The 144179-nt window shown below is 39.8% G+C and overlaps 2 protein-coding genes across 6 annotated transcripts; one reads left to right on the top strand and one right to left on the bottom strand.

Annotated features, from left to right (window-relative positions):
• Positions 1-60527: 60527 nt before the first annotated feature.
• CCDC39 (coiled-coil domain containing 39) lies at positions 60528-105335 on the top strand. 3 transcript variants are annotated; one of them, XM_043991888.1, is made up of 20 exons: positions 60528-60740; positions 62511-62630; positions 64342-64488; positions 67364-67522; positions 70419-70511; positions 70962-71090; positions 77024-77215; positions 78725-78828; positions 79160-79292; positions 81333-81527; positions 83352-83516; positions 87624-87761; positions 88154-88362; positions 94054-94177; positions 95896-96055; positions 97716-97822; positions 101132-101272; positions 101445-101624; positions 101984-102066; positions 105061-105335. In XM_043991888.1, exons 1-20 carry the CDS (start codon positions 60651-60653, stop codon positions 105182-105184), a joined length of 2793 nt encoding a protein of 930 aa, XP_043847823.1. In that variant the 5' UTR covers positions 60528-60650; the 3' UTR covers positions 105185-105335. The 3 variants fall into 3 exon arrangements, with proteins under 3 accessions (XP_043847823.1, XP_043847824.1, XP_043847825.1); XM_043991889.1 differs by having other exon boundaries at positions 60529-60740; positions 64353-64488; XM_043991890.1 differs by lacking the exons at positions 60528-60740; positions 62511-62630; positions 64342-64488 and adding exons at positions 68499-68536; positions 69443-69486 and having other exon boundaries at positions 67476-67522.
• A 1496-nt stretch (positions 105336-106831) lies between these two features.
• Positions 106832-130085, bottom strand: TTC14 (tetratricopeptide repeat domain 14). Of its 3 annotated transcripts, XM_043991891.1 has the most exons (12): positions 129827-130082; positions 126532-126656; positions 126171-126370; positions 122309-122393; positions 122050-122179; positions 121300-121455; positions 120060-120131; positions 114831-114950; positions 114606-114728; positions 110092-110209; positions 108975-109084; positions 106832-108286 (listed from the first exon to the last, which is right to left on the bottom strand). In XM_043991891.1, the coding sequence occupies exons 1-12, from the start codon at positions 129976-129978 to the stop codon at positions 107380-107382; spliced, it is 2298 nt and encodes a 765-aa protein (XP_043847826.1). In that variant the 5' UTR covers positions 129979-130082; the 3' UTR covers positions 106832-107379. The 3 variants fall into 3 exon arrangements, 1 of the variants encoding a protein (XP_043847826.1); XR_006355535.1 differs by lacking the exon at positions 106832-108286 and having other exon boundaries at positions 108970-109084; positions 109536-110209; positions 129827-130085; XR_006355536.1 differs by lacking the exon at positions 106832-108286 and having other exon boundaries at positions 108970-109067; positions 109536-110209; positions 129827-130085.
• Positions 130086-144179: the final 14094 nt, after the last annotated feature.

The raw sequence follows: 144179 nt of genomic DNA, 5'->3' as shown, positions 1-144179 counted from the left end.
AACAAACCCCCTAAAAAGGGAAAAAGAGAAAGGGAGGAAGAAAGGCTTCTAATCAGAGGAGAAATTCAAAAGCGCGTGTCATAAATGAAAACAATTTGCTCTAGCTGGTCCCTGCTGTAATAAGTGTCCCAACTCTTCCAGAGCTGCTCCGGTCTCTAATGACATTACCGTATGGGGCCCATCTCATCTAATCTGTTAGTAAAATCCTAAAGTCACTTATGTCAGTCTCTAATGCAAGCCAAATGAGTCTTCCCAGTAATAAGAAGCTTCGCAGAATTAGTTTTCGTTCTGCAGAAAATTGCCGTTGGGGCTGGCACTTTTATCTAAAAATTTCACTCGTGCATAAGCAAAAAACTCATATATTATTTGGTTACATTCCATCAGTATGAGAAATAACATTGTGAGAATTCTATGCATGCTAATGATATATAGAAATCCACCTGCTTTCAGATAAAATGAGTTTAATTTTCTGTTGCCCACTGCCTGGTTGGCCTTTCATAAATTACTTATGCACAGCTATTATTAAAATAGAGGGAAAGCAAATTAGAAAGTCCTCCTATCTCTCCACTGGATTTAGCCAAGGCAGGGCTGTGACAGCTAGAGTCAGCGTTTTTGAAAAATTTCTGCTCTCTTGAAAAATTTTGCATCTCTATACAATTCTATACCGCTGTTGTAAACGTTCTGACCTGCCTTCTCACCAAATTAACCTAAATCCTTTCTATTTTTCAACATTAATGGAATCCTCTAGAGTCCTGCTGATATATATTAAAATATATTTATTGGTTAATTTGGATTCCAGCATTTTGTACCTCATTTCCAGCCCTTCTGTTATATCTGAACAGCTGGGAGTTGGAGCATTAAAAACTTACAAATTAAGATACATACTGTACATCTTACAATGATCAGATCCAAACAACTTAACTTTTGTTGAGATACCTGCCTAGCAAATTTAACTTTCTGATGAAATGGAAAATGGGGGCTGTCCTCATGAAAGAGTTAATTGGATTTAAAATGGTGTTTGCTGGCGATTTGTGGGGATCTTTATTGGTCAATGGATACTTGACCTCCTGGTTGCATAACAGATGAAAGGGGGTGCGTTTGTGAAGTCCATGGTTCATGGAGACTTAAGATTCATTTCTGTTAATTATCTTCCTTTGGTCACTTGGGATGAGGGTTTCTCAAGGCAGGTCAAGTAAGACATTTTTTGCCTGCCTGTGAAGAGATAAGTGTTTATGATGCCCTTCCCGTAGCAAACACCAATAACACCAACAATGCATTATTTAAAAAGCAATTTTAACCATGGTTTTTAGATTGCGGGGGGGGGGGCGGGGAAGCCCTGCAATAAGGCAAAGAGCAATTCCTCCCACAAAGCATTTGGTTGAAATTTCAGGCACAAATAAGATAGTATGTTAAAAGTTGTTAAAAGTAAGGCATGTTGGGTGGAAAGCTTTTAATTTTATTGTGTCCAGGATTTTGTATCTTCAATATAACACTTTAACCTAATTCAGAAAAAATAGAAAAGAAAAATTTTATTAATTATTATCCTTAATCCAGTTGTTACTTACCTTTTGATTTAGAGTTTTAAATGACTGGAATGAGACAAGCTTAAAGACAAGAGTCTGAAAAGAATAATACACCCTCCCCACTCAGTAGGTCCCATCTTCAAATCATTCCTTTTTCTTTCTTGCTGGGAGAAATATTAAACAAAATCTTCATTAATGCTTTAAAAGTTATCATTCTCATTTCCAAATTACCATCCTCCAGACCCTTCCTGGTAACCAAGTAGTTAAGCAAAAAACCTGGCAAATTGAACACACTTAAGAGTGTATACCTTGGGGGCAGCTAGGTGGCACAGTGGACAAAGCACCAGCCCTCGATTCAGGAGGACCTGAGTTCAAATTTGGCCTCAGACACTTGATACTTACTAGTTGTGTGATGCTGGGCAAGTCACTTAACCCTCATTGCCCCACAAAAATTAAAAAAAAAAGAAAGTGTGTTCCTCATTCTGTACCTGGAGTCCTCCACTTTCCACTGACTAAGCATATTGATTATGAGGATTTTCTTCTTTTTAATGGGGAGAAAGGAATATTAATTTAAAACAAACAATAAAATGCAATTTACTATTTTTTGGGGGGGGCAGGGCAATGAGGATTAAGTGACTTGCCCAAGGTCACACAGCTAGCAAGTGTCAAGTGTCTGAGGCCAAATTTGAACTCAGGTCCTCCTGAATCCAGGGCTGGTGCTTTATCCACTGAGCCACCTAGCTGCCTCAATAAAATGCAATTTTAAAAAAGATTGGCTTGTTGTATATTTCCTCTTACTTTTCATCCTGCTCTGCATTAGTCTGGAAAAGTCTCCCAGAGTTTCTTGATATCCATAGTTCAAACAAAGGCCACAGGGAGATTTTGGTAAATTTTTTAAAAATGGTAATGGTTAGGGACATGTGATTTCATCAGTGCAGGAAACTGCCAGTGTGGATATCTCCTTCACCAATGAAGGCAATTTGTTTTCAACTTATAGCCTTCGAGAACTGCCTGCAGTCCTGAAGATTAAATATGTGAGCTATGGTGTCAGAGGCCAGATTTGAATTCATGTCTTTCGGAGTCCAAGACAGCATTTATCCATGGGAGTATACTACCTCACAACTTAAGAATAGTAGTCATTCAATAAGTATTGAACAAGGAATAATGGCAACCCATTGCTTCTTAATGTAAAAAAATTGTGGCGCAACTATCTGTGCTGACTTTTTGACATAGGTTGTACCAGTATTATTATTTCCATTTTACAGATGAAACTGAAGCCTTTAGAGGTCCAGTGACTTGTTCAATGAGGCCACACAGCTAAAAGGAAGTCGAATTGGTCTGATGACTAAGAACTTTTACTAAATTTTAAAAATGTTATGCAAAGAACCATTAGCCATTAAGTGGGAAATGAACCTTCAGGAATAGAAAACAAATATAGGATTTGCTGTTAGGAGATACCAAGGTCAGAGCAGTGGTGAATCTTTACTGCAACATCTGTTCAGTTCTAAACATGGAAATAGAGTCACCACACCTCCATCTTATGAAATTTAAAGAGATGTTCTTTGTTCATTGAGAGGATTGATAGAGGGACCTTCTTCTATAGAGTTCTCTCTGCCCAGGAAATCACAGGTCTAGTAAGAAATATATATATATATATATATATATATATATATATATATATATATATATATATTTTAGGCAATGGGGGTTAAGTGACTTGCCCAGGGTCACACAGCTAGTAAGTGTCAAGTGTCTGAGGCAGGATTTGAACTCAGGTCCTCCTGAATCCAGGGCCGGTGCTCTAACCACTGTGCCACCTAGCTGTCCCCTCTAGTAAGAAATATTAAAGATGATGGTGGTGGTAGTGATGGCTGTTGTGATAATGATGATGGTGGTGATGACTTAAATATAATGATTTAAATGATAAAAGAAAGTATTTCTATGTATAACATTATTTAGTTCTAAGAACCAGGATAGAGATGCCTTTAGAAACCAATTCCCCCCTCAAAAAAGGTATTGAAAAATCACCCCCCCAAAAAAAATGTATTGAGAAACCAATTCTTTCCCGAAATTGGCAAGGTGAGAGATTCAGAAAAGATGCTTGTTGTCTGGGCAGGGTTTAAAATTTGAGATCAACCGGCTATGTGGCTGATTCTTAGACTCACTACTGGCAAACTAAAGCTTCTCCCTTGGCTTATTCAGACTTTGGTAATGCCGATCAGAGTCCCAAAGTCCCACTGAAGACGACAGGTGTGCCAGTCAGTCCCAGGATGGATGCAAAGTGAAAAAGGCAGGCAGGCAGCCAGATTTTTCAAAACATCTGGATGCTTGGCATCCTGAAGACAGCCTCTCACCAATCCAGAGGGATGTGTGGAAGTAATTATGATGGCAGCTCACATTTCTGTAGTCCTTAATTGTTTAAAGAGGCTTTCCTTTCAGGAACCTTTTGAGGTTCATAAGTATGGGCTTTGAGATCCCCAGTGTCAACAAACATCTTAACCAGATGGTTTGACTTGGTAGATAAGTCCTAAGGGTGTGTGTGTGTGTGTGTGTGTGTGTGTGTGTGTTTGTGTGTTGGGGATGGGGGCCATTCAGAGAGGGCCACACAGATAAAAAGTGTTTGAATTAGCCCCTAAGGTTCTCAGATTTATGGTTTTGGCTTAGAAGGAATACTCTATAAAACTATAGTAGTACTAATTATACTTTTACTGAGAATCATCAAAGGATACAGGAATCAGGGATACTGATAAAAAAATCAGTCCCAAGAATATCCAAATACCTCTCTTCTGAATCTCCCAGAGGCTGAATCTAGGTCTCATAATACCAACCAGCTCAAAGGAGGGGAGGGTCATAACATGGCAGAAGAACAAAAAAAAAACTTCTCTGTGTAACTTTTTTATTTGTAAAGGCTGGATATTACACCAGCACCTGTAAAAATATGATTTATATCATTGGTGTTAAACTCAAATAGAAAGGAATGCATATTGACTTAGAAAACCACAAATTAACATTATCTAGGTTGCTTTGTATATCCATTTATTTATTTTAAACCATTTCCCAATTACATTTTAATTAAGTTCCAGCATTTGGGAGTTTTACTTACAGCAGTTTTGAGGCACAGACACCTCTGATTTAAATGACTTGGGGCTGCAAGTTCCTAGACTCTCTTCTTTATTTTATGATCTTATTATTTTAGACTTTCTCTCTTTTTTTATTCCCCACTCCCACGTCTCACCCTCCAGCTTTTCTTTCTTTCATTCATAATTTTTACTATGCCTTCTGATTTTTTAATACTTCTTTATTCTGGATAATTGATTCTTAAAGTGGGGTCTAGGGACTCCTGAATCCCTTTCAGGGGGTCCTTTGGGTCAAAACTATATTTATAACAAAACTAAGATGTTTTAATTTCTAACATGGTAAATATTAGTAGATATAGCCAGTATAAACAAATGTTCTTTGGGGTCCTCAAGAATCTTCAAGTGTGTAAAGGAATCTTGAGGCCAGAAAGTTTGAAAACTACTGTTCAAGATGATAGCATCATAGATATAGAGTTGGAAAAGATCTTATATGTCATCTAGTCCAATGACCTCATTTTAGAGACAAGGAAACTGAGTCACAGAGAGATTAAGTGACTTGCCCTAAAGTCACTCAAGTATTAAATAGCAGATATGCAATTTGTGATTAGTACATGCTTAAGGAATTATTGATTGTAGCCATATGTGTAGACTTCTGGGAAATGAAAACCAGAGAATTTCTGTTTCAGCCCCAATTATTGAAAGAAATGAACTTTTTTTCCGGGGCAATGAGGGTTAAGTGACTTGCCCAGGGTCACAGTTAGTAAGTGTCAAGTGTCTGAGGTCTGATTTGAACTCAGATTCTCCTGAGTCCAGGGCCGGTGCTTTATCCACTGCACCACCTAGCTGCCTGTAGATATTCAATTTGAACCAAAGTCAACTGACTTCAAATTCATCACTCTTTCCATTCCTCTACATTGCTTCTTTGTCTATGAATAGCAATCATGTGTTGGGAGGGGTTGCAGTAGGGCTTGGATAAAGCCCACTACAGTGTCTAAGGTGGGATTTGAACACAAGTCTTCTTGACTCTAAGCCCAATACTCTATACATGTCTTTTTTGAGGTTGGTGGAGTCCATTTTTCAGATAAGGAAATTGAGTCTCAGAAAGGTTAAGGGACTTGCTCAAGATCACATAGGCAGTGACAGAGCTGAGATTTAAACCCAAGAAGGGAATTAAAAACTGAGTATATGTCTCTACAACCAAAGTGAAATAAAATGCTCAACCAATCATTTCTCCTCCCTTTTTTTCAACCAGTTATCCAGGAAATTTATCCCCTTTCTATCAAGATCTTATTGACTAAAGACACTTGCTTTGGCTTGAATCATTTGGATTGATGGTGTGCACTGAATTCACTAATTACTAATTATAAATTAATCACATTCCTTCGGGAATTGCCCCTCCCCCTTTCCTTGGTCTATAGAAATATAGCCTTTGACACATATGGGTATTGCTTCTATGCTTCAGATTTAGAATTGGGAGGGACCTTGGGGGTCATCTCTTCTAACCCCTTCATTTCACAAATGAAGGAATCGAAGTCAAGAGGTGAAATAACTTGGCCAAGGTCACACTGGTAAGAAGAGAAAGAACTGAGATATGAACCCAAGCCTCTCAACTCCAAATCCAACTGTTTTTCCACACACCATGGTAAACACCCCTCCCTTCCTATTCTTAATAGGTTCTCATACCTTTTGTTTGAGTTTATGACTTTTCTGCAAAATTCCCTCTCTGAGCAAAAGTAGGAAGATATTGAAGAAACAAATTATGTTTGGAATCAGATCTATGTATGTCACATGTATGTATGTATGTATGTATGTATGTATATACTTACAAGGAGTCTACAGGGAGTTTCTCAGGGAATGGGAGACTGAAGAACACTGAAACACAGACAAGATCAAATAGCTTACATACAAGAAGGAAATTATTCCAGGTTGTTTTTCAGTTAAACATGAGTGTAGGAATGTTACAGAACAGAATAAAAGCAAATTGTCTCAAGGACCCTCTGAATATTTATAGCACAAGATATAACACATTATCTCAAGATCCTTCAGCTATTCAGTTTTAATTGTTTCAACTCCTAGAACAAGTATCTTATGGTTCTTGGATTAGTGAACAGTTCCACGCCCTCCCCACCATCTCCACTCCCAATCCCTGCTACATAGACACACTTTAGTTCAGTAAAGTCTGAAGCTTGCTCAATAGACTTCCATAGGTGTAAGCAGGGAACATGTCTCATGGGGAGAGGAAGAGAGAATGACAGATATGCTCTAAGAATAATATGAAATTGTGGGTAGAAAGTTCTTTGATGATCTAAGGTGATTCATATGTGTTTGACCTCCTCTTCTGTCAGTGGAACCATCTTCACCCAATGACAAATGTCTGAAATTTTGGTTTTATCTTTGGCTCTTCTCTTTCTCGCTTCTCATAGCCAATGAGAAGCATTAGTATTTCTTGTTGATCTTACTTCTTCAATATCTTTACTCTCTCACCCCAGCAAAGATCATACATCACAACTCTGACATTGTATAAGGACTTGACCACAGTCCACACCATTGCTATTACCCAGAAGATAGATGATCCTTCAAAACTGCCCAAAACATCATCCCTGATGTTACTGAGGTTCCTGAAGCTATGGTCAAGGTCTCCCCAGAGCTAAATAAGAAACTCACTGGCATGACCTTCTGTCCTTTACTCCAGACATCACTTAACTTCTGAGGAACACGGGCAACTCTGGAAGACCAAAAGTCACAAAACAGCAGCCAATCTGCATTAGTAGAGAGAATTTCCCCTCTAGAGTTCCCTGTGACCATAAAATCACAGGTCCAGTAATAAATGTTGATGATGGTGGTGGTGGTGGTGGTGGTAGTGATATAATAACTTACATTTTAATCAATCAATAAGTCAACAAGCATTTATTGTCTATCATGTGGCAGGCACTGGAGATACAAATATGAAAGTGATGCATCCCTTGTTCATAAGAAGCTTATATTCTAGTAGAAAGTAGAGACTATGTCCATAATTCACATGGGTCCTGGGTGAGGGAAGAAGGAAGACATGAGCTGGTAGAAGCATTACCAACAATCCTAAGAAAACCACCATATTTTTCATGGAGCAGAGATGACACAGTTAGCTCTACCCTTCAGCTTTTTCCAGGGTGGTAAAGACACCAGTGGTCTCTACTCCATGCTCATCTTCCCATTTAACAGTGATGAGATCATATCCCAGAAGATATTTATGGCTTTCCCATTGATTGCTGGCTTTCCATTCTCAGGTTTGGCAATGCCATTTAACTTGCTGTAGGGGGTGGCGGAGGAATCATATTGGAACATGTAAACTCCAAATCTTGGTTTGGGGCATTTTCTTTGGCTATATTCCATGTATGGAATGTTCTTCCTTCTCATCTCTGCCCCCTCACTTCCTTTAAATTCTACCTTCTACATGAAGCCTTTCCAAATCCCTCTTAATTCTAGTACCTTCCGTCTTTTAATTATTTCCTATTCATATTGTATATGGCTTTATTTTATCTGGTTGTTTGCTTGACTCCTCCATTAGATCATGAGCTCCTTGAGGGCAGGGATTGTCTTTTGCCTTTCTTTGTATCCTCAGTTCTTAGTATACTACCTGGAACATAGTAGGCACTTAATAGTTATTAACTGATGGTTGGGGTCAATAGAGGGGTCACTGATGACACAGTGTCCACTCTGCCTGAAGTGAATACAACCCCATTCACCCAGCACTCAGTATGGCCAAATCCATTCACTCCATGCAACTTTTGCCCTCTTATTTCAGGCGGGGATGTGGTTGATACTGGCCACTGATACTAGTAGCAGACATTGACACCAGCCTTAGGGGAAGAGCTGAGAGCACTTCAGTGAATTTGCGATCCATTGATGGGCATTTCTTCTAAATGAGGCAGTTCACAGCTCATCCATATATGCCCATCCTATGCTACTCTTGGCCATATCTTGTTGAAAATCCAACCTAAACTATAACTCCACCCCACCCCAACTTAATGTATTCAGAATCTCTCTTATTCTCATGATATTATGAGGATTATTAATGGGGCATGTAGGCAGTCTATAAAAGCAAATAATATGATATCTGTAAGGCACCTTGCAAATAGTGCTATATAATTGTTAGCAATTAAATTATCACTATCCATAAGTTATCCTTTGCTCTTATGCTGTCTTACAATTACTTCTGGATTATGTTGACAGGCTGAAATGATGCATGTTGCAATGCTGGAGGTGGGATGATAAAACAATTGACCAAAATTCAATCCAAACTTGAGATCTTTGTGAAATTAATCATTGCAAGAGGTTCTAGATATAGTTATAACAAGAGAATATTGGCTAAAACACAATTTCGTGATTTGAGACAAGTCTTCTTGCATTGGAAGTTATAGTGTATAGAGGCCATCCCACTTATTGGAGACATGACAAAATTTGAACACATACATACATACATACGTACAGGCAGGTTTGCAGGTCTGGCAGAGAAGCTAAATCTTATATTGAAATGTAGGTTCATAGAATTTCTGAGTGGAAATGGACCTTAGAGGACATCTGCTTCCAATCTATATCTGAATAAGAATATCCCCTTTATGAATGAATGATTAATCATTTGTTAAGCACTTACTATGTGCCAAACATTGCACTAAATGCTGGGAATATAAATAGATAAGACAGTCCCTGCTCTAAGGGGGCTCACATTCTATTAGGGAAATAGCAGCACATATGAGATATCAGTTGCAGGGCAGATGGCAAGGCTCAGGGCTCCTTAGAGTACACCAGTGCATCAGATGTGGCACCCAGGGATCTGAAGGTCATACAGGCAGGGGAGATGGTAAAGGCTGGTGGTACTCCACTCAAGTGATATGAACAACTATTGTCATCTTCTTACACAACCATCTCATAGGGTCTGAGAAGCCACAAAGGGAAGTCAAAGGAGAAAGATACCCAGTGATTCTTCCCTTCCAGCAATCCTATGGGGGCTGGATAGTAAAGATACCCAACATTTCTGACAATTGGTTATCCAATTTTTGCTTAAAGGCCCCAAGTAAGTCCCCACCTATCTCCTCTGGAGGCAAGTTGTTTCCCTTTTGAACAGCTCTTACTTTTAGTATGTTTTTCATCCTGTTGACTCGTATTGAGCTTGCAACACATTGAAGTGAAGAAGGCAAGGAAGTATATAATACATTTTAAGAAGATTTCTGTCCAAATTGGTTACATTTAAAAAAAAAGTTTTGGTACTTAAAAGAATGTACTAGGCAGCTGTGTAGCACAGTGGATGGAGCACCAGACTGAGTCAGGAGGACCCGAGTTCAAATCTAGCCTCAGACACTAGCAAGTCACTTAACCCTGTCTCAAATCACACACACACACATACATAAACACACGCCCCTTATAGATCATCTTGTACATTTCAATGTACTCCAATTCACCAAGCATTTATTAAGTACCTACTATGTGTTAAGCACTGTTAGGTGCTGAGGATACAAAGAAAAAAATGGAACAATCTTTGCCCTTCTTCTACTGGGGGGACATAATATGTATACAGATGAGAATGCAATCTCCCCATTTTACATATGTGGAGGCTAAAACCCAAAGAAATCAAATGATTTGTTCAGTAACTAGCAGAACTGTAGGAGCCAATGAGAGAGGAAGAACTTATGGATGGATATGGAAAGATAGTCATCTGAAGACAGTGAAGGCTTCATGGAAGAAGACCCCTTATGTTATAGAAATGGCCTGGTTGTGGACTCAACATAGGCACTGACCCTCAGTGTCCAGCTCCCTACCTATCAGGGGGCTGCACTTCCTGAGGTCTCTACAAAGGGAGAAAATAACTTCCAGTGCTAGGAGTTTGGAGATTCCCCTGTATCACATGTAACATGCCTCATTACCTTTTTATTTTAAGTTTGAACCTATAGGTATAGGTACATTGAGTTAGAGGCGGAGAAAGGTATTTTGTTCCAACTGTTCTTGATACAACTTCTCAATAAATCCTTTTTCTAAAAGCTAATTAAGGCAACTGGCTTTTTGTTTGTAGGAATTACACTGATGGAGGCTCATTAGTGACAGTACTGGAAAACCCTATCTGTTCAGGGTTACTCCCTAGGAACCTGAGGAGTGTCCTAGCCAGTTGTACCTTCTGGGAAACCCAAACTACAAGTTCAAGCGCCAATTGGGGAAGTGACCTAGAGAGGATGCTGTAGTATAAATTGTTTTTCTGATGTTTTGCACAATTTCACACGTATAATTGACATAATTTTGCCTGGAGGCAAGTTGTTTCCCTTTTAGACAGCCCTTATTTTTAGTATGCCTTCTCAGTGGGTTGGGGGAGGGACTAAGGAGAAAGAATTTGGAACTCAAAATTTAAAAAATGAATGTTAAAAATAAAGAAATAATAATTTTTTTCTTCTGGTTCTATTCATTTCACCATGCATCAGTTCATAAGTCCTGCCAAGGTTTTTTTTTTTCTGAATTTATCCCTTTTCTAATCTCTTATAGCCAGATAACACTCTATTAAATTCACAAGTCATAGTTTGTTCAGTTATTCTCAAATTGGGACCCATTTTGTTTTGTTCTTATTACTACAAAAAGGTGCTACTGTAAATATTTTTGTATATATGCATCCTTCCCTTCTTTCTTTGATCTCTCTGGGGTGATATTATGGTATCCCTGGATCAAAGGGATCATATTTACTTCCAAATCTCTCTCTCCTCTCTTTCTTCCTCCCTCCCTCCTTCCCTCTTCCTGACTGGAGAGCCATGCCTTGTAACAAAGAATAAAAAATAAAGAAAACATGTGTTTCAGTAAAGTCAACCAACACCCCCCAAGCCTATCAGTATATGCAGTGTTCCATAGCCATAGTCACCCACCTCTAGAAAGTTGTTGGGTTTTGGTTTGTGTTTTCTTTAGCACTATGGTTAATATGGAAATGTTTTGCATGACTGTACATTGTATAATCACTATCAAATTGCTTGCCTTCTCAAAGAGTAGGGAGGGAGAAAATTTGGAACTCAAAACTTTTAAAAAACAAATGCTAAAATTTTACATATAATTGGAAAAATATTTTAAAAATTTAATTTAATTAATTAATATAATTTAAAAATTATAATCAGGGTGTTCTGTGATCTCACTGGAATGGGCATTTAATAAATATTTATTGATTATTTCTTTTTTTGTTGTTGTTCTTTTCATTTGTTTTTTTTGTAGGGCATTAAGGGTTAAGTGACTTGCCTAGGGTCACACAGCTAATAAGTCTCAAGTGTCTGGTGCCAGATTTGAACTCAGGTCCTCCTGAATCCAGGGTCAGTGCTTTATCCACTATGCTATCTATCTGCCTCCTTATTGATTATTTCTTTTCAAAGATTCTTTCCAGTTCATCAGCTCAGGCAGGGCTCAGGTTTGGAGGGATCTCAGAAGTAATAGTTTGTGTCTGGAAGACTGAAAAGAAGCTAGTAAACTTTCATCTGTCTTCATTTATGCTTAGTCTCCTTCTTATCAAGGTTGGTTCCTACCTTCGTTGAAATGAGTTCACGAATCCTGCTTTGATGTCCCTTGCCTAGACTACAGATAATAATAGGTACATTTTCTATTTCAGTTAGGTTTATGTGTAGTATATTGGGTTTTGGGGTGAGCACTCCATCCCCTGTACTAGAGGTGTCAAACATGCAGCCCAGCTGTGACACTCCCTGTATGCTAAAACCAGATTAAAATATAATTGGGAAATATTTTAAAAATAAATACAAATACAATAGAATGTAGACAAGATTAATAGATGGCCTGCAAGGATTCTTATGTATTTTAGTGGCCCCCATTTCTATTTGAGTTAGACACCACTTTCCCACCCCAGGTTGCCTCTCCCATAAATATAACATAGGGTTTGTGTTTTGTTCTAGAACTGTGATTTCATTCATGTGGGGAGCTCCCAGTAGAGAAATCCACTTGATCAATGCAGATCAGCAATTGTATTACAACCAGAAGTTTTAGAATTAGTGGCTTGTGGGACTGAATTAAGAGACTAGATGAAGGTTACACACCTTTTCACAGTGACTGAGACTGGCAATCTATTTGCTCTCCAACTTTCCCTTTCTGTATGCCACATTATACTAACCACTCTGTTTCCATCCCCAAAGCATATTTCTGCTGGCTCTTGTATACATCCTATGAACTTAGTAAAGGACATCTTGTAATATTAAGTGGCGGATTGCTTTAATTAAAAGTCAACCAGGATTTGCATTAAATCCTTGACTTTTCAGGGTCTAATTAAGAATAGTGAAAATTAATGTGAGCAGAAAGAGTCATTCTCCTCACCGGCTGAGTATTAATGGTTTATGGCAGTACATTCATTGCATGTTTAAAATGATTTAAAAATATATTTGGAGAAATGTTTTTTCCTTTGAGATCAGGGCAAAAACAAAACGTGATGTTGATACTTTTGTAACAGATTTGAGGGAGATGTTTAGGTCCATTCTGTTAATTTAATATAAATGATCTGCTTTTAGGTGAGACTTATTTTTATTTGCTGTTTTTCAGCAGATATCAAATCAAGTATAAAAATGGTAAATGGCGACTTGAATGAGACATGAAGGCACTAGGCAGATTTTACTGATGTTTGCTTCTAAATCATGAAGTACAAGTCAGACCAAATTTTAGTTGGCTTCAACCTTTGCCTCTGAGAGAAAATGTTGAAAATACTTCAAAGTAGCTGAACTTTAAAACTATTCAAACAACTACTTGGATTTTCAAGTGCTTTCTTTCAGGTAGCACATATGCTAAAGAGGTAGCCTTGACAGAATATTCATTTTCTAGTGTTTCTGAGGAACCCTAGAAACAAGTGCCTGGCATTTCCCATCCATTGCAATTGTTTTTCTGAATGATAATGTGCAAGGACTAATAATGATATTAATACAGGCAATGTCTATCATGCCTTTATTCCCAACAACTCAAAGGTCTAGGGTATAAACCATCTTATTTCAACCTCTCATTACTGTGAAGGATAGATGGTACACTTCAAACATTAGAATGAATAAGAATTAGAAACAGGTGCTATAAAAGTACCTCCCCCACCCCACCCCCAGACACATAAAACTAACTAGCTTCCTTGGCAGAGGTCTGAGAAACACAATACATAAAACCAACAGAGAGAGACAGACAGAGAGACAGAGATAGGCAGAGACAGAGACAGAAACAGAGACAGATTAAAGAGAGAAACGGAGAAAGACAGAAAGGAGAGGAGATAAAACAGAAAAAATAGAGAAATGAGAGGAGAGAGATAAAGAGATAAAGAGAAAGAGGGAAGGAAAGATACATAGAGGAGAGAGGGAAAGATAAGAGAAGGCAGAGAAAAAGAAGAGAGAGAAGAGAGGAGAGAGACAGAAACACTGAGACAAGAGGGACAGAAACAGGAAGAAGAAATGCAGAAAGAATGAAAGAAAGACAGAACAAAGAAGAGAAGGAAAAAGGAGAAAAAAGACAAGAGGAGTGGAGGGAGATGGAAAGAGAGACAGAGGCAAAGAAAGATACAGAAAGAAGAGATACAGAGGGAGAAAAACAGAGAAAGAAGAAAGGAACAAGTCAGAGGAGAGACGACTAGAGAAGGAATGAGAGAGGAGAGAGAGAAGGGAGAAGAGGGAGAATGCAGAAAAGGGAGAAAAGAAGAAAAGGACAGATATACAGAGACAGAGACAGAGAGAGAAAGGAAGAGAGAATTCTTTCAAAGAAATATTCTTCAAATTCCCCAATGAAGAAAATCTTACTTAGAGCTTTAAAAAGGTTGCAAATCAGAAAGGAAAGGAGCCTTTGATAACGCTGTTAGAAATGCTATCAAATGAGACTTGAAATTCCAGCAAAACAAAAGTGTGTTTTCATGCTGATACCAGCGCCTAAGCTCCTTCTGCTCTACTTCTTCTGAGCTCTGAGGCAAGAAGGATCAAGTTCTTGTTCCTTCTGCCTGGTTGTGTCACAAATTTGAAGTCAAGTCTCAGCAGAAGAAAAAGCAAACTAAAGTACAAGCAGGAGGCCAAGGGGAGCCCAAAAGGATGGGGGTATTGTTCCCCCACAAGGAAGGGTGAGCACGATTAAGGCTGTGAATGACTGCAGCCCTTATCAATGATACCCCCATTTCTGACTTTTCCCGGTTCTGTGGGAAGACTGTAGTTATTTCAGGAGGAGTTGAAATGTTCCAGCTATGGGGACTTGAATACAGAAACAGATGTTTCTGGTCCAAAGCCCAGAAACAGATGTTGCTTTCCCCCACAGCAGAGTTAGCATGGCCACCCTGAAATTGGCAGTTTCAGGCCAAGCTTTGTCAGTTTCAGGCTGGCCCTTGTCCATTTTGCTTTTCCCCTTGGCTCTTTGAGTTGGCTGAATATACACTGACTTGGGGCTGACTCAGGAGCTGAAGTTTTTCCAACTTGTTTTGGGCCCTGCTTCAGGAGCTTAGGGATACTTTGCGTGAATTCCCAAGGCAGTCTATCATGACTACCCCTGGCTGAGCTGATTCCTCTGGTAACCGTTTAGCACTTCTCAAATCACAGGGGAAGGCTAAAGATGATTGCAATAGGATCCAAAGGAGAGTATAAATGGAAAATTTACAAATCAAACTCATATGGCCAGAACACAGTAAAAAAAAAAAACAACAGCCACCAAAACCCCCCCTGCCACCACTTTGCCCTATTTGCATGAGTGTAAATCACTTGCAGTTTCATGCGGGAGAAAAAGGGAGCATCCCCTATGATGACTCTGAAGAGCCTGCTGCTGTATTTGTTTGATAATGGATTTTAGTTCATTGTCAAATACTCCCCTCTTGATCAGCAGGAGCATTTTAGTACAGAGAAATAGGCTTTTACCAGAAATGGAACAAAACCCAGAAATTCGGGGGGGGGGCGGAATCCTAGCACATAGAATGATCTTTGCATGTCTGCAATATTGTTTTTTAACCCAATTCATGTGAGTTTTCCTGAGTTAAAATCAAGCAGATGTGTTTGCAGCATTTGCAGATGTGAGGTTCCCCTCTCCCCCTTTTTCAGTTTAACTTCAGAGGTCCTAATTTTATGGAATTTTTATACATGGGGACCCATTAGTTTTATTTTAGTTCCTTTTCAGGAGAAAAAGCAATCATGATGGTAGGCATTTCTGGGGACCTTTGTCCTGAGGATCAGATTCATGTGTTTGTTTTTTTTAATTTTCGGATCAGATAGCTTGAAGGCATCTAAATGGTCACCTAGAGATGTGGAGGGTAGTGTGAAAGAAGAAGGTTGTGTGAAATAATTGTAAGAAAATCCCTCCCGTGTGAATGACAATCACTTATTCATGAATCCTAAATTTTACATTAGAGTTCAACTAATAGCCCTCTCTAAAATGGCTCTTCTGCCAAGTACTCCATCAAGCAAGTGGGCATTAGTATCACTGAATCAGAGAACATTAGAACGAGAAGGGACTTTAAGAGCTTTGAGTACAACTCCTGAATTTTGTAGGTTATACATCATAGATGTAGAGCAGATTGGGACCTCAGAGGTCATTGAGTTCAACCCCTTCATTTCTAGAAAAGGGAACAAAGCCTCAGAGAGATTAAATGACTTGACTGAGGTCACAGAGATGGCACGAGATAGAGTGAGGATTCAAATCCAGATCCTTTGGTTCCATATCCAGTATTCTTTGTAACAGTGAGGAAGTTGAAAATCAGATATGTAGAGTCCAGACCTCCTTATTCTTAACCCAGTGTTTTTTCTTTTTGAACAATATCGATATATTTTTTAAAATTAAATTTTATTTTTTTCCATCAGCAAAAATCTGCCTTCTCTTCTTCTTTTTGCCCCCAATTGAAAGAAAGAAAAACAAAACCCCTGTTATAAACATTTATAGTCAAACAAAACAAATTTCCACATTGGTTATATCCAACAAAACCTGAGTCTCATTCTGCACACTACCTCTCTATCAGGAAGTGGGTAGCATCTTTTTTCATCCTTCGTCCTCTAGAATTCTGATCATAATTTCTCGATCTTTCAAAGTTTACAATGTTATGATAACAATTATTCTCCTGGTTCTGCTTACTTCATTTTGAATCAATTGGTGCAAGCCTTTCTAGGTTTCTCTGAAACCATCCCTTCTATCATTTCCTAGAGAAGAATAATATTTCGTCACTTTTATATACCATAACTTGATCAGCCACTTCCACAGTTGTTAGCATCTTCTTAATTTCCAGTTCTCAGACACCACAAAAAGAAGCTGCTATAATTTTTTTTAAACATCTTCAGAGTTTCTTTTGCTTAGGAATAATCTCTTCTTTAATCTACTTTCCCTCATTCCCCCACTTCTTCCCATTTCCTTCTTGTTTCCCTGTTGCGTAAAATGTATTTCTGTACCAAACTCGTGTGTGTTTCTTTGGATAGATGAGAGTGAGGTCCAAGTATCAGCTGCTTCCTCCACCCTTTGCTCTTTGTTTATATAGACTCCTACTTGTGCACCCTGTTTATGACTTAATTTTCTCTATACTTGCTCTCTTTCCTCTTTTACTATATTTCTTTCCTTTCCCTTCTCATTCTTCTTTTAAGACCATCAAGACATAACAGAACCACTTGTAGGTCTTCTGTCTGATTAGATTGTTTTTATGGTCCCTGATGATGATAGGATTCAGAGGGGGATATAGGTATCAGTTAGTTACCCATGTTAGAATGCAAGCAGTTTGTCATAATTTATTCCCTTAATGTTTCTATGCAGCTCTGGTGTTTTTTTTTTTTATCAGGAACATTCCAAAGTCTTCACTTTTATTAAAGGTCTATTTTTTTATCCCATAGGATAATACTCGGTTTTGTTGGGTAAATTATTCTTGTTTGCAAGTCTATATCCTTTGCCTTTTGGAATATCACATTCAGAGCTCTCTGTTCCTTTATTGTGGTGGCTGCTAAAATATGTGTGATTCTGACTGTTCCTCAGTACTTGAATTCTTTCTGACTGCTTGCTACCATTTTTAATTTGATCTGGAAATTCTAGATTGGGGGATGATGCTCCTGGGAGTTTTCGTTTTGGGGTTTCAGAAGTTGCTCAGGAGGTGGTTGGTGGGTTCTTTCTATCTGTATTTTACTTTCTCATGGTAAGAACTCCAGGTCATTTTCTTTTATGGTTTCTTGAACTATGATACTTGAAATGTAATATCTAGACTATTTTTTTTGGTCATGACTTTCAGGTAGCCCAATGATTCCTAGATTTTATCTTCTCCATCTTTTTCCAGATGCGTTACCTTTGCTATGAGATTCCTTATATTTTCTTTTATTTTCAGTCCTTTGTGCTTTTTTATCATAAAAGTATTTTATTTTCCAGTTACATATAAAGATAGTGTTAAGGGCTAAAATTCTAGCTAGTCTGTCTAAAATATCTAATGAGTGGTCGCCAATAAATTATAAGCTTTAGCAAGAGTTAGGCTTTTAAGCATTTATTAAGGAAAACAAGAATTTGGTAAAGAGAGAGAGAAAGGCCTAGATTTCTATCTATTAAAGGGAGAGCACATTTCTAGCTCCCTTCTCCACCAGAGTCCAGAGGAAAAGAGAGTGAGACCGAGCGCCAGTCTCTTCCTTCCTCCTCCCACTAGTCCGCGTCACTTCCTGAAGCCTGGTCTTGCCCTCAAAGACCTTTGCTTCATGGGCAGAACTCTTCTACAGTAAGTATCCAGCAGGTGGCGTCATTCCAATCGTTACAGTCCCCCCTGTTGTTCCTCAAGAAACAAAATGTTTCCTTGATGGAACAGTAAAAACAATATAATAACTATTGCTAACTAATAATATGTGAACAACAATATAGAAAAGGAAGAGAGGAAAGTTTTGTCCAGAGGGGCGATTTTTTTTTTTTTGTCCTCATGAACCGACGCTTTGACATTGGTCTTGCAAAGGGAGGGCCTCTGCAGAGAATACATGTTACAGATGGTGTATATTATAACAGAAAGAGAAAAAAAAACAACAAAAACAAATCAAAACTGTTCATTTAAAGTCTCTGAAAGTCTTTTCTCAGATGTCCTCTAGGTGTAGTCGTGGAATGGAAGTCTTTTCAGGGGTTGAGGTATGGATGCTGGTAATCAGCCAGGAAATTTCCTACAAAATTGAGCTTAACACAACTTTAAAATAGCTTTGTCAATAATCAAATCAAACAATGAAAGTTCTCAAAAACATGTCTAAGGGAATTCAGAATCTTAGTTGTTACACATGAAACATATAATAAAACAAAAATTGAAACATTCTTTAAAATTATAATATTACTATAGTCCCCCTTTATGGAGAGTAATTGAGAAGACAATTGCTGCGATATTAATTTTTAAAAATAATTTTTATCTTTGTTTCATCACTTTTTGCATCATCTGCCTAATTATCCTCATGCCATTATGAGAAATTAGAAAATCTAATATAATTGGTAACAAGGTGTCAAGGCCAAATTCAACACTGTATTTATCATGACACCTGAGATAATTATGGGGGTTACCATAAAAGAACAGAGAAATGATGGGATATGAGCATTCCCACACTTAAGCAATATATACTGCCCATGCAGTATGCCAGGTTTAAAATAGGTGGATGGAATATATGTCCATGCCACCGAACATATTGGAGGAAACTGAGTCAGACTTAATCAGATGCATGGGATTGAGATGGTCCATGGCATCAGGCATATAGGAGGGAGCATAGAAGCCAGGTGTAGAAGTGAGATGGGTGGGATCAATACTTCCAGCCATCTGTACAATATTGTGGGGAAAAATAAAATAAAATATTAAACCAAGAGAATCCAACCTCAACATTTGTCAAAAGCCGTTCTCTCGGCCATACCTTGACTTCATGCATGTCTCCCCTCATGTGACAGTTCAGTGTCTGCTCTTGTATGTATTCCTCTTGTGATTGGATGGCATCTTGGCCAACTGGCATCTGATAACTCAGAATAAAGGCAATTAATGTCTTAAATGATAAGTTCCTATAATCCAAGTCTCATATGGATTTAAAAATTGAGGATAATAAATGATTGCAAAAAATGTGAATACATCTTGACTCAGAACACAATATATAATTATGCAACAATTTCAAATAATACCCCTTTTTTGCACTTAGTATACAATTACTTTTGTGAAAAATCAGAACATATTTAAATACAAGTTAAAGCACAACAGAATATCAAAGAAAACTTTTTTCTGAAAAAAGAAAACTTTTACAAATGTTCCCCTCTTTTTTTTTTTGAATATGCTTATCAAAAATAATACTTCTAGAATCAATTTACACTTGCCAGGGAAATGCTTTAAAGAGTTTGATCAAATAATCAGTTGAGAGAAAAAAAAATAGCAAAAACAAACAACTCAGAATATGGGAGCACAATACTCCTAGAATTAACATTGTATTATGAAATCAAAACCATCTTGCAATGTTTCAAAATTAGAGATGAATAAATAGAAAAAAATACACATGGAACAATAAAAGACAATGAAATTCAAACTAAGGAAATCTAAATGAGCATGAACTTAATATTAATAAGAGTATTATAAAATATAAACTTGATCATATGACTATAAAAAGCTTTACAAATATTCTCCTTGTTTTAGAAACTAAGTATAAGTCACAATCTCAAAAGCATGAAAATCTCTATGAAAATAAACCCATACCATTAATTTCAAAATGTATATATAATAGCATAGAAATCCTATGTAACCTCTGAACTGATACTATTACTCTGAGTGAATTCAGAACACTTTTGATTCTGATATCTAAAATCCCCAACACTCATATCAATACCTTGCCCCTTACTTTTACATTTCTGTACAATATATACCCTTCCATGGCAAAAGAAGCAGAGTCTTGAACTATGTTGATGATTGTCATTCTTATACAGCTTAAATTTTTCTTCTTTAACCCCTCTATATTGTCTGTCAGTCTTTTCACCATACAAATGCTTTATAAGATTACTAATGAAAGACAAAAGCAGGTTAGCAAAATTATCAACAAAACGAGCATATCTGGAATTTAAAGTGTTTTCTAAGGTTGTCTCAGAAGCACAGCCAGGCTGGGGAAGGGCTGAGCCTGAATCTGCAAATGTAGTTAGAGAAAGTTGAGCATGCGCATCAGATCTCTGGACTTCCCAGGCAGGGGAAGCAATGGGCTTGGCCATGGGAGGAGTAGAGGGTGGGGTCTGTAGAGGAGGGGAGGGACCAGCACAATTTGAATCAGACTTGATTTTGAACTCAGGCCTGGATTCCTCTTCCCCCACTTTGCCTCCAGGTGCTAGGGGATTAAAAGCTTCTAGAGGGTGGGTCATTGCCTCCAAGCATGCAAAATTAAAGCAACAATTAGTGTTAGAACTGGGAAAAGCTGCGGGAATGTCTTCAGGTTTCTCTGAAAAAGCATGGTTGGGAGAGGGAGAGATATTTCCTTGTGTGAGTAAGTTGCTGGCTCTTTTAACAAAAATAAAAAGAAAAATAGAAAATCCACAAAAACAAAGCATTAACATGATCTTATCTCCCATTTGTCTGGTTAAACAGACTAAAATCAAAAATAGGATAATTAGGGAGTTTAAAAGGTCCATTTGAAAAAATTTAAAGGTAAAACACAGCCAGTACGCCAGTACTTAGCAGTTAAAGGGAGAGGGAGGGGAAATTTCTTACCCAACCAGAAGATCAGAAGACTGAGGGTTAGCTTTCCTCTTCGTGGTCAGCCATCTGTTAAGGGCTAAAATTCTAGCTAGTCTGTCTAAAATATCTAATGAGTGGTCGCCAATAAATTATAAGCTTTAGCAAGAGTTAGGCTTTTAAGCATTTATTAAGGAAAACAAGAATTTGGTAAAGAGAGAGAGAAAGGCCTAGATTTCTATCTATTAAAGGGAGAGCACATTTCTAGCTCCCTTCTCCACCAGAGTCCAGAGGAAAAGAGAGTGAGACCGAGCGCCAGTCTCTTCCTTCCTCCTCCCACTAGTCCGCGTCACTTCCTGAAGCCTGGTCTTGCCCTCAAAGACCTTTGCTTCATGGGCAGAACTCTTCTACAGTAAGTATCCAGCAGGTGGCGTCATTCCAATCGTTACAATAGTTTTCAACATTTGTTTTCATAAGATTTTTAGTTCCAAATTTTTCTCCCTTCCCCCATCCCCAAGACAGAAAGCAATCTGATATAGGTTGTATATGTACAATCACATTAAACAAACATATTTCTGCATTAGTTATGTTGTGAAAGAAGAATCAAAACATAAGGGGAAAACCTCAAAAAAGAAACAAAAACCAACAACAAAAAGTAGAAACAGTACGGTTCAATCTGTATTCAGAACCCATAGTTCTTTTTTTCTGGATGTGGAGAACATTTTCCATCATGAGTTCTTTGGAATGTCTTAAATAATTTCACTGCTGAAAAGAGCCAAGTGTATCATAGTTGATCATCACACAATGTTGCTGTTACCGTGTAAAATGTTTTCCTGGTCGTGCTCACTTCACTCAGCATCAGTCCACTTAAGTCTCTACAGGTTTTTCTGAAATCTGCCTGCTCATCATTTCTTACAGCACAACAGTATTCTATTACATTCATATACCACAACTTGTTCAGGCATTCCTCAATTGATGGGCAGTCTTTTAATTTCCAATTCTTTGCCACCACAAAGAAAGCTGCTATAAATATTTTTGTACATGTGGGTCCTTTTCCCTTTTCTACGATCTCCTTGGGAAACAGACCCCTTTGACTTTGTTTTAAAATTTCTTGTTGCCTCAAAGAATCATTGGCTTATTTTCCATCCATTTTATTTTCAGGGAGTTTGTTGCTTGGCTTAGGTTTTGTATTTCTTATGCCAAGCTGTTAATTCTCTTTCAAATTATTTCTTTCCAAACTCCCATTTCTGTTCCATTTTTTCTTCTAGCATACCAATTTATAAAAACATTAACTTTTAAAAAAATCTTTATTTCCCCTAGGAATTCTAGGAAATTTGTGCCTGTGCTGGATTTTTCTGTGGTTTGGATTGTTTGGAGTCATTATTTGGAAGATAATGGTTTGGGTCTTGAGCACTCCTGCCACCATAATAGCTTTTTTTTTTTTTTTTTTTTTTTTGTGAGGCAGTTGGGGTTAAGTGACTTGCCCAGGGTTACATAGCTAGTAAGTGTTAAGTGTCTGAGGCCGGCTTTGAACTCAGGCCACCTAGATGCCCTCATAATAGTTTTTTTATGTCAGAATTATTTTTATTTTGTTTGCTCATTCCTCCAGCTTACCTTCTAACTTCAAACTTTATATTAGGACTAGGTTCTGTACCCTTCTTCAGTGCCTGGGCTGGTCTTGCTGCTACTTTCTTGTAATGTTAGGGTTATGTTAGATCAGGGGTGTCAAATTTAAATTGAAACTGGGGCTGCTTAATAGTTTATAAGAATCACTGCCCCTGCATATTAACTTAGAAAACTATAGGGTGGGCCAAAAGTCATGAAGGGGTTCCAATATTTTATAACTCCTTATTTTTGTTTTTAACTTAAAATAGCATCATATAGAGTATATATAGAAAATGAATTTACATTACCTGTGAAAAACCAAATCTCATAAATGGTGAAAAATAAATAAAAATTAATTTTCAAAAAGTTATTAAAACATTGTGACTTTTGACCCACTGTGTATTTATTTCTTTTCTTTTCTTTTTTCTTTTTTTGCCCACCCTGTATTTATTAACAATATTTACATTCTATTCTATTTTTACTTATTTTGTTAAATATTTGCCCCTTACTTTTTTTTTTTTGGTGAGGCAATTGGGGTTAAGTGACTTACCCAGGGTCACACGGCTAGTAAGTGTCAAGTGTCTGAGGCTGGATTTGAACTCACATCCTCCTGAATCCAGGGCTGGTGCTCTATCTACTGCGCCACCTAACTGCCCTGCCCCTTACATTTTAATCTGGTTTGCATTGCACCCAAGAGAGTTGCTGGTGTGTTTGACAGCTCTGTGTTAGATAATGCCCTGATCTATAACTACATCTCAGGATCTACTCTGAGTTCCCATCCTGTGTTTCCAACTGCATCTTAGATGGTTCCACTTGTGGGTCCTGCCCATCCCTTAAATGAAACATGTCCAAAACTACACTTATTGCCTGTTCTGAATCTTCCTCTCCTCCTGGTTTGCTTCTCTGTTTGTGACACATCAGCCTCCCCATTGTTCCGTCAGTTCAGTTGTGTCCAACTCTTGGTGACCCCATTTGGGGTTTTCCTGGAGTGGTTTGTCATTTCCTTATCCCGCTCATTTGACAAACAGGGCTAAATGACTTTCCTTGGGTAACACAGCTAATAAGTGTCTGAGGCCGGATTTGAACTCATGATGATGTGTCTTTCTGACTCCAGGCCTAGCCCTCCATCTACTATGCCACCAAGCTGCCCTTAGCCTCCCCAGCATATAGGTTTAAACTTTGGAATAATGTTTGAGTCTTCTCTTTTCCTCATTGCTCCAACCATCTACATTCAATCAGTTGCTAAGTCTAGTTGATTCTATCACCCTAATAGTTCTCATATCTGTTCCCTACCTTTTACTCACATTCTAACCTTAATTCAGTTACTTTATTATGTCTTCTCAGGGAATGAAAAACATTATTCCTATCTTTTGTTTTTACAACACCTTCATTTCAAAATATATCCCTTGAACCCCTACTTAGAGAAATAAACCCTGTATTAAAGAATAAAAGAAAAGCATCTGAGCAAAATTAACCAACACATCAATCAAATTTGACAGTACATGTAATGTTCCACATCCTTTGTACCCTACCTCTTCAATGAAGGGATGGAAGTGAATGATCTCAACTCTTCTAACAGCCAAGCTTGTCCATTATAATTATATAACATGAGGAGTTTTTTGGTTTCCTTTTCTTTCCATTGATATTGTTGGCATAACTGTGTATATTGTTTTCCTAGTTCTTATTACTTCACTTTGTATCAGTTCATATGACTTCCCAGGATTTTCTGTATTCATTATTTCTTCCCATATTGTAATATTCCATTACATTTATGTACCAAAATTTGTTTAGCCATTTTCTCATTCAGTTGGCATCTCCTTTGATTCTAGTTCTTTGCTACCACAAAAAGTGCTTCTAAAAGAGCTTCAAAATTAGATGAAGAACCATCTCAAAGTGGAGGGAGCTGCTTTGGGAGGTTATAGGTTTCCTCTTCTTGGAAATCTTTAAGAGAAATGGGACACCCACTTATCCAGTATGTAATTTTGGCCTATTATTTGGACATGTAATGATTGGAATGATGCCACCTACTGGAGACTTACTATAGGAAAGCTCCACCATGAGGAGAATGCCTCAGAGGGCAAGGCCATGTGGCTTTTCCTTGGCGTCAGGAAATGATGTTTACTCATGGGTGCTGTCTATCAAGGCTACCAGCCAATCAACTTGAGGAGCCTCCTATTTTCTGGGAGGAGACAGGAAGGAGGAAAGAGGGCCTGTGCGGAGAGCTCTGTCTCTTTTTGGGTTCCTGACTTGATGGTGGTGGTGGCAGCAGAGGACTTCACAGGAAATTTGAAGAAAGATAGGAATGCCAGGCTGTTGGAATTCTGTTCTCAATCTTTCTCTTTCTATCTTTCAATAAACCCTTAAAAACCTAAACTCGTTTTATCAGTGATTTTAGTCAGTTTCCCCCAAAACTGGGGGAACCGATTAGAACCCACATTTAGAATCTTAAATTACACAGACAAGATAGCTGCAGAAGTCTCTGCTAGCTCTAGAATTCTGTCACTCTTAAAAATTATGCATAGATTGTACAGTATTACAGAGATATACACTGAAAACTGCTTGGATGCTCAGACCCATAGTCATTTGGTGCCTTGATGTCTACTAGCAAGGAAGACTAGGAGTTAGTGCTAGTCCTGTGCTATTTATTTCTTCTTCATCATCATCAATGACTTGGATAAAGACATAGCTGGCACACTGGGGAAATTGGCAGATGATCCAGAACTATGAGAAATAGTTAATTCTTTGAACCATAGTGTCAGGATGCCAAAAGATATCAATCTGGCAGAACTCGGCAGCAAAACTAGAGTCATTGCCTTGAACAGCTTCATTGTCTTTTCCAGTCCCTATGTCACCCCCACTGCCCCATTCTCTTTCCTTTGAGATTATCTTTCATTTAAACTATATATATCTCATATCTACCTAGTTGCTTCCATGTTGTATTTCCCATTAGAATGTACTTTCCTTCGGGGCAAAGACTGTTTCTTTGCCTTTCTTGGTGTACTGCCTGGCACACAATAGGTGCTTAATAAATGCTTATTGACTGGACCTCAGTTTCCTCATTTGGAAACGAATTTAATAGTTTCATATCAATTCACAATCCACTGCCTTAATCACTTATAAAGAGGAGGATGGACCTTAGTTTATACTTATCAGCTTGGTCCCTTCCCACCAAGTGCTTGTTACAAAACATTACAAAATCCATTACAAATATAAAAAAGCGAGTAAATTAATTTTTCCAGGCAAAACAGTAAACAGAAACACGAGAAGTTCTGTTAATTAGAATGTGCTTGCTACAATACTAGAGAAAATGAGTTCTTCACCTGGGGGTGAGATAAAATCTCAGATCAGACAATGCAAGAGCCAGTAATTCCACCTATGGAAGTCCATTCAGCCATCTTTAGAATTGTAAGTCTCTGAGGTCAAGGGACATGGCTTCCCAACCATGTCCACTGCTCCAAGGGCCCCAGGTCACCATTCAAAAATTTATACTTCATCTCTTCCTCTCTCAATCTCCTCCCCCACGATCCTCTCTCAAAGCGTCTCTACAACCAACTGAAGTAAGTCCCTTACATAGGTACCAAGAATCACGTCCAACATTCTCTCAGCCAATCGGGAGTTACGTTTTTATTTACTACACAGCACACAGCTCAGGGGTATCTTCCAGGCTATCACCCAAGGAGACTTGTTACACAACTCTCGCTCTCTTCACTACACACCGTTGTCTCTTAAGAAAAGAACAGCATCCAGAACAATGAAAATGATGTTTCCTCTGTACTCATCCCTGATTAGCCCATATCCGGAATGATGTGTCCAGTAGTGGGTGCCGCATTTCAATGATAAGCTGGAGAGTGTCCAGAGGACATTCCAGAGTTCACTCTTCCGAGGAGAGCAACCAGAATTATGAAGGTCCACAACCATCCCCTTCCCTATACTCACATGGATTTATCACCTTCCATGGACTATTGTAAGAACCCCCCAACTGATCTCCCTACTACCAGTCTCTCCTTCTCTCTCCTCCATCCTCCACATAGATGCCAAAATAATCTTTCTAAATCAATGGTTTGATCATGTTTTTCCCTTGAGAGAACCTTAATGGGTCACTACCAGGTATTTTAGAAAAAAAGTACATAGTTTTCACCTTGGCATCTCAGTCTATTTACCTTTACAATCTTGATTTTCTATTCTTCTCCTTGTTCCAGCCCAAAGGGCCTCTTGAATCCAGCTTTCCCTTTCCTACCTCCATGTACTCTCATAAGTTCCAACCCCTACATGGAATGCCCTTCTTCCACCTCTCAGAATACTTTTGTTTTCTTTCAAGGACTGTTCAGGTGCCATTTTCTTCAGGAAGCCTTCTCTTGTCTCCTCAGTTGCAAAAACTTTTCTTGTTTGAATTACTTTTTTTTAGTTGGTGTAGATGTTATACTTCTCCCCTCAGTAGAATATAATTTTCTAGGCAGGGAATTTCGTTTTTGTGTTTGTGTCCTCAGTGCTTAGCCCAATGCCAGCACAGAAGAAATACTTAATAAATGTTTCTTGAATTAAATTGAACTGAATGGAGGACATGCTACATAAGGACTGGTTAAAGAAAATGGAGATGTTAACTCTGGAGACAAGAAGAGTCACAGAATCTCAGAGTCAAAGGGCCCACCGAGACCATGTAGCCCCTTGATACAAGAATAAGAATCCTCTGAACCCACATACCTGGAATAAGGTCATTCACCCTTTGTTCAAAGCCTTCTAGGGAGGGGGAATCTACTGCTCCCTTAGGCCACCTATTCCACTTTTGGACAGCTATAAATAATAGAAAGTTTTTTTTTCTTCATGCTTATTTTTTTCAATATATGTATATTCACTTTTTTATTTTAAAAATTTAATATATTTTATTTTTCCCCAATTACATGTTAAAACAATTTTTTGAAAAAAAAGTTTTGAGTACCAATTTCTTCCCTCTCTCTTCCCTGAGACAGTAAGCAATCAAATAGTTATACATATGCAATCATTCTAATTGGATTTTATGTGAGAGGGCATAATTTGTTTTTGGGGAGGGACAGGGCAATAAGGGTTAAGTGACTTGCCCAGGGTCACACAGCTATAAGTTTCAAGTGTCTAAGGCTGGATTTGAACTCAGGTCCTCCTGATTCCAGGGCTGGTGCTTTATCCACTGTGCCACTTAGCTTCCCCCATACATATGCAATCATGTAAAACATATTTTTCTTTACACTTATCCAAAATCTGCCTCTGTGCAACTTAGCTCCCTTGATCCTAGTTCTGTTCCCTGGGGCTAAGCAGAGCCAATACAATACCTTTATATAGAGAGAATCCTTCATATACTTGAAAATATATATCTTTTTCCAAAGTAAGTCTTCTCTAGGCCGAACATACCCAGCTCCTTCTATTCATTCTCATATTGCACGATCTCGAGGCCTTTCTTCATCTCATCACTGGCTTCCCTATCATTTCTTTTTTTTTTTTAGTGAGGCAATTGGGGTTAAGTGACTTGCCCAGGGTCACACAGCTAGTAAGTGTTAAGTGTCTGAGGCCGCATTTGAACTCAGGTACTCCTGACTCCAGGGCTGGTGCTTTATCCACTGTACCACCTAGCTGCCCCTTTGCTATCATTTCTTCATTCCCTTGCTCCAGAGCCCCAAGGTTTCTTATCTTGCAAGGAAGGAGAGAGGAGAGTTGAGCCATCCATACTTATTTCTCCATGTTTATGGTATTGTGACTGGGACATGATGGAGAAGATGAGAGAATGCCTTTGATGCGGGCTTATTACTCTCAGAAAGTAGTCCTGTCCCTTATCGGACATGGCCCCGGGGGGACACACCAGGAATGAACAAGGCCTATTCATTTCTCCTCATTTATTCCTCTGAATCCAAAAAGGTGGTGCCTTTGATGGTTTATGGGAAGGTCAGGGCCTTGCCATTGACTTTTGGACTTCCCAGCAACTAGTTCTTGATTGGCCTGAGAATTAAAATCTCCTGATCAGCCTGTTCTCTGCTCTTTACCAGTCTATGGGTAGAAAGCATTTCCAGTACTAGGGCTTAGAGTAGCCCAGGGCTTCTTAAACTTTTTTTTCCATTCATGACCCCTTTTTGCCTGAGACATTTAAAAAAATAAAAAAAAAATTTTTGTGGAGCAATGAGGGTTAAGTGACTTGTCCAAGGTCACACAGCTAGTGTCAAGTGTCTGAGGCCAGATTTGAACCCAGGTCCTCCTGAATCCAGGGCCAGTGCTTTATCCACTGTGCCACCTAACTGCCCCCTTGCCTGAGACATTTTTATGGGAACCCAAGTATATAAGTATATAAAACAGGTATACATGACCTTTTACTGTTGCCAAATTTTTTGTGACCTCCCCACATTTAATTATATGATCCCATATGGGGTTGTCACCCACAATTTAAGACACTTTAGACTAGAGAGAGAATTGCCCCTTTCTGGTGGCATGGTGGAAGGAGTGACGTGTTTAAATCAGAGGGCCTAGGTTTTGATCCTGGTGCTGCCACTTCTTACTACCTTTGTGACCTGTGTCACTTGGCCTTTCTGACACTCAGTTTCCTCACATAGAAAATGAGGGTGTTGGACTTGCTAGTCTCTGAGGTTCATTCTGGTTATGATCCTAATTATCCCCTATGGGCCGGTGAGATTAGCCCTTCATGGATTTGGGTGAGTATTAGCGGGACAAGATTTCTAGTAAGTGAACTCTGATGTGACTTGAGCCCTTGCCTCAGCATGGACTTGGCACCTCTTAAATCAACTCGCATCTTGACACTCAAGGATTATAGAAACCTCAGCATATAATGATATAGAACTAGCAAACACATTTAATGAGAACAGAAAAGTACATTGAAAAAACAAAACATCTGACATATTCTCAGTAACCATCCCCTTAAATGGAAGTCTTTCCCAGGACGATTCCAAGAGAAAGATCTCTGTCATCCAGGTTCTCACCCTCAACCTACAAATTGTAGAAAACAGAGTTACGTCCTTTAAGCTCCTCATTTCTCCAGTGGCAGAAGACACCAATAAAAGACTGGTGCCATCTTGGCAGCTCACTTGTCTTATGTCTCCTAAGTCAGAAACTTGTCCAGAAATCAATTCCTGTTCCCATTCCAATTTGGCTCTTTGCTCCTGGCAGTTTAGGTCCCTCCAGACACTGTGTCAAGTCCCCTTTTCCATGTGAACTCCTGTGGGTCCTCTCCTTTTCCTTTGTCTCCCACAGTGTGAGTGTCTGAGGAAGATGATATTGGAGATGTGAGATGGGACCAGATCATGAAAGCCCTTAAATGCTAGCCTAAAGAATATGAATTTTACTCAGGGGGTGGGGAAATAGTTTGCAGCTGAAAATCCTTCAGGAAGATGGCGGAAACGATTCGAAGAAAAGATTGAATGGGAAGAGATGAGAGGTAGAAACACCAGTTGGGAGGTTATGGAAATAATGCAAGAAATTGGCAATGGGGTTCTGCACTAAGGTGGAGACAGAAGCAAAGGAGAGGGGATGGATCCCAGAAAAATCAAGCAGATTCTCCTATGGGAAACTTTTATTCAATTATAAAATTAGGTCACAAAGATAGCAAATGACAAATCCAGGAATCAAATACAGATGTCCAAGCTGGTGGGTTTTCCATTACATCTTTTCGAGTTTACACCACGTTGTTGGACCAAATAATCCCTGAAGACCTCTCCAGCTCTCAATCTATGATACTATTAATAGCTGTATTTTGGGGGTGAGGAAAGGAGAAGAAGGGGAGCAGATTCTCTTCCAGTGATAAATAGGAAGGGGAAGGGTGCTTAATCTTCAGGATATTTATTTGTTCAATTCAACAAGTATTCATTTACTGGTCAGTCAGCAAGCATTTATTAAGCACTTACTATGAGCTAGGCTAAGTGCTAGTGAGGCAAAGACAAAATAATCTTTGCAATATATAAATCACTCAGCACATCCGAGGCATAGACGGAAGGCAATATGGGAGAGGAAGGCATTAGCAGCCGGGGAGCCTGGGGCACTGGCTCCAATGTACCAGAAACTATAGGAGACACCGGGGATATGAAGACAAAAAATGAAAGTCCCTGCCCTCAAGGAGCTTACGTTTTCAAGGTTGAGAGTCCTGGGTCAAGTCACTGTCCTTACCCCCAGGTATTTGTCTCACCAAACAAAGCTTGGTCCAGGTAATGACACAGGCTTTACAGGGCTAGTTGGCGGAGCTTCTTGTCAGTAGCAAGGCCACTGGTCAGTAGTATCTAAGAACTTCTGCAGAAAAAGGCTGCTTCAGTCCAAGGCTGGCCTCCTCAAGGTGGTATCAGTTTATCCCAGAGATTGGGATCCATTTTAGGATGGATGCCGGTGGCTCTTCAGTGCCCAATCAGCCTCAGATTTGGCATGGTTTTCCTGGGGGTCTTTGGCTCAGGGATCACTTGGGGATTTGCCTTTCTCACTGAGGTGGCTTGAGACTCATCATAGAACCAAGCTAGCTTCTGGAGAAGGTGGGAGGCAGACTTGGGCTGAATGTAGGATATTGCAAAAGTGTGAGTCCCCTGGAAATGAGCCAAGAGCCTTCCCATGACAGAGGCTATGCCCCATTCAGTCCCTAGATAAGAAGGAATAATGACCTATACTTTTCACTTGGCCAGTTCATAATGTGCCACTCAAAAAGAAGCAAATCTGTCAAGTTAGTGTCAGCTTTATCTGATGCTCATCCTGCCTGCCCCTGCCGTCCCCTCATTGTGTCGGGAGTGCATTAGTTGTGGAAGCAGTGAGGCTGGACCAGTGCTGGAGGAGTTTAGGAAGGGTTACAGGGAGGATCACTGAGGCTCAACTAATGTGGGCAGAGGGAAGTGGGGGTAAGGAGGCCAACAACAGACCCCCTCTCTTCTCCCATCCCCAACTCCATCTGGTTAAAGTAAGAGAACTTTATTGGATCAGGACAGCAAGAGGGTTTAGGAAGCTCATTCTAAGGTGCCCAGTGGAAGATGTTCTTATGTGCAAACATTTCTGGCCAGGGATTTAAACAATCTTTATTTCTTGCCATTTATTTAAAGTTCTGTTGATGCTTTTTGTTTTTAAACCAGTCATATCCCAATATATCCACTCTCTACTCAAGCGTCCCTCTTAAAAAAGAAATAGAACTAAATGAAAATAATTGACAAAATGACAATGTATGCATGTTTCTGCTCCCATAGTTTCCCACTTCTCTACAAAGATGATAGGATCATAGTCTTAGAGCTGACGGAGTCCTTAAAAGCCAACACCTTCATTTTATAGATGAAGAAACTGAAGCTCAGAGTGGTTTCAGTGACTTGTCCAAAGTCACGCATATAATAAATGGCAGAACTAAAATCTGAAATCATGTCCTTTGACTACAAATCAAGCCTTTCCCCCCAACCATATATCTTTCTTTTTCTATTTCAACAAGCATTTATTAACTGCCTGGAAGGACCCTTATTAACCATTTAGTCCAGCTTTCTTATTTATCAGATGAGGAAACAGGCTCAAAGAGCTTGAGTGAGAGTTTGCTTCTTTATTTGTTCTTTAGGACCAAGATTGGATATTGAAGTTAATTTGGGTTCATCTGTCTTTCAGCATCGTTTCTGTTTACATTGTCGTGACCATTGTGTATCTTTTTCTCTCTGCTCTGCTTAATTCACTCTGCATCAGTTCATACAAATCTCATGTTTTTCTGAATTCCTGATATTAGTTGTTATTTGTACTACAATAATATTATATTATATTCAGTCATTCCCAAAGTGATGGGCACCCATTTTGTTTCTAATTCTTTGCTACCCAAACCAGTGCTATTCCAGGTATTTTGGCAATATATACTTGTCTTTTATTTTTAAAATTGAATGTTATTATCTCTCAATTGGCAAAATCTACTTTTTTTCTTGCCCCCCCTTTGAGAAAGAAGGAAAAACAAAACCCCTATTACAAACATGTATAGGCAAACAAAACAAATTTCTGCATTGGCTATGTCCAAAAGAAAAGTCTCACTTTGTACTCAGAGTGCAGAAGGTACCCTCTTTTTAGGAGGTGGGTATCGTGTTTCATCAAGAGCCTTTTGGAATGGTAATTCATCATTATGCTGATCAGAGTTCTTAAGTGTTTCAAAGTCTTTATAGTATTGTTGTCAATTTTATACATTGTTTCTGTGGTTCTGTTCAGTTCACACTGCATCACTTCATGCAAGTCTTCCTAGTTTCTTCTGAAACCATTTCCTTCATCATTACTTATAACACAAAAGTATTCTGTCATATTTACATACTATAATTTATTTAGCTATTCCTCAATGGATGGATGAGTGTCAGTTTCAAATTATTTGACACTAAAAATAGGCTGGTTTGTACGTGTGTGTGTGTGTGCATGCATACATGTGTGTGTTTCTCTTGACTGATGTGTTTGCACTTCAAAGTTTCTATGTAGCTCTTGTCTTTTCATCAGGAATGCTTGAAAGTTTACTATTTCATTAAAGATCCATTTTTTCCTTTGTAGAATTATACTGTTTTGTTAGGTAAGTTATTCTTGGTTATAAGCCTCTATCTTTTAATTTCTGGAATGTCATATTCTAAGCTCCCTGCTCCTTTATATTGGTGGCTGATAAATTATATGTGATGCTTACTGTGGTTCATCAGAACTTGAATTTTTTTTCTTTCTAGATTCTTTTTTTTTTTGCAGGGCAATGGGGGGTAAGTGACTTGCCCAGGGTCACACAGCTAGTAAGTGTTAAGTGTTTGAGGCTGGATTTGAACTCAGGTCCTCCTGAATCCAGGGCCGGTGTTCTATCCACTGCGCCACCTAGCTGCCCCTCTAGATTATTTTAGTATTTTTTTCTTTGACTTGCAAGCTTTGGATTTTGGCTATAATGTTTCTGGGAGTTCTCATTTTGAGGTTTCTTTTGTTTTTTATTTCTATTTCTGCTTTGTCCTCTGGTTCTAAGAGATCTAGGATATTTTCTTTTATGATTTTCTTGAAACAGAATGTCTAGCCTTTTGTTATTGTTATTATGGATTTCATGTAATCCAATGATTCTTAAATTCTTTCATCTCGATCTGGTATTCAAGCCAGTTGGTTTAGCTGTGAGATGTCTTTTATTTTCTTCTGTTTTTAATATCTTGACTTTATTTTAAATATTTCTTATTGCCTTATTGAGTCATTGTGTTCTATTTGGCCCATTTTAATTTTCAGGGAGCATGTTGCTTGGGCAAAGTTTTTTACCTCTTGTGCAAAGATGTTAATTCTCTTTCCAATTCCTTCTTCCAAAATTACCATTTTCTGTTCCATTTATTTTTCTTCTAACCCTTTTTATTTCATTTGTAAAAACATCTTTTTTTTCTTAAAAAATCTTTTTTCATTTCTTCCAGGGCTTCAAGTTAATTTGGGCTCCTGATATATTTTTATTTGAGGCTCTATTTACATATGTTTTGGAATCATTCTCTTCTTCTCAGTTTATATTTTGAGTGTCCTTGTTGGCATAATAGTTTTTATGGTGTATTCTTTTTTGGTTGCTCATTATTATTATTATTTTTTTTTGCGGGGCAATGGGGGTTAAGGGACTTGTCCAGGGTCACACAGCTAGTAAGTGTCAAGTGTCTGAGGCAGGATTTGAACTCAGGTACTCCTGAATCCAGGGATGGTGCTTTATCCACTGCACCACCTAGCTGCCCCCTGTTTGCTAATTATTTCAGCTTATTCCTAACTTTGTACTTGATGTTAGGGCTAGGGTCCACATACTTCTAAAGGGAATGTCTGGGTTGGTCCTGCTGTTGCTTTCTTTGGAGTATTTAGTGCCATGTTATTCCACTTGCAAGCTTTCAGTGCTCCCAAAGTGGTCTAACCCAGGGGGAAATCTTATCACTAGCCCCACCCCCTCTTTTGAGTTCTGCAAGTCCCTAACTTGAGTTTGGGTCTGAGTGACCGGCCTATAGGCTTGTTCTATTTGATGTTTCAGTAAATGGATATTGGAGTCAACCTTTCTCAGCCAATTGAAATGCTCTGCTGGTTTAGAGTGAATTGTAGATCATAGACTCCCTTTGGTCTGGGATTCCTGTCCCAGTTATTCCTCTATAGACTTCAGATTGGGCTGGAAGCTGGAGCTAAGACCCAGCTCTGTTCCTGGGGTCAGAGCCCACAGTTGCTGCTTGCTTCTGAACTGGTTCCTTTCTTGGTCCACAGTCAAGGACCCATGACTGTGTGTTACCCTGGAATGCCAACCTTAGAAACTGGTAACCTCCTTAATCTCCCTTGCATCTGTGACCTGAACTATGTACTGAGCACCGGTTAGCATCCATTCCTAAAGGACATATTAAGTTTGGGCCCCCTTTTTTTTTTGCTGGATCCAGGATTTCTGCTTGCCCTGATGCACAGCCTATACTTGCACTGGGAATACTATCTACCATGGGGTCCTGGCCAGACCTCTTTCCCAATGTCTGCAGCCCTCTCTGTCTATCTCTCTCTAATCACCTAGGCTAGAGGAATAATTCACTGTAATGTTTTCTTGGCTTTTCCAATCAGGGTTTGGTCTGGTACATTTTCTCAATCTTTTTTTGGAGGAGTTGTGTGTGTAGACAGGATAGGGGTAGGAGATTGTTAGGGGGAAGCTCCCTATACCTCTCTTCCTGCTATACCTTGTCCTTTATTTCAAGGAAAGGTTACATTTGGGTTGAGGACCTACACCTGCATGGAAATTGCCTTTGGGGGTTTTCTTGGTCCTAACTCGGAAATTTTTATATTTCATGTGTATTACAATTTTTTCATTTATACTGAAGACAATCCGGTAGTTAGTAGAAAGAGTGATGGCCTGGAAGCTAAGGTAATATTGCCACTGAATTCCATTATCCTACATTTCATTCTGGACAGAATCCAAGGAACAAACATTTGTTAGAGACTGTATATCTAGCAATGTGCTAGGTGCTAGGGAAGACGCAACGTTTCAATGAAAAATTAAAGCACATTCACTGCCTTCAGGGAGCTTACTGTCTAAGAAGGAGATAAATGACCCCTATAAAGAGTGATCCTATTTAAAGAAAAAAGACAGTAAATACTATCTCTAAATGTCATATAGTCTCAGATGCCTCAGTGTCCTCTCGGGGTTTGGTGTTCAGAGAGATGTGTATCTTGGATCCAGAATATGTCTCTCTGCAAAAGAAATCTGGTGAGTGGGCAGAATAATCTGCAGGCTTTATATCTGTGGCTCCAAACAATCAGCCTAAGTCATATCAGCCCCCATAAACCTTAGAGGCTGTTCCCACATTTCTTTCTTTCTTTCTTTTTTTTTTTTAGTGAGGCAATTGGGGTTAAGTGACTTGCCCAGGGTCACACAGCTAGTAAGTGTTAAGTGTCTGAGGCCAGATTTGAACTCAGGTACTCCTGACTCCAGGGCCAGTGCTCTATCCACTGCGCCACCTAGCTGCCCCCACATTTATTTCTTGGATAAGCAGGTCTAGACTCTTAGAGTACCAGACTTGGACAGAGAGATTTGTGTTCAAATGGTATTTCTGAAACTTTCTAGCTCTGTGATCATGGATAAATCACTAATGTCCTTGAGCCTCAGCTTTCTCATCTCTAAGATGTGGGCAATAATATGTGTAATTTCTACCTTGGAGGTTTGTCACAATGCTCAAGTGAGATAATATAAATGAAATGCTTTTCAAACCTTAACATGCTGTAGCAATGCCTATAGGAATACCATTATTCTTTTATTCAATTATGGTCATAGACAAACAAAATATGACCTTAATTCTGATAATTTTGCTTTGGATTCATATATTAGCTTTCAGCAAAGACTCTCTCTCTCTCTTTAATAATAAACACTTTTATTTATAGTTTTGAGTTCCAAATTGTAATCCCTCCTTCCCTCCCTCCCTTCCTTTCTCCCTGAGTCAGTAAGAAATCAGGGGGCAGCTAGGTGGCGCAGTGGATAGAGCACTGGCCCTGGATTCAGGAGTACCTGAGTTCAAATCTGGCCTTAGACACTTGACACTTACTAGCTGTGTGACCCTGGGCAAGTCACTTACCCCCCATTGCCCTGCAAAAAAAAATCAGATATAGGTTATACATGTGCAGTTATGGAAAACATTGCCATATTCATCATTTTGTATAAGAAAACTTGAATAAAAGAAAAATGCAAGTGAAAAATACCATGCTTCAGTCTGTGTTCAATCAATATCAGTTCTTTCTTTAGAAGTGGATAGTATACTTTATCATTAGTCCTTTGGAATTGTCTTGGATCATTATATTGTTGAGAATAGTTGTCATTTACAGTTCTTCATCAAACAATATTGCTGTCTCTGTGCACAATGTTCTCCTGGTTCTACTCACTTTACTATAAATCAGTTCTTACATGTCTTTTCATGTCTTTCTTAAATCATTCTGCTCATCATTTCTTAAAGCACATTAATATTCCATCACCATCATGTACTACAGCTTGTTTAGCCATTCCCCAGTTGATGAGCATTCCTTTGGTTTCCAATTCTTAGCCACCACAAAAAGAGCTGCTATAAATATTTTTGTACAAATGGGTTTTTTTCTGCTTTTGGAGGATGTCTTTGGAATATAACCTAGCAGTGGTATCAGCAAAAACTCTCACAGGCTTTTTCTCATTAACAAGAAATGGTAGGGGCATCTAGATGGCACAGTGGATAGAGCACTTGCCCTGGATTCAGGAGTACCTGAGTTCAAATCTGGCCTCAGACACTTAACACTTACTAGCTGTGTGACCCTGGGAAAGTCACTTAACCCCAATTGCCTCACTAAAAACAAACAAACAAAAAAACCAAGAAATGTTAACAAATAACTTTATACACACTTTTTCCAGGGGAGCTTGGGGGTACAGAATGATAATTCCTTACTCTTCCTGGCCAAGGTGCCAGCACTTACCAAATCATACCATTTCTATGTGTGAGAAAATAATGGGATTTGGCAGATACTCAAAGGCCCCACCTGGAGATTAATCTAAACTGATTGAATTAAGTGAGAGTGGTTGACTTGGCTGATTAGCCTACTTAAAGTTAATTAGATTATAACCACATCTGGCTGGCTTTGAAATCAACAGTAGACCACCTTCAAGTCCAGTGAATCAATGGGTTTGGATGACGCTAACCAATCAGCTTGAAGCAGTGTGTAAGGACTGCCTTTGCTCCGGACCTATAAAAAGCTTCCAGGCAGCTAGGTGGCACTGTGGCTAGAGCACTGGCCCTGGAGTCAGGAGGACCTGAGTTCAAATCCTGCCTCAGGCACTTGGCCCTTACTAGCTGTGTGACCCTGGGCAAGTCACTTAACCCTCATTGCCCTGAAAAAAAAAAAAGCTTCCATATTCAGTTTGCTGGGCAGTTTGTGGTTGAAGCAGGCTCGTGGTAGAGGACTTGAGGAAGAAACAGACCAGGTTGAAACTCTAGGCTAGATTGGCCTTTTCTTTTTTTTTTTTTTTTAACTTATTTTATTTTATTTATTTATTTTTTTAGTGAGGCAATTGGGGTTAAGTGACTTGCCCAGGGTCACATAGCTAGTAAGTGTTAAGTGTCTGAGGCCGGATTTGAACTCAGGTACTCCTGACTCCAGGGCTGGTGCTCTATCCACTGCGCCACCTAGCTGCCCCTAGATTGGCCTTTTCTTAACTTTTTGAACACCGCGTGTTCTTTTTTTTTCTAATACCTAGTATACTTTAATAAATGCTTAATGCCCAAAGACTGGTGCTAAAGCTTCTAATTTAAGGTGACCACACATTTAGATTTTAAACATCACATACATCTACACCATTTCTCTCATTCATCCCTTTCTCTTTTCATGCACCCACCACCCGACTTCAGTTCCTCATTTCCTTTTATCTAAACTATTCAAATAGCCTTCAAGTGGGTCTCTCTGCCTCTATCCTCTGCCCTACTTCAAGCCACCCACCATTTAGCTACCAAGGTGATTTTCCCAAATCTGATTCTGCCACTCCCTTACTCAATAGCCTTTAGCAGATCGCTATTGCCTGTAGAATCAAAGATAGTTTCTTCTGTTTGGCATGAAAGCAGTTCGTACCAGCGATATTGTCCTCCTTGCTCCTCTGCACAAGTTTTCCCATCTCCTCTGCCCATGTCTTTTCATTAGCTGTACCTGATGCCCAGAACGTTATCCTTCCTTACTTCCACTTCTTAGAATTCCTAATATTCTGCAAGATTCAGCAAAAGTTGTGGTTATTGTTGTTTAGTCATTCAGTCAGGTCACACTCTTCACGACCCTGTATGAGGTTTTCTTGGCAAAGATACTGGAGCAGTTTGCCATTTCCTTCTCCAGTGGATTAGGCACATGGAGGTTAAGTGACTTGCCCAGGGTCACACAGCTAGAGAGCATCTGAGGCTGGATTTGAACTCAGATCTTCCTGATTTTAGGCCTAAAATTCTATCCACTAAGCCACTTAACTGCCCTCAAGTACTATCTTCTAAATGGAGCCTTTGCTGACTACCTCCTTCCCAATTGCTAGTGTCTTCCCCTTCAAAATTACCTTATTTTTAAAATAAATATTTTATAAGTAAATCTTAATCTGTGTATGTATCATTTTTCCCCCACAGGAGAATTAAAGCCTTTTGTGAGCAGGTACCTTACAATTTTTGTCTTTGTATCATTAGCACCTGGCACATAGTAGGTACTTAATACATGCCCTTTGATCAGTAATTTGTCCCATTTCTAGTGGCACAGGTCTGCTCACTCCTCCACAAGGAACTCTTTCCTTGGACCACACAGGCCTACTCAAGGTCAGAGAGAATTAAGATGTATAATCTCTCCATTATTTAGTTCCAAATAGAGAGTTGATAGCTCAGAGGACATATTTTTTTTTCTGCTGAAGTTTCTATTCTGTCCAAACAAGTCTAATAAGCATTGAAAGGATCTTTGTTGAACAATCTACATAGAGAAATATTCAGTTCCAAAAGAATAATAGCCAACCTTTATATAGTGCTTTAGGTTTTGCAAAGTACTTTATATATTGTCTCTTTTGAAAATTAAAACAACCCCATAAAATAACCATGGTAGCTATTAGCATTCCCATTTAAAGGTTAGCAAATAATTTCACCAAGTTAAGTGACTTCCCCAGGCTCATACAGCTATTGTATGGACCAGAGACAGAATTCAAAACCAGCTTTTGCTGATTCCAAGTCCAATACTATTTTCATAATAAGAATAAGATGTTTTAATTTCCAATATTGTAAATATAAATAGATATTACCCACAAAATAAAAGTTCTCAGGGGTATTCAATAATTTTTAAAAGAGTAAAGGGGTCCTGAGACCAAAAAATTTGTGAAACTATGGTATAACTTATAGAAAGAATTTCCAGGGGCAATCCAATGCTTAGTGTATTTATCAGTGACTGGGGAGATGAAATAGCGGCAATGATTAACCTTGTAGTCTGGGGTAGGAGAGCAGATAGCATCTTGGAGGGCTGAATAGTGAGAGTGAAGTTTTCTCAAAATAAAGGCTAAGGGTATAGCAGTGGAGGGAGAGAGAGACAGAGAGACAGAGACACACAGAGAGAGACAGAGAGACAGAGGGAGAGACAGAGCGACAAAGACAGACAGACAGAGAGACAAAGAGAGACAAAGGGAGATAGAGACCGAGACATAGAGAGACAGAGACAGAGACAGACAGAGACAGACAGACAGAGGAGACACAGAGAGATACAGAGAGAAACAGAGACAGAGAGACAGAGGGAAATGGAGAGACAGACATAGATACACAGTGACATAGAGACACAGAGACACACAGAGAGAGACAGAGACAGAGATCCAAAAACCTCAGGAAGAGGAATGAGTGATAACATGTTTCAATAGCGCAGAGACATATGTGGGGTCATACCAAACAATAAATTGATCCTGAATCAGCAGTCATAGTACTGTAGCTAGTGAGGAAAAGGAAACTTGGTATGTGAATTAAAAAAGGTGATAGTAGGAGAAGCAATTCTTTTCTTGTGGGCAGACTCTTATTGTTTAAATTAGTTAAAATTCAATTCAATAAGCATTTATGAAATAATATCTGGCACATAGTAGGTGCTAAATAAATCCTAGCTATTATTATTGTTGTTATTAATAATAAACATCTACTAGATGTAAGGCACTAGGCACTGAGGATGCATAGACAAAACTGAACCATCTCTGCCTAGTCTTGTTCTATTCTGAATTCTATAATTATGAAAGACGTGGAGGGTTTGGAGAGTATTCAGAAGAAAACTACGAAGGCAATGAAAAGCTGGATTCAGATTCTTAACTCCAAGGAAGTGAAGAGGACAAGATAATTTTTGAATGCTCCGTTAAGTCCACAAAAGACTCTTAACAGAGCATTTGATTGTTCATCGACTAGACCGAGGTCACAGATGCAGTGAATTACTTTGATGCTGCTACAGGATAGGAGATTTATGTCATCTGTGAGAAAGACCCCATTGACAAAGAGAATTGTAAAACGGTCAATGGATTATGTCCCTTGAAATTTTTGAAGACAGGAGAAACTTTCACAGAATCATAGATGGTAAAGAGCTTAAAAAACTCCCAAACCTTAAAGGCCATCAAGTCAAACTTGTCCCACCTCATTTTACAGATAAGAAAACTGAGGCTTAGAGAGGTTAAGGAACTTCCCAAGAATCACGTACTGAGGGAGTATCTAGAGTGGGATTAAAACCCAGGACTTCCTGATGCCAAGTCCCTCATTCCATCTGTTACAACATATCTTCTCTTTTTTGGGGGGAGGGGGGACTGAAGTTGTTAAAGCATGTTCTTGATAGAGGATGAAAAGGAGGAGAAGGAAGATAAAGGGATAAAGCACCAGCCTAGGATTCAGGAGGCCCTAAGTTCAAATTTGGCCTCAGACACTTGACAATTACTAGCTGTGTGACCTTGGGCAAGTCACTTAACCCTTGTTGCCCTGCAAAAAAAATTTTTTTAAAAAGAGGAGGAGGAGAAGGAAGATAAAGAGGAAGACAGAAAGGAAAGAAAAGATGAAGGGAGAGGATGAAGAGGCACAGGAAGAGGAGGAGGAAAAGGAAAATGAAGGGGAGAAGGAGAAGGGGAAGAGAAAGAAGAGGAGGGGAAGGAGGAGGGAAGGAAGAGGAAGGGAAAGAAGGGAGGAAGGAGGAAGAGGGGGAAAAGGAGGAGAGAGGAAAGAGGAGAGGATGGGGAGGAAGAGGAAGAGAAAGGGACAGAAGAGGATGAGGGGACTCCTTCCAAGAGGAGGACAATGAAAGAGATGGACTCTCTAGGCCCCTTTCTGTAATTCTATGATTTTATAGTAAAAGACTTGCTCTTATGGAGAGGGCTCGTACTATGCAAGGAGAAGTTGTTGCCTTGACAACAAGGGATGGAGGTTTTTAGGTTTCTCATATGCTGGAAAGAAGAAGGCCAATTTCCTTTTTTATCAAGGAAAGCTACTGGGGTGTGTGTGTGTGTGTGTGTGTGTGTATGTGTGTGTGTATATGTGTGTGTGTGTGTGTAAATTCACAACTGTGTTTGTGTTTCTTTCTCTCTCAATGATCAGGATCAGCAAATCATCAAGGAGGCCGAGTGAGAGGTAGAGATCAAACGAAACGAGGGAAAAGAGAATCAGACATTTTGTTCAAGTCTTCAGAAGCCACAACTGAGACTTAGGCAACTCAAATAACAAAAAAAAAAAAAAAAAAAAAAAGGAATACCAGAGAAGGCAACAATGGGGGAGTAACAAGAGATGAGCACGACACTGGCAGGGAAGAGAAGTAACGAAAAGCATGTGCTTCTCTTAGCCCAGGATAAAAGGGTAGAGGACACTCTGGGCAGACTTGAAGGGGAACCAATAAATCACTCAATCAACAAGCATTTATTGAACACCTACAGTGTACCAGCTCTAGGAATACAAAGACAAGAGTATTCTTCTGTAGGTTACATTCTATGAGTGAATATCATACGCATCTACATTAATTTATACATAATATAAGGGTAGCTTGTCATAGGGGATAGAGTCCCAAACTTGGGATGTTAGGAAAACCTGAGTTCAAATTCTACTTCAGACACTTACTTATCAGTTGTGTGATGCTGGGGCCGGGTGTTTAATCTCTCAGTTTCCTTATCTGGATAAATTTAGGATAATAGTAGCACAGACTTTACCAGATTTTTTTGAAGATTGAATGGTACACTTTTAAATGTAAAGCATTTTCATAAACCTTTAATCTCTATTTAAATGTGAGCTAGTATTAATTCAAAGTAATTGGGGAAGCACTGGAGAAAGGGTATTAATATAATAATAATAATGGCTGACATTTACAAAGTGACCAATACTTTCTTTTCTTTTCTTTTTTCTTTTTTGGTGAGGCAATTGGGGTTAAGTGACTTGCCCAGGATCACACAGCTAGTATGTGTCAAGTGTCTGAGGTCGGATTTGAGCTCAGGTCTTCCTTACTCCAGGGCTGGTGCTCTATCCACTGTGCCACCTAGCTGCCCTGATTGATACTTTTAAAAGCATTTTATCTTGATGAGTGAGATGAGCAGAACCAGAAGAACATTATACACAGTATCATCAGCATTATGTGTTTATCAACTGTGATGGACTAGATTCATCTCACCAATACAATGGTACAAGAAAGTTCCAAAGGACTCATGATGGAAAAGGCTCTCCAAATCCAGGGAAAAAAAAGGAACTGTGGAATATGGATGCTGATTGGACCATACTATTTCTTTTGTTTTTGGTGCTGTTGGTTTTCTTTTTTGAGGCTTTTCCTTTTTGCTCTGATTCTTCTCTTATAACATGACTAACGCAGAAATATGTTTAATCTTATTTATATATATATATATATACATACATATATATATATATATACACATACACACACACACACACACACACACACACACACACACACACACACACACACACATATATATATATATCAGATTGCCTGCTGTCATGGGGAGGGAGGGGAGGAAGGGAGAAAAATTTGAAATTGGAAATCTTATATAAACAAATGTTGAAAACTATCTCTACATGTAACTGGAAAATAATAAAATACTTTTATTTTTTTAAAAAAAGCACTTTATCTTATTTCATCTTCCTGACTCTTTGCTTTCCTTAGGAACTGTAGAAATGCTAGCCAGCCAAGAAGTCCAATACACCCAGCAGTGTATATCAGAGGTGAGCCTTGAGCACAGGTTTTCTTGATTCTAAAGGTAGTACTGTTAAAGCTTTGGAAACACCAACCTTCAACCACCCAAATATGCCAATATCATCATCAGGCCTGTCCAATGAGGCCAACACTTTGAATCTGCATTGACCCGCTTTGCATTTGGCTTTGGCAGCTGAATGGAATAACTCTGCCGAACAAATCCAAAGCAGCAATTACTTCCCTGCACAGTTCACTAAAGGAATAGGTAACAATTAGTTTCCCCAGGGCTGAAGCTGGGGGTGGGGGGGAGTAATCCAGGGCCTCCTGCTCTGCCACCTGAAATGCAGCCAAATGCAAACTGGGAAACAAATCGACAGATGTTAAAGAGGGCTTTGAGTAAACTTATCCATATATTACTTACAGAGATGCAGCTCCTCAGTGGCTCCTCAAATTTCTAGAGTGCTAACTGGAAGAGGGGTTGAGCTTCTCAGAGAAGAGGAAAGATTCTTGTCTTATCTAAGTTTTCTATAGCCTCCAATTTGGCTCTCCTCTGTGCACTGACAAAGTGTATATCACATTATGACCAGGTCCACATTTCTGGTTCTTTCCCAATTTTTTTCTTCTTTGTTGAAACTATTATATGAATGAATGAATGAACAGTCATTAAATGCCTACTGTACTGGGTACTGTTCTAGAAGCTGGGGATATAAAGACAAAAGGGAAACAGTTCCTGCCTCAAGGAGCTTATATTCTAATGGGAGATACAGTCAGTAAACATTTATTAAGTGCCTACTATGTGTCAAGTCCTTTCTTAAGCACCGGACAGTGAATAAAGGACAGTATTTGTAAGAATAATCCTTGGTACCCGGCACATAATAGGAACCAAATAAATTGGCTAAATGTGACACATTTTCAAAATCACAGGATAAAGACAAATGGAGAGGAGAGGGAAGATGAGGAGGAGGGGAAGAGGAAGGATTAAAGAATCATAGAATTTGAGAGTTGGAAGGTATTTTGATGGCTCTCCAGTTCAACTGCTACCTGAAGAAGTATCCCCTCTATTACCCATCTGACAAATTGTTACTCATTCACTTTAACTCTTTGCTTCAAGACCTCCAGTGAGGGGCAACCCACTACCTCTCAAGGCAACCCATTCCATTTTAAATGAGGCTGTTTGTTAAGGAGTTCTGCCTGACCTCAAGCCTAAATCTGTCTCTTTGTAACTTCCAAAAGCTGCTCCTGTTTCATCCTCCTGGGGACTAAATCTAATCCTTCTTCCTTTTAACAATCTTTCAAATACTTGAAGATAGCTTCTGTGTTTCCTCCTGAATCTTCTTCAGAGTAAACGTACCCACTTCTCACATGGCATAATCTCAAGGCCCTCTCCCATCCTAGTTGACTTGTTCTGGACACTCAGTGGATTAGCTTGTTTTATAAAACCAAGGGGGAACATTTCTGTGCAGTAGACTAGGTTATTTCATTGACAGATTAAAAATTTTTTTTTTTTAGTGAGGCAATTGGGGTTAAATGACTTGCCCAGGGTCACATAGCTATCAAGTGTCTGAGGTCAGATTTGAACTCAGGTACTCCTGACTCCAGGGCCGGTGCTCTATCCACTGCTTCACCTAGCCGCCCATCATTGACAGATTTGAAAGAAAAAGTCCATGAGTATTAATGGGCTTCATTTTTGTAGACAAGCCAATGAGAATGTGGAGAACTTAAACTACCTAATAAGTCATTAACAGATGTCAGAATCTTCCCACCACTGTTTTTTTTTTAATTTAAATTTTCCATTTTGTAGCATGAAATTGGCAAAAGAGCTTGTTCACCTCCTAATTTCCACCTCCAAACCAAATAAATCTTCAGGTTGTTCCCATGGTTGACTTTAGAGTTTGCATGGACCAGGGCTAAGGGTAGGATTGGAAGCTTGGATCATGAAAACAAGAAAGCAGGGAATATGTCCTGTGCTCCCTCCCCTTCCCTCCCCTCCCCTCCCCTCCCTTCCCCTTCCCTTCCCCTTCCCTTCCCTTCTATCCAAGGATATGTCCTGTAGGCATCTCAAACTCAACAGATGCCAAACTGAGCTCATTAATCTACCCTCCTCTTCCCAACTCACTGTTTCTTCAGAGAGCACCAGCATCCTTCTAGTCACCAGATTCACAACTTCAGGTTCATCCCAAACGCTTACTTTTTCTTCTTGTCTCATAGCTAATCAGCTGCCAAGTGCTGTTGATTCTACCTCCATAATATAGCTCACACATATTATACATATGTATATATTCAAATGTTATGTTATATACACATATAATATATGTAACATTTATATTTTTTTCAAGTATGGTCACTAATGCTCTTGATGTTCCTCTTACATGGTCTGTAATAGATTTGTTTTCTGCTGGCTTAAAATACAAGTTATTGCAATTGTCATAAAAATATTAACTTCAAATGTGTCTTGTAGGGCCTGTGGCTTAAACCCAAATCACCCCTCTGCTACCTTTATGTTAAGTGACTTTGCCACAATAATTTTTTTTTGGTTTGTTTTTTTTGTTTTTTTTGCAGGGCAATGAGGGTTAAGTGACTTGCCCAGGGTCACACAGCTGTCAAGTGTCAAGTGTCTGAGGCTGGATTTGAACTCAGGTCCTCCTGAATCCAGGGCTGGTGCTTTATCCACTGTGCCACCTAGCTGCCCCACAATCATTTTTTAAATGATTAGAATAATTTCCCCCTATCGCTTGCTCCAGATTATTATGGAATCACAAAACTGTTGTTGCTCAGTTATGCCTGACTCTTTGCAACCCCATTTTGGGTTTTCTTGGCAAAGATACCATAGTGTTTACCATTTCCTTCTGCAGTTCATTTTACCGATGAAGAAACTGAGGCAATAAGGCTAAAGTGACTTGCCTCAAGGTCATATAACTAATAAGTGTCTGAGGCTAGATGTGAACTCAGGTCTTCCTGATGTCAGACCTGGTACTCTACCCACTGCAACACTTAGCTATCCCTATTACAAAATCACAGGCTTTCAAATATGATTGAATTTATAGTGAAAGGTTTGGATTCTAATTATGCCTCTGCTCTTATCCTAAACAAGTCCCTTATCTGCTCTAAGCCTCAGTTTCTTCATCTGTAAAATTAAGGGTTTGGACCAGATCACTTGGTAATTTTTTTTCTTTTTCTTTGCAAGGCAGTTTGGGCTAAGTGACTTGCCCAGGGTCACACAGCTAGTAAGTGTCAAATGTCTGAGGCCGGATTTGAACTCAGTTCCTCCTGACTCCAGGTCCAGTGCTTTATCCACTGCACTACCTAACTGCCTCAATCACTTGGTAATTTGAAAGATGAATTAATTTTAACTTTTTTGTGGGAGGTACATGGTACACTGACTTTGATGCTGAATGTTGGACAAAGGGCCATCCTCCTCCCCTCTGACCGACGGAACAACCTGCCTTTCCTTAACTTTTCAGGGTCCAGCCGAGGTGCCACCTCCTCCATGAAGCCTTCCTGGTGGGTGTTGGTGCTCGCTCGTTCTCTCTCTCTCTCTCTCTCTCTCTCTCTCTCTCTCTCTCTCTCTCTCTCTCTCTCTCTCTCCTCAAATTATATTGTATTTGCTTACCTTTTCAAATGTCTCCTCCAAAAGAATGGAATCTCTTTGAGAGTAGGGATTGTTCTTGAACCCAAATGCCTGTGCCTTCCTTCCCAATCTACATTTTATTTAACTATGTTGTATGTGCATTTGTTCACACATCAATGCCATCTGTATATTTATATGCACTTCTTGTTTCCCCCATTAGAATGTTAACTCCTTATGAGCAGGGATTGTTTCATTCTTGTTCTTGAATTCCCTAGTGCCTAGCACAGATATTGACATGTATACAGTAGGTGATTAATAAATGCTTGTTGGTTGATTTGTCTCTGTATTCTCACAGCCTGACTCTGCTTCTGGCATGTAGGTACTTAATAAGGGCTTCTTGGATTAGATTGGGTTATAGAACCAGAACTGGCTTGGGGGGTGGGTGCTGGGGCGGTACCCAAGGTGTCCATATAGTGAGATGCTTTCCTTTTCTCTCCTCATTTACTGTGTGCCCCTTCCTCCCAATGACCACCTCACTCCTTTTCTTGGCTTCTAGTCTGCCATTCCTGCCCTCCACTCCAGTCTCTACCTCCCATAAGGTCCTATAATCATCATATCCATGCCGGGGCATGGCTAGGGCTAATTTCAATGGTCTGGGGAATGCTGATTGTTAAATTATTAGTTTGAGCGTTGTGACCTTGGAAATCAATAAACTATAAATCAGGCCTTCATTTGTTCTTTTGTTTATTGTATTTTTGTTGTTTCTCAGTCAGTTCAGCTTTATGACTTCATTTGGGTTTTGTTTTGTTGTGTTTTTTTTGGCAAAGATACTGGAGTGGTTTGCCATATAATTCTCCAACTCATTTTACAGATGAGAAAACTGAGGCAAACAGGTACAGTAAGACTTTCCCAGGGTCACACAGCTAATAAGTATCTGAGGCCAGATTTGAACTCAGGAAGAGGAGTCTTCCTGACTTTGGGTTCAATTTTTTTCATCTGTAATTTGAAAAACTTGGACTAGATGATTTCCAAGATCTCGCTGAGCTCTGAAGTTATGGTCATCTATCTCTTCATCTCATAGTCCTTTTTCTTTTTCATTGATAGATTTTCTTTTGTCGGGCAATGGGGGTTAAGTGACTTGCCTAGGATCACATAGCTAGTAAGTTTCAAGTGTATGAGGCTGGATTTGAACTCAGATCCTCCCGAATCCAGGGCTGGTGCTTTATCTACTGTAGCACCACCTAGCTGCCCAGTCCTTTTTCTGGCACTGGATAATATTTCTGTATAAGGCATGACAACCTCAAAGTGGTCACAGAGTCAGAAATGAATCAACAACAACAATTCATTTTACAAATAAGGGGACCCTGATTTACCCAGCATCATACAGATAGTGAATAAAATAGCTGAGATATGAACCCACTGTTTTTGGGCCCAGAGTCAGTGCTTTTTCTATAGTATGATATAAGCAGAAAGCCCTTTAAAACATTAACAAATGCACTTTTAATAAAAATTTTAGGCCAGTCAGGTGGAGATGTGCTTGGCAAATCAGGACGAGAAACTGGTTCTAAAAAGCGGTGCCAATCACCAATCAATCAATTCATTAACTCAACAAGTATTTATTGACGAGTGCCTGTGATGTACACAACATTATGGTAGGATTATTAGAGCAGCTTCCTTTGAGAGAACGAAACAGCAGGAGAATTTTCAAAGACCATGAAAAGGCATTAAAGAGATTGCCGTATCCCATTTAACTCAATCCAGATTTCATATAGTAAATGAATACTGTAAATAACATGCCCCGATTTGTAGGTTACCGTTTGAAGTCAATAGCAATCCCAATTAGCGGCACTCTTCCATTTTCCAAGGGCTTTGTGCCGGCAACTAACAGAACGCTTTCCCATTTTGCCAAGTCTAGAGAAGGCAAGAGTGATTATTTCAGTTCAATGTTATGGACTTTTCTAGATAGCATCCCAGTTTTAATCATTATGACTATACAAGGATTATCATCCCTCTCTCTCCCCTTCCCCCTACTTCTAGTTTGGTTCTTTGTAAGCAGTAGTCGTTAATAGATGGTTGTTGACTGAGTAAATGAACTACTTGGATCACTAAGTCCTTGAAGATTGCTAAGAATGTATTGGCAGAGATGGACAAAAATTGCATAGAAATGATTTGGTGCCCCTAGAATCAGATATAAAATCTTCTGTTTAGTTTTTAAAACCTTATACAACATGGCCCCAACGTGTTTCTGCAGCCTCATTGGGCATTATTTTCCCTCCTGTACTGTGGGGAGCCAGAAAAACTGACAGCATTCTATTTCCTGCCCCTTAGCCTTTGCATTGGCTATGCCTCTGCCTAGAAGCCATTTGCACCTCACCTCTGACTCACAGAGTCTCTCTTCCCTTTAAGAAACAGATCGGCTCCACTATCTTCTACAGAAATTCTTTCCTGATGCCCTCAAAGGCAATGTCCTCTCATCCAAATTCCCTTGTATTTAACTTCTACACAAACACAAACATATTTATTAACTTTATATTTATGCTCTCTTTTTATATGTATATCTCCCCTATTAGAATGGAAGCGCTGCAGTGGATAAAGCACTGGCCTTGGATTCAGGAGGACCTGAGTTCAAATCTGGCCTCAGACACTTGACACTGACTAGCTGTGTGACCCTGGACAAGTCACTTAACCCTCATTGCCCTGAAAAAATAAAGAAATAATAATAATAATAAAAATGAAGGGGCTGGACTAGGTGACCTCTAAATCCCTAATCTTCTAGCTTCTAGTTCCTATTAAGTATCTTCTGCTTAAGGCTTGTGCCAGAGTTTGGGAATTCAAAGACAAAACCAAAACAGACAGAGCTGGAAGTGTCCAAGATGTTAAAGTTGGAAGAGACCTCAGAGGCCAGTTAATCCAAGCCCCTCATTCTATAGACCAGGAGCTTGAGGTCCAGAGAACTGAAAATAAGCTGGTGGTACAGTAGTTAGAGCACTGGACCTGGAGTCAGGAAGACCTGTGTTCAAATCCTACCTTGAAAGCCTACTAGCTTGTATGACATGGGAAATTCCTTTTAACTCCAGTCTGCCTCAATTTCCTTATCTGTAAAATGGAGATAATTATGGTACCTATCTCCCAGGGTTGTTGTGAGAATAAAGGAGAGAATATTTGTAAACGTGCTTTGCAAACCTTACGATGCTATATAAATGCTACTTATTATTATTCATTATTGCCCAAATATCGCCTATCTTCCAGGGCCATCCTGAGAATTAAATGAAATAATATTTGTAAAAGCACAATGCTAATTTGTCATTGTACAAAGTCACACAAATAATAAGTGGCAGAACAGTAATTAAAACCAGAACTCTCTATCTTTCTACTTCTTGGTTGTGGTCTTTGCCCTTACATTCTGGGACGACCTATCACAATCACAAATAAGAAAATACACATAAACAAAAAAACCTCTGTCCCAAATCACTTTCTTCTTCTTTTTTTAAACTTTATGTTCACAAATTTATATTCACCCAAGTGTTTTCATTTTTTAAAAAATGCATCCAGGGATTCTCAAGTGCATGAATCACTTAAATGTTGATCAAACTCAGGAGAATTCTACATTCACGCTCTCATTGTTAATTATTATCATTATTCCTCCGCTCCACAACAATAGCAACTAACAGGCTTTAGAAAAACAAACGCAACTGTAATTTCGCATCTGTGAATTGGTAATAGATCTAACTCAGAGGTCTGTGCAGCCCGGAGACTCAGTCGCTGGAGAGCCAGAATGAGCCGAGGAACATTACCGTCAATAGGTTGTTATGCTCTTATTTACTCCACAATTATTTCTGGGTGTTTTCTCCTCAAGTACGTCTCTAATGCCTCATCCTGAGATTTGGCTTGGAAGATGGGAATAATGATCTTCATTATAATAGGAGACCTTGATGAGGGCGCTGGTGGAAAGATTCGCATTTCGGGGGCTCGATCTAGGTAGACACACAGCGCCATCTGCTGGACTATCGTGCACGGAGTTCGGCAGCGAGAGAAAGTATCCATCTTCACCGGCGAGAGCCGGGAGCCTAGGGAACATGTTTTTTCTAAGTGGACCACTTCATTCTTTAGGATTGGAAGGATATGTGGCAGCCGGGCAATCAAGCTCCATGGCTCATGTGCACAGAGGGCTAGGGTTTTCTCCCAGAGGATTCTCAGCTCCCCTTTAAACCTCCTTATCTCCAAAGCTGAGCATTCTTTTTAAAAATTAGAGTTTATTCATCCACCGGCTTTTCCCATTAGTTCTCATGGGCATCAATCTAATGGATTATTTTTGTGTTGGGGGAAGGGGTTATCAGGGTATCATGTTTTAGACAGGAAGTTAAGTGATTTGCCCAGTTTTACATAGCCAAGAGGTGTAAGAGGACTTGAACTCGGCTCTTCCTGACTTGAGGGCAGCTTCCTGACATACTTATTGCCTTGTGAATTTTTGGCGTTGCTCCCATAGAAGAATATCTTTTCAGGGCTGTCGGTGTGACCCATTATCCATATTCCCTCCCTCCTATTTGGTCTCAAAGGTAAGACATTCTTTGTAAAAGAACCAATGTTACTGAAACAGGGGATGGGCTTTGAGCCCAGACCTGCTGACTCTGAATCCGTGTTTTCTCCACTATGCTGTAGTTTCATCACCTGGGGAAGGCAAGTTCAGAGAGAATGTATGATTGTCACATGTTTCCTTGTTTCACTACCATGTATGCCATGTTAGTTAGGGGTGTGAAGGAATTTGAACCCGGATCTATAAGCTGTGTAGAGCTTGGAAGTGTCAGAAGGCTAGGGACTCATGGAAAGAGAAAGAAGTCTGTGTCCAAAAGCTTTTGTAAGTCCATCTGAGAACAAATTATCCACAGATCCTGGCTCCAATCGCCAGAGCCTCAGCCTTCTAACCAACATGACTGGTGGTGTTGATGAAACATGGAATCGTTTGATAATTGGATAGATGAATCATCTTCCCCAAATGACAGCCATTCCATTGGTAGGGTAAAGATACCATTATATATGGGGAAAACATTAGACTTGGAGTCATTAGATCTGGGCTTGGAGTTTTCTTTGACTTTTTTTTAAAGACTCAATAGAATTCCCACTCATCAACCTGACTTCCATCCATGAGTTAGAGCTCTGCCCTCTGAAGTGATGCTGATGCTGCAGATGAACACGGCTGTCATGGCTCTCTTCCCCTCCTACTCTTCCTATCTCCACACCTCTGCTCTCCTCTTCTCCATGCCAAATATCCCAGTTCTTTTTCACATTCCTCTTAACAAGCTCTTTGAAGCTCTTACCATAGTTTCTCTCCTGGATGTGTTCCCATTTGTTCCCTTGGAGGTGTGATACTCCAAACCAAACACAGTCCTCCAGACTCAGGATGAACTGAGATGAATATACAGTGGGAAGGGACCATATTTCTGGATACTCACTTCTCTTCTTGTCGTTTGCCCTTCATTCTTTTTTTTGTTTTTGTTTTTGTTTTCAGGGCAATGGGGGTTAAGTGACTTGCCCAGGGTCACACACCTAGTAAGTGGCTGAGGTGAGATTTGAACTTTGGTCCTCCCAACTTCAGGGCCAGTGCTCTATCCACTGCACCACCTAGCTGCTCCACTTCTCTTAATGCAGCCCAAGATGATCTTTGGGGTTGTTTTTTTTTTTTTGGCAATTGTATCACTCTGTTAGTTCATTGAGCCTGCACTCATCTAACACTTCTGAGTGTTCAGGTAAACAGTGGAAGAGCTACAAACTTTCCTGTCCTAAATTTGTGAGTTGTTTTTTTGATCAATTGTTGTATTGGTTTTTTTTAAGTGAGGCAATTTGGGTTAAGTGACTTGCCCAGGGTCACACAGCTAGTAAGTAGTAAGTGTTAAGTGTCTGAGGCCAGTGCTCTATCCATTTTGCCACCTAGCTGACCCTATTGTTGTATTGTTGATTCTGCCTCCAAACCATTGTTTATATCGGCCTCCTTTTTGCCACTCATACAGTATCTACCCTAGTTGAGGCCCTTATCACCATTCACCTACACTATTACAATAGCCTCCCAGTAAAACGGGAAATCTTTAAGGATAGAGATTGTCTTGGTTTTGCCTATATCCTGTATAGTGCCTGCAGCACAGGTACTTAGAAATACTTGTTGGATTGAATGCAACTGAGTTGACTCAGGCCATTAAAAGCACTTCAGTCTTTCCCCAAAACAATCTACTCCAAACTCCTTCTCATTGTCCATTTGCAGGGTCTGTCCAACCTGTATGTCCTCAAAAGAGGACAAAGACTCAGAGAGAAATGGGTTTCCCCCAGTGGAGGCATGAAGCCATCAGCATCTGTGCTTATTATAGCTCCCTTCCAGGCCTAATGATCAACGACTCGATGACTCTAATCATGCATTGCTTTATTTAGAGTTCAGCGAGTAATTTCTGTGACACTTTTCCTCGCCTCATTTTCAGCCTCAGTGACAGCTGGGCCGGCTAAAGTTAAGTCTATTTCCTAACAGTCCATTGGCTTGGGAGGAAGAGAGTGAACAGGTCACGTCTGCCATAGCTATTTGTGCTTTGGTGCCTAAGAATCTCATGATCACAGGGAAAGTTTGGACACTATTTCTAGAAATTAGACCTGAAGGAGTCCAGCTGCATCTGAGATCACACAGCTGGGGCACGATTCTAATAAACCTTGCATAGGGACGAAGGTTTTTGTTTCCTCTTTAAGCCCCCATACACGACATCCCATCTCCTGCTTCTATATCATTGCAAGCTGGTTCTTCATGTCTGAAGTGCCCCCTTCCTCAAATTCCCAACTTCTTTCTTGTCTTCTTCCTCCTCCTGTACTGGCAGCAGTGTCATTAATTAATTTAAAAATTTTTATGTTATTTTTTCATTCTGAACTTAAACATAAAAAGAACATTTCTTTAGACACAGCAGAACACAAAGGACTATATAGTATATACAAGTAAATTTCCATCTCCTGCCACTTTCATAAAAAGTATTTAATAATCCCATGTTGCTTTCAAAACTATCCCGCTTGTCTGTGCTTCCTTCTGAAATTCTTTCTGTTCCCTTCTGTGTATTTTTTAAAAGTTTCGACAGCCTTCTTTTCTTCTTGCATGAAAAAATCCTCCAACCCCTTTCCCAATTAACTTGAGAAATGAAAAAAAAATACCCAACAACTTTGTAATAAATATAGTTAAACAAATTTAATTTACACGGTGCCTTTCTCCACATTGAATCCTTCACTTCTTTATCAGGAGGTAGGTAATGTGTCTTATCCTAGGACCTCCAGAGATGAGATTGGCCATTTCACTGATCAGAATTCTTGAATATTTCTTTTCTTTCTTTCTTTCTTCCTTCCTTCCTTTCTTCCTTCCTTTCTTTCTTTCTTTCTTCCTTCCTTCCTTCCTTCCTTCCTTCCTTTCTTTCTTTCTTTCTTTCTTTCTTTCTTTCTTTCTTTCTTTCTTTCTTTCTTTCTTTCTTTCTTTCTTTCTTTCTTTCTTTCTTTCTTTCTTTCTTTCTTTCTTTCTTCCTTCCTTCCTTTCCTTCTTTCTTCCTTCCTTCGTTCCTTTCTTTGTTTCTTTCTTTTTTTTTTTGGTGAGGCAATTGGGGTTAAGTGAGTTGCCCAGGGTCACACAGCTAGTAAGTGTCAAGTGTCTGAGGCCAGATTTGAACTCAGGTCCTCCTGAATCCAGGGCTGGTTCTTTATCCACTGAGCCACCTAGCTGCTCCTTTAAACCTTTCAACGTTGTTTTTCATCCTTGTTTTAATTCTCTATTTTAATTTCTTACAGCATAATAATATTCCATTACATTCCTGTACTACACTGTGATCAGTCATTCTCCAAATGTCTAAGAGGCAATATACAGCACTTCCTTTAATTCTTGTTCTTCCCTTCTCTTTCTCATAACAATCCTTCCCCTTTCCAAAACAAAGGATGTTTGTTTTGTTGTATCGTTCCCTCTCCTGTACAGTCTTGCCTCTTAACCTCAATCCTGCCTACCACCTGTCAGTTTCCTTGCTGAGTTTGATGCGTTCCTGCACCAAACTCGTGTATATGTATATGTGTGTGTGTCTGTGTATGTGATTAACCATCCCCTTTGCTCCTTTCAGAGTGAGGTTCCTCTGATACCCGTTCCACTCATTTCTTCCTCCATTTTATATATTCTTCTCCCCATTGTACCTAATTATGAGAAATAGCAAGCTCTACCCCCTTCTTCCTCCTTTCAACACCAGTGTATTACTTTTATCTTCCCTTCTCTTCAACCCTCTTCAAACCCCAGGAAAAGAAGAACCAATCTGCCCCTAGAACCTCTATTTTTCTTCTTTTACTCCCTCAATTTCTTTTGAAGAGGATAGGGTTCTGAAGGGACACTGGTTTCTTTCCCCTCTGTTCGAATGTTAGAATTATATCATCATAAGCCCCTTCCAGTTTTCTCAAATAAATTTGCTTTTTTGGGTTTCTCTCGATTATTGTGTTTTCATTTCAAAGTGGCTTTTCAGCTCTGGTCTTTTCATCAGAAATAGTTGAAAGTGTTCTGTTCCATTAAGGGCCCATTATTTCCCCTTATGTACTCAGCTTTGCAAGGTAAGTTATTCTAGGTTGTAAGCCTATCTCTTTTGCCTTTTGGAATATTGTATCTGTACCTTCCTTTCTCTCTATCATCATCCTAAAACAGGTGCTCATTACCAGTCTCCCAGATTATTATAATACTTTCTCCATAGGCCTCGCTTTTCTCTCTTCCTTCCAACCTGCTCTTATGCATAAATTTGGGCTCATCAGTACTCTGCTCAAAACTCTTTTTACAATTCAATAAACATTTATTAACCACCTATTAGATACCAGGTACTCTGTTTGTGGCTAGGGATACAAACACAGCAATGAAACAGATTCAGCCCTCAAGGTGGTCCCTTGATCTCAGACACTTATTAGCCTTGGACAGGTCACTTAAATGTTTCTGGGTTTCAGTTTAGTTATCTGTGAAATGTGGGGGTTTGATTCTATGATCTCTATTATCCATTTTCACTCCAAGTCTGTAATCCTATGAGATTACAAGGTGGAGTGGGGAGAGCAGAACTCTGATGTCTCCTGACTAAATTTTTTTTTTTGCTGGGGCAATGAGGGTTAAGTGACTTGCCCAGGGTCACACAGCTAGTATGTATAAAGTGGTTGAGGTCAGATTTGAACTCAGGTCCTCCTGATTCCAGGGCCGGTGCTCTATCCATTGCGCCAACTAGCTGACTCCTCCTGACTAAATTTTAAACTTTATTTTGGTATTTGTTCTCTACACAATCTGAAGCCACTTCATTTTTCCATCTTTATCTCATCATGATCTTCATCTCAGGAACTACAATCATCAGAGACCACTCATGGAATTATAGATTTAGAGTTGAAAGAATTCTTAGAAGCCATGGAGTCCAACCCTCTCATTTTACAGATGAGGAAACTGAGGTTGAGAGAGGTTGACTTGCCTGAAAGTCACAAGATTATACTTCTCTGAGGCCAGATGTTAACTCCGGTCTTCCTGTTTCCAAACCTGGCATTCTATCCATTGTGTCACCTAGATGTTCCCCATATCCCAGTCACATTTTCCACTTTGCCTCCTCTATACCTTATGTTCATGTAGTTTTCTGTTCCCGCAATATTCTTTTCTCTCATTTATAATCTTATTTTTACTGATACATTTTGTTTTTTAAGCTCACGTTCATTTCCAAATCTGTCCCTTCTCCCTCCTCTACACTTAGAGCCATCCCTTGTAACAAAGACTTAAAGAAGAAAAAATATAGCTCAGCAAAATTAGCCAGTGCATGAACTCCATGTCTGGCAGCATATGTAATATTCAACACCCATAGTCCCCCACTTTTTCAAAGAAGGGAAGGCCGTACATTTTCTAAGTTTTCCTACAGGACCAAGCTTAGTCATTATAATTACATAGCATTCAAGATTTTGTTTTTGTTGTTCTTTTTATTTATGTTTTTGTAGTCAATCTGGTAATTAGTTTTCCTGCTTCTTCTCACTTCACTTGGCATTGGTTCAGTTCTTCCCACACTGAATTCTTCAGATTTATGATTTCTTCTTGTGTTATAACACTCTGTAAGTCATGTACCATAATTTGTTGAACTCTTCCCCAATTGGTGAGCATCTACTTTTTTCTAGTTCTTTATTACCACAAAAAAATGCTGCCCTCAATATTTTGGTGGATATTTTTCTGTCTTTGACTTCCTTATAGTAATTGCCTACCAGTGAGATCTTTGCTATGTCTGAGTGTGTGGTCATTTTAGTTAAAAAAAAAATCCAAATTACATAATTGTTAGATAAATCACAGCTGCATCAACATTGTATTAGTGTGCTCAGGTTTTGGTATTCCCTCCAGTATTTACTATTTTCATCCTTTTTCATCATTGCTGATTTTCTCCAACTGAGTCAAAACCTCAGGTGTTTTGACTTCCATTTCGTTCGTTCCTTCCTTCCTTCGTTCCTTCCTCCCTTCTTTCTCTCTCTCTCTCTCTCTCTTTCTTTCTTTCTTTCTTTCTTTCTTTCTTTCTTTCTTTCTTTCTTTCTTTCTTCCTTCCTTCCTTTCCTTCTTCCTTCCTTCCTTCGTTCCTTTCTTTGTTTCTTTGTTTCTTTCTTTTTTTCTTTCTCTCTCTCTCTCTCTTTCTTTCTTCCTTTCTTTCTTTCTCTCTCTTTGGATAATTGTTAGTTCATATATGGGACAGCTAGATACTGGGCCTAAAGTCAGGAAGACTCATCTTCCTGAGATCGAATCCAGCCACAGACACTCACTACCTGTGTGGCCCTAGGCAAGCCACTTCACCCCCTTTGCCTCAGTTTCCTCATCTGTAAACCGACCTGGAGAAAAAAAATGGCAAACCACTCCAATATCTCTGCCAAGAAAAACCCAAATGGACTTGACTGAAAAAGGAGAGAAAGTTCATATGCACTAACTTGGTCTTATGTTTTTGTGTTAATTATATATCCTAATAGGACCTTTATCTTTTTTTTTCACTTAATAGTATTATTTCCCAATACATGTAAAGATAGATTTCAACATTCATTTTTGTAAGATTATGAGTTCCAAATTGTTCTCCCTTCCTCCCTTCTCTCCCCCCTCTGCCAGACAGCAAGCAATCTGATATAGGTTATACAGTAAAATCATGTTAAACATATTTCCACATGTTATCTTGCAAAAGAAGAATCAGAACAAAAGGGAACAACCACGAGATAAAGAAAAAACAAAAACAAAGTGAAATTAGTATGCTTCCATCTGCATTCAGACTCCATAGTTCTTTCTCTGGATGTGAAGAGCATTTTCCATCATGAGTCTTTTGGAATTGTCTTGGATTATTGCATTACTGAGAAGAACTAAGTTTATCTTTATTATTTTATTTGATTTACTTCTATCTATCTATCTATCTATCTATCTATCTATCTATCTATCTATCTATCTATCTATCTATCTATCTATCTATCTATCTATCTATCTATCTATCTATCTATCTATCTATCTATCTATCTATCTATCTATCTATCTGCAAATGAGAGTTAAGTGACTTGCCCAGGGTCACATAGCTACTGTCAAGTGTCTGAAGTCGGATTTGAACTCAGGTCCTCCTGAATCCAGGGTCGGTGCTTTATCCACTGCTCCATCTAACTGCTCAAGATAAGGCTGTCATAGTCAATCATTGCACAGTATTGCTGTTACCGTGTATGATGTTCTCCTAGTTCTGCTCATATAAGACCTTTATCTGATATAATATTTGATGAAAAAAAATATATATATAAATATATATTTTCCCCAAAACATCACTTTCTCTTGCTAATGCAAAAGCTTTCAGTTTAATTTTATAAAAATGATCTATTTTATCTTTGATGAATGCCTTTACCTCTGGTTTGGTTTTATACGCTGTTATAAATGTACAAAACACAGGAATGCATACAAATGTAAGAGCAGGAAACCCGTATCTCTACATGTATACAAAATATACAAGTTAAACACAAAACACACACTCACGCACAAACCTACACAGCAATTGCTTACAATATATACGCTGGTTATGCATACCAATCATACACAGAAGGTAGGTACTTAATACTCATTGGCTGCTACAACCTGTACATACACAGGTGCACGTGTATACCTATGCATGTGTATTCACGCAGCATACAAATTAATAATAATTTAATAAATACTCGCTGTGTGTTAAGCAGTAGAGGTCCAAAGACGGAGACCAAAGTCCCTGCCCTCAAGGAACTTCCACTTTAATGGGGGGGCGGGGGAGGGCGTAAACGTGTAAACATAAAGGTATAGATAGCAAACATAAAGCCGCCACCAAGTAACTTTGGAGGGGGAGTGGTGGGGCAAGCAAAGAGCTCCTGCAGATTGTGGAGCTGGGTCTGAATCTTGAAAGGAACCAGGGCGTAGAAACAGCATCTGAGGCACGGGGGGACGGCCCGGGCTGAGGTGCGGGGATGGAGTTTCACGTACGAGCGCTAAATAGCCCGCTGGCCAGTGTGGCGGGATCCTGGAGCCAGAAAGATGGGAAGGGGCTGGATGGTGAAGAGCTGATCTGCCCCACACGGACGTGTGGCCAGATCAAGGAGGAGGGGGGGCTGAGGTTGGCGACCAGGAGATCGCCAGTAATTTCGGAGAGGGAAGTCGGACAGTCGCCAGTGCCGAGGATTGGAAAGGGGTGAAAAGACCGCGGCAAATGGACACCTGCCGCCCACAAGCTTCAGGGCTCCCAAGGCAGACGCCCCAAGGCTCCTACAGCACACAGGAAGTTATACACAGTTTCTAAAAATAAGCTCAGGCCGCTTAATAAAGCCAGCTATTGGTGAACCACGCAGCACGTGCTTCCCAGATGGACCAATCAGCGTGCCCGTATCCGCCCTTCCTTTCCCCGCCCTTCAGTGTTTTGGTTCCTTGGGGACTTAAATAGGCAGGACGCGCCTGCGTCGGGAGGCAGAGCCAGAAAGAGGATGGGCCAATCAGGCTCGAGGCTCCCAGTCCTCTGGCCTGAGGTCCTGACCCCATCGTGCGGAAGTCCCTCCTCCCTCCCGAGGCGCTTCCTGTTTGGTAACCAAGCGCGCTAAGAGGTTGCTAGGGCTGCTGGGCCGCCTTCGAGGAACAGGGCTCAGACTTTGAGGAGTTGAATCCGCTGGTTCGGGGTCCCAACGCCGCCGCCGCCAGCATGAGCAGCGACTTTCTGGCCGACCTGCACTGGGAGGATGGCTTCGCCATCCCCGTGGCTAATGAGCGCAACAAGGAGTTGGAGTCAACGGTGAGCGGGATCTGGGACTGGGGGCAGAGGTAGAGGCGGGGCAGACTGAAGCCGGCCCAGCTCAAGGTGTCGGGGTCAAGGGTCCGGCGTCAAAGTCTTGAGATTTGATGTCGGGGGTCTGGGGATTGAGGGTGGATCTGGGGGATGGGGGACGGGGTCCTGGGACCTAGGGTCAGAGGGTAGAGGTCGGTCCAAGTCAAGGGGCCGGGTGGAAGGTCAGAGAGCCGAGGTTGGGGATCCAGCGACTGAGGTTAGGAGTCAGAGGATACAAGGAGTCATAGGGCGGTAGTCAGAGGTCTTGGGATCAGGGGTCAAGGGGCTGGGGTCTTGGGTTGGGAGAATCAAGGTGCTGAGGTTGGGGGTATAGGGGTTCTGCGTCTAAGGTCTGATATCTGGGACCCTGGGGGTCAGGGGTCATGAGGTTGGTGGTTCTGGGGTCAAGGTCTGAGATCAGGGATGGGGGTCAGAGGGCCAGAGTCAGGGTTAGAGGTTCTGGGGCCAGGGTCAGGGGCCCAGGGGGTCTAGGTTGGAGGGGGGTTCTGGGGCCTGGGTTTTGGGATAGAGGGTCAAGGTTGGGGATCCTGGGGCAAGGGATCAGGTTCTTGGGTCAGGGGTCCCAAAGTAAGAGCCAGAGAAGGGGGCAGTGGAGGGTCAGGATGGCCCTGGGGTCATCAGTGAAGGAGCCAGGATTGAGGGACGGCAGATGTGCCCAGAAATTCCTGCCCTGCTGTCCTGTGCCTGGACTTTCTCTCACTCCAAGTCTTCCCTCCCCTGCCTGCATTATTATAGCATTTAAAATATTAAACCAATCAACCAACTCATAGGAATGAATCAGTTCGGCATAGCAGATAGTGGTGATGTACTAGGGTTTAGGAAGCCTTAGGTTCAAATCCTGCCCAAGACATTCCTGGCTGTGTGACCCTGGACAAGTCACTTCTCTTTGACTCAGTTTCCTCATCTGTAAAGTAGGGATAATGATAACACCTCTGTAATAGAGTTATAGAAATATGAGCAATTTGTATTGTTTATTTAGTGCCTGCTATGTATTAAACACTGGGGACAGATAAAAACGAAGCAGTATCTGCTCCAGAAGGGTTTCCATTCTCCCTGGTGACAGCAGGTGTGTGCTGGCGCGTGTGCGGTTGGGATGTGGACTGAACCTGAGTCTTTATTGATAGAGAAATTCCCTTTACTAGGGCAGGGTGGAATCCCTGGGGCATTGAGGGATGAAGTAGCTTTTCTGGGATCCTGAATCACAGGCGGTTGAACTTGAATCTACTACATCTCAGGCTGTCTCTGTACTTCACTGGGGTCCAACTCAACAACAGCTGCAACACTCCCAAGCTGGCACTGAACCAGATTAAAATGTAATTGGAAACTGTTGAAGAAAATAAATAAAAATAATTAAATATTAAAATGATTAAATACTAACAGATAACGTTATTTGTGGGTTTCCTCTTGAGGATGCAGGGTTTTTTGTTTTTTCCGGTTTTTTAATTTTGTTTGTTTTTGAGGATGCAGTTTTTCAATGAGAAAAATGCATTTGAGCAAAGGACGCTGTGATTCCAACATATATGTAACCGATTTTCATCCTACTTTCTTTTTTGTTGATATCCCCTTGTTGTCACAAAATCAACTTTCTAATTAAAAAAAAAAAGAATGGGTTTTAGAAGTCCACATGTAGCAAAGGACTGTTGGGTCCTCCTCGGGTTTTCCTTGTCCTGATAGGAAGTGAGAAGGATTCCTGCTAATTGAGGCTTCTGTTTATAGCTGCTGAAAATGCAGAACGAGAGGGCAGCCCTGCGGGATCAGCTCTGTGACTATGAGGAGAGAATTAATGCCATGAAGTGTCATTTAAAAAATGTCAATCAGGAGTTCTCGTTCACCCAGGTAAGACCAGGGGGTTGTTGGAGCAGTGGCTCCCACTGCAGAGCCCCTCCTGCTGTCCATCCACCCACGGGATGGCCTTGATGGCCAGATGAGATTTTGTGAGTTCAGTGTGGCCCCTTTGCCTTATTTTTTACAAAATCTTACTGGGTCATTCCCATGATCCTTTTCTTCTCTGGCAGACCAACTGCCTCCTTTGATAGACCCTAGGATCACTGGCGTGGAGCTGGAAGGTTGTCTGGTCCAGACTTCTCATTTCATAGATTAGGAATTGAAGTCCAGATTGGGTCAGTGATTTGCCCAGGGTTCTTTCTGCAGGTAGTAAGTAGCAGAGGTGAGATTTGAACCCGGGCCTTTGAGCTCCAAGTCAAGGGTGCTTTCCATTGCTCCATGCTACCAAAGAAGAGGTAGTGAGTGTGCTCTGGTATCTCCAGTTCTTCTCCTTCCCAAGTATGCCCTTTTTCCTTCTGCTTGTTGTTTCAACATTCTCAATATTAGATAAACCAACTGAGAGGGAAGGAAGCCGTGTTACATAAAGTAAATAGCAGTGATAGGTTTGGCTTTAGAATGTCCTGGGTTCAAAATCTGTCTCAGACACTTCTTGGCTCTGGTGACTTTGGGCAAGTCCTTTAACCTCTTTATTGTTTGTTTTTACATGGCCTTCATTTCCAAATATAGGATGTCCTTTCCCCTTCTGGTAGAAGCAGAACCCAGGTCTTCTGAATCAGTCCAGGGTTTGTGAGGTAGGCATGGTAGTGGTGAGAGATGGCTCTAGGAAAGAATGTTCCCAGATGCAACAGGGTAATGACAAAAGGTAAGAACACAGGGATTTGTTATTTGTTATAGTGTCAGGTTTTAGGCAAGAATTGCTAAGAAACCTGGGAGCCTTTACCAAACCAGTGTCATGAAAACTGGGTTTAATGTCCGAGGCCCTTGGGGACTGCTCTGACTGCCCAGAGAGGTCAGCTCTTGCTGCAGACTGACTGGCATTTAAAGGGGTAGGCTTGGAGAGAGTGTGACTGACCAGCTGTTAGCCAGGTCATTGGTGATGAGCCTGGGAGTTGTTGACCCAGAATTCAAGAAGATGCTGTCCTTGACCTTGTTTTCTTTCTCCAGGTGATTGGATGTAGTCAGAACCCTTTTTCATTTGATTTTGTGGAAGAATCTTCCAGTATTGAGTTGGGGAAGTACTCAGAGGGGAAATTTTATTTTAAATATGCTAAGACTTGTGCATTTCAAAGTCTGATTTTTAAGGTTCATTTTTTTTTTTTTTTGGTTTATCTTGACCAGTGTTTTTGGTCTACATCTCATCTTCCTTAGGATAATGATAACACACCTCTTAGGATGAGGAACCTCCCTAGTCCAGTGGTGATTGTCACCTGGTCTGCAGCTTAGAGGCTTAGGAAGTTACACGGGACTCTGAGAAGGTGATTGACTTTTGAACCCAGCTCTCCCCTAGGACTTGCTGCTTCTTGACCAACATAATAGCAGGAAATTGTTGCCATTAATGTTTTCTCTTGGTTTTTTTTTCAGAGGTAAAACATTCTATGACCATGGTGGGGCGCAGACTTGAGAGGGGTGAGAAGTTGGTCAGAAATACTTAGGCATTTTGTTTGAGGTCTATCAGTTATCTCTGTGGGAGAGTGTATCACAGATAATTTTATTCAGCATTAAAATGGAATGTTTTCTCTATCCTGTAAATATTATTCCACAGTCTCTTTACAGAGCCAGAAAGAATGAGATTGACACCGAAAAACACTTAAAGGCCATTGCTTTGAGAGAAATGGGACGAGTGACTGACGAGATTCACCGAATAGAAAAAGAAATGTCTACAGTCAGAGAAAGGAAAACTGAAAGGGAAGTATGTGGTCTAATCCCATTTAACAGTTTATGCTGTTGATAATTTTCTATTAAGATCTTTTCCCCAATCTTTGCAAACAAAATGAACCATACTAATTTTCCCAGTGGAAGGGGAATAGTTTTTAGGTTTTTTATGTATTTGTGAAGGTTTTTTTGTGGGCATCTAAAACATGATAAAACTGTCCCTGTAAACTTACACAAATAAATATATGTAGATTATACACTTCAGGGAAGCAGGAACCTTGCCTTCTCTCTATCTTTGTCTCTTTGTCTCTCTTTCTTCTTTCTCTCTTTCTCCCTCTCTCTGTCTTTATCTTTTCTCTCTTGTTCCCTTCCTCCTTCTACTTCCCTTTTCCCCCCTTCATTCTTTCTATTGAACTTTTAAAAAATCTTTTTAAAAAATAAGTTTTTATTGATGTTTTCAATTTCTTCCTCTCCTCAGAAAGCCATCCCATATAACAAATAGTATCTTTAGAGAAGAAAAAAAGTCAGCATATTTGATGAGTACCTTGAAAAATTCCTAAAATATATGCAATGTTGGAACATGTGGGAACTTCCCACCTTTACAAAGGGGTGGGGTTGGGGGTATTTTCTCATAGCTTTTCATTCAGATCTGACTTAATCTTGATAAGTTTGTCACATTTGCTTTTGATCTGTTGGTGTGTGTTTCTTTCCATTTATGTTGTTGCAGTCATTGGATATATTGTTTTCTTGGTTTTGCTTACTTCACTCTGTATCAGTTCATATAGATTTTTCCAGGCTTCTCTATATCCATCACACACATCAGTTCTTATAGAATGGAAGTATTCCATTACATCCAGGAACTGCAGTTTGTTGAACTGTTCCACAATTGATAGGCATCTACTTTATTTCCAATTCTTAGCTATCACAAAAGAGTGATGCTATAAAAATTTTAGAGTATTTGGGGATTTTTTTCTTATCGGTGGCTTTCTTGGGGTATAATCCTTGTGGTGATGGAGTCTTTTGTTCAAAGGGTATAACATTTTAGTCACTTTATTTGCATAATTTCAAATTGCTTTTCAAAATGGTTGTACCATTTCACAGTTCCACCAACAATGTATTAGTGTCCCCACCCTCCAGATTTGAATGTTGCCATTTTTGCCCACTGACAGGGAGTGAAGTTAAACCTCAGGGTTGCTCTGATGTGCTGTTGTTCTGACTTGCATTTCTCTTATTATTAGTGATCTGGACCTTTTTTCATGTAGGGTGTGAATTCTTTGCAGTTTTTTTGAGAACTATTTGTTCATATCCTTTAACCATTTGGAATGATTATTAGTCTTATACATATTTACTAACTATATATCTTGGATACTAAATCTTTGTCAGAGAAATTTGATAGAAAAATGTTTTTCTAGTCTCCCATTTCCCTTCCTTATCCTAGGTATATTGATTTTTGTTTGTATACAAGCTTTTCAGTCTCTTGTAATCCAAATTATCCTTTATTTTTTGTAATTGCTTCTATGTCTTGTTTGATTAAGGATGCATCTCCCACAATTAGCTGTGAGAGGTATATGATCTATCCTTATTTTTTCATGGTATCATTTTCAACATCCACTTAGATAAGACAGCTCTGTGGTGCAGTAGATAGAGTGCAAGGCCTGGAGTCAGGAAGACTCATCTTTCTGAGTTCAAATCCAGCCTCAGACACTTACTAGCTGCAGGACCCTGGGCAAGTCACTTTGCCCTATTTGCCTCAGTTTCTTCATTTCTAAAATGAGCTGGAAAAGGAAATGGAAAACCACTCCATTATCTCTGCCAAGAAAACCCTAAATGGGGTTGTGAAGAATTGGACTAGGCTGAAATGACTGAACAACAACAACAAACAACATCTGTTTGGAATATATTGTGAAATGTGGTATAAGGTGTTGTTCTGAGCCTGATTTCCACCGGACTGCTTTCTGGTTTCCTCAGAAGTTTCTATCAGAGAAAGAGTTTTTCTTCCGGTTATTTGTGTTTTCTACTTTATCAAACACTGGAATTTTGAGTTCCAGTGCTTCTGATGCTTACTAGTTTAGTCTGTTACACTCATCTAGCACTCTATTTATTTTTTAACGAGTACCAGATGGGGTTGATGACTGCTGCTTTGTAATGGAATTTGAGGTCTGGGTCTTCGCTATAGCATTATTTTCCCATCATGGAGCCTGGTGCTCTGCACGTGGACACTCAGTTCCTTACATTACACTGTATCTGACGCAGGTTTGCAGCTGATTTATGCTCTACCTGTCTGGGGACCACCAACAGCTTCATTCTGCTCAGGTTGTTGTCCTATGCCAGTGACCCGTTGTGGCTTGGGAATGATGCTGGGCTGTGCCAGCAAATGGACAAGGCCTGATGGAACCTCTATAGCAGCAGCGCCTAAGGATGGGGTTCTAGGGACAGACTACAGGTCTGAGCAGCAGCCTTGAGTGGTCTAGAGGAACTTAGCCAGTAGCTGGCCACAAGGCAGAGTTCACCAAGGCCATCTTCTGTAGCCTGGAAGGCTGATGATTTCTGCCAGGGGAGGGAGCATGTAGTAGCAGGGGAGTAGCAAAGTAGTAAGCGCCATCTGTAGGTTTTGTATACACACACGTATGCATGTGGTCTATATGCAATATATGTGTGTCTATAAGTCATAAATTATATAGATACATAATAAAATATATAAATTATATGGATATCTATGTAAATATTTAATAATAGAGATATCCAATAAATATCTGATAACGGAGATGAGATTCATAGTAGAGATATAGAGATACAATAGAGATATACATGCATATATACACATTTATACAGCTAAATATAGAGATATTTTGAGAGCTGCTTCATTCAGTTTCTGTGTATAACACATTTCATTTTTCTTTTTTTAAAATTAGAATATCATATTCAAAACGTCTCAAAAACTGGAATGTCTGAGGTGTCAGATGAATTGGGACCAGCAAGCTCTGGAGGCTTGGCTAGAAGAATCAGCTCATAAAGACAGCGATGCATTCGCCCTCCAGAAGTACACGCAACAAGACGACAGCAAAATCAGGGTAATTATAAAAAGTCATTGTTGAGCTTTTTATACCATCTGAATGTTTTCTTTCTAGTAGTAGTTCAAAAATGAGAATCTATTTAATCAGTGTTTAGATAAAGCCAATAAGAAATATCCAGGAAAACTGGCAGTTTTGTATTTGGGACATTTACCGTTGTCACAGTGTTTGTTTATAATTTGTTTAAATGTAACAGTGCTGTTTTGAAATTGTAACTGCCACCAGTTTTTCAGATAGTACCAATTTTGCTGTTTTAAAATTTTAAGTGGAATAGTACTGTCCTACTTAGCCTAATTGTATAGTTGGGCTAATTGAAAATATAAGAAGCTGCTATGATAATAGGTGTTTTTAAAAAATCTCCAAAATTGAAGTTACTGTTACTGGAAATCAAAGGCACAATAGTGGAACCAACCAAAAAAACCCAACAACAATAACAAAAACCAAAAGCATAATTCCCTTTATTTAACAATCACAACTAGGCTTGTTTTCTAAGGCCCAGCCTACATGCCTTAATACAGAGTGACTCATTTCCAGGAGGTTGGCTGTTTGGGGCTGAATTCTTTGGCCATAACAACTCATGAAATAAAGAAGAATCCAAAATGGCTTCAGTCCTGTGACTCCGGCCACTCCCTCTGGGCATGATGGAGGTGAGGAAAGGGGGCCGAGAGCAGTAAGAGTGCATAGCATGGTTTTTAGCTTGTCCCTGAGCATTAATTTAGGTGCTGACCTTCTACATGTGAGATTCTCATCCCGTGGTTGAGTGGATGTACTCCTGGAAGAACTGAGTGATATTGGTCTTGAAGGTCTTGCTAGCAAGGGAGACAGACGACCAAAGGAAGCTGCAGATGAGGGCCAGGAAAGACTGAAACTTGTCCTCGGGAAGCAAATGAAGAAGTCAGTAGCGTTGGTTCTATTATGTGCAGAAAGGCAATGAGAAACATAATTTTGTGAAATAATTGGTTGTCTTGTATTGCAGCGATGATGGGAAATAATTACAGCGTGACTGGCATGAAAGTGAGTGTAGCTTCTGTGTCAACAGAAGCCCCTGGGCTATTTAGCACTTGGATCAATGACTTGGACAAAGGCATCGGTGGCATCCTTTACCAAATTTGCAGGTGCTGTAGCACAAGCAAGGGTGGCTTACACACTGAGGGACAGAGATTCCAAAAATATCTGAAAAGTTAAAGTTTGGGGTCAAATATAATAAGATGAACGAAATGTTCTATGCTTGGGTTTTAGATATTGGCTTCACAAGTACGAGATGGGGAGGTATGGTTAGACGGTAGTTTGTCTGAAGTAGATGGGGATTTTAGTGGATTTCAGGTTTGGTATGAGTCTTTAGGGTGGTAGTGCAGCCCCAAAAGCTAATGTAATCTTGGGCTGCATCAAAAGATGAGAGTCCTCACTGCTAAGATTAAAAAGGTGATAGATCTGCTGTTACATGCCATGGTCACACAAGTATCGTGTTCATCATTTGGCTCCACATTGTGGAATGGATGCTGATAAAGCAGGAAATGGCTAAGGAGGTAACGGTGATGGTGAAGGGCCTTGAATTCATGATTCATAAGTTGAAGAAACAGGGGTTGTTTAGCCTGGAGAAGATAAGACTTTTGGGGTGGAGCATGATAGCTGTCTTCAGATGCTTGAAACTCTGCCTTTTAGAAGAGGGACTAGACTTTTCTGCTTGGCACCAGAAGGGAGAGCTATAAGAAATGTTGAGGAATTGCAAAGAGACCATTTTAGTCTTAATGTCTAGAAAAGCTTCCTGAGAATGGAATGGACTGCCTTGAAAGATCATTGATTCCCCTCCTTTGGAGGGCTTGGAGCAAAGGCTAAATAACCATTTCTTGGGTATCTCAGAATTTGTTGTTTGTTGTTCAGTCCTTTCAATCGTGTCTGACTCTTCTTTTTTTTTTTTAGTGAGGCAATTGGGGTTAAGTGACTTGCCCAGGGTCACACAGCTAGTAAGTGTTAAGTGTCTGAGGCCAGATTTGAACCCAGGTACTCCTGACTCCAGGGCCAGTGCTCTATCCACTGCGCCACCTAGCTGCCCCCGTGTCTGACTCTTCTTGATCCCCATTTGGAGTTTTCTTGGCAGAGATACTGGGGTGGTTTGCCATTTTCTTCTCCAGCTCATTTTACAGATGAGGAAACAGAGGCAAACAAGTTTAAGTGACTTGCCCAGGATCACACAGCATGTAAGTGCCTGAGGCCAGATTTGAACTCAGGAAGATAAGTTTTCCTGACTCCAGGCCCAGCACTGTGGGCACTATGGTGCCACCAAGCTGCTCTTAAAATGGGGTTTCATTTTTTTTTAGTATAGATTGGACTAGATGGTTGCTGGGGGTCCTTTCCACCCAGAAATTCTGTGATTTTCGGAATGACCATTGCAGAATATGAGGAGGTAGAAAACTTCTATGATGAATTTGAGAAGACGATCCAAATTAAGAGAGTATACACTCTGATGCTTGGGGACTTCAGTGCAAAGGGACACAGGGGAAGATGGTGAAAATAGGGAAGAAAATGTGGTTCATGAATAAGAAGTGTGGGAGTCCAAGGTCTCTTAGACTAGAGAAGCCTCCCCGCTATAGATCATGAGAAAAGAATGAGAAGATCCAGTTCATGGTGAGCACCAAATCATAGAACCAAAAAGGAAATGGATTTTAACAGGGAAAAAATGAATTTTCACTCATGTAGGAATCATTTGCTTGAGTCAGCACTAAGTGCACAGTCAGACTGTCTGGCCATTTAGAGATAATACATTTAGAGTGAGAATACCCATTTATCTTTTAGTCTTCTGTATTCTAAATAAATGTTATAGATGATACTTCTGGGGACCCAGGATCTGACAGCTTTTAGGCAATGAATACTTAACTCTTGATGTTTGTGTGTGCAGGCACTAATCCTGCAAGTCGAGAAGCTGACAATAGAGTGCAACGAGAAGCGGAGGACACTGGACAATGAACTTACTGAGACCCTGTCTGCTCAGGTCAGTATGACTGGAGGTGCCACCCCCACGGCCTTCAGCATTGTCGGTCAGTTCCCCCTTCATAAGAGCTCCTGCCCTGCAAGGGGGTTGTGAGCATCAGATGAGATGATGCTGGGGAAGTGCTTTGCAATCTATGGGAGCTTTAAAGCCCCCTGTAAATGCTAGCGACTGCTGCTGCTCCTTCTCCTTCTCTTCCTCTTCCTCTACCTCTTCTTCCTCTTCCTCCACCACTTTCTTCTCCTCCATCTCCACTTTCTTCTCTTCCTCCTCTTCCTCTTCTTCTCCTTGAGGGCATAGCACATTTTTACCTTTCTCTGTTCCCCCACTGCTTATTAGTCCAATTCCTGGCACACTTATCACTTGTCGACTTGGCTTGTTATTGCCTTGAGTATGCTGTTTGTAACAAGAATTAAAACTTAGAAAATGTGCCTTTGTTCTAATATCTTGCAGATTGAGCTGGATAAGGCAGCACAAGATTTTCGACGGGTTCACAGTGAAAGGCAAGAACTCATCAAACAGTGGGAAGGGACCATAGAGCAGATGCAAAAAAGAGATAAAGACATTGATTTTTGTGCTTTGGTAAATCACTTGCTTAGTCCTTAACTTGTATTCTCTTTTGCATTTGACTCATTTACTTCAAACTGTCAAAAATTATTTTTAAAATGATGGATTCAATTATTTTGATCAGTTCAGTTCAATAAATTTATAAAGTCTGGCATGTAAAGGCAAAACCCGAAATAGTCCATACCCTTCAGAGGCTTACATTTACTGGTAGGATGCAAAGTGAAAGATGGTCAATTCAGATGGAGGCTATTCAGAAGAGGGGTGTGGCAGTAAAGGTGCTACCTAGGAGAAGATGAGGAGCGGTGATCCCCCCACAGGTGGTTTGTTCCAAAGGACAGCAGCAGTTTGATTGCTTCATGCTTAGCTCTGTGGCAGGCTTCTGCTGAAGAAGCCTGCCCCGCCAAGGCAGCAGTATGGCGGCCACAGAAGAGATCAGAATGTTGCTGAAGTGGGACATGTCAACTCCAGGGTTCAACTAGTAATGAGAAGTGACAAATATGCATTGGACAAAGAGACCTTAAAATGAGCAGATAATTGAGGAAAAACAAATTGGTCCCCCCGCCAACAATTCTCTGGCTTTACAGAAATCAGGAACGGACTTTTATGCTGTGTTGGGACAAAACTGTCCTATAGTGGCAATAACATTGAATGGATACTCTATGGGGAAAGTACTATAGAATATGTCTACAAAATATGTTTTATTGATCTAGGTGACTGATATCCTTAGGAACATGCCAGCAGACCAGGGAAAAGGACACCTTATAAAAGTATTTTTTGATAAAACTGCCCCAAACTTGGTTTTTATTTTATTTTATTTTATTTACTTTAAAAGAACAATTAAAGGGAAACTGCAGGATGAAACAGTTTCTATTTCTGCATGGCCAGATGACTGTTCTCTCTTCTCAAAGTACACGCTGGTCTCCCTCTTAGAGGAAAAGGCAGAGGAGTTGAAGAAGTGCCTTCCCACCCCTCACCCCCCAGGTTATCAGGGAGACTCAACTGTTTCTTTAAAAAGTGAAAGGGCTTCCTGTACAAAGAGAGGAGAGAAGAGAGCTAAAGAGGTTGAGAGGAATCCTGCTCTTTACCAGGGAATAGAAGGGCAGAAAAGGGTCCAATGGGGACAATGGGCAGAACAACATTTGAAGGGAAGAGATAGGGGCAACCTCTTCCGGAATGGGAGGGGGCTGTGCCCTCTGATGAGGAAGCATCTACTTCTGCCCTAGGGAGGCTGAGACGGATCTTGGAGGGGGCGAATCATCTGCTGTGGTCAGGGGGAGAAGACGTGAGCAGTGCTGGTTGTTGACTGTTTGGGTCAGGGTGCAGAGAACCACAGAAGGATCTTCTGCCTTCTGGTAGCACGCGTCCGGTATTGGACAGTGAACCTTTGCAGGCTTCTCAGACTGGATGATTAATACTTACTTCTGGTGATTCACACAGCCCCAGGTGACGCTCCCAGAAGACATCCATAAAGCACGTTAAATGCTTACGATTATGAAATCCTGGCAAGATCCTCAAGGCTGTAGGGGCATAGGTAGTGTTTAGGCAGATGCTTCAGAAGAGGAAGATCTGGGAGGTGAATGACTGGTTTAGAAGAAGGTATTTAATACTGGAATTCGGATTTTGGGACCACAATAGAAAATACGGGAATGAGACTCCTAGCAAGAAGTGAAGTTTGCCTTAACAAATCTTCCAACCTTAAAGAGAGCCATAGCTGGGGCGAAGACTGCCCATATATTGTCATCAATTTAGACAAGCTACCCTAGGTACCATGCCTAGCAAAGGTACAAGAATAACAGGCTCAATGCTCCTCCATCTTCCTGAGGGCTGGGAACTCATCCAAGCAGTGTAAGCAGTCACTTTAAATGCTCTTCCCGTGTGGCAGCTCCACAGGGGCACCAAGGGATCAGGGAGCAGTCAAAAGTCTTCACTAGTGGCTAAGGCAAGAAGATTAGCTGGTTGGGCACAATGAAAGCAGGAGCAGAAGCAACATTGTCAATTGAGTATCCAACAGACTTCCTGGAAGGAGGAAACAGATGACTTTAGAAAACAGGTCACCAGCCTTGCACCAAAGACAGGATGCAGTCTGGATAATCATCCTGACATCTGCTGTTTCATTCTTAGCTCAAAGCAGAAAAGCTAATGGTTGTTTAGTTGTTGGGAGAGAAATGATGAGACCCTAAGGGACCACTTTACTTTAGAATTTGCGATAAAGAAGTAGGGGAAGGCCAAGACTAGTCTGACATCCACCTTAGATTTTGGGAAAGAATGAAATGAAGAAGAGTTATTAAGTGCTTTTCATTGTTATTAAGTCATTTCAGTTGTGTCTGACTCTTTGTGACCCCAGTTGGGGTTTTCTTGACAAAGATACTGGAGTTGTTTGCCTTCTCCCGCTCATTTTACAGATGAGAAAACAGAGGCAAACAGTTAAGTGACTTATCCAGGGTCACATAGCTAGTAAATATCTGAGGCCAGGTTTGAATTCAGGTCTTCCTGACGCCAGATTAGGAGCTCTATCTACTGAGCCACCTAGCTGCCTCAAAGGCTTGCTCTGGGAAGTACTTACTGTATACCAGACACGGTGCTGAGGGATGGGGATACACATGCTCTTTTGGATTTCAAGAGGTATAGAAAAAGCACTAAGTTCATAAGGATTAAAATTCTAGAAAGGAAGTTTCCCTAGAAGGCTTTGAATCTCCTAAGGATGGAATTCTAAGTCACAGAGAGAACTAATTCCTATAGAGAGAAATTGATCAATAAGCAGGAATATGTTAAGTGCCACTTAGAAAAGCACTGGTCCAGATCCTGCTGCAGACACTTACTAGCTGTGTGACCCTGGGCAAGTCACTTCACCTCTGTCTGCTTTGGTTTCCTCATCAGTGAAATGGGAATAATAACAGCACTTAGCTTGGAGGGCTCTTGAGAGGATCATATGAGAGATAATATGTGTAAATATAGCACAGTCCCTAGCATACAGTAGGTGCTGTTTAAATGCTTATTCCCTTCTCTTCCCCAGTGCTAGCCACTGTATCAGGAGTTGGAGATACAGTGACAAAAATGAAACACTCCCTGTCCTTAAAGAGCTCACATTTTATGGGCTGTGACAACAGATACATTTAAGTACTTACATGTGCAATAAAAACAAGATTGTTTTTGGCAGGAAGGTGTTGGGGGGAGGGGAGGGATCAGGAAAGGCTGCAGGGAGGAGGTGGGACTTGAATTAAACTTTGAAGGAAATGGAGGAATATAAGGGGCACAGGTGAGGAGCAAGCACCTCCTAGTCAGGCAGGGGGCACCGTTTATACAAAAGCACAGAGGTGGGGATGGAAAAGGAAGAGCTTGCTAAAGAGAGCAGTGTGGATGCACAGGGAACTCATCAACTAACTTAGATTTTCTAAAATGCCTACTTGAAGGCCATATGAATGCAGAAACATGGGGTGACCATGAAAGAAGAGTGTCAGGAGAACCACAGCTCACAATGACCAGAGGTGGGCCAGGGAAGCCAAGGACGCCAGGAGGGCTTGGTTTTGTTTCGTTCTAACCTCTACATGGGCATGCCTTCCACAGAGTGCTACTCCAATAGCTCCTCACAACATGGAGCTTAGCTAGCCATCTGGGGATGGATTCTTTGGCTGTGGCAATGTCAGAAACAAAAACCTATAGTGGCCCTCAGTCCTCTGTGGCCTCTTCCATTTCTGCAGTGATAGTGGAAGAAGGGAAGATCACTAATCGCCGAAGACCAAGTGAGGAGGCAGAGTGTCTCAGCCCTACTCGTGATTGTTTTCTCTGCCAACTAGTAGGATCTTTGGACTGGGAAGGGCAGAATAAAAATGGCCCAAGATAAACAAGGGGTGAGGAGGAGAGCATCCAGCTGCCATGGATGACCACCTTTAAATCTAGGTCAACTCCATCCCTGGTACCCTAAAAGAACTGGCAGAAGTGATTGCTGAGCCACCATCTGTGAACTTTGAAAGATGTTGGCCAATAAGACCTCGGTGGCATAGGACTGGAAAATGGCACGTGTTGTGGTTTTCAAAAGAAGTAAGAGAATGAACTTTGTGAACCAGAGCCTGGGAAACTTTAACACTGCTTTCTAGCAAGATTCTGAAAGGCATGATGAAAGGGATGGGTAGTAAACCTTTAGAAAAGGAAGCAGTGATCACCCCAAGGCAGCTCTGTGATCTGGGAAACTAGATCCTGCCATACTAATTTTCTTGTGTGACATTGTTATTGGACTGATTAGGGGAATGGTGGTTATAGTTTACCTAGATTTTCACAAAATATTTGATCAAGAATAAACCTCATGGTATTATTGTGGAAAAGATCAAACAAGCGGTTGTACACTTAGGTAGGTTCAGGACTTGTTCCCTGACTAAACGCAAAGTCATTGACTGGTGGAGGGTCCCTGCAAACATGCTCTTGCCTCTATTCTGGTTAACATTTTCCCAGCAGTTTGAAGAAGGGCATGGCTGGAATCTTCCTCAAACTTGCAGATGACATCAAGCTGGGAGGGAGAGCTGACATGCTGAATGATGGCTAGAGTGACAGTTAAATGAACTTTAATACAGATAAATGTAAAGTCCTGTACTTGGAATTAAAAAAAAAATTTAAATGTGTAAGATGAAGAAGACGTGGTGAGAGAGCTTTTTTGTCTGAAAAAGATTTGGGGGTTTCAGTGGACTTTGCCTTCTGTTTTAATCTAGATTGTGATCTGGCAGTTAAAAAAAAAAAAAAACAATTAAGATGTGTAGCTCCACGAGGAGAGACTTTATACTCAGGGCAGGGAGGTGAGGGTTCCGTAAGACTCCTACCTGCTAAGGCAGCTAGGTGTCACAGTGGATAAAGCACTGGCCCTGGATTCAGGAGGACCTGAGTTCAAATGTGGCCTCAGACACTTGACACTCACTAGCTGTGTGAACCTGGGCAAGTCACTTAACCCTCATTGCCCTGCCCCCCCCCCCAAAAAAAAAGACTCCTACCTGTTGAGGCCACATCTCTGAGGAGGGTCATTGGAAAGCTGACAAGAGGTCAGAGGAAGGCCCCCTAATGGCAAGTAACCTGCCGATCATGCCATTGGATGAGGGAACGGGGATGTTTGAGCCAGAGAGGAGAAGACTCAGGGCCTCGATGGAAGACTGTCGTGTGGAAGAGGGTTTAGATTTGCTTGGCTTGGCCCTGGGGGCACAGGAGTCAGAGCAGGTCCAAGTTATAGAAGTGCACTTGATGTAAGAAGAGCCTGAGAACCTTCCTGGCATGCAGTAGGCACTCAGTAAGTGTTTACTGATGGACTGATGTCCAACACTGAGGCCAACAGCACAGGGTAGAAGACCAATTCTTGGAGCGTTGCATCCAGATTGACCCAGAGCTGTCCAGGATTCTTCTTTCTGCCCAATCAGCCAGCTCCACACCCATCTTTGTTTGTTTGCTTGTTTGTTTCTTTCTTTCTTCATTTATTTATTTATTCATTCATTCATTTATTTATTTATTATTTATATCACTCTATCTATCTATTTATTTATTTTTACTTATCTTATTGTCCTACCAGATATGGCTTGGACTGGAGAGTCTCTGGGGTTTCTGCACTCTCTGAGAGTCTGGGGTACTATCAAATATAAAACAAGGGAGGAGGTGAAGGTGCATGAGATCACTTTGAGCCCTAGGGAGAGGAAAAGAGAGACAGAACACCCGTAGCTTTGGAAATCAAGGAAGGCTTCCCAGAGGAGGTGCCATGTGAGCTCAGGTGTGAAGGCAGATGAAGAGCCTGGGAGTCAGAGTGGAGGAATGCCCTGGGCATGGTTGCATGGTTTGGGCAAAGGTGCAGATATGGGGGGGAGGTGACAGCGAGTTTTTGTGATAGACTGAATTTAGCAAGAAAACAAATGAAAATGTGATTGCTTTTCCATTGTTGGTTTTTGTACCTTCACTAAAATTGTGCATTTTTATCATGCCAGTTATTAGCAAAGGCAAAACAGGAGCTAAGATCCAAAGAAACCATGATTAAGGAAAAGATCAAGTTCTTGGAGAGCGAGATTGAAAACAATGCCGAGTACGAGAAGAAAATCACAATTGCTGATCGTAAAGCTTTGAAACTGCGACTGGACTATCAAAATTGTGAAGCCAATCGACTGCAGCTCCAGGATGAGGTACTGTGAGCTGGGGGTGTGAGCTCTGGCCTGAGAGACACCGAGTTGGCTTCCCAGCCAGCGATTCCTTCTCACTTACTGAAATCAAAGTGTCAGGATGGCTCATACACCTCAGCCTAGCCAGCTCCTCTGTCTGGTGCAAGGACGGTGCATGCACAAGCCACGGTAGCTTGGGGCTCGAGGCCAAATGGGGACATCACAGTTTGGGACTTTCACTAATGCTTCCCTACCTATTCATGAGTAATTGTTACTCAGTTTTCTCAGAGACCACCTAAAAATTCTTGATAGCTTCCAATTTTGGATAAACCTTCCACATTTTTAGTGAGGGTTTAAAGCACAAGAGGCAGTATTGAAAAAGCTAGAGTGAGGGATAAGAACATTTTGGAATCTGCCTACCTTTCCCAGATATCATCTTGGGTTTGTCTTGTATTTTATGATCTATTCTAAATATTGCCTTCATTATGAATATGCTTAGCAGGAAATGAAAACCAATTAAAAAGTGTAATCAGAACTATTTAGGATAAGAACCATGCTTAAACATAAATAACAGTAGCAGTTCAATAACTCCCAAATTCTTCTCTGATACCTATTCATATGTGTAAAAGTACACATTTAAAATTATGGTACAGTTGTAGGTAATGCAGTATTTTACTAGTTCTGGTCTTAACTTTGCATTATTTTGTATTTAACATATTATTTATTTATATTTGACATTTTGAATGAGATTACTTTGTTATGTTGTTATGCCTGTAGTTTGTTCAGCTGTTACCTGTTGGGAATTGAGATTCTTCCCATTTGTTTCTATTCCAAGTAAGATAGCTATAGACATAGCTATACAAGCTTCTTGTAATTTTTTTAAAAATTATTTCCTTGAGGTTTATTCTCAGTAATCAATTTATAAGGTTCAAAGGTACATGTTTTTGATTCACGTCTTGCTGGATTGCTTTATGAAAAGATTATACCTGTCTGCAATACCACTATCAGCATATAAGTACATTCATTTTCTCATAGTGCAACCACTGCATTTGGCATTATCATTTATCCTTGAAATTTTGCTAGGCCTGAACTAGCATCTTGTATTTCTTTGTTAAGTAAAATTAAAGAATTTTTTTTCAAGTAATTGTTTAAATTTTATGTTTTCTTTTTAATTATCTGTTCATATATAAAATAAACTTTTTGAGAGAGGGAAGATATTGGCAAGTGCATTGTATGGGTGGTCACAGTGATAATGGACTGAATTTTTTTACTTTTCTTCAATATTCAGATATGTACATATGAATTTTCTTTTGATAAAAATAGCAAACACTATACTTTATGTTAAGCATGCCACTGATAAAGACCAACTGTTTAATATCTGTCAATTAGAATATAAAATATATTGTACTTCTGGGAGGCCCAAGGATAAACCTTAATCATGATGGGCAATGGAACTTCTCAGAAATGGTGGGAAACATCTTCATGTAAACTCTCTTGTTAAAGCATCTCTTTCCTTTATTACCTATCCCTTAGCTGGACACCCTCAAAGCCACGGTTGCTAGAACGTCAAGTGACCTGGAAGCCATTCGGAGAGAGGTGATGAGTCTGAAGAAAAGAATTCAGGAAAAGACTGACAGGTGAGAAAAGCCTCTTTGAAAAAATAGAATTTTATTATGATTTCTAGAAAATGATAGGGTTTTTTTTTTGGACAACTTCTAAATGCCAAATGCCAAATCATTTAAAAACTTTATAAGCTTTCCTCACCAGCACCCCCCCCCCAACCTGTTATTAGTCAATAGAAACACTCTGTAGCTGAATACTTTCAGAATCTGTCTCAGAAAACAGAACTTCTCTGGCTTCCCCTTCGTCCGAGGACAGGACATGCCCTTGGGGCCCTTCCATGTCGGGTTCTAATGCACAATTTACTTCTCAGTTTTCTGCCCGTCCTTTTCTGAATGATGCGTTTAGGTTAAACGATACTCGAGAACAGAATGAGATGCTCAACAAAAAACTGAAAGAAATCTCGGAGAAAACCATGAATGTGGAAGAGAAAGCCACAAGATTGGAAATGATGCTCAAAGAGGAGGAAAAAATTGTCAAGGTAAAGTCTGTGGAAGGTTTCTTCTCTTTATTTAAAGAAAAAAAATAGCAGGGGGTTCTCAATGAGAGCATCAGAGTCATAGGATTAAAGAGGACTCTTGGGGGCTACTTAGCGCTCCCTGCTGCGTTTGGGCAGAATTGTACCCAAATGGTCTGGTGTCAAGGTGGGGCCCTTGCCAGGGTTCAGGGCAGTCCAGGAAGGCATTTCAGAGGCCTCCTGGGACCCTGCCTGGCCCTCACCTTCAGCCCTCCTGTGTGGGCATCCAGTGCAGGCCAAGTGTGTTAGCATCAGTTCTGTACTCGTCCCCGTCTACCTGTCTCTTCACTGGGACTGGGACAAGGCATTTGTGAGCCGTCAGTGAGGCCAGAAAATGGCATCCTCCTGGGTTTAAAAATGGAGCTGACTCTCTGTGTGGCAGATCTACTGGAAACTTTGAGTCTTCCCAATGGGGATGTGCTGGAGCCAGCTCCAGCCGGCTGAGGAGAGCCGAGTGTGGGCTTTTACACCTCAGAAATCAGGAAATGGCGGAAAATCAGCATTCTCTTGTTTGTTTAGACTTAGGCAGTGATGGAGAACATGTTAATGTTGCTGATTAAAATTAAAAGGGTTTTTTCTGTGCATGCTCTTATCTTTCTTTAGAGCCAGTTGTTAAACATTTAGCAGCAGATCCCTGATGGTAACCCATGTGACTTGACTTATCACAAAGGATCTACCTATGTGCCATGGAAAGTAGACTTCTCTGGCATCAAGAATGTGTGTGTTTGTTTTAAAAAAGTCACGAGACAGAGCCCTTCCCTGATCCTCCTGGGCTTGGCCTGTGCCCTAGCCATATCTCCACTCTGACTGTCCCTGGCCCTTGCTTTGTCCTACATTATTCTCTCAAAGAAAGGGCTACATTTTCCATTCAAGCCAACCTGTCCATCTGGTGCTAGATTCTTCTCTTTCTTTATTTCTAAGAAATCCTGTTATATAATTTTCATTTAGTATTTTATTTTTCTCCAGTTACATGTAAAAACAATCTTTAACATCCATTTTTTAAGACTTTGAGTTCCAAATTCTCTCCCTTCCTCCCTGGCCCCCTTTGAGAAGGCAAGCAATTCAATATTGATTATACATGTGTAGTCATAGCATCTTTTTAATTTTAATTTAATTTAATTTTATTTTTTTTTGCGGGGCATTGGGGGTTAAGTGACTTGCCCAGGGTCACACAGCTAGTAAGTGTCAAGTGTCTGAGGCCGGATTTGAACTCAGGTACTCCTAAATCCAGGGCCATTGCTTTATCCACTGTGCCACCTATCCACCCTGCCCCCCATAGCATCTTTTTAAAAAGAAGTTTTTAACAATTTTTAATATCATCTTAATTTCCCCCAGTATCCCTTCCCTCCCCTTCCCAGAGAGCCATCCCATATAACAAATACTGTTTTTAAAGACAAAGCAAAGAAAAACGAAGATGAAAAAAATCAGTATAAAAATGTCTTATTCCTTGCTGTATCACGTTCATGATTCCCTTTCAGCTTGCAGTCCACTAAAACCACCAGATCTTTTTCATACAAGGTACTTTCTACCCATCCTTCCTCCTCCTTATTCCTGAGAAGTTTTTTTTTTTTTAACCCAAGTGTAAGACATTTTACTTTGTTGAATTTCATCATACTAGATACAGTCCAGTGCTCTAATTTATCAAGCTCTTTTTGGCTCCTAACTCAATCATTTAGTGTTAGCCATCTTTCCCAGCTTTGTGACATCTAAAAATTTGATAAACATGCCTCATTTTTAAAATTACAAAATGAGGGAGTTGGACTCTAAATGACAAGATCCTTGGTATTCAAGATGAAGAATCTGTCTCAAGGAGAACTTTTCAAACAGTCATCCTCACAGGCATTGACAAGGAATTATAGACTTCCATTATGACCATCTTCCCAGGTTGTAGGACTGAATCACAGTGAGTCCATTAAGTAGGGTTCCTGAAGTGGCCCTGAAGAGACTCAGAACCTCTATAAATGAAGAATTCTAGGATGTTATTAACTTAATTTCTCTCCCCAGAATGTGGAGATTCATTTGAGTAGAGTAAAGGAAGTACTTTTCAAGAGTGTGGAGAAGTTGAAAATTGCGACGCATGAGGAGAAGTCTGTTATATCCGAAATTGAGGGCACCCGCTCCTCCCTAAAAAGCCTCAACAACCGGTTATACAAACTTGATTTAGAAACCCTGAAGCAACAAGAGATCATGTATAACCAGGTGCGTGCATTATTTTAACCATTTCAGACATCAACCAAGTTAGTTTTTATAAGGGTAGAGATAGTCCAGATGTACTTTACCTCAAGAAAGCAGTGGTTTTGGAGCCAGGGCACTGAAGGTAACCACTGCATTAGTGGAGCTGATGCTAGAGGCAGGATTTCAGGTCAGGGAAGAATTCTGAAGAAGGCTGGTTCCCCTTGAACAGAAATCTTCCCATGAGAGGAGACAGGAGTTTCGCCTTTGTCTAGGCAAAGAGCAAGATCCCTCTTTCAAAGGCCACAAGGGTAGAACTTGAACCCAGTTCTTTCAACCTCTAAGGCTGGCTCTCTATCATTTATGCCACAGTGGCTCCTCTGTAGTGACAGTAGGTAGTAATCTCGTTCATACTTGTATTGATTCACAGTGGGCACCATTTTCCTTTTGCCTACCCTTGGACACTCTTGAGAGCAACCAGAGGTCACAGGTGGCTTGTCAACTTTCCCTGAATGCCCCAGAACCCAAAGCTGTAAGTGAGCTGGGACTAGGGAGGGCCAGGAATTAAGGCCTACAGTGACTCAGCCAAGAGGAATTCCTTTCCTATTTCAGTGAGGCTTCTTGGGTCCTTTTCACCTTACCATGTAAGGATTCATAATATTTGTTTGCATTTCAGAACAATTCACATCTTTCCTGACAAGTTCTCATTGCTAGCCCTTAATCCAAAATTTCCCAAATTAATCCAGGCATGGAGCCCTTTGGGGCTTGTTGATGGAACTCATGAACCCGAGTTTGTAGGGAGGTTTGGTTCTGGGGACATCTAAAACTCCTGGGATCACAGCTTGGAGCTGGGAGGGAGATAGTACGGAATGTGTCAGATACATAGTATGAGGAGAGAGGATGACGACGATGATGGTCTCTGTGTGTGTATGTGTATTCAGAAACAGAAACTTGACAGACGGGCAGACACACACACATGCACACACTCTTTGTGAAGTAGAGTCCATAGTACGTGCATCCGACACAGGATGTGTATATCTAATATAGTTGTGTGGGTGTGTTGGATGGGGGTGTTTAAAATTGTGTGTCAGACCCACTGTGAGTGGGAGAAACTGTTGATCTGTGGCTGTGTGTGTGCACATGTGTGTGTGCGTGTCTGCCCATCTGTCAAGTCTCTGTTTCTGAATACATATGCAAGATGGTGACCTAACCTATGTGTGTTGGGTCAGGGTTCAAGAGACTTATGTGTGTCTTAAGTGCTTTTAATTTGCATTGTGGAACTACCAGCAAGGTGGTTTCATTTTCCAGTGCTAAAGGTTAAAAAACAATCATTTTGTCATTTATCTTCTACTTATGTAGTTTTTCTTAATTATGGTTATGTAATCCATTGTTATGTTAATAGTTAATACCCATCCTTTCCCTCAACTTCTTGATCTCTTATGTGCTTGATTCCTCAAGTGATGCTAGAAAAGGACAGGCACCAATCCCTTTATCACTCACAGGATTTGTGAGCATCCTCCTGCTCCTTCCCTTTTTATCAGTGTCCCTGGTGGTCCCAGCCCAGTCAGCTGCCTTCCCTCTCATGCATGGGCAGCCTGTGCTGAGCGCTTTGTCCTAGTGTGAAGTGATTACTCCTGAGAAGACAGCTTCATCACTGAAGGCAGCTCCCTAAGACCTGCCCCAGGAGAAAAATAATGGAACCAGTTATTACACCACCACCATGGCTAGAGTGTCATTATTAAATTACCTCCCTGTAGCCAACACCCAGCTCAGAAGATCTGCAGCTTCTTAAAGCTTCATAGAAATCATTGTAATTGTTTGCTAATTTATCTATTTTTACGTTTGAAACAGGACTTTTATATTCAGCAAATAGAGAGACGAATGTCACGGCTCCAGGGAGAACTTAACGTGGAGGAAAAGATGCTCCTTGAAACAAAACTTATTGATCTTAGGAACACTTTTGAAGAGAAAAAAAATACGTCAGAGCTATTAGAAAACCAGATCAAGAAACTGGATGTAATTTGCTCAAAGTTGTTTTTACCTTATGAAAAGTTTGTGATGAATTGTAGTAAGTTACTAGTTTATCTTAATCAGAACAGGTTTTTAAACTGACTTATTATGAAATTGTAGGGCCAGTTGTGATGACATTCAAACTCTGTTACAACTGACACGGTTCCTTATTGGCTCCATGCTGGAGGAATGTGCTAAACATTAGTTTCTAATGCACACACACATATACATTAGAGATTCTATACGTGCGTATATGCATCCATATTACTGGATGCAAATATGTGTGTGTGCATATATATATAAAAGAGTTTAATAGCTGTTGGAGCTAAAAGGTGCCTTAAGTCTCAGCTAAGACTTTTGGGACAATCTTATATATATAAAACATTTTGTGTTTTGAAAAAGTTTGTATCGTGTCACTGTGTTGTTCCCCTCAAGCTATGCTGTGGACCAGTAGACCACCTGATTTCTGGGCTCAGGGGTGTTTGGAGTCCAGTGTAATTCAAGGAGAAGGATGTATAGATGGAGGTTGTGTGTGTGTGTGTGTGTGTGTGTGTGTGTGTGTGTGTGTTTGTGCTCACATGTGGTGTGTGATAGGTTTTAGGAACCAGAGTCCCTTGGCAGTGCACATTTTTATCAGACTGGCCCTTGTTTGCTGCAGGCTGGTATTGGGGAAGCCCTGGTATGTTGAGAGAGGGCTAGGCTGTGCCTGGGGTGTGCTGGTGAGGATGAAATGTGACAGCTTATTGCCTTGGGCTGGATATTGACCACACCCTAAAATGAAATCTCTTTAAAATGAAAAGGAAAAATATTACATACCATGAAAAATTTTTCATAAAAATTTTCACAAAATTTTTACAATAAAAATATTATCTATGAAAGGACTTTGAAATTTTACATAAAGGTTAGGTATTACTATTTGTCTTAAATGGTGATGTCTTTAAACAAAAATGGTTGGTATTATCAAAAATATATAGAGAATCCCCCAAAACTTAAAATTTAAACAGTGTTTAGTGCTTCTTAGAATACTGGCCCCAAAAGATTTTGTTAAACAAGGAGGATATTTTAAAAAATTCTTTTGAGTTGCCTTATGCTAGAACTATTTGTTTTTTAGAGGGCAGGAGAGTGGATTCTTTCAGATTGTCCTTGTCCTCCTTCTTTACATCCACTGGTAGCTCTTTCTGGCAGGGAAGCTAGGACCTGCTTGGAGAGGAGAGGATGGTGTTGAGGGACTTTTAGAGGGCAAAAGAGGGATTAATGTTGGGTTCTTGAGTTGGCTTGAACTGCAGGATACCCAGAACCTTCTGACTGTTATGCCTAAGGTAGAATGGGGCTATCTTTTTAAATGTTTTTGAAGATATAATAGTTTTGAAATGAAAACTCTTTGCCTAATTGCTTCAGAATCTTTGAGCACTTTCTCTGGGCGTCTGTCTACTCAGTAACTTGAATGGCCCCAAGGGGCGGGCAAGACTGGTCTGGGTCCAGATCTTAGAGGGCACAACTCTTTTACACACATGCAGTTTTTGTTGTTGTTGTTGTTGTTGTTGTTGGGGCAATGAGGGTTAAGTGACTTGCTCAGGGTCACACAGCTAGTAAGTGTCAAGTGTCTGAGGCCAGATTTGAACTCAGGTTCTTCTGAATGCAGGGCCAAGTGCTTTATCTACTGTGCCACCTAGCTGCCTTCTGTACATGCAGTTCTTGATCCTGGTCTCAGCAGCTCATTCCCAGTGACCCTCCTAAGGAACAAAACTGGTCTTGAGTTAAGTCATTCTCATCCCCTCTGCTTTCTTGTATGTTTTCATCTGTCACTGGGCTTGTGCTTGTGCTAAACCTGCTTCTGGCAACTAGAAATGTTGGCAAGTCCATGAAAAAAACGAAACCTAAACTTTTCTAGAAAGGTCTTTAGTTAACCTAAAATTAAGTTAGTTCCTCACTAGTACATGTCTAATTCTTAAGGAGTGGCTAATATTGCATCAAAAATATTCAGTGACACATTTACATTTGTCATCTTGTTAGAAATTCATGTCTTAGAGTAGAAAATCATCCCTGTTTCTGAGTTGGAAAAAAAAAACTAGTAGAGGGAGGAATTCTTAGCCTGAAGTCTGTAAATATGTTTTCAAAAAATATTTTGATTAACAGTGTTTCAGTGTAATTGATTTTTTGGGTAGCCCTATGATGTATTTTATTTTATGCGTTTAAAAACATTATTCTGAGAAGGGGCCAGAAGGCTTCGCCAGACTGCCAACGGGGCCCATGACCCAAAGAAGGTCAAGAACTCCATGTAGTAGATACAGCTAGAATCAGACCCTTATGGAGAAAAGTCAGGATCCCCTCCATTTCATGCTGCAGCCTTTGGTCCCTCTGCTAGGAAAAGGAAAGAAATGTAGAATAAGAAGACAGACACAGACAATTAGCCCCGAAAGGGAAGGAACATATTACCAATAAAGGAGAAACGGGATAAGCTCAGAATTAAAAAGGCAGAAGACAGTGGAGGGAAGGTGGAATTGGAATTGCTCTGTGCACAGACCTGGAACCTTAACTTCTATTCAGTGGAAAGGGGAGAGCACATGTGGGGGGGTTGAATGGGAGCCAACAGTGGTCAGAGTGGGCCCAAGATAGAGCTAGAAAAAACTCACAGAACTGGGCCTTGGGGCTAAAAAGGGCTTGGAGTGGGAACCATGTGGAGGCTTGGGGAAATGAGAGAAATTATCCAAATTAGAGCATAAAAAGTACCAAATATATATTAGATGGGACAGGGTGGCAGAGAGAGAAACAAACAACAGGGCAGAACTTTTCACAAAATGAGGACCTTCTGTATGTTAGAGAAAGGTCATTTCCTAGCATTTATTTCTCTCCAGTAATAGGATCACTGTGTATGTTAATAGCTTAAAGGCCAGACAGCTAATATCTGCAACAGGAGCAATTTGAAGCAAACCACTTACAGAATCAAAAGTCAGACTAAATTACACTGATTTTCTGTATCATTAAATGAACCCAAGCATTATTTCGAATACATTGTGTTCCCATTCTGTGTTCCTAACCTTTTTCAGGAGGAGGGAGTTGACAAAAATTTTTATTTTATATCAGTTAAACAGTTTAACTTAAGAAATGGTCCTAGATAGTCAACAACAACAACAACAGCAACAGCAGCAACAGAAACAGCAACAACAAACGCTTCAACTGGAACCCAGCTGTAATGTCTATGTTTTCTCAGTTGAAAGATATTTCCCTGAGCTCAAGAATTGGTTGGCAAATTTATAGATGAGTTCTGATCTGTTAAGGACTACTAAGGGGTCCCCTGAACTTGTATTCTTTGAGTTGCCATATTTTCCAGAAACACTGGACAAGGAGCATGCAGGAGGGCCTGAATGCCTCAAGGAAAAAGTCCCCAACCTGAGCTGACATAATGTGTTGTTTGTATCCCAAGCTGAACTCCCTGTGTATCCTGGGGAGCCATTCAGGTGCCAGACAATCTGCACTAGGCTTGTGCATCTGGGACCCATGTAGATAAGCAGACTGTCCTATCTTCAGAGTCTGATAGTTCTCAAGAGAAAGGAATGCAGCTAATGCCATTGCCTTGCTCCTCCCCTTCAGGAGGGGGTTTGTCTTTTTCCCACCTTTCCTGTATCTTTCCCCTTCCATTGCATGGCCCATTCCTGGTATCTCCTCCTTCCTTTGTCCTGCTGTTATAAGCATGTAAACTGTATGGATTGTGAACCATCTGGGCTCCACATGCATGTTTATTTCTCTTGTAATAAACCTAGTTTTCAAGTAAGTTTCTGTGAAGTTGTGATTGCCAGTTGATAAACCAAAGACTTTTAAGGTTCTAAGGGATTGGTCTTAGCCATTGTTTAGTCCAGCTCTCTCAGTTTACTGTTGAGGAAACCAAAGTTGAGACAAGTTAAGTGACTTCCCTGTCATCATTATGCAAGGAGGGTAGTCTGAGGTAGCAGTCATATTTGTCTTTGGAAAAGTAAAGGGAAAATATGTTTTCAATAAAGATAACCAATTGATAGACTTGAGAAAATATTAGAAACATGTAGTGTGTATGAGATCAATTGTTTTTTTTGGCCATGACATAGAAGTCATTGGAATCTCTTTCCTTTCCCTTAATAGAATGACCTCTATTTTCTCAAGAAGTCAATATATAAAAGTGGTGAAGAAAAAAATGGTCTTTTGAACAAAATAAGTGAACTCAATCTTTTCACTGACAGATCAGAAAAAGAATTGCTGAAAGCCAAACACCTGAAACAGGTAATGAGCCAAGAGATATACTAAAACACGTCAAAATGTTTTTGGCTGTTTAACACATAGTTGTCTTGCTTGTCTGTATTTCTTCCTGAACTTCCTTCTGTTATTTGTGTTTTTTGTTCATTTTTACTAACCATTTCTTGTAAGTAGAAGTTCGATAAACACAGTTAGATGAACAAAATCGTAGCCAGTAGAGTACTTTCTACAGCCTGCTTTAGCAACAGTGTTTTCCTACTGTTGTGTTTCAGGGAAGCCTAAAATTGATCTTCATTGTAGTATTAACATTTCCTCCAGAATACCATTCCTTATTCCACTTTGCTGAGCAAGACAAATAGAGAAAGAATGTCTTCGAAGGCTTCTACTTTCAATGGCTAATCATTTGGCTCTTTGGGTAGGAACTGCTGATTGAAAGCAATCTTCAGAAGCTAGAAGTGAAACGTCTCAGAGAACTGCTTCACTCTAAAGCAGATGAAGTCCTTTCCCTGGAGAAACGAAAGCAGCAATTATACACTGCAATGGAAGAGCGGACTGAGGAAATCAAGGTTCACAAGGCAATGCTTTCATCGCAGATCAGATATGTTGACCAAGAACGGCAAAGCATCAGGTAGGCAGTCATGTTCCTGTGGTATAGGTCTGCTTGTAGAACACAAAATATCTGCCACTGTAAATTGCTTCTAAAACGTTCAAGTGTCCCTGCTGCTGGGACTTGAAAAGGGTTTTGTGGTAGAACTAGACTGATCGTTCAATGCTGGAAGGAATAAACTCTATTGGGCATGTTTAAGGTAAGGCTTTGTGGCTCAACAAGACACTCAAGACTGAGAGAACAGAGAAGAGGCAAAGGCCTTAAGGGAAGGGCACCAGAGAAGCCAGCACACTTCCTCTTCCCCAAATGCAGTTTCACGGTGTGCCTTTAGTCAGTCAATCAATCAGTCGGCAAGCATGTATTAATCACTGTGTGTCAGATGCTGTGTTAAGTGCTGGAGAAATAAAGAAAAGGGGGAAATGATCACCATTCTCAAGAGGCATAAGTTTATTGATGTCCTTCATTCTTTATATCATTGTTTTCCCCAGTATATAACAAATAGTATTTTAGATTAAAAAAAAAGAAAAAGGGGAAAAACACCACCAATCAGTACATTGAAAAAATGAAAACATATGCTATGACCAATACCTGTAAGCCTCCTGCCTTCCTTCAAGGGTGGGTTGGAGGTATCCTCTCATTTCTCTTGATCTGTATAATTTTGCTACATTTCCTTCACATTTTGTGTGTAGGTGTGTGTGTAAGTTCTATCCATTATCATTTTTGGGGTCATTGTGGTGGCATTTTCTTGGCTCTGCTAACTTCAAGGCATGAGTTCATATAGATATATATGAACATCTATGTAATATAATTATAATATATATATATAACATTTATAAGCTTCTCTATATTCATGACATTGATCATTTTTAAAAGTTATTTTATTCATTTTGTTAAATATTTTCCAATTACATGTTAAAACACTTTTTAAACTTTATTTTTAGAAATTTTGAGTTCCAAATTCTCTCCCTCCCTCCTGCCCCTCCAACCACACTTCATCATTTCTTAGATTGTGGTAATATTCTGTTAGGCTCATGGATCACAATTTGTTTAGCCATTCTCCAATCAAGGGCCATTGTAACTCTGTTTTCACAAGTGCTGTTATCTGTGTTTTGGTCTATGTGGGGACTTTATCCTGACCTATGGTTTCCTTGGGGCATAAGCCCAGTAATGGAATTTCTAGGTCAAAAGATAGGAACATTTTATTGGAATATTACCGTGCCGTAAGAAATGGTGATGTGACGAATACAGAGAAATCTGGAACTATCTGTATGAATTGATGCAGCAAAGTCAGCAGAGCCAAGAAAAAACATACACAGTGACTACAATGGAAATGGAAATTTATTTGTAAGAGGAGCTTACGTGTTCATTGAGACATCATGTGCTTAAAAACATATATACAAGATGCATATAAAGTACATACAAGTAACCTTAGATGGGAAGGCACTAGCAGCATGGAGGGTGGAGAGGGTAGGGAGGGTGGTCTAGCAAGGCCTCCTTTGGAACATGGGCTTGAGCTCAATCTTGAAGGAAGTCAGGGATTATAAGAGGCCAACATGAGGTGTGTGTGTGTGTGTGTGTGTGTGTGTGTGTGTGTGTGTGTGTGTGTGAGCGCATGCATGTGTGCCATTCTGGGCATATGGGCAGCTATGAGTTCATTTTTTTTATCTTCAAGAAGTCATTGGAGTTTATTGTATAGTGACATGACATAGACAGGCCTGTACTTTAGGAAAATCTCTGGTATCTGAGAGAAGGATAGATTGGAGTTGGGAGGGACTTGAGACAAGTCTCTAACTGGGGACTGATGGTAAGAGGAATGAGGGCCTGAACCAAGACATGTAGCTGTGTGGGTGGAGGAGACACATACAAGAGATGTTGGGAAGGCAAAGATGACAAGATTTGGCCAACTGATTGGATATGTTGGGGGTAAGTGAGAGTGACAAATTGAGGATGACAAATTTATGAACCTGGGTGATTAAAAGGATGATGATGCCATTGAAAGTATAGTGGGGTGAGAATTACTTGGGACAAAGTAAGTTAATTAAGAGTATTGACTTATACAATAAAACAGACTTTTTTTTGTATTTTTAAACATTTTTTGGCATGCAATATGGTTTGGCATTGAGTTAAAAGATTTTGACACAGGGCAGCTAGGTGGCACAGTGGATAAGAGCACCAGTCTTGGATTCAGGAGGACCTGAGTTCAAATGTGACCTCAGACACTTGACATTTACTAGCTGTGTGACCCTGGGCAAGTCACTTAACCTCACTTGCCTCCCCCCCCCCCTGCCAAAAGATTTTGACACAAATGATTTAATTCTTTATCATGAAATCACACTTTTATTAAGCATACCTTTGATGAACCTTTTGATATGTAATTTCCCCAAGTCTAACGTTGATTATTGCTCATAGGTTTTCTTTTGTTTTTAAATTTAATTTTCAAATTTTGAACTTAAAAGCTAAATAAAATAAGCAAGTCCATATACAAAGGAGAACAGAAAATAAAGATGGTACAGGAAACCATGATTCTTCACAACATATAGCTTGCTTTCCCTTTTCAGCATATAATAAATTCAACATGGAATTTTCCAAATAGTCCTTATTGTCTATTTTCCTAACTGGCCTTCTTTGCTTTGCCAGATTAATTCACTTTTTTTCTCAGTATCCTTTTCTTTATTTTTATTTAATTTTTTCAATTAACCAAAAAATATTTTCTCTGTCCTCCCTGCCTTTTTAAAGAAAGTATAAAACCTTGCAAAAATATGCATAGTCAAGCAAAAAAAAAAATCCCACATTGACCATGCCTGATATGTCTCATTCTGGATGTTGAGTCCATCACTCCTCTCAGGAGAGCCCATGGGATTTAATGGGTTTTAAATCAGGCAAGTTCCCTGGTATTGATGGATGTTTATTTATATCTCTTGGTTACATTTAACTTTTCATAAGGTATGTGGCCTTTGGAATTGTGGTTAGTCATTAGACTTCTTAAGTCTTATATCAGTTCTTAGGTCTTTTATAGTTGTTTTGACAATGTTGTAGTTACTATATGAATTGTTCTCCTGGATTGCTCACTTCACTCCTACCAGGTCATAAAAGTCTTCTCAGGTTTCTCTCAATCTGTTCCTTTCATCATTTTTTAAAATAGAACAGTAACATTTAATTACAGTCATATACCTTAATTTGTTCAGTCATTCCCCAGTTGGTGGACACCCTTTAGTTTCTAGTTCCTTGCCACTACTAAGTTATTGGTATAAATTCTTTTTTACATATAGGTTTTTTCTGTTTTTCTTTGGTCTTTTTGGCAGATCAGGGTGTGTGTATGTGTAGGTTTCATATGATATCTGGATCAAAGGGTAAGCATAGTTTAGTAATTCTTGGGGAATTGTTCTAAATTGCTTTCCAGAATAGCTGTTCCAATTCACAGTAATCTCCACCCTGCCCCCAATAGTTCATTTATGTGTTTGTTTTCTTCTGAACCTTTCAACAGTTTTCATTTTCCATTTTTGTCAACTTTACTAGATAGCTATGATATGACACCTCATAGATGGCTTAATTTACATTTCTCTAATTATCAGTGATTTAGACTATTTTAAAATATGGCTGTACTAGTTTAGATTTCTTCCTTTGGAAATTGCCTATTAAATATCCCATGACCATTTATAAATTTCATAATGGCTTTCATTCTTATAAATTTGAATAAATTCTTGATATGTCTTGGAAACAAGACCTTTATTAAAGAATTCTTTATTAAACAAGACCTTTATTAAAGAATTCTACATGAATTCTTTCCCTATTGCATATCTGCCTTCTAAATTTAGCTGCATTATCTTTTATTGTGTAAAACCTCTTTATATTGTAAAAATTATCCATTTTATCATTTGTGATCCTCTCTATCTTGTCATGAACTGTTTTCTCATTCATAGATCTAAAAGGTCATTTCTTTTTGGCACCTCTAATTTATTTATGCTATCACTCTTTATAGGTAAACCCATATCCATTTGGAGCTTATTTAAGTATGTGGTGTGAACTGTTGTTCTATACCTAGTTTCTGCCAGATTGCTTTCCATTTTCCTCAGCAGTTTTTTTTTTTTTTTGGGAGAACTTTTGCTTTGAAAAGTATCATTGCAAGACTTTAGGTAGGTTAGCCTAGCAATGCTATGCCACCTTATGTTGTATGACTAAGCTATTCCATTTATCAACCCCCTCCCCCCTCTTTTTTTTTTTTTTTTAGTGAGGCAATTGGGGTTAAGTGACTTGCTCAGGGTCACACAGCTAGTGTCTGAGGCCGGATTTGAGCTCAGGTACTCCTGACTCCAGGGCTGGTGCTCTATCCACTGCGCCATCTAGCTGCCCCAAACTCTCTAACTATCATCAAATTGTTTTGATGATTTGAACCTTCATCACTTCCTCAATGGAGATCAGCCTTCCAGTCCCTCTAGAAGTATAAATATCCTTAAATTATTATTTTTTTTTTGCAAACCTATACTAGGCATTGAGTCATCTACATGGCAATAGACTTCTATACCATAACTTGTTCAGTCATTCCCCAATTTATGGGTGTCCCTTCAGATTTCCATATTTTACTACCTTAAAAAAATACGGGGCAGCTAGATGGTGCAGTGGATAAAGCACCGGCCCTGGATTCAGGAGTACCTGAGTTCAAATCTGGCCTCAGACACTTGACACTTACTAGCTGTGTGATCCTGGGCAAGTCACTTAATCCCCATTGCCCCGCCCCCCAAAAAATCCATAAATATTTTCATACATCCTTAGGGTTTGTTTTGCTTAGGATCAGCCCTTCAATCAATCTTCCTTCTGTTTCTCCTTTCCCTTCTATTTCCCTGTTGAGTGAAATGTCTTTCTGTATCCAACTCTGCATGTGTATGTGTGTTTTCCTTCCTTTGGCCAGAGCAGATGAGAGTGAGGTTCAAGTGTTAGCCACTGCTCCCACCCCTTCCTCTTTGTATAGATAGATATCTACTTGTTTACCCTGATTATATGAAACAATTTTCTCTAATACCCCTCATTTTTAAGATGTGTATCTCTGGACTGCTTTTACCACTGAGCTAACTAGAATTTGAAATGTTGGGTTCTGAGCTAATCCATAGAGCATAACTTAGTTTTTTCATCCGACTCCAGTATACCTTCTGTGCAGCAACTCCTTTTCATCCAGTGGTTTTTACTTCTTCCATATTGATTGAGGACTTCTCACATCTAGTCCATTGTCCTTGTTTGATTGATCTCTTCAATAGGAGGGGCTATTCCTTATTCACATCGACTTCAGTGTTTTCTGTAATCCTGGTTCTTCTTCTCATGATTCTCTGAATTCCTTAGGTTTCCCATTTCTTGTGGTTCAGTAGTATTCTATCACATTCTCTTATCACAATTTGTTTGGTTATTTCCCAAATGATGGGTGCCTACCATAAAAAATACTGCAACAGATATTTTGGTGTAAATGATCTTTGCTGTCTTAGACCTTCATGAGGTATGGGGCCTCCTGAAGTGGGGTCTCTGGGACAAAGGGCATAAAAATTTTAGTCACCTCTTTCACATAGTTCTAAATAGTTTTCCAAAATAGTTGGACAAAATCACAGTTCCACAAATGATGTATTTGTTTTTGTTGTAACTGTTGTTCAATTGTTTCAGTCATGTCAGACTCTGTGACCTCATTTGGGGTTTTCAGCATTTTCATTTTTTTTAATCTCCTTAAATCAGTGCTGAATTTCATGACCGACTAAGTCACATTGATAAACTGAAGAACAGATATGAACTTCTTACAGTGGTCATGATGCCTCCTGAAGGGGAAGAGGAAAAAACACAAGCCTACTATGTGATAAAGGTATTGTCTTATGTGGGTTACAATTGTGATTTAGCAAGGTGTCCATAGATTAATGAATCATAAAGTGGTAGGTCTAGAAGGGACCTTGAAAATCTGAAATCCCTTATTTTACAGAGGAAGAAACTGAGCCCTAGAGATTTTCTCGGAGTCCTGCCAGAGCCCAGATTAAAATTCAGGTCTTCTGACTACTTTCTGTTATTAAAGTACTAGAGGTAGTTACTTTAGGGAATGGATCCTGGGGAGCCAGTATTCCAGGACTTTCCATTCAATAAAGTACTTACTTAACATCCACATTGTGCCAGGTACCGTAGTAGGTTGTGGGGATCACAACAGTGGGGATGTTCCTTTTAGCCATGCAGAATGCAACCCAGCTGATGTGACTCTTGTCCATTTATTCCCACACATTTGCCACTGGGTATATGGAGACCAAAATTCAATAGTCCTTGCTCTTGGGGCAGCTAGGTGGCGCAGTGGATAGAGCATTGGCCCTGGAGTCAGGAGAACCTGAGTTCAAATCTGGCCTCAAACACTTAACATTTACTAGCTGTGTGACCCTGGGCAAGTCACTTAACCCCAACTGCCTCACCAAACCAAAAAAAAAAAATTATTAAAAAAAAATAGTCCGTGCTTTCAAAGTTACATTCTCCTGGGGGAGGGAGCAAAAACCATGTAAACAGATAAGGAAGTACAAAATATCCACACACCTTTCTGTGTTGGGGCATGATCTTGCATCTTTTCCATACACAGGACCTGGTATCCCAAGGCTTCTTCCTAATGTGTCCTACTCTAACCCCTCTGCTCCTGTCAAACAGGAGATATGGCAAGGGAGACATGAGGTGGGGACAGAGTTTTCCTACATCTCAAGGGTAAACAGGAGATAAGAACAAGAAACTCTTGACTACTGTCTTCCTTTTCCTCACCTTGGATTAAAAAAAAAGTCATCATGCCTTGGTTCTATTGATGACACAGAAGAGACTGATATTTTCCCCAAGAAAGGGAGTTTAGCCTTACTTTGACCTGACTTTAATGAAATTATTATATTTGAAAATTACTTAGAAATGTTATACAGGGAATGACTACAATTATATAAATATTATATACATATAAGTATCAGAATTTCATTTCAACATTAGTGTTTCTCATCTGAGAGTCAAATGGGCAATATTAAATAGTTCTGTATTTAGAAATGCTGCTACATGTTCTGTCTGGAATGAAGGGATTTCCACTTTTCCCCCAGCTTCCATAGATCTGGAGGAGCAACTGGTGTACACATTTTATGATGGACAATGCGTTGATTTGGTGCTAGACATTGTGTGAGAGAAACCCTGCTATAATTATAAAAGGTCAAGCAATAAAAACAAAATGATTGGGCTTCAGTTGAGAGAAAACCATTTGTTAAAAGACCCCTCCATAAACACACACATATACATCATCCCAAGTCGAGTCAGCACTCAAAAGAATGAATGCTCATCAACCCTGGGTTTACAGAATTAAGACAGATCACTTGCTGGGGATGAATTTCCACTAGGAAAAAATAATAATGGGGGATATTAACATCCTGGAGATGATTTTGTCTTCAGCATCTAGAGGTTTAATCTTTTCTAGCTCTGGGGGTGGTGGTATGATGGTCTCTTTGAAGTGCCATCACCTCTCAGTGAGAGGCCACTTTTGTTTGCGTCAATCACTTGATTAGACATAGCCTTTTCTGTATTTCACAGGCAGCACAAACCAAGGAAGAGCTTCAGCGTGAAGGTGACAATCTGGATACCCAGATACACAAGGCTGAGAAAGAAATCTATGCCCTAGAAAACACGCTGCGTGTGCTGAACACCTGTAACTCCAACTACAAACAGTCTTTTAAGAAGATCACTCCTGCCAGTATGTGCAATAGGCTTCTGTCCTTTCTCATGAGTTATATGCAGTGAAAGCTGCTGTACTGTTAGTCTGAATAGTATGATGCACCTACTATGTGCCCAGCACTGGCCAAGCACTGGCGATACAAAGAAAGGCAAAAACCCAACAGCCCCTGCCCTGTGGGCACTCAGTCTAACAGGGGAGACAATATTCAAATAACTGTGCAAACTAGCTCTAGACAGGATCAATTGGGTATGATTATTTCCAGATAATAGAAGGGTTAAGTCATTCCACCAACAGGCACCACTTGGTTGGATCAAAATTAATTAATGGAACATCTTCTTCAGAGCTGACATAGGATCTTTATGGTACCATTTTTCTAATAATTCATTTATAGCTAATGGCAGTGTTGTGGCCCTCATCAGGTCCTGCCTATTACGCTGTTATTTCTAATAAAAAACACTGCCTTATTTCTGATGATGTAACACATTTTTCTAATCATAGTTCCTTGAGAAGCGATGGATTACCAATCTGAAAATGGGTTAAAAGTGGATTTAAAAATAAGATCATATTCGAGTCATTTAGGCCTTCAGTCCCAGTCAGGAAGCTGGTGGAGAAAGATAAAATAAGGGGAGCAGTGGATTTTCAACCCCTTTGTACACTCCCTTCCTCTCCCCTTCTCCAAGATCCTGTGGACTCTGAAGTCATTTCATGGTTGATTCTGATCCCAGGTTCTTCCTTCAGTTTATTGTTTACATAGCACACTTATCCATTTCATTCACACATGAAAAAAAACAACAAAAAAAAACCCAAACCCAAAACAAAGGAATGTCATTCTGTGTGGTGTTAGAGGACAGTATCGACAAGGTTTGAGTAATGATACTGAGTTGAGAGATGACCCAAGAAAACCATCCTTTGTTATTGTTAGGCACTCCTTAAGTATATTCCCTTTGGAATTAGTTTGGTGGCTAAGGTAGTATGTATCATTCTGTATGAGATTTCTCCATGTGCTGAAAATTATATTTCAGGCAGCAAGTATTTAAGTACCTATTAGGAGCCAGGTATTGTGTTGTAGTTACTGGGGTTGCAAAGATCAAATGCAGTAGTCCTGATACTAAAAGAACGTGGGGTTTTCTGGGTATGTTACCCAGTAAGCATTTATTAAGCACTTACTGTATGCTAGGTACTAGAAGTTCAGCTACAAAGATGACCCATGCTTGTCCTCAAAGATCTTATAGTAGCTAGGGATCAGGGAAGGCTTCTTGATGGAGCTGTCATATGAACTAAGCCTTGCAGAAAGTAAAAGATTCTAAGAGGTGGAAGGTAGAGTGCATGCCAAGTGGGAAGACACAGCTTGTGCAAATTCACAGGACTAGGAGATTGAATGATGAGTTTGGGAGATGGCCAGTTGGCCAACATTCAGAACACAGGACAAAGAGTAACATGAGCTAATTCTGGAAAGGTAAATTGGAGCCAGACTGGCTTGGGTCTCATACAGAAGTATGGAGCCAAGGAAGGCTTGGGGAGGGGGCAGTGGTTACAACATGTTGGGTTAGGAGATCAGCATATGCCTTTGAAAGGACTGCAAGTAAGCAAATGGATACTGAGTAACAGTATACTACCATCTACATTAAGCCTGTGCTCAATAGCTTTGTATAATCTTATCTTATCCTTTGAATTATAGGTGCTGAATATGAAATAAAAATTAAGCTGGAAGAACAAAAAAGAAATGTGGATGAAAAATACAGATATAAGCGAAGACAAATCAGGGAACTTCAGGAGGATATCCAGGTAAAGAACAATGGTTATTCATATTTGCAAAGTGTTTTAAGGTTTACAAGATGTTTTCTCCAAAGAAGCCCTGGGATCTGGTTAGCACACCTAGCACCCCCATTTCACAGGTGTGCTACAGGTATTTTTATCCCCATTTTATAGAAGAGGAAACCAGAGCCGAGAAGTGTTAAATATTTGGTCATGGTTACATGGCTAGTAAGTATTTTTCACCCCAATAGATCAATGGGTTTGTGATTTTATTGATGTGGACACTTCTGGTGTGGATGGAAACCCATCCAACACTTCTTACCCTTGCCATTCTTGTCCATGAATCTTACATGGTAGATCCACCCATTGTACTTCTGAAGGTTTTCCTCCAAGTCGGCTTCCATTTCATGGATTCCAGTGGAACACTTGAGCTCTCCATCTCTTGTGTTACTTCTTGCTCCATTTCCTTTTCCTTTTCTACATTTCTTCGGTGCCACTCACTTTGTTCATGATTAGACATATACTAACACCTATGAGTGTCCAACATGTTTCTCCTAATGACCCTTTGGGTCCCCTACAACTTTATTCTTCAGATTTGTGGTATTCCAAGATTTATAACCATAAAGCATCACATTTTAAATAGAGATTTACATTGGGGGAACAGCTTGAAATCATTGAAGTGATTATGCAACTTTCCAAATTCACTCTCTGACTTAATTCTGGACCCACTTCCATGCTCATCTCATCTAACTATATGCCGTAGTATGGAAAACGGGCATTTTTATCCAGAATTCTTCCTGTAGACATCTTTAGGCCAATTTCTTTTCAGGCAATTGTGGAATGTGGAGGCCCTCTCAGTGTTTGGGGGCATCCTGATTGCATCAAGCATCACCTGCAAATGGGAGAATTTGGGGTCTTTCATCACTTAGAATCTCTTTTCCACTTCAAACTTGCAACAGGAAGCCTTCATCAATGCACTAATCTGTTTTTATGTTTCATTTGATGTTTTTGAGTGATCTCTTGGTTCTCATTTAACAAGGTTGCCTTTCACTGAGTGAAATGTCTTTTTGAATAAGATACCCTGACTGCAAATCCAGTGCTCTTTCCACACTCTACTTTGCTGCCTTTCACTTAGGGTGAGAGTGATTAGAGAATGCATGAATGGAAAAGGGTCCCAGAGTAGTACTGTGGCCTGGATCCATTTCAGCTATAGTGCCCCCTTCATGATGAGTTGTCCTTCCAGGTTAGGGCAGCCAAGGACAGAACTCAGTATGCCCAGGGGAAATGATGTACCTTTTGGTGTAACTGCATCACAAAGGAAGACCTCTGTAGAAGTTTACATGTCCTTGAGGCCACAAAAGACTTCCCAAAGATGTTTTCACTATCATGGAAACTCATAAAATATTTAGAGCTGGAAAGGATGAGATGCATAATTGCTCAAAAGAGTTTGGTCCAACTATCTACACAAGAAAAAACAAGTGGCTTTTGTTTAGATGGTGGGATGTAGAAGGATGGACACTCTAAAGATCTGTCCTTTACCTTGGATAGACACTACAGACAGGCAACATACTGGTTGCAGAATTGAACACGAGAAGCAGAATACGCTGGATTGCCTTTAGGTAACTGTAAAGTGCTTTTAATATGTGACCTCAGTCATTATTCTCATTGAAGTAAAGACCCATTATTTTCCACACTAACATCCTTTTTGGGATGCTTCTCTAGTCTAGTCCTGAGAACAGTGCCTCTAGAACTGTGAATACTTTGGGAGAGATTTCATCTGTGCAAGCATTTGACATTTCCAATCAGAGGGTCATTGAGCAAAATTGTCTCTCTGTCTGCATCTCATGTATCCTGTTGAGAGAACCTTCCACATAGCATTTTGCTCCAAAGAATTACTTTTAAAAGTTAACAAGTTTTAAACATACTGAGTGGGATGTTGAGTCAACTGTGTGACTGTAAAAGTGCAGTCTGTTGGACAGCACTATTTTTTTGGGGGGTGGGCCAGTGAGGATTAAGTGACTTGCCCAGGGTCACACAGCTAGTAAATGTGTCTGAGGCTGGATTTGAACTTCTGTCCTCCTGAATGGTACTTTATCCAGTGTGCCACCTAACTGCCCCCCAACACTATTTTTGAAAGCCCGCCAGTGCTTCTCAGACCTTCTTCAGGGTAATAATGACTGTGCAAATACATGGATAGCAGCCTAGGTCAAGAATAAAACTAAAGAATCAGATGACAAATGAAATGTGGGACTTTTAACAGTTAAATATATAATGATTTTTTTGTGTGTGTGGAGGGGTTGCAGGGTCATTACTGCCTTTGAGAATGAATTAGGAAAAGTCATTTCAAAGGGATGGAACTAGTGCTGAGCTTGAAAGAAGAGTCCTGAGGAGGAGGTGGTGAGGAGGGAGAGCCTTCCCAGCTTAGAGTCAGAGGCCTGGAACAGGGACAGAATGCTGTGTTCAGGGAACAGCAAGCGTGAGTCTGGCTGGAGGTTAGTGTGTGAAGGGAAGATCTGGATATGATCATTTATCTAATACGTATTATTTTTTATCAAGAGCTAGGAAAAAAACAACCCAGATTTTCCAGCAACGGGCAGCTTTGGGTAATGGATAGGGAGCTGGCCTTAGTGGCCAGGGGATTTTCTCACCAGGGAAGTCCCTACACTGATGAAGTCCTGATCTAGTCAGAAAAAAAGAAATGCAAACCAAAAAACTTAGAGTGTTATACCAGCCCATTTTCCCTGGTCATAATCAAATTTCATATGATCATAGACTTTATCTGGAAGGGACTTTACAGGCTATCTGGTCTAAACCCTTTTGTTTACAGATGAAGAAAATGAGGACTAGGGAGACTGTGACTTGCCAAAGGATGTATAAATATAAATGGTCAAGGCAGGCATTTGAATTCAGATCCCCTGATTTCAAAGCCAGTGCTCTTTCTGCTTTAGTCAGTCAATAAACATTTCCTATGTGCCAGGCAGTGTGATAAGCACTGGGGGAACAAAGAAAGGCAAAAACATGGTCCCTGCCTTTGAGGAGCTAATGTGCTAATGGGAGAAACAACACGCAAATAACAACTTAAATAAGAGATACACAATGTCAGTGGAAGGTCATTTTAGAGGGAAGGGACTAGCAGTGAAGGGATTGGGGAAACTCCTGCAGAAGGGAGGATTTGACCTGAGTCTTGAAGGAAGCCAGGGAAATTTTACCTTTCTCTCATAATGCACACAGTAACACCTAAAATAAGTGAAATGAAGTAATACTTATCAGGTGGCAATTTGTAGAACTGAACACATTTACCTATATGTATAAGGCATATTAATACTTTGTATCCTACAGAGCATGGAAAACACTTTAGAAGTCTTGAAAAATCTAATAAACAATTGCAAAGAAAGGTTTGCAGAGAAGCAGGTGTATGCAATTGAATTAAACAATAACACCGAAGAGCAGAAGCCCAAAATAGAGAGAGTCAAGAGACAGGTATTGGTATCTTTTAAAACTTGTCTTAATATAACTTATACTTTCTGAAATTACAAATAGTAATCACATAGCAATTTTTTTTTGAAAACATATTTAACAATTGAAATGATCTTTAAAAAATCCCATCTATTGACCTATGTCAAACTGTGACGGTATCTTTCCCCCCGAACAGTGTACTAAACTCACTAAAGAAATCCGTCTTGCAAAGGAAACTGAAGAACCAACTGTAGAAGAATATGATATCAGTCTTCGAGAAATCAAAGACTACAACAAGTCCATTGACAAATTATTAGTTGAGGCTACAGAAGAAAATCCCGAGTTATGTGGCATTTTCCAAACATACTTTCAACAGGTAATACCTTCTCTTAAGCACTTCATATATGTACAATTTTAATACATAGGTTTTCAATAAATGCACTTATGGAGTGTCGTAGAAACATTTGCTTTAGAGTTAAGAGGCCTGGGTTCAAATTCCAGTGCTGCTACATGTGACCTTGGCTGGGTTCTTTAACTTCTATAGCCCTTGTCCTGTCATCTGTTAAATGATGAGGTTGAATGACAAAATCCCTGTTAGTTCCATTCCATCTCTAATGAATGGCAAATGAACATAAACGTTTTCCATAGCATCAGTCATGAAGTGATTGATATACAGTGAAATAAAAAGCTATTTAATCTAGTCATAGTAATAGGCATTATACCATGTTCTTCTAGGTGGGTTTGGAATTACCAACAGCAAATACTACGAGTAGCCGCCGCATGTCTAGGTCTTCTTCTCAGAGTTCACTATCAGCACGGTGAGTGTTCCCACATTCTAAAATTGATCATTTAGGTTCCTAAAGCTCTCACTGCTGCTGTTAAACTGCTGCCCTGGTCTAGGCTCTCTTGCATACCAACATAGCTATTCCACTGGGTAAGGGATGGGAGTGGAGTTTCCCTACATCAACTTCCTGCCTGCATCACTGGCTGCTGAGATGGTCCCACTTAAGACCCTGCAGGAAGGGGCATCTACAGTAGTGGCCTCTCCCCTATCAGTCATTGTATATCAATCTCAGCTCATGGGCTTTGTTTTTGCCTCTTTGAAAGGCCCAGTTATAGGTATCTTTCCTTATCACATTAGAAAACATGGCAGCATTGGTTGTGTTCCAATTGACAATACTCTTAATTGTAAATAGGATTCACTTTCTGGTAAATGAGGATCAACTATTATGAGAAATGACCAGTCAGAACAGTAGTTTGTTCAATTTTTAATTATGAAAATCATACTGTGTATGTGTTTATAGATGTATATGTATACATATACATATAAATGCTTTTTTCTAATGTATGTTCATATGATTATATATGTATACATATATAATCATATGAACATACATTAGAAAAAAGCATTTATTAAACACTTACTATGTGCCAAACACTACTTAGTACTTGCAGTACAAATACAAGCAAACCAGACAATCTTCCCCTCAAGGAATTTACATCCTAATGGGAGAAGACAACACAAAGGGGAGCTGGAAAGGGGAGGGAATAATAATAGGGTAGAGAAGAAGGTACCAGCATAGGGGTGGTTAGGCTGCTGCTGCTGAAGTCCAGAAAAGTGAGTTGAACCAGGAATGAAGTGAACATGTTTAGGGATAGATATCCAGGCTACAGGCTCATTGTTCATGAGAGTAGGTCTCAGGGTGGAAGGCTATAGGTGAGGGGGTAGGGTAGATAAATCCAGAGTGAATTAAGTCAGGAATGAGTAAATGACTGGTAAGCACTTATGTTCCAGGCACTGTGCTAAGGACTAGGAATACAAACAAGGTAGTCCCTGTCCTCAGGGAGCTTATCTTAAAATGAGAAGACAACACATAAAGGGGCATTCAAAGAGAGACAGGAAGTGTGTTGCCAAGGCATAGTTTGGAGTGGGTGGAAGTGATGTGGACGCCTGGTTCTGGGTGAAATAATGTGAAAGCTTGATTATTAGAGCCCAAGAGGGTTCTAGGAACAGAGTCCAAAGTTCTGGTAGAAAGAGGATGAGGAAAATGAGGCTGGAGTACAGGTGGCATAGTTTGGAGATACAGAGGCTACAAGATCATATAGATATATATCATCTATACTCACAGATTATGTGTTTTGTAATATAAAAGTTTTTTTTTTTTTACTTTTGCCACTTGGGTTATCTGTCATAATGTCTGAAACTCATTTACTGGAAAGGGAATGGTATTTCTAGTTGTGAATGTGATAATTTCTTGGTGCAGATAACTCTTATTATCTAGAATATTACCAATTGGAACACAACCAATTTTTCTGTGCTTTTTCAAATACATGTTTCTAATGTTAAATTCAGACCCACCACTATCTTTGATCCATCAGTCATTTCATCCCACCACACACCATGCTTTGATCCCTTTCATTTGGTTTTGCCTCTTAGATAAATATCATTGCCCTTGTCTGCATACTGGCATAACAAGCAAGGGGCTCAAACATTTCCACCTTTTAGAAATCATTCCATGTAGATGGGAATTTCTGAGCAAGGGTAGAGCTATAGATGTGATCTTCTTTATGGCTTGAATGCCATTTCCATCTTCTCTGGTAGCACCTCTACCATTTCATGTCCAAATGCAGTGATTTCCCCAACATCAATGCTATGAGTTCCAGAGAGAAACCTGGGCAATGGTTCCTGTCCATTTCTGTGCTTTCATTTTCACCGAGAAATGCTCCTGGGATGGATATTCGGGCTCAATTGGGTCTGATGCCAAGCCTTGTGCAGACTTGTTTGTCCTGATTTTTTGGGTAATGCCATTTGTAATCATATATTAAATGAACTTGATTTAAACTCATGTTGTCCTTCCCAGCTATATCACTCTGGCTAGCAGGCAAAGCTTTTCCTGAGGTAGTTTCTGTTTTTTTTTTTCCCCCCCCCGCTAAGATGATCACTTAAATCTGTTAAACTTCTGTCTGGAAATTATGATGGGTATCAGGGTCTTTACCTTTATCTGTCACTTTTCAGCATCAGTAGCTTATTTGAATAAGTCAGGTGGGGACATTGTAATTGCCCTTTGAATTCTGCCATAACTAACCCATCATTAACTGGTTTGCACACAGATAAGCCAAGTGATTTGGAAGCAATTCCCACATAATTAACTAGCTATTTCCTGTATTAAGATAGAGGCGCCTTTATTCCTTGATATTTGGTGCTTAACCATATCCCAAGCCTTTAAAAACCTCTTCTTGAAGAATGTAATCATCTTATAGAAGCTTTGGGGTTTGTTTTTTAACTTAAAGCCTTCTGAGTAAATGACAAGTCTAGCTTTTTTTTCCCTTCTAAATTTCCGTCCTGAACACATTGGGATCTCTTCTTATCTGCCTTCCCCACCCTCAGCATCAGTTCCCTAATGTTTGTATTGACAAGTCACTAGCTAATGCCACTGCACATTCTCAGTCACTGGCAGGACCTTGAAGGGTGAAGTTTCAAATCAACTTTTTTTTTTTGCCCTATCCTTGGTATCATTGTCTGCTAGTCACAAACATTTCCTCGTCACCTCTAATTCTGCCTTCATTTCTATCCACCTCGGTCTTCTGTCCACACAGACCTTCTTCACCCTGATCTAATATATGTATGTACCTATTCTTTTTCTCATTGTCCAGAGGTGGTCTTCTTACTACAGTCTATTTATGTGATTGATGTTGCAGGAATCTGACTTCTAAATAATCGAAGTCTTCTTATATTCAAATGACTGAATAAAGGATTTGTACTAAAAATGAAGAAATGATTATTTTTTAATAATTCTGATTTATCCTCCTAGGTCAACAAAGAGTGTAAATGCTGCCTCGGTTTCACCCAAAGTTGTGCAGTTGGGCTTGCAAATCTCTTCGCCAGTGAGTTCAGTCAGTCCTGCTAGTTCCAGTAGTGAAAAAAGCCAAAAATGACATTTTTAAAGCTCCAGGATGAATTCATATTTAATAATGTTTTTGAATGTTAAACAAAATGTAGGTGGAGTTTGTATTTAGGTATTGTATATTAGTATACAAAAAAAATATTATGATACTGTTGGAAATTCTAAGTGACCAAAGAAGTTTTACCTAGGAAAAATATATAATAAAAATGATGAACAAATATCACTAAAGTAAAAAACAAACCATTTTTCTATTAGTGTTTTCTCCCTTATTTTGTCTTAGAAGGAAACACTGTAAAGTATTTTCATATTCTCAGTAAGGGTTGTACTTTGTAAGCAATTTCCTGTCTCCTACCTTACTTAATACAGTGGGGAGTTGCATTAGAAGAGGGAATGTTCACTGTTAAATAATTGTGCTTTTTGATGCAAACCATGAAAAAAATTCTGCCACCAGCAAGATGATATGTCTTAAGATCTATTAGGAATCTGAAAGACTTCTCAAAATCAAAAAGAGGATAGAAAGTGTACAGGTTACCCTCAAAATCTTAGAGCAGTTTTAAGCCTCAAAAGCTTTGATAGCTTCGAATTGGGATAAAACTTCTTGGATACACCATACTTGAACTTCCCTCTTCTTATTCTGCAGCAAGTGGTAATGCAAGTGTTTACTTGTTAAAGGAACTTCTCAATCACAGGCAGCTGGCACACCACACTACTACTTTTAGGGGTATTCATTTTTAACTCTTAAAAAAATGTCCAAATATTCAATGTGTCCTAATTGAAGGGCCCAAACTCTTTTTAAAAAAATGAATCCTAATTATAAAATCTGTTTTGTAAAGAAAGTTTTGCGATATTACAATAGATTGTTCAAATATTATACCTTGTTTTATATTTATGCAACTAAATTGCATTAAATTTTGCTGATCTCAATAGGAGGGAAATTTGCAATTTGCCAAATATCTGAAAAGAAAGATTCATAATGTACTATGATGAGAAAAAAACATACAATGAGAAGAATTCAGCTAAAAAAGAATGTGATATTAGTGATCACGTACTAGATGGGATGGGGAAATATTCTGGCAAAAAATGCATAATTCAATTTGTCCTGTACTTTTGAAATTTTACATTTTCAAGAAAGTAATATACTTTTTACAAAGCTAAGATGAAAAACCATGTGAAACATAGGATGCTGTGATGGGAGAAGGAATGCAAGATTCAATAAAGATTTTCTTGGTTAATATTTATTATGGAATATAATCTGTGAAATTAGAATTTGCCTGCACTTTTGGAAAAACTAGTTATATGAACTACATTATTAGTGTAAAGACCTTTACTTCTTAACCTGAGACCCTTCTGTCAACACATTCCAGTGAGTAGTCAGCAAATGATGGTATTCCAATTCAAAGTAAGTCCTCAAAGGTAGAAAATCTTTGTATTTTAAGAGTCACTCAGAACCAAGTCTGGTTAGTAAACTGGAGGATCAAGTTGAGTAACAGGCTTTAGGTTAAAAAACTGCCAACGAACCCTGAAACAGTATGATGATTAAAAATTAACTAGAATCACATTCTGGTGTGGCCGATTACCTGTCACATGCCTTTTGTCCATAAAAGTGTTTCTATAAAACCTTTTTCCAATAGAAGGAGTACTCAAATGGAGATAGAAACAAGAGACCAATACCCTGCCATACAAATGAAGTTGAGTTTTTAATAAAATGTAATATTTAAAACAACTCTTTACAGATACAGAATGGCACATCTAGGACATTCTATTCTGTAAACACTTTCAGAAGTTCAAGGCTCAATTCCATTTAACAACTGAAAAATGACAATGGAACCATCATTTTAGTAAACAAGACCTGAATCTTTAAAGTGCAAATCTAATTTTCTCTTGACCTAACCAAAAGGCTATTTCTGTTAGAAGGTTAGCAAAGAAATATGGTAAAATGTCATACAAAAAGAGCAATTCTGATCATACGGGAACATCCTCGAGTAAACAAATTTAAATGAATCATCTTGTTCTTTTCTAAAAAATGTTTGCAAATCTATTACAGATGAAAATCCTGCTTATGATCAATAACCTGGCTAGGAAAAGGGTGCTACAGAGAAGTCAGTACAGTTTAAACAGAAAAATGTGTGTTTGTTCTCTGAAGTCTGCATAAATGTCCAAAGGACAGTGGAAATAAAAACACCTTAATGGCCTTTAGTAACATGAGACTATTTCTTTGGCACCTATTCAGTTTTTCTGCTTATTTCCTTTTTCTTTTTCAAATTCAGCAATCTGATTAAATATAGTGAGCAAATTTTGAGGAAGATTTTTCTTAACATTGCGTTCTGATCGCTTTTTACCATTTAATGCATCTTCTTCAAGATCCTCTATCTCATCCTCATAATTTTCTTCCCTATTTTCAGATCCTTTTTTTTGATAGGTATTTAATTGTGATCTTTGCTCTTCATCATTTCTATTAAAATCATGTAATCCGGTATTTGCATATTTTTTGCTTTTTTCAACGGACTTCCATGAACAGTCCAATCCTGCTGGAGAAGTAGAATATCTCACTGAGCCTGGCTCCCACTTTCTATAATGTTCTTTTCTTCCCTCTGCTCCCTTTTCAAATTTTCTATTCAAATTTTTTGTTTTTTCATCTGAATTTCTATTGAATGAGTCAGAGAAATCTCGTCTACTGGAATAGTATCTGTCTGGTTTACATGGCTTTTCAGTTTTGCTACTACTTGCCTGAGTTCTGGAGCTATTATAAAAATCCCTTGAATCTTCAGACCTACCTCCAAAATTATCCGGAATTTCAGTTGAAGATGAAGGCTGAGTATTACCTCTTTCTCTTTCTTTTACTCTACCCTGATTTTCTAGCAGTTTTTCCATCTCTTGCTTGTGGTTAAGAAAGGATGCTGAGGTATTAGCTGGAAGTAGGTAGCTCTCCTCTTTCCTATTCTGATCTAGAGGATGTGAAGAAGCCTTGGAGGAATGCCTTTTGGAATTTCGAAAGGATTCTGAACGGTTCCTCTTCCTTTTCTTATGTTTTTTGTGACCAGAAGAGGAAGAGGATGATGAAGAAGAGACCACCTGGTCAGCTGAAGAAACACTTGAAGAGGAAGAAGTAGATCTTTTTCTTTTCTTCTTTAACCTAAAAAATGTAGTTAATTTATGAAGCCCCATTATTGGACAGAGAACCTACTTCTCAACTTCTGGCATAAAAATGTCCCCTCTCAGGTAAATGCCCCAAAGCCAAGATAACTGTTCATCCACCCAAGACATGTCACATTGTCAGGGCACGAGATTTATCTGGAAAATGAGTCTAGAATTATTTTTCCTGCCTAAAATAAACATATAGTTAAAATAACTGGATTCATGCTTCAATTCTGCAAAATAAATTTTCAGTTCTGCATTCTACCAAAACCAAAAAATAAGCTTAATCTTTTGATCCCCCTTCCAAATAAATAATAAAAAAAGTCTGGTGAAATGACTCTGTCCTAGTGCAAATTAGAGGAGTTTTAAGCATGTGCCTTACATGTAAGCCTACCATATATATTCCTAATGATCAAGCAACTTCAGATTTAGTTTAGTAAAAGGGATAGGTATCATATTGAACAACTGAGTGTTTACTATTTATGATATTCTTTGGGTATGAATTATGTCACTATATTTTAGGAAAGGCAATGAATTATACTACATATTCCTGAAATCAGCAAAAATGCCAGTAACTCCTGTTAGTTACTGAAGGTAGCATTTGTTTACTTACTTTATCCTACATGGTCTTTGAAATCAACTCAGTAGACACTTTAATTGAAATAAATGGAATGTTATGGGTTTACCTTTTTTCCTCTTTTAAGAGCTTACGCAATTTTTCTGCACTTGTTTCTATTTTCTTTGATTTCTGCTTTTCTTCTTTTTCAGCTTGTTTTTCTCTTAATTCCAAAGATTTCTTTTAGAACCCAGATATCAAAAAAAACCACACATTAAACATAGCAGAATATATGAACCCCAGTGTTTCACAAGATCACCCCCCCACCCCGTTACCAAAAGTAACATACCAATATTACCATATTTTCATCATCACATAAGTGGATTTTTTAAACATGAAAAATTTATCACAGAGGTATTTGGCATTAATCATCAGGATGACCAGTAGAGGATTGAAGGCCATATTGCAGTTGGTATTCCATTAAAAAAGGGAAACCATTGCATTGGTACCCATGACCCAGGGCAGTGAAACAGGGAGACCAAATAGAATAGAAGAGAAAAGACAAGAAAAATGATCAAAAGAAAAAAAAAAGTGGATTAAATTGAGTCACATGCATTTTACAAATAATCCAAATAAAGGGATTCCAATAAAAATGCATTTAAGGTGGATTTTGCCATGTTTGGATACAAACCATTTTTAAAAATATCGCAGCCCAGTTGGATGCATGATTTACATAAGAAATCATTTTCCAGTTTGTGGTTGGGGATGAGCAGCACCAGATGTCACAGACACAGCAGCAACGGTCCAATTCAGAAGAAAATGCATATGAGAAAACATCATCATCAGTATTACAGGAAAATGCAATCTCAACTACTTATTTGAATTTATGATTTAAAAGTATTTTAGAATCATTAAAGTAGCTAACAGCACCAATGGTAAAGGGAGGGCTCAGCTTATTTATCAACTTATTTTGTAAACAAGTCACTAGTAGTCTTCAATATGCCATAGTACATTTGGGCAATCTGAATTCTCAATTAGGTAAGCTTAAGTCAACATCAATTTAGTTTTATACTACAAAAAAGGGACAGGGCCTAAAATAATAACATCTATGAGAAAGAAGCAACAGTTTTGGGAATGGTCCCATTTTCTAAATTCATTCATTTTTTCTAGAAGGAAGTTTAATAATCAAAATTTTGGTTTTAAGTTTACTACTGTTAGTAACTGTTTAAGGGAAAATAAAGAATCACCTGCATATGCCTGTGAAGCTTTGATAACGCATCCTCTGCTTCTTTAAAAGTGTCATCCAAAGCCAAAGCTTTCTTGTAGTAACTTTCTGCATTTAACAATTTTTCTTCTTCTTCTAGCCTAAGTTTAAAAAAGGTTTGTAAAAAGGGACATTTTTTTCTATAAAGAAACACATAGAAGTTAGACGCTTATGTCAAGTCTGCTGGGGTATTAACTCTTGCTTAGTATTTAGAAGTGTAGAAGGTAAGGAAAAACAGATTCATAAATCCCATATTTTTGGGAAGGGGGGGCGGTGTGTGTGAGAAGAACTAAAAGAACTAAAAATCATATTCTGACAATAACTCATCCCATACTTTTTTTTGGGGGGGGTGGGGCAATGAGGGTTAAGTGACTTGTTCAGGGTCACACAGCTAGTTAAGTATCAAGTTTCTGAGGCCACATTTGAATTCAGTTCCACCTGAATCCAGGACCAGTGTTTTATCCACTGCGCCACCTAGCTGCCCCCTCATCCCATACTTATGATACAAAATGGAGGGTACTGGCATACTGGAATAATATAAGAATTGCTCTGATGAATCAGAGTCTATATGGTAACAGAAATCTTTGAAGTTTCCTATAATGTTGGGATCTGGTACAAATGAATAAGCAGGTAACCTCCCCAACACAACACCACACACTCAAGAAGGTAGTTAGGGAAGTAAGCTACTAGCACTGGGACTGTTTAAGAAAGTCTTCATGTACAAAGTGGTACCTGAGCTGCTTTTTAATAGATGAAAGAGTGCAGGGCCTTACCAATACAAAGGCCCAGAGACAGGATATAGAGTGGTATATATGAGGGACAAGAAGGTCAGTTACAGAGAGTGGGAAGGGGAGGAAGATATAAGAAGGCTGAAAAGATAGGGCAGCTGGTGGCTTAGTGGATCAAGCACCAGCCCTGGATTCAGGAGGACCTGAGTTCAAATCCAACCCCAGACACTTGACACTTACTAGCTGTGTGACCTTGGGCAAGTCACTTAAACCTCATTGTCCAGCAAAAACAAAACAAAAAAACTTTCTTCAGTCATTCATTCTTTGAGGCAGCTAGGTGACGCAGTGGATAAAGCACCAACTCTGGATTCAGGAGGACCTGAGTTCAAATCCGGCCTCAGACATTTGACACTTACTAGCTGTATGACCCTGGGCAAGTCACTTAACCCTCATTGCCCTAACACTAACCCCCCCTCCCCCCCCAAAAAAGGAAGAAAAAGGCTGAAAAGATAGGTTGGGCAAAGGTTGTGAAGGGCTTTAAAAGCTGAATAGAAGAGTTAGTTGAATAGGAAAGTAGCATGGTCAGAGCCACACTTGAGGAAAAAATCATTTTAGCAGTATATGGAAAATGGACTAGCAGTGAAAAATTTGATAGGGAGACCACTGCAACAGTCAAAGCCAGAAGCAGTGAGGGCTTTAAGAAAGTAGCCATATGATTAGATAAGGGCAGATGTGAGATGTGAAGAAAGAAATGGAAAGACCTGGCAAGTGAAAGGATATATGGGGTGAGTGAAAGTGAGTCTCAAGGACAATGCTGAGATTATGAACCTGAGAGACTGGAAGAATAGTACTGTCTGACAGAAATAGGGAAGTTTGGAAGAGAACTGGGTTTTGGTAGAAAGATAATGACGTGTTTTGGACACGATGAACTATGACACAGAGATTGAAAAGTTTAATAGGCAGGTGGTGATGTGTGAAGTTAAGGAAAGAAACTGGGCCTGGAAGTAGATCTATGAGTTATCTGCACGTAGAGACAGAATAAGGGATAGTCTTGGGGCTGTAACAATTGGAATGGCGCCACCTGCTGGAGACTTACTGTAGAAAAGTTCCACCATGAAAGGAAGGTCTTTGAGGGCAAGAACATGTGTCTTTTATTTGGTGTCAGGAAGTTTGCTAGTGGGAGGAAGAAGGAAGATCCAGGCGCTCTGACTTGCTCTCTTTCCTTTGGACTCTGGTGGAGAGGGGAGCTAGAAATGTGCTTTCCCTTTAATAGATAGGCCTTTTCTTCTCTCTTTACCAAATTCTTATTCTCCTTAATGCTTAAAAGTCTAACTCTTGCTAAAGCTTATAATTTATTGGCGACCACTCATTAGACATTTTAGACATATTAGCTAGAATTTTAGCCCTTAACAGGGCAAACCCATAGTTAGGAGGCAAGATAAAGGTAACGATCAGGCCAAGGAGACTGAAAAGGAGCACTTGAGACAATTAGAAGGAGAACCAAAAGAAAGTGGTGCCACAAAAAACAAAACAGAAAGAATGTCAAGGCAGAGAGGAAGGTCAACACTGTCAAATGCAACAGGTAAGTCAAGCAAGATGAGGGCTGACAAAAGATCATTAAGACTGACAGTTAGTGTTCAGCGGAGTAGTACTGGAAAGCAAGAGTGCAAAGTGTGTTGAGGAGAGGATGAAATAGAGGCGATGATGGTGCCTTCTTCCTGCTGATTTCCCCGGGTCACCCTCTATTAAACTTGTTTGTATATAGTTGTTTTCAGGTTGTCTCCTCCACCAGACTGGGAGCTTTGAGAGCAGGGACCATTTTCTGCCCTTTCTTTCCATTCCTAGCACAATGCCTGTCACATGGCTGATGCTTAATAACTGTTTGTTGCCTGAAAGCCTTTTCTGTTAGTTTAGCTTAGAAAGCATGATAGCCTGGTGGCATGGTAGGGTCTGGCAGAGGTTAAGGACAGGGGACACTTGAGCATATTTGAAGGTAACAGTGAAGGAACCGGTAGATGGAGAGAAATGAAAGATTAGAGAGAGAGGATGCTTGAGAGGGCAATCTGCTATCAGGGACAGGATCAAGGGAGCACGCAGAAGAATGAGTTATGGCAAGGACAAAAGCCAGTTCACTGTCAGTGATTGGAGGAAGAAAGATAAGAGGGAAAGATGATGCCATGGGGTTCTGAGATGAAGGGGAAATGAATTAGGGAGCCCACCGTGAATGATCTCAATGAAAAGGCAGGATTCTCTGCTGTGAGGATGGAGAGATGTGAAAGGCTTTAGAAGAGAAGATTTAGAACAGCCTCTTTGGAAAGAGTGAGACAAGGAGCTCTTTAATAAGGGATAAAAGGATTGCCTTGCTGCAGCGAGGGCCCAGTTAGGCTGGGCCTAACTATAATGTGCTCAATCTAGCTGGTTGGATGACTTCCTCCAGCTCCATTCAGCAGCCCATGAATAGGACTACAGGAGGTAGACTCATGAAAGTAATGCTGGACTAAGTTTGCCAAAGGAAGAACAATGACAGGATAAGAAGGTAAAGGCCAACAAGGGATTTCTGTTAGGGACTTCCAGTTCCAAACCCAAGGAACTGTTGTCTGGTGGTTTTTCAGTTGTGTCTGGATCTTTGTGACCCCATTTGAGTTTGTTTTTTTTTTTTTTTTTGGCAAATACAGTAGAGAGGTTTGCCATTCTCTAGTTCATTTTTACAGATAAGGAAACTGAGGCCAACAGGGATACATGACTTGCCCAGGGTCACACAGCTAATAAGTGTCTGAGGCCAGATTTAAACTCAGGAAGAGAAGTCTGACTCCGAGGCCTGGTGCTCTATTCACTATGTCATCTAGCCACCCCATTAGGGGCTTCCAGTGTCAAACCCACCACACTGTACTCTCTATCTTTTCCACCATAAGCACGAGAGGTTTGTCAGATGTGATCAAAGGGATAAAAGTGGAAATACTCCTATTTGTATTTTGATAGCATATAGAGAGTGGACCTGCAATTTCACTGATATTGAGGACACTCAATACAGCACTGTAGGTTAGCGCTTTGATTGCAATGTACAGTCCAGAGCCCTAAGTTAAATGACTTGCCCAGGGTCACATGGCCAGGGTTTATGACTCTAAGGCCAGTTCTTCATCCATTATTCCTTCATTCCTCTCTCCCCCTTCTCTTCTCTCACTGCATTCCTCTTATGACACTTTACAGCACAGGCTAGCCTTTTTGCCAGTCAGTCTGAATTAATAAATTTTTACTGTACAGTGTAGCTATAGCACAATAGGTTGAATATAAATATATGTGGCAGTTAGGTTAAAAGAATATAGTAAACTTTGACGAGGAATTTAACCAGAATCAAATGTTTTTGTGAGAAAGATGAAAAATTGTAGAAGCAAAAACTTTTATCAGGGCCAGACTTTAAAAAAAAACAAACAAAAAGCCCAACTTTTGGAGTACGCAGCCCAACATTGTCTAAGTATACACTGTACAATGAAGAATGATGTTCAGAATAATAATCCTGAGGAACCACAATGTTCCTGAATCATCAAATAAACATTCAATTATGTTCAGTATACTCTCCTTTTTATGGCTAGACAGTGGCTTCTAAAAGTATTAGAAACATTTTCCAAAAAGCTAAAGACTAAAAGGATTTGTTGGCCAAATTTAAGCTTACTGGAACTTTATTCCCTATCCATTCTAGTTATGAAAGTTTCACTGTAAATGGTCCATTTTAGATCTGTAGCTGTATATAGAAATAGGATGGAGCACTTACTGGCCACCTCTTTCTACAAGGGTCTGGCAGAGGTATTTCCTTGCGTTTCTGTGGGTTGGACAGGTTTCCAATGCTACTTCAAAATCTTCAATGGCTTTGTTTAAACTTCCTTTTGTTGCATATCTAGAGAGATGCAAATATACAAAAATACACTGAATTTTTCCTGTGCTACAAATACGATGGCATTTATGCTGAAACGCCACAGTCCACAGAAAGGTTACTTACAATGCTCCACGAGCTACCAACGCTTCCACATTCTGTTTATCTATTTCCAGAGCCTTATTGTACTCATTCATAGCATCTACATGGCGGCCAACTTTAAAATAATCAACCCCAATCTTCACACTAAAAAAAAAAGAGAAGCCACATTTTCCATAACATACTAGAAAACCATCTTTTTTTTTCTTCCAGTAGCAATAACCTCCTAAATTAAGAAAGGAAAAACAAAACAAAACAAAACATTTTATCAATAATTTTTTTAGTACTTTCAGAGACTTACTGGTGTGCTTATTATTCCTCTTTTCACCCAGAGTGAAACACCTCCAAAATTTAGGAGATGGTTATTAAGTTGCTATGTCCAAAAACCTAATTGTCAGCCAGTGGACAACCTAGTGATCTTTCTCTGAACTTGTACAATGGACACACAATTTAATTACTTGGCCCTGATTTGAAACGTTTTCGGTTTAGCAGGGACATCAGAGGTTAGGCTCTGCTGACAGAGCATGCAGGGCTTAAACAGGCGCAGCAGTAAAGAATCACCCAATATTAACTGTGCTTTCTCGTGTTGGTTAGAATGGGGGTTAGCAAACCACAACTGCCTGTTTGCATATGGCTTAAAAATCATTCTTAGTTTGCTAATTATAGAAAACCACATGTGGCAGTTTGCCAACCTATGTCAGAGTATGGTTAACATCAACCCACTGTCATGGGTTTGATGGACCAAATTAGCTTCCAAAGCCGCAAATTAAAAGTTTGCCAATATATGCCCTAGTCAAAACAAGGACCAATGCAACGTAGCTAGATCAAGACAAGTTTACCCTCCCTTCCATCCACTGATAAAATCTCCAAATACACATAACCTATTTGAGGTGAGTCAGCAGTGCTACCTATGGAGAACATGGTATCACACACACCTCAGTTAACCATGAAATTCTGTATAGCTAAAAATAAAAGATGCATCATAACATCCTCTTAGCCCTACTTGCCATGAAAACATCTACAAGGATAACTTGCTCATACTATCTTTTCTGTGTAGAAATATTTAAACTATTGTTGATGGGGAGGAGTGAAGATGGCAAGGAAAAGGCAGGTATTTGCCTAAGCTCTCCCCAAACCCCTCCAAACAACGTTAAACAGTGTCTCCAAACATATTCTGGAGTGGCAGAATACACAAAAGGATGGGGTGAAATGATTTTCCAGCCCAAGACAACTTAGAAAGTCGGCAGGAAGTCAGTTGGACCAGGGTGAGAGTGGAACATAGTCCAGCACGGGTGACACCCCAGCAAAGCAGCAGAATGCCTTTGGGGATCAGTGATGGCAGTGGTGGTTTCTGGGCCTCTCAGCCCAGAGAGAGAGAGAGAGAGAGTGTGTGGGTCCTTGCTGGTACCACAGGCAGGATTCTGCTGCACTGCCCATACTTGGATCTGAGTTGCAGGCCTGGGTCTCAGTCCCAGGCCAAGGAGGAAAACCAGAACACCAGAGCTTGTAGTTGTAGGGGAGCTAGGACCCTGGTCACAGTTCCAGAGAGGAAAAGAATGCTTGTGGTCCCTCACAGACCAGAGCACAGGCCAGGAAAGAAGTAAATACTCCTCTCCCTAGATCATACCACCTTGAAAGAGCCAAAAACTTAAAGGTCCCCAGAATTATCTCTGAAAACAGATGCACAAAAAACCCAGAAGCACGGAACAGCAACCTCTCTACTCTGGAAGCAGAGCCCTACTTTAGCAGTTAAAAGTCAAGAAATAGGCTAGAAAAATGAGCAAACACCCGAAAAAGAAAATTACTATGGTGAAGGGAAGATCAAAACACAAACTCAGAAGAAGACAAAGTCAAAGCTGTTACATCCAAAGCCTCAAAGAAAAATGTGACTTGGTCTCAGGTCATGGAAAAGTTCAAAAAAGATTTTAAAAATTAAGTAAGAGAGGTAGGGGAAAAACTTGGAAGAGAAATGAGAGTGATGCAATAAAATCAGGAAAAAAGAGTCAACAGCTTGGCAAAGGAGGCACAAAAAATACAATGGGGTCAGTAAAAGCTAATAACTTTACAAGACATCAAGAAACAAAACAAAATCAAAAGAATAAAATATAAGAAAATGTAAAATATCTCATTGGAAAAACAAATTCACCTGGAAAACAGATCCAGGAAAGATAACTGAAGAATTACTGAACTACTTGAAAGTCATGATAAAAAAAGAGCCTAAACATCATCTTACAAGAAATTATCAAGGAAAACTACCCTGATAAACCATAGAAATTGGAAGAATCTACCCATCATTTCCTGAAAGAGATCCCAAAATGAAAACTGCCAAGAATATTATAGCCAAATTCCAGGACTTCCAGGTCAAGGAGAAAACATTGCAAGCAACCAAAAAGAAACAAATCCAAATATTGTGGAGCCACAGTCAGGATAACAAGCTTTATAGCAGTTTCTGCGTTAAAGGAATGGAGGGCTTGGAATATTATATTCCAGACAGCAAAAGAGGTAGGATTACAACCAAGAATCACCTAACCAGCAAAACTGAGTCTATTCCTTCAGGGGGAAAAAAATGAACATTCAATAAAAAAGAACAATTTCAAGTATTCCTGATGAAAAGACCAAAATTTAATAGAAAAATCTAACTTCCAAATTCAAGACTCAAAAGAAGCACAAAAAGGTAAACAGAAAACAGAAATTATAAGGGATTTAATAAGGTTAAACTTCATAAATGGGAAAATGATACTTGTAACTCCTAAGAACTATCTCATTTATTAGGGTAGTAAGGAGTACTCATGGACAGAGGGTGTGGGTATGAACCGAATATGATGGATGATTATCTAAAAAAACAAAATTAAGAGGTAAGAAAGAGGAATGCAGTAGGAGAAGAGGAAAGGGAACGGTGGAATAGGGCAAATTATCTGACATAACAGAGATGTGAAAGAGCTTTTAAAGTGGACGGAAAGATGGGGGCGGGTAGAGGGAATCATGTGAATCTTTCATCAAAATTGGCTCAGAGGAAATAACACACACACACACTCAGTTGGATATAGAAATCTATTTTACCTTCCAGCAAAGTAGGAAAAGAAGGGGATAAAGAGTGTGTGTGTGTGTGTGTATAGGGGGGAAGGTGTGATTGGGGGAGGTAAAAGTCAGAAGCAAAACACTTGAGAATGGACAGGGTAAAGGGGGGGAGAGAAGGATAAATTTGGGAGAAAATAGGATAGAGCGAAATAGTAATCATAACTAAACATTTTTTAGCAAGTTTCTCTGATGAAGACCTTATTTCTCAAATAAGAGCCATTTTTTAATTGATAAAGTTCAAAGGATATGAACAGGCAGTTTTCAGATGAGGTAATCAAAGCTATCTATGGTTATATGAAAAAATGTTCTAAATCGTTACTTTTAAGAAAAATACAAACTAAAACAACTCTGAGCTACCACTTCCTACCTAATCAGACTGGCTAATATGATGGAAAAAGAAAATGACAAATATTGGAAGGGATGTGGGAAAACAGACATTAATGCACTGTTGCTGAAACTGTATAATGATCAATCATTCTATAGAGCAGGGCTATAAACCATATTATAACATACCTTCTGACCAAGCCAATACCACTCCTGAGTTTATATCACAAAGAGATAAAAAACAAAAAAGAAAAGAACCTATATGTACAAAAATAATTTATAGCAGTTCTTTTAGTGGTGGCAAAGAATGTGAAATTGAGAAGATACCCATCAATTGGAGAATGGCTGAACAAGTATATGTGACGGAATACCAGTTGTGCTATAAGAAATGATGAGCAGGATGTTTTCAAAAAAATCTGTAAAGAATTACATGAACTGATGCAAAGTGAAACGAGAAGAACCAGGAGAACATTGTATACAGCAGGGCGTCTTAACCTTTTTCTACTTGTGTCGTAAGAAATTTTTATGCAACCCCTGGGGTATATCACAAAGCTGCTTAACCTTTTACTGTTGCCAAATTTTTCATGACCCCCCCACCCCCCACATTCAGTTATGCAACCCCATATGGGGTCACAACCCATAGTTTCAAGAAGCTTTGGTATATAGTAACAGCAATATTATATGATGACCAACCGTGAATGACTTAGCTATTCTCAACAATACAGTGATCTAAGACAATTTTTTTTTAAAACACAAAAGTATTTTGTTATTTTCCAGTTTTCCACATTTGTTTTCATCAGATTTTTAGTTCCAAATCTTTCTCCCTCCCTCCCTTCTTTCCCCCCTCCCCAAGACAGAAAGCAATCTGGTATAGGTTATATTTTATCACAATAGGTACCATCACATTAAACATATTTCTGCATTAGTGATGTTGTGAAAGGATCAAAACAAAGGGAAAAACCTCAAATACCACCCCCCCTCCCCCGCCCACCAAAAAAAAAGTAGAAACAGTATGGTTCAATCTGCATTCAGAATCCACAGTTCTTTTTTCTGGATGTGGAGAACATTTTCCATTATGAGTCCTTTGGAGTTGATCTAAGACAGTTCATAAGGACTTATGAGGAAAAATCCTACCCATTTCTACAGAAAGAACCAACAGAGTCTGAATGCATATCGAAGCATTTCTTTATTTCTTTTGATCTGTGTTTTCCCTCACAACATAGCTAACATGGATATATGTTCTTCATGATTGTACATGCATAACCTATATCAAATTGCTCGTCTTCTCAATGAGGAGGGGTGGGGAATGCCAAAATTTTAAAAAATGTTAAAAAAAAATTTTTTTAACGTAATTGGGGAAAAAACCCCATTATATTAAAAAATGAAAATGATGGAAAAATAATCACACACTGGTGGAGAGTTAGGAACTAAGTCTGGCTGCAACCAGACTAAAAGGATGAAAGAAACACTGATCCTATTTTGAAACTTTGTAATACCGTATTTCCCCTGTCCTCACATATCACATCTTTAACAATTATTTTCATGGTCTCCCCCCAAAATAAAAATTGCGTCAAGAAAATGTCCTCAAAATGTCTTCATGCCAAATGTCTAAGTGGCCAACCAGTCTAGGGAAAGATGTGACAATTTCTGTTGTATAACATTAACTGTTATGGTTCATTTCTTTGATTTTTAACATTCCTTACCCGTAGGTGCCATCTATGAAGAAATACTGGTTCAAGATTTTATAGCCTGAAATTGGCAAAGAGTTTTCAAGGCTATTAGGAAAATGCTTGCCATTTATAAACTTCAGCCTTTCTTTATGATATTTTTAAGAAAAGCCAAAAATTACTGTACCATTTTAAAGCCCAGGAAGCAGACTGTTTCTTTCTTAACGTAAAAGCGAAATCTTCTTCAGAGAAATTTGTCCTATAAAAAAGAAAAAAAAGCACAATTAGAACCATATACATTTTACATTTGCATAAAATTTATACCTTAGTCTTTGCAAGCACTCATATTTGGTGTTGCCAATACTGAAAATAGAGCTGGAAAACTATAACTGCCATTGTTAACTTGTCACTGATTATATAAAAATTATTATATTACTAATAGCAACACATATCCAAAGATGTCTTCTAAAAATCTACTTTTTCTCTTACACTGATGCAAAACAGAATATAACAGGAAATGCTGTTTTTGTCTTCTTAGTATCACTTGCGGCCCCCCCACCCCCACCCCCAGCCATGCCAAGCACAGTGCCTAGTATGTAACAGGAGCTTAATAAATACTTGATGAATTCATGCCCTTGAATTGTCCCCAAAGAGAAAGGAATGACTGGATTTGGATAGAGCCATGATGACTACATGCTAGGTTAGGGAAAATACCACGAACAGTAAGGTATGTGTTATGTTCTCAATGGCCATTTTGCATCGTCACCACATCACCATGGAATTAATTATGCAGAGTGACCAGGCCCATCTAGCTCTATTGCTTTCTGTTTTACAGACCCTTTAAAATCTCCTGATTAAATTCTGATTTCTTCCACTGAGCTGAAGATTCCTTTTCCTACCCTAAGTGTCTCTGCATGGCAAAAGGAAGGATAACTTGGAGCTGGTTAAGGAATGATCCCAACTCTTCCCCCATGGAACAGTTGCTACTGCTTGCCTTTGTGGTCATGTAACTGAACGTGGAGGCTGTGAAAAACTTGGCTGTAAGGATACTTATAAAAGCAGGGTGGTGTAAAAATTTCTCAAGCAAAAAGAAAAGCTTAAGAAGCTGTGCTTAGAGGAGCATAAAGTATCAGGGAAAGAAGAAACCACAGTGAATGTAATATTAAGCTCATCTCATCTATATAGATGTTTCTCTTACTCCTTCTTCCTCTTGTGTTAACTGACCAAGTACTTGTCTAGGTAGGTCCCCTTTGCTAATGGCCATTTATTTCCCTCTAAACCTGCTGTAGCTGAAGATCCTGTGACATGCAGGTACCCCCCCCCCCAAGTCCATGAAATATGACACTTCTCCAAAAATGCTGTGCTTTTTAGCACCACTTTTCCTCCCTTCCCCCGCCCTGCAAAATAATACGTAGATACTGTAATACCTCTGAAGACCTCTCATTAAGGATGGTGGATTGGATTCACTTATTCCTAGTTTTCCTAGAAGAAATTCAACTACTCCTGGATTCATAAATCCCACAGAATTCTGCATGACATTTTCATAGGACTCCAAAGAATTACTATTTAATTCAACACTCCTCCTTAAAGGGAACAAAACAAGGACAAACATATGAATATATAGCATTTATTTCTCAAGCTTTAGTATGCATCTCCTAGGCAATATTTTTATATAGAGGAACAGTACAAAACAGCGCAGAGAGCCCTGGACTTGAGTGTCAAGACCCAAGTTCCACTCTTCTCTCTGATATTCATGGGCTGTGTTGCTTAACTTCTCTGAGCCGGTTTCCTCATTTATATGGAAAAAATAATAGCACTTACATTTAATGGGCTTGCTGTGTGGATAAAATAAGATAATATAAAACATTTTATAATCTTAAAATTCATTAGTTACTGTTTGTAGGAAGATTCTCAGCATTCTCCCTACTGCCTAAAATGACGCCTAACGTTTAAAAAGGCTTCCTTGCTATACACACGGGGTGGAGATACAAAGTGGATTCCTTTTTTTGGACACTGAATAAAAATAACATTTTCCTTTTTTAGTATTACAAAAAGAAAATACATTGGACACAGATTTTTTTTGAGGAACTGTTATTCAATAAAACTATTAGCTAATGGTAATATATTACAAATGGAAATGATAGTAAATTACCTGTCATACAAAGGGAGATTATTACCTGTAGTGTAAAGGGAGATCTTCAGAGCTAATTACACCTAATTTCATATCTGATAGGTGAGGTGGAAGAGAAGAGTTGTACAAGGACACTACAAGTTTTTCATGGTAGCGATCAATATCTTTAATTCCAGCTAAAAAATATGAAAGACATAAGCTGAAAATATTAGGAAAATAGCATCTATGAAAAAGAGGCAGAAAAATATCTTTCCACAAATTTGCTAAAAAAAGTTACTCTTCTCTACTAAATAAAAATGATTTACCTCGTATGAGGTCACCAGTTTGATAATAAGACAAAGGATCACCATGGTTGCTGTGAGAAGGCACATCTCTTAACGGACAAAGAGCCTACGGTACAAGATATTAAAAAAATTGAAAAAAATTTGGACATTTGAAAAATCAATGTTATTTCTCTACCCAGTTGCTTACTATAATTGATAAAAGCACTTACGAAGTAAATTCTAATTTAAAAATAAAGAGCATAATTTTTAAAGTCAAATTTCTGCGTGCAGGAAGGTAAACAACACATTAGTTGGCCTATTTTGAGAATTAAAATCTCACATAAAACAGTTTTCCATTTAGAGTAGTAGTTCTTTTTTTTTTTTTTTTTGGTGAGGCGATTGGGGTTAAGTGACTTGCCCAGGGTCACACAGCTAGTAAGTGTTAAGTGTCTGAGGTCAGATTTGAACTCAGGTCCTCCTGAATCCAAGGCTGGTGCTCTATCTACTGTGCCACCTAGCTGCCCCCTTAGAGTAGTAGTTCTAATCGTGAACTAATGAAACAAAGCAAAACAATTCTTTATAATAATTAAAATTAGGAAAGAATCATTAAAAGCATGAAGCAACAAGCAAAAATAAAATGTCAACCCCCTAAAGTTCAGGCCAACCCAGTCTTGGAATGCCTTCAGCTTTTCTTCTTCTTCTGTTCTCCTATCTTCCAAAAGGACATTGTACCCTGAGTCCTGTTGATCTACAACCAAGTGTCACTTTTCATTTAAACTGCTAACACCCTAGAGGCTAAGTCCTCCTTAACAGATGAGCAGCTTATCAGAACAGCCTCCTATAACTAACTGTTCTGTCTCGAATTTCTTGCCTGCTAATAAATACTAATCACCGCTACAGGAGCAATCTTGCTACAGTATCACTCCACATGAGAACTTCCACACTGCCTACAGGATCAATTCTTAACATTCAAGGTTCTCTATAACTAGGTGTCACTCTTATCTCCCCCCCTTATCCTTACTGACCATTACATCCTTCTGTGTTCCAGTAATATTGGTCACCTCATGACCACCTAATATGCCACACTCATTTCTGACAAAAAACCTTTTGCAATGCAGGTCACCTAATTTGGAATGCCCTAAATGGTTAAGACTGTGAGTATTTAAAGAAGTAATGACCACTAGGGTTAAAGCCACAACAAACTATAGTCATACTATATATGAGTAGTAGATCAAAAGAATATCAGACTAGGACCTTAATTTCAGCAAAGTATCCGACAAAGTCTTTCGATATTTCTTTTGATGAGATGGAAAAATATAAGCTCTAAGACAGTATTGTTAAGTAGATTTGCAGTTGTTTGAACAGCACCCAAAGAATATCAATTTATGTTGAAACTAGAAGAAAATGTACAGTGATCTGGCTTGTAAGGCTTTATCCTAGTCAACATCTGCCATGCCTTGCATCTTCTCCAATTTGCGAATGCAGTTGTTGGTAGAATCAAGATTCAGAGCCCTGCTTCACTTCATTGGTAACTGGGAATGCTCAAGAGCACCACTGATTATCCAGAACCCATGCAAGCATGTCATTATAGAACTGCCATACAATACTGATGAACTTCTGCAACCAAATTTTGCTATAATCTTCCACAAATCCTCATGACTGACAGTATCAAAGGTTTTGGTCAGACTGTTGAACATTGTGCAGACCCGTTTTGTTCCTGGCATTTCTTCTGGAGTCATTGGGCAGCAAACACCAGTATCAACTGTTTCTTGGCCCTTTCTGAAGCCACACTGGCTCCTGGGTAGATGATCATCTTCCAAGTTGAAGGATAAGCCTATTAAGGAGGACTCTGGCATGAATTTTGCCAGCGATGACTAAGAGAGACTCACAAGAAGGCCCATTTCCTTTTCCTTTATAAAGATGGGCAATGAAGGCAGCCTTGAACTCCTGGGGGATAACCTTCTCTTGCCATGTAAGAGGGAAGATTTCAGCATGCTTTTGTATATCCCCTGCCTTATAAATCTCAGCTGCAATCAGCAGTATGTACTTTGCCCCATGAGAGGAGCCTTCAAAACCTCTTCTTCAGACTACAGAGGGATTGATTTCAACCTGAATATGGTCAATGCCTTATAAATCTCAGCTGCAATCAGCAATATGTACTTTGCCCCATGAGAGGAGTCTTCAAAACCTCTTCTTCAGACTACAGAGGAATTGACTTTCAACCTGAATATGGTCAATGGCTTCATGTCATCCTTTATGTCTAAATCACATACCAGTAAGTGTAGATTATTGTTCCTTAAGCACTGGTCCACTGTAAATATTTAACTTGTCCACAAATTAATAGCTGACAAAGATACAGCACTTTAGAACTTCAAAGTATTTTACGTATATTTCATTTGAGTCTCTAAACTTTTACGACCAAAAATACTTGCTTCCTGTAACCTATACATGAAACAAACCTGACTTTTCCCCCTTGCATCCTGTTCCTTCTACTTTCAGGCACCCAATCTCTATGCCTAGCAAGCTGTTCAGCTGAAGTTAAAAAAGGCAGAGGAGTTCAAGGTGGTCCCATAATATAATTTGGGTTGCCAAATGTTAGATGATTGCTATCATACTTTGAGCTCTAATATTTCGAACATGAGATATATCAAACTGGCCACCAAGAGAGACTGTACAAGTGTCTCAGTATGATCACATAAGACAGTGCACTATTAACACAAGCCAGAAATTCTACATTACTTTCTTTCACAGTCAAAGGACAGTTAAACCAGTTTTTGACATTTTCATCCTAAGAACACTTTTCAGAGAATCTCTTACATCATTAAAAAGGAATGTTGTCTTGGCAAGGCTTCTTGTAGACAAATCCAATGTGCATTCATTGAAACATTCATGTTAATGAATATCAAAAGGTACATTTTTTAAAACAAAAGAGCATATGTATACTGTCTCACCAGTGGGACTCCCAACATTTCCCCAAAACATACAATATGCCAGGAAGAACATTCATTTAGTGCCATATGAATTTTTTAACAAGGGTGCCTAGAGCAAAGTCAATCTAAAATAGAGGCAGCTCACCTCAATAGCTATTACTGATATCTGATTATGTTTTAAAATGCCAAACCATGCCTCCTCTCCTCCCCAAATAGATAAAAAGACACAAATCTGATAATTAGAGCCAAAAGCTAAAATGTTGTGTTTTTTTTTCTTTTAAATTATTATGTACTTTAAAATACCAAACTATGTAGTAGAGACTCACTCTTTCACACACGGTCCTCTTTTTCTCTTTGTATTTGGAAAAGTCTGTGCTTGTTTGCATTTGTCAAGTTCAGAATAACAACATATATTTATTTTTTATGAGACCCCTTTGAACAGCAGATAAAGAACAACTGGAATCCAAGTAGATGTGAAGGATGGCCACAAGTTGAAGAAAGGGGAAAATATATGCCCAGAAACAAGTGTTTTTATGTTTCACTTGTTGTTTTAAAAAATAACATGGTAAGGACATCTTGTATGTAAAACTTGCTAAAAGTACTTTCGTTTTTTATATTCAATAAATTCTTATCAAGTGTCTCTAGTATACACAGTACTAATTAAGTTACAGCTAGTTATTTATATCTGCAACTAATTAACATTTACTAAACATAAGTTGTTTGTCAGTATACTGTGCATTATAAGGCAGGAATACATAACAAAGACACAAACCCTGCATTCAGATGACTCACAAATTTAAAGGAATAACAAAACTGTTCCAATTAATGGAATTCAAGTTTCTCCTCAAATTCTGGACATTTATGGTGTGGTAATGAGGTGACCTAGATAACTGCTTAAGCTAATTGTAGCTTTCAATTTTAAAATTTGGGGGAGAAAATGAGACTAAACTGTAAAGAAGTAAAGAGGGACTTACTGTAATTTCTAAGTGGGATATATCTCGTATGATGCCACTGCCTAAGCAGATTAACACCATAAAAAATCCAAATTCACGGATGGAACTTATTCGTCCAATTACAACATCACCACGTTCAACATCTCGGAAAAAGAGCTCTCTCCTGTCGACACTGGGGACATCCATGAACTGCTCCAAAGGTGGCATGACAGCGTAATAGTCTAGAGTCAAAAATTGAAGAAGTAAAACTGATTAGCAGCAGTTTTGCTTCCTAAAAATTTCCCTCCCCAAAGAGGTAAAACGGTATGTCTTCATGGGACATATATATTACTAGAAAAATTAGGGACATATATATACATATATATATTACTAGAGAAATTACCTTCATTTTCTTCATTGATTTCAGAAACCGCGGGTGCATTTTGTTTCCATGAAAGAGCAAAAAGAAGATCAGCTTTTCTGGAAATGAACTTCTGAATTTCAATGTTGTCACCTCTCCTCTCTTTCCTAAAGAAGAAAACAAATCATCTTTGAACTCTTTGATTACACTGATCCTTACCACCTGTGGCACAGAAGAGGTCATACAGCACAGCCTTGGCACATTTGACAAGTCATTGAAACTCTGAACCTCAGTCTCCACACTGTAAAAATGGGAATAGAAACACCACCTATCCTAAAGGCTTGCTTTTATTTTACTTTTTTTAACAGGGCAATGAGGGTCACACAGATAGTAAGTATCAAGTGTCTGAGGCTGGATTTGAACTCAGGTCCTCCTGAATCCAGGGCCAGTGCTTTATCCACTGCATCACCCCAAGGCTTGGTTTTAACACATAAGTTAATCTACACAAAGTGGTTTGCAAACCTCAATGTCTATATAAATACAAGGTATTAATCTATTCAACATATAGCAAAGAAGGTAAAACATGGACTAAATGTTTACAATGTACAGAGTCCTATGCTGATAGGGGTCAAGATGGTTGCTTCAAGGATGCACAATCTGGTAGAAAAGATAAGGCTTAATTAAATAGGCCACCAAATAGAACATAGCATGATTTTGGTAAACACTTCAATGCTCACAAACACTTTTTACACAATACTCTGGAGAAGCAGATGATGCAAGTTCTAATCCCAAATTCAGAGATGAGGGGCTCTGCTCTCTGCCTCTAGATGTAGCACTCCTGTTTCAGCCTCTCTCGAAGTCTTATGTTACACGGGATCTAGCAACAAAGTTTTCTAAGAACTCCAAGGTGAGAAAAGATTGGGGCAAGGTGGGAATACAAGGCTACTTGGAAAAGTGGGTTTCAAAAGATATAAGAAATCCCAATGGGCAGAAGGACAAATTGAGCAAGAGGCGGCAGGTGGGAAATCATGGGAGGTTGCTGTGGCACAAGGAGTGTGGCTGAAGTACACAGATCACAGATTCAATAACTGTGAGCACATATATGTCTGTGTGTTGCAAGGTGTTTCATTTGATCCTCACAGCAACCCTGGGAGGTAGGTACTATTATTATTCTTGTTTTACAGAAGAGGACAATGAGGTGAACAGAAATTAAATGACTGGTCTGGAGTCACTTAGAGTTTGAAGCATGATTTGAACTCAGGTCTTCCTGATCTACAGTTTCCTGATTCCAAATTCAGTGCTTGGTTCAAAGCAGTTGCCTCATTTAGATTTAGAGCTGCAAGGGGCTTTGGAGGCCACTCATGACAACCCCTCCACAAGCCCCTAAAAGTCAGCTGATCTGCCCAAGTCAAACTGGCAGCAAGTAGAAAGGCTGACATTTACATGTTTTCAACTGTTTAAAAAAACCCAAACTTCCCTGAAATCATGTTTGGCTTTTGGACAGAATTTTGTCTAGGCTCATGCCTTCCCTACACTTCAATATCAGCTGATTATTCAGGAAGATCATCCCCATCACTTGTGAGAGCTGAGAGTAGCAACTCCCCTTGACATCCCACTGTTCTGCAGCATAGGATGCATGGTACTCATGAGTGAAAGCAAGAGGACAAGAAAAGGCTGAAGTGTTATGAGTTGGACCACCCCTCTTGATCTCCTGAAACTCCAAGATTCTGTGCTTGTGTCCTGATGGATGCTGGTACATACCAGCTACATACACATGGACAGCCAATAAACACTGAATAATTACGCCTGACTTGGCAATGACTAAACCTCTCAAAATTTTTGTTAAAACTGTTCTCCCACTCACTGCTAAAATCTGGAGACTCCTAAAATGTCCTTTCTAGAACGAGCATGAGTTTGTTGGAAGAAAATGGTTTGTCCAATGATTAAAGCAACTCAGGAACACCAAATATGGAAAGGGTTTAATTTGAACCAATGGAAAGTGACCACACTGCTAACATCAAATATGTAAGTATCAATATAACAAACGTGGGGTTAAAATAAAGGGGAAAAGGAGTTTTCAAACAGGAGCTTAATCATGGCACTTCTTTTTTTTTGGAGGGGCAATGAGGGTTAAAGTGACTTGCCCAGGGTCACACAGCTAGTGAGTGTTAAGTGTCTGAGGCTGGATTTGAACTCAGGTTCTCCTGAATTCTGGGGGGTGCTCTATCCACCGTGCCACCTAGCTGCCCCAATTATGACGCTCTTAAGAAGTCCAGGAAGGGAGGAGGCTCAAATAAAATATCGGTTACCCTGGAGAACAGCACCCGGCACACAGTAGGTGCTAAAGAAATGTTTATTCCCTTCTTCCCCTCCCAGGATGATGGGGAAGCCTGGCACAGTGGGAAGCTGTTGTTTGTCTTTCCTTCTTTTAGAGGATAGAGTGACGTCCTGACTTGCACGGAACTGGATTTAAGGGGGGGGGGGGCGGTGCAAAGGTCACCAACCTCCCTCTCTCCTCCAGAACCAAGATATACATGAGAAATGGCCCCGGATGTTTAAGGCAATTGGGGTTAAGTGACTTGCCCAGGGTCACCGGGCTAGTGACTGAGGCGAGACCTGAATTCGGGTCCTCCCAGCTTCAGGGCCGGTGCTCTATCCACCTCGCCACCCGGCTGCCTCCTAGCCTTCGACCTCACCTATAAGATGAAGGCAGTGCACGGGGGGTCTCCAGGGCGAGCCCGGCACAGGTCCTGGAGCTCCGGGTCTGAACGCAGCCTCGGACCCCGGGGTGAGCCTGGGCGGGTCCTTGGAGCGCTCTGGGCCTCGGCGTTCTCCCCGGTAAAACAGGAGGGGGCCCAGCGAGGACCAGACCACGCGTGGGAGGTGTTTCTCCCACCTCGGGGTACTGGCTAAACGTTACTCATTTGGCACCTACTGTGTGCGCGGCCGGCCCCCGTTCTCCACGGGGGTCCCCTCTTGGGCAGCAGGAGCGGTGCCGGGTGCCGCGGACCGTGGGGGGCTTCCCTGGAGTGGGGCTGGGGCACCGGGGCTCGAACCCGGCCCTCCCGCAGTGACTTTGAGAACAGCCCCCGGCCCCGCACGGGCTTAGAATGAGCTCTGGTTAGAACCCGGGCAGTGACTGGCCCAAGGTCACTTCGGGCCCAGCCCGTCCGGAAGAGGAGGATTCCTGAACCCACGCCGGGTTCCCCCTCCCCCGTGTGCGGGGCATTCCCCCGGGTGGGCAAGACGAGACGGTCAGCACCCCTCCCCCGCACCCCTCCCTGCTCCCCTCCGCGTGCGGGTGCTGCGGGGCCCCCGGCGCCGCCGCCGCCATTACCTGGCCTGCAGCAGCGGCGCCCCGCGGGCCGAGTCGGCCGCCGGGCCCAGGAGGCCCCGGAAGTGCGGGTTGTCCTGCTGCTCGCTGCGGAGCAGGGACAGGAGCGAGGGCCCGTGGCAGCTCAGCGACTGCCGCAGCAGGTCCCGGTCCATGGCGCGGCCCAGGGCCAGGCCCAGGCCCGCCAAGCTCTCCTCACGCCCCTCCTCCTCCTCCTCCCGCCGCCGCCTCAGCGCCCGCCGGCCCGCGAGCAGCGGAAGTGGCCGGGAGCCCACCGGAAGCGCAGGAGACGATGCCCCCCTCCCTTGGGAGAGCAGAGACCCAGCCCCCTGCAGCGAGCCCTAGCGTCTTCACGCCCTACGGAAAGTCGTGAGGGCCTGTCCTTGCTTGGAGGGGTGGAGCGGGGCCTGAGGGGCGGGAGGAGGCAAAAGGGGAGAGGGAGGGGGCAAAAGGGGCGGGAGTGGAAAAGAAAGGAGGAGGGGGGGTAAGGAAGAGGGAAGGATAAAGAAAGGAGTAGAGGGAAATTTGGAAGAGGGAAAGAAAGGAGGGAGTCAGGAAGATCTAAATTCAAATCTAGTCCTAGACTATATCCTAGGTCCTAGCTGTGTGACCCTGGGCAAGTCACTTAGCCATGGTCAGCCTCAATTTCCTTAAGTGTAAAAATGGGCTAATAATAGCACCCACTTCTAGAGTGGTTGTGAGGATCAAAGGACGTTTTATCAGTAAAGCATTTAGCTCAGTACCCTCCACACAGGAAAGGTTTAAGAACTGCTTGTTGACCGACTGACCATTAGCCCCCATCGGTGTGCTTCCCATTTGTACAAAATCAGCCACAGTGACATCATTGATGCCATATTTCAAGAATAATCATAACATTTACACAATAGATAAAAAAGCAGGAATAATTTTTAAAAAATTACAGTCCACCTATAAACCTAGGGTATGTGGTCTCAGGGGAGAAAAGTGAATAAGAACTTATAGGAAGAAACCTAGTGGTTACATGAATTGTGTGGGGATACTCACTGCAGGCCTTAGTGTCCTTGGTCCCTTCAGGAACATTTTATATCACACAAAGCTGCTTCTCTCCTTACTCTCACTTTTCTTTTCTTTTCTTTTTTTTTTCTTCTTTTTTTTTGCAGGGCAGTGAGGGTTAAGTGACTTGCTCAGGGTCACACAGCTAGTAAGCGTAAAGCATCTGAGGCCAGATTTGAACTCAGGTCCTCCTGAATCCCAGGGCCAGTGCTTTATCCACTGTGCCACCTAGCTGCCCCCTCACTGTTCTTTTGATAGGCAAAAATCACTCCTGCTTTTGGGCACATGAAGCAGTAACAAACTTAACAGGGTGCTAAGAAAATGACATGCTTTTTTCACAAAAGTATGTCAACATTGTATTTATCCAGTGATAAGCAGTTCCCCTGATCCAGAGAACTGAAAGCTTTGCTCCATTTTCTGATTAATGAAGACAAGCCCAATCAGCTCTTCGTTGAACAAAATTCTTTTTTCTCCAGTTTGTTGCAAAGCATTTTCCCCCCAAACTAGATGCAGAGCCTGTCCTTTCTTTCTTTCCTTCCTTCCTTCCTTCCTTCCTTCCTTCCTTCCTTCCTTCCTTCCTTCCTTCCTTCCTTCCTTCCTTCCTTCCTTCCTTCCTTCCTTCCTTCCTTCCTTCCTTCCTTCCTTCCTTCCTTCCTTCCTTCCTTCCTTCCTTCCTTCCTTCCTTCCTTCCTTCCTCCCTCTCCCCCTCTCTCAAACTACAGAGCATAGTAGAGGGTAAATAGTTTTCCTTCTCTAAGGCTGTAGATGCAACTAGAAAGTGATGAACTCTCAGCTTTCCTCCAATTACCAGAAGAGATCTATCAGCTGATCCAGTCTTTGAACAGGCAATCAACAAAGCAGTATTTCTCTTCCAATCAGCAAGCATGCAACAACAAAAAAATCAGCTGTCTCAGGTGGAAGCAATTCTCTTGTGTCTATGCATGCCTTCTGTCTCAAGCTCCTTGTGACTTCTCCTTATTTCCTCTCTCTTACTTTTTTTTTCTTCTTTCTTCCTTTATATTCTTCTCAGACTTCTTATAACTGTGTTTTGGTTTTGTATACCTTCCATTGTCTCAAATCAGATCCTTTTGGTAGTCAGTGACATTTATTTTATGAGGTAAAATTTAAGAAATTTACCTGTCAGGTATAAACTCAATAGTCCTTATATAATTTCTACACAATCACCAAACAAGTTATTTGATTTATGATTTTGTCAGTTATAATAATCTTTGAATCTCTTAAACCAGCCACATACAAATAAACTGATGGACTACAATGCCTAACAGCTATCACCTTGGGCACTGTTTTGCCTTCAACCTGATCCTTTTAGTGCATTCATCCAAGGGATATTTTTCTATCTGGTACTCAAAATAGTCTGTGTCTCTCTTCAACATTTTACATGAGAGACTGTTTCTTTACAAGCTGATTTTGTCAGTTTTTTATGTAAATGTTTTGGGACACTTTCAGGAACCACATTGTTCACATATGAAGGGAATAGTGTTTTATATTGATAAGATTTATTAATTAAAAACATGACAGATCCTATAAGCATATTTGTCTGAATGAGAGTCCCTTATTTTCTCTACTATCAGCAATCAAGACAAATTATTTGTTTTTTTTGCCTCTCCTCTGTATCAATATTAAAAGCCATTCACTAGCTCACTCTGTTGCCCTTAACTATTTGCAATAAAGTACAAACCTAATTCACATAAAAGTTGTGAATGGTGGAAGTTTTATATCAATGATGAGAAAGCTTTTAAGTTAGTACAAAAATCAGAAATTATGAACAACTTACAGAAACAGGAAAATCTCAGAGTAAATCCAAGATCCAAGAATGGGAAGAGCAGGAATTAAATGCTTCATCCTTCCCCAGATCTTGGCTCCAGACAGTTATACCCATACCCCCCCTCTTTGGGGCTTGAATCAGGTGGGGGACAATTCACATTCCTGGACACCAGATTCTTTTTTTTTTTTTTTTTGCAGGGCAATGAGGGTTAAGTGACTTGCCCAGGGTCACACAGCTAGTAAGTGTCAAGTGTCTGAGGCCGGATTTGAACTCAGGTACTCCTGAACCCAGGGCCAGTGCTTTACCACTGTGCTATCTAGCTGCCCCCTGGACACCAGATTCTTAGTCTTACAGTACCAAACAAGTGCTAGAAGGGCCATCTCTGTCTTTGTTTCTTAGTCTTTCTGTCTCTGCATCTGTCTTTATCTGTCAATGTCTCCAACCCCTTTACCCCTCAAAAAGCTTCAGGAGCCTGGTTTCCCCAAAATTCCATTTGCATTAATTAAAAAAGGGTTATTAATGCATTTACATCTTTAGACATGACACAGTTCCATCTCCCCTTCCAGAACGAACTCTCCATGACAAAAATAAACAAGCAAAAGTAACAGACAAAAAGATTGTACCTGGTAAAGTATATAATATTCTTTCCTAGTAGTACCCAATATCCCATCAAAAGAGAGGAAATATGTCTCGTTATTTATTCTCTGGGGCTTTCTTTTCACTTTTATTGTAAGAGATCCCTATTCCCTGTATACTTCTCCAAATTAAATAGTTCTAGCACAGATGACCAAGGAAACTTGAGAATCAGTTGAAGGATCTAGCGATTTAGCTCAGAAAAGAGAAGACTTAATGAAGGAATATAATGACGTTTGCAGGAATCTGTAAGGTATATTGTTTAAAATCTAATGTGGGTTCTAATCTGCCCCCCCCCTCAGTTTTTGGGGGAAACTGGATAAAATCACTGATAAATTCAGCAAGAGTTTAGGTTTTGAAGAATTTATTAAAAAATATATTATAAGATAGTGAAGAGAGAAAGACTGAGAACAGATTCCTTATGGCATGGAAATCCTAGCTTTCCTAGCAGTTCTGCCATCAAGCTGATGTCTGTAACCAAAAGAGGAAGATCCAGTCAGCCAGCCTCAGCTTCCTACTTCCTGTCTTCCTCCCTGAAATGGGAGGTTCTTCAAATTGATTTGTTGAGAGTGGTTTCCTGTCGATGTTGTAGTCCACAGCCTCTGAGAACACACTCTACTCAGGGTTGGCCATAACACGTGGTCTCAATTTAATCAACCTCAACTAGGTTCAGCTTCTGAGAACAACACCCTACTCAGGTGTGGTCCCGATTTAATCATCCTTAAGTAGGTTCTCAGTCTCTCAGTCTCACCCAATTCAATCAATTCCAAATCAGTCTTCAGGTGGGGCTCCTGGGTGTCTGCCAAGTCCCATTATTTTATCACAAAGCCTGTCATGTAAAAGAGGGCATTAGGCTTCTTCATAACCCTAGAGGGTAGAACTAGAGCCAATGCTTTTTGTGGTGGCTAAGGATTGGAAATCAAAGGAATGCCCATCAATTGGGGAATGGCTAAACAAGCTGTTGTATATGATGGTGATGGAATATTATTGGGCTATAAGAAATGACAAGCAGGATGATTTCAGAAAGGTCTGGAAAGGTTTGTATGATATATAGTGAAGTGAGCAGAACCAAGAGAAAGCTGTGCAAAGAGACAGCAATATTGTTTGATGAAGAATGGTGAATGACAACTATTCTCAGGAAATACAATGATCCAAGACAATCCCAAAGGTTTATCAATGAAACATACTATCCACCTCCAAAGAGAGAACTGATATTGATGGAATACAGACTGAAGCATGCTATTTTTCAATTTCATTTTTTCTTTTGAGTTTCTTGAATAAATTACTAATATGGTAATGTTTTACATGATTTCACATGTATAAGCCATATCTTCTTACTGCCTCAGGGATGGGGGAGGGAGGAAAGGTAGAATAAAAATTGGAATCCAAAACTATAAATAAAAATGTTTATTATTTTTTGAAAAAAGAGCTAGAGCCAATGGCTGGAATCTATGGGAAGGCAGTTTTGGGCTCTATATAAAGAAACATTTGATAACAATTAGACAAAGATGGCATTAAAAAATGGCATGCTCCTTATCTCTGGAGGTCTTCAAATAGAGACTGGATGGTCAGTTAGGATTGTAGGTTTGGGAGTTAGAACAGCTCTTTAAGATCATCTAATCAAATCACCTCCTTTTACAGAAATGAAACTGAGATCCAGAAGTTTGTCCCTGAGACCTTCCCTATCTTTTAACGCAAGAAAGTGTTTCTGGGACCTCCTATTGTGTAAGGTGTCTTACTGTGTATTCAAAGTGATTTTCCAAAGGTATCTACAATTTATAGTGTCAGAGTTAGGATTGGAACCTAGGTTTTCATCCAGCCCTGGAATGCCTTCCACTATGCCACTTGTCAAGGATGTTGTAGAGAGAATTCGTATTTCAGGTACAGATTAGACTAGGTGACCTTAAAGGTCTTTTAAAACTGTATTACTAAATGATAGTCCTTCCCCCAAAACAAAAGGTCAACTTGGCTTCCTTTAATATTCTTTGTTAATTTCCTCTGAGTCCACTAGAGGGTGCGCTAAGACCATCGAAGAGCACAGATTCCTTTTTACCATCAAGCAAACAAAAAATAATTGTGTAATAATTTTGGACAAAGGTAGGAATGGGCAGCAGCTATGAATTCACAACCTATAATGTGGAGTCATTTTAGAAATAAAGTTTGTCACTGAAAAACATCTTTTAACTCTAGAGAGAGATCCCCGGGGGCATGCATGTTCTCTGAACTGGCTTGCTGCCTATTCTAAAGCTAATCAGGACACACTAGAAATAGGGCCCGAGATTTCAGACACCCAGAATCTCAATGGTGAAGGAGAACTTAGAGGTCATTCGTCCAACATTTCCCACATATGTGAAAGAGAATTCTTTCTACATCATTTGTGACAAGTGGTCATCTAATCTTTGCTCCTCAGACAGTTCATTCCACTTTTGGACAATTGTAATGATTGGAAAGTGTTTCCTAATGTCAAGTGCAAATCTGCCTCTTTACAATTTCCATCCATTCCTCTTCTGCTCTCTGGGGCTAAGCAGAATTCGTCTATTCTCTCCTCTAGACTAGATATTGTATAATTTATATATGATTTTTATATCTGATTTTTATATTTGATCTTTTTATATTTTATTTATATATATATGTATATATATATAATTTATATATATATATATGTATATATATATATATATATATATAATTTATATCTCATCTCTTTAGCTAAACAGCCTAGAAGAGTAGTTATAAAACCTAGTGATATGTGAAAAAAATAATTATTTCTATATATCTAATTATATCCATCCCCATATGAGTGTATGAATATGCATACATGTATACTCTCACATTATTTTTATTTGTTTATTTTTTTGGTGGGGCAATGAGGGTTAAGTGGCTTGCTCAGGGTTTGAATCCAGGACAGGTGCTTTATCCACTGCACCACCTAGCTGCCCCCACTCTTACAATATTTTAATCTTGGGATGTTTAGTTTAATGGATTGGGTTTTGTGGTGAACTGGTAAATGCTTAATAATTAACTCTGGAAAAAACATATATTTAAGATTAATCTGCATCATTACCATTTTCTTCATCACTTTCTTAAGTCTAGACAATCAAGAAAAGAATACACCGAACTGCATTTGTAGTATTTGCCCATTTCTGAGGCATAAATGAATGCTCAAACTGAAAATTTAACAACTGGCTCTCATAAGCCAGCAAGAACTGGCTCCGTCATACCCCCGATAGAGCACTGTGATAATGATATAATAGTTAGCCCCTAGAAAAGGGACTGGACTTGACCCTGGAAAGCAGAACTAGGAAAAATGGGCGGGGTTTCTAAAGAGATGAATTTAGGCTCGATGTCAGGAAAAAAATTTCCCTACAGTGAGTCCTGTCCCAATATGGAATAGACTGGTTTGGATGGTAATGAATTCCCTATTAGCAAAGGCTGTCTAGAAGATGCTGGATTCCCACTTCTCAGAGACTTTTGTGCAGACATAGGTTGGACTGGGTGACCTCTGAGGTCCCCTGGATGTATTCCTGTGATTCCCAGCTCCAGTACCAGAGTGGGCCAGTTAGCTATGATCAGACAGCAAGCCTATTTCAGACATCTTTCATGTGGTTGCCATTAGTTACAAGAATGATTAGGCAAGAGAATTTAGAATGGTTCAGAGGAAACCTAATTATCAGTCTTGGAAAAAAACAATAGAAAGCAAATGCCCTACTGATAAAAACTGGACCAATGTCATCACCTTCATATTTAAAAGGCATGATCACACAAAGAGAGGCAGTGGATAGAAAGCTGGCTTCCGAGTGAGGAAGTCCTGGTTTCGAATCCTGTCTCTGACGTAGTGACTATGTGACTCTGGATAAATTACTTAACTTCTTTCAGTGCCCCCAGACAGTTCTCTAAGACTAAAAATTGCTTCTCAATATTGGTAGAGTTTTTATACTGAGCTTCAATAACAATGAAATCAAATGGTGCTGACCAAAAAAAAGTTACATACAATGGTAAAAATCCATATAAGTCTTAGATGACCAGTTTATTAGTAATAGCTCAGAACTTCAAACTGAGCTAAAAATATACAAAATAGGTATATGGTAGAGGATATTGTTATGAGTCAGATTAATCTAAATAAAAATTAATTCGTAACATCATAGATTTCGAGTTGACAGGGACCTCAAAGATATTTTAGTTTAACCCCTTCATTTTACAGATGAAGAAACTAGGGCCCAGGGCAAGTGACTTGCTCAAAGTCATACAGGTAGTAGATGTCAGAAGTGGAACTAAAACCGAGGTTTCCTGACATCAGAGTCCATGTTCTTCCACTGGACTTTGCTGCCTCCCATCTCTACCAACAATTCTGGATTTATTGTTGTTCAAAGGACAATGAGCAGCTCTCTGTTGCCTTTGAATGATTCTTTTTGGCTTTGTAGGCAGAGAAACCAAAGATGAACTACTTTGAACACAAGGAATGAATTACTAGACTTAGTACATTTCCATCCAAGACAAGATTCAGTATATTAGGAAAAAAATTGAATATGTGATCATCACCAAAGACTCAGAAGAGTGGAACTGAGGCACCCGATTTCTCTGAAGTCCTCATTTGTGTTTGGCATGACAAAATAGTATCCCATTACATTCATAGACGTTGTTTAGTCATGCCCCAATAGATGGGCACTCATTTTGTTTTCACTTATTGAAAAGATTTCTGCTGACTGTTTTGTTACATATGAGTCCTCTTTGGGGAATATACCCAATGATAGCATTTCTGGGCTTAGAGATATGAACAGTTTAATGACATTTCTTTAATAATTCAAAATTCTTTTCCAGAATGGTTGTGCCAATTCAGAGATCTTTCAACCATATATTATAACTGCCTATATTCTAACAGTGCCTCCAGCCTTGACTCTTTTTATCTTTTATTTTTATTTTAGTTGTTATGATTAATCACTACCAATTTCATGATTGTGAGGTAAGAACCCAGAAATACTTTCATTTGCATTCCCCTTAATGTTTATGTTTTGGAGCTTGTAGAAGTTTGGATTTGTTACGGTCATAGAGATAGTAAGCATCTGACAGAACTGTCCTCAGACTCAGGTTTTTTGATTTTGAGTCCAGTAGTTGAAAACCTCAACTTCTCAAGTGCATAATGAGAGAAACAGTTTTGTAGACAACAGTTAATGAGAAAAAGACTTGAGAATTTTAGTAGACCTCAAACTATCTGATGTAGCAGTCAAAACAATCTACTGTGCTCTTAGGATGCCTCCAGAGACTAAGGAGGGGATAATTTCTCTATATTCTCCCTTGGTCAATACACATCTGGAATACTGTGTCGGTGCCACATTTTGGAAAGGCATAAATGACCTAGGAAACAAATATAGAAGGACATTCTGGATAATGAAGGAACATAGAATCATATTATACAAATAGTAGTTTGTTGAAGACATTGGGGATATTTAGCTTGGATAAAGGAAGATTTGGGGGGTGGGGATGGGACATAACTGTTTCCAAGTATTTGAAGAGCTAGTATATGGAAGAAATATTAGACTTTTTTTGCTTTACCTCACAGGGCAGAACTGGAAGTAATCGGTGGAATTTATAGAGGCATATTTTAGCTCAATACAAGGAAAACTTTCCTAACAATTAAAGCTTCCCCAAAGTGGAATAGGCCACCTCAGTAGGTAGTAAGTTCCCCATTACTGGAGTAAGTAGAGCCTATAAGACTATTTGTTGGCAATATTGTAGAAAGAACTTTTGTTTCAGATATAGCTTGGGCTAAATGACCTGTGAGGTCCCTTCCAACTCAAAGATTCTGATTCTGTAAGAACATAGCAGGTACCTGACTTGATTTGGTTAGGTTGCTAGGGGTGACAGACTGTACTTGTACTAGACTAACCAGTGCTTGTGTGAGACTTCAACTCCCTTGGTGCTATTATCTATGTAGGATGGTGGGCAAGAGGGTGGAGACTATTCTGAGAGGGGATGCAGAGGTCAGTACAAAGCTCAAGTTGACCAGAAAAGATAGGGGAGTGTGGGAAAATTTTAAAAAGAGAGAGAAGAGCTCAGGGGAAAGATAATTGGCAGAGGCTTTAAAAATGCCTAATGGGAAATATTGTTTGGAGAATGAAGAGAGTACTATATTTGGGTTTGTGTTTTATGTGTGTATGCGTGCATGTATATACATATGTGCATGTGAAGTGGGGGTTGATGGTAATGTAAGGAGGGGTTTTACCTCCCTTACTTTAACCAATTAATCAATAGACCTTATTAAGCTTGTAATAAGAGTAAGGATACCTTCTAGGGACCTGGCTTACCAATGTTAGTGAGAGTTTGGGAAGTGGTCCTAATGGATGTGATACAGTAGGATTCCAGCAAGGATATCTGCATGATCTGTTCTTTACTTAGATCACAGGATTATGGATCTAAATCTGGAAGGGATGGACCTTAGAAGTCATTTAACCAGAGCTTTCAAACTCATGGGCTGCAGACTGCATGCTGTGTAGACAGAACCAGAATAAAATCTAATTGCAAAATGTTTAAAAATACAATAAAACATAGATAAATGTGATATAGCAAAGCATGACGTTTTGCTGACATTTGTAAAGGACGAGAGAGCATTTGAACCATATATGGACCAGAGGGACAGATGTCCTTAGTTTTGCCAAGATGTTGCCAAATTATTTTCCTAAGCCTCATTTCCATCCCACCTTTTGCAAGTTCCATGGTTTTCTTGCTGATGTGACAGGCTTGCAAGCCCTAGCATTTTAAGACTGATTTTCCCAAATGGCAAATTGCTCTAAGGTTTTGTATTGAAATGCCTTAAGAAAAATATTTGCTTCCAAAACCTTTTTGGATACTCTCAAGCTACACATTGCAATCTTTTAATTCTTGAAGTGGCTTTGGAACCAGGGGAACTGGTTCAGGTCTTGATAGTTACCACTTGGGTGACTTTGGGAATTCACATATTCCCTGGGTCTCAGTTTCCTCATTTATAAAATGAAGGGGTTGAACTAGATGGATTCTAAGGTACCTATCAATTCTAAATCTATGATCCCATGAGGAAATAGTGAAGATCTGAACTCAGGAGTCCTCAAGGCTCCCACCTTGATGTGGCAGTAACCTCATTCAATGTTTTTAGAGAGAGGAGACCAATCATCAAGATGCTAGGGGAAGTCTGGGCTACTTCTAACCAGGAAATCCATTAATATTCTGATAAATAATCTACTTGATCATTATCTTTTTTTGGGGGTGGGGTAATGGGGGTTAAGTGACTTGCCCAGGGTCACACAGCTAGTATGTGTCAAGTGTCTGAGGCCAGATTTGAACTCAGGTACTCCTGAATCCAGGGTCGGTGCTTTATCCACTGTGCCACCTAGCTGCCCCGATCATTATCTTTTATTTCCCAAGATGACACCATTAATGATGATATTATGACACACATGAATAGCTGAAAAAAAATGAGGCGGGTTATTAGAGCTTTCTTTATTGTGCACACGGACAGTTCCCTATACTCTGTCAGTCTCGTAGAGCTTTCCTTAAAATGATACCACCGTGTATAATTGCTATATGCAATACTACTATGCTATTGCTGTTTCTCAGCATTTAAAATGGTTCTTCAGTGTCATTATATTTTCACTGAGACTGACCTAGGCTCATTCTATGTTGCTTTAGAGAGTAGAGCCAGAACTAATGAATAGAAATTTCTGGGAGGTATATTTTGACTCATCATAGATATAATAGACTTATTATGATTGATAGGACTAGATTTCCTTAGTATCTTAAGGATAGACATATTGAAGTTCCTAGAATTAATCCTTTGAGATGTCCATGCCTGGGTGCTGGCAACATTTATCATGGGCATAGGATAAAAGAGAGGAGGAAAAAGCATGGAGAAGTGACTAAAAGTGGAGTTCAGGCAATATTTATGTTTTTTCTGAGCTGCTGAGGATGTAGAGTTGAATAGGAGTTTGTGGGATGCAGTGTTGTTGAGTGGAAATGTCTGTTTTGTGGGTTATGCTCAATGTGTTCTGGTCCTAGAGGCTAGAAAGGAAAGTAACCCAGAAGACTTACTCTGCTTGGTGGGAGAAAACAGTGTCTGGTGTTGGAATGAATCCTGCTATGGAACCCAACTCTCTTATTGGGTAGCAAGATCAAATAGAGTTTGGCAGAGAGAAAGACAATAGGGGGCAGGTAGGTGGTGCAGTGGATAAAACACCGGCACTGTGTGACCCTGGGCAAGTCACTTAACCCTCATTGCCACCCCCTCTCCCCCCAAAAAAAGAGATTATGAGAAAGACAGAATACAGTTTTTTTAAAATTATGTCTGAGGTTGTGAAAAATCAGTAGGTAATGAAGAAATGAATGAACAATCAAATCTTCAGTTTTGGCACGTGACAAAAACTTTGCCATATCTTCTTCCTCTTGAATCATGAGTTTGCAGGGATTTTACTTTCCTTAAACTCTCTATCATTTGCTTGAAGTTTAGACCTTAATTTCTTGAGTGGCATGTGAAATAGTTTTCCTACTTTACAAAACAACAACCAATTGTTTTGATTCCAAATGCTTTATTTAAATAACATTTGTTGAAATAGTTTGTTACTTACATCATCTTCATTTTTGGATATACTCCTTTCCCCTACTCAGCAAACCATGCCTTGTAACAAAGAGTTTAGAAAGGGAAGAAAAGCAGTTCATCAAAACCAACCAACACATTAGCTGTCTAGCAAATTATGGGACACTCCATACCCATAGCTCTTCACCAGGACAAAAAGAGAGAGATTAAGTGGTTTTTTTTTTCCCAAAATGCATGTTCCTTTTCCTGGTCTGATAATAAGGTGTTGCTTCTGAATTTCATTTCTTTAGGGGCTCCTGCATATCTAGAATGAGAGTTCAAGTCAACAGAAGTATACCTATTATTAAAAGTATTCCTTCTTTGAATGTAGTAATCTCTAGGAATTTCAGAACAAGTTAAAATGAATTATATAAGGAAACTATCTGGTAATCAGAACTATTTTATAAAGGATCAAGTTCCTTCACGAAACAGTAAACTCCTTACTGAAAGAGTTTAAAATGACTGAATGACCATCTATCTGTCAAAGATATTCTAGAGCTTCTTGCATTAGAGAGAAGGACAGGTTAGATGATATCACAGGTCAGTTCCAATTCTATGATTATATGGGAATCAAAGTGATATATACAATATACCTTTCATATATGTGTAGCCATTGCAGTATGCTCCTCTTCCACCATGGGGTGGGTGATTCCCTAAAGGACAATATTGTCATTTGTGAGATGTGAATCTTGATTATCTGAGAGACCTGTTGAGTACTTGACTAATTGGGCAGAAATTTTAAATTCAGAGACTCTGGAGAGAAATGGAGTAGTTCAAAAGAAATGGGAAGAGAGAAGGTGAACTACTGATTGGTCAATGGGAGATCTCCCTGTAGCTGCAGATATGTGAGGAAACTGGTCCTCCACATGTCTTGTTACCTTGACTACCTGAAACCTTAGAAACTGCTAAGCACAGATTTACCAAGTGAGATCATTTTCTCTTTGGTCAATCTGAGATTCAATCTCATTCCTAAATTGAAGAGCCCATTCACTTTTGTGTATTTTGTACATTTCTATTTACTATTTGTTTTGATAAAATGGGTTTTGTCCTTCTCTGATTGTTTTGTGTTTGATGGCAGGGAGCTAAGATGGTGAGAGTAAGCTATTACCGTCCACTTGAAGTTGATTGCGAAAAATGTCATTTATCCTGAATCCCAAAAGAATCATAGCCTACACTACCAATATTTGACGTATTGTAGATATCTATAATTCTAACTACTCTTGAAGATAGAAGAGTACGGGAGAAAATATTTAGCCTTGGCTTTTGTTCCACACAAAGATAAAAATTGCAGTCTTCCTCAGAGACAGGGTGGTCCACATCCCAGATCAAGTGTCCATCTATGCCATTTATGGACTATACATATTTATATTAGATAAGTAGCATCCACAAAATTATAGTACACGTGAATTTGTATGCACATGTATATATGCACACAAAATATGTAAATATATGTATATACACCTTGAGATAGGTAGAGTAGTGTACTAGATAGATAGACATCTAGCCTTTGAGAAAGGAAAACTCAGTTGAAGTCCTGTCTTTGTTGCATACTAGCTCTGTGACCACTGCCAAGATGCATACAACTTTTTAGGCAACTTTCCAAGATTATTCACTGAAAAAAAGCATTGGTGGAGAGAGTTTGCATTCTGAGATATCCTTAGACTGATGAAAACATAGTTCTGAACTACATTGCCCCCCTCTTCCCCATATATGATAGAAAGGTTCTTATACCCTTTTTTGTGTCATGGACCCCTGCGGCAGTCTGATGGATCCAATGGAGCCTATGAAGTAGGTAAGGGTAAGTGTTGTTATCGTATTTTATAGATGAGGAAACTGAGTTTGAGGGACTTGACAAACTCACCCAAGGTCACATAGGTGGCAAGTGGCAGAGCCAGTATTTGCCTCTGTATCCATCTAAATCCAACACTCTGCACTGTACCATAGTCAGCCAATAAACATTTATTAAGTTCCTACTATATTCTGGACACTGTGCTGAGAAAACTCTGTGAAAGGCAAAGGAGGAGACAACATGAAAAGTTTTGCATGCTGAATTTAAGATGATCTGTGTCCATTGACCATTCATTATTTCCCCTGAAATCCTGGGGACTAGCCCAATAGGAGGGCTGCTAAATGAGGCAACAATGAGTCATGAACTGACATCATAAAGCAGAGCTTTTGATGCAGACATCTGGGTGAATAAGCTCTTGCTTCCCAACCCCCAGAAGATGACTCAGTTCTTGCCTGTCACTGTTTTGTAGAGCTAGGTCCTATTATTTTAAAATGGACATTTTGTTTATTTTCCTTTA

This window comes from Dromiciops gliroides, chromosome 3 (assembly GCF_019393635.1).
Source record: "Dromiciops gliroides isolate mDroGli1 chromosome 3, mDroGli1.pri, whole genome shotgun sequence".
Classification (NCBI taxonomy): Eukaryota; Metazoa; Chordata; class Mammalia; order Microbiotheria; family Microbiotheriidae; genus Dromiciops; species Dromiciops gliroides.
This window is presented reverse-complemented; position numbering and strand designations above follow the sequence as displayed.

Excerpts from the sequence above, each read along its gene's own strand:
- CCDC39 (XM_043991888.1), top strand. The coding sequence starts at position 60,651 with ATGAGCAGCGACTTTCTGGCCGACCTGCACTGGGAGGATGGCTTCGCC. Across the intron at positions 62,631-64,341 it reads AGGAGTTCTCGTTCACCCAG|TCTCTTTACAGAGCCAGAAA; the intron begins GTAAGACCAGGG and ends ATTATTCCACAG. Across the intron at positions 71,091-77,023 it reads ACATTGATTTTTGTGCTTTG|TTATTAGCAAAGGCAAAACA; the intron begins GTAAATCACTTG and ends TTATCATGCCAG.
- TTC14 (XM_043991891.1), bottom strand. The coding sequence starts at position 129,978 with ATGGACCGGGACCTGCTGCGGCAGTCGCTGAGCTGCCACGGGCCCTCG. Across the intron at positions 126,371-126,531 it reads AATCAATGAAGAAAATGAAG|ACTATTACGCTGTCATGCCA; the intron begins GTAATTTCTCTA and ends TTTTGACTCTAG. Across the intron at positions 122,394-126,170 it reads TATCCCACTTAGAAATTACA|GCTCTTTGTCCGTTAAGAGA; the intron begins GTAAGTCCCTCT and ends CTTGTACCGTAG.